Here is a 144,179-nt window from a genome sequence, read left to right as displayed (position 1 = left end):
AGTAGCAGGACTGGAATCATTGTGTGAAGTAAGTTTTTTGTAGAGTGGGAAGCTTACCCCTTTTAAAATGGGTCTCCTGGAGTATCGCGACCTCTGTATGTAGGGATGTGAGCAGCTGAAATACTCTGGATCTCGATACCACATAAACAGATGACATGTAACCTGTTCTCCTATTGGTAGGATAACAAAATGAACAATTTTGAAACACAAGTTGCAAGATAAGGAGCAATATAACAGTAGGAACAGAACCGTTCAAGGACAGAGAATAGAGCAAATAGGGGGTAAGGTTGAATTCCCTGTTTCCCGGTTCTGGAGTACTTTGAGAAGAGATCTCGAAGCTGGAGACAGAGAGAAATGGTAAGATAGGGCTATAACCCAGAGAAAGGCAAGGTTGGTCTCGCCTATTAGTCGGTGGAGGGGGTATTGGCGCTAGAGCTCCCTTAGATAGAGCTTGAAGTGGGCAAAGGAGAGAGGGGGAGGGAGGGGAGAGACAAGGGGGAATAGAAAGGGGGGGGGGGGGGGATAATGATTTTGTATGGGGACGAGTAATGGTATAAGTGATCACTGGCCCCCGTACTGTGGAGGAGATCGCTGCATGTAACGGCAGCGGTCTCTTCCACTAGCTGAGCAGGATATTGTCAGGAAGGAACGCTTCCTTCCTGATAATCATCTACAACATCTGCTCTTGTAATATCAGGCTGCTAAAAGCTTGTATTACATTAGGCGATCACGCAGATGATTTTCGGGAAGGAAGCGTTCCTTCCTGACAATTCCCTGCTTGTCAGTGGAGGAGACAGCAGCTATTACATGCAGCGATTTCCTCCACAGTATGGGTAGCAGTGATCGCTAATGCCATTGCTTGTCCCCATACAAAATCATGATTTGCCGGCAGCAGAGCGTGATTAGACAGCAAAATCTGCCGCCGGCAAATGATTATTTTTTTAAGCTGCTTCAAGACTCTGATTGCCCAATGAATGAGCATTTGCGTGTAATCAACGGCTGCAGGGGCGCACCACCAATGAGGCCTGGTGAGGCGATCGCCTCAGGCAGCACCAGGTAGGGGCAAGAGGGGGGCAGCGGAAGGGCCATGAGCAATGAGCGCCCTCATTGTGGCGAAGAAAGAAGAAATTGGCATTGGGGGTGGGGTTGCTGTTTCAGTTTTTGCCTCAGGCAGCAGAAAGGCTAGGTGCACCCCTGGGCGGCTGTATGATTCACAAAGATAGTTACTATAAGCACTTGTCAGCGATGATCTGCCCGACATTTGGCTGGTGTAATACAGGCTTAGCAGCTAAATAAATGGAAGTCTCAGCTCTGCTATGTAAATAAGTGAAACAATGTCTGTGTGTAGTCGTACAACCTGATCAGATGGTTACCTCGGGGGGAGCCAATGTATACATTACAGAGCACACCAAGCATTAAACGGGTGCCTACTATGTTTTAGGGTTTTTCCCATCTCCCAGACCTAAGAGCCTTTCTGGGCACACATAAGATAACCTACACATGGCTGCTTAACTTGGCTGAGCATGCATGTATTGTCAGTTGGAAGGAAGGAAGCCACCGCTATTGTCCTGTATGTCCACGAGAGCAAAAGGATTGGGCAGTTGGTGGGTTTTGTTGTCATACATCTGTAAGGTCAAAGAGGTGCATTACCACCTTTTACACCTCCTCGCTATCTCATATGGTTAATAGAACGTCATCTATGCACTTATTACCAGTTCCTGCAAAATGTGTATATTTATTTCCATGTAACTGTTATGTTGAATGTAATGTGCCTGGTTCACCAGCAGATGGCGGCAGTAATGGCAGAGTTAGTTTACCTGGAATGGAGCCTTTCTCATCATTCTAGCCCTTTTTAGAGAGGGAGGAGTTTTAGTTAGTGAAAGTCAGTTGGGAGTACCCCCTCTAAGGGGAAGGAAGCAGGAGCTTGTCCCTGCCGGGCAAGCCCTGCCTGGGACAGCTGGAGCACCTTCAGCTCTGCTGGACACAGAAGCCAACGCATGAAGCCTAACAAGCCAGAAGGAGAAAGTTCCCTGGATAAAGAAAGCTAGAGACAGACCAAATGACAAAGTTAAGTTGCAGCATACAGCAAAGAAAAAATTTCCTATTTAAGCCTGACAGCACAGCAGAGCCAAAGAGCAACAGATGTAGCAGATCAGAGTGGGTTTGCCTGCCAGAATTCATGACAAAGCCTGCTGGTGACCAAGATAAAGTTGTTAGATTGTTGCCTGATGAAAGTTTATTAGAGTAAAGCTGTTAGCTGGTTCATCACAAGGTCTGGACTCCATTTATTTCTTCACCCGAACCATTTAAGTACCTCTTTTTCGGCTACGCACGGCCACGCTTGGGGTTCCCGGATATCTAGGTAGGAGCACCGTGACACAAGCACAGCCACATCTAAAGGGACATTGTAGGCTACCCTTACACCACTCTGGCATTCCTACACCTGGGTACCACCATATCACTAAAAGGGGGCCCTGTGCCTTCGTTGCTGCAATGCAACTGGCGTTACGACAAAAACATATACTTTAAGGGACCCCTGGCCGACGCCCTGCGCCGTTGCACATCTGACATGTACAGCAAGCTTAAAAGGTGTTCTCCAGGAATTTGATACTGATGGCCTATTCTCAGGATAGGTCATCAATATCAGATGGGAGGGGTCTGGCTTCTGGCACCCTCAGCTGTTAGAACAGGCCGCTGCACTCACCAGAGCTCCGGTGAGCCCTGCAGCCTCCTAACAGCTTACCAAGCACAGTGCACTGTATAGCGGATATGCTTGGTGTTGAGGCTCAGACTCATTCACTTTAATGGGACTGACCTGCGCCTATGTCATGTGATTGATTTTCACAGAGCGTCTTGCCCCCCCCTTTTTTTATTCGAAGACCTATCCTTAGCATAGGCCATCCATGTTAAGATCCATGATAACATCTTTAACAAAAGAGGCTCCTGAATGTCGTCCGCTTCAAATAGCTCAGCCTGCGCTAAAAGGGCACATTGATACACAACACAGATTGGTGTCGGCTGAACTCACCGATTCTGGCGGGACCAGCAAGCTATCTAATGTGTATTATGGCATCCCAACTCTCTCCCAATAGCAAATTACAGGGAATAGCAGTATCAGGCTGTTAACTTCCAACATGCCCAATCCTTTTGTTCACAAGGTGTATATGCCGCACGGCCAGCTCACAGCAGAGCGCCCCTGGTGGTGGTTAACCCTCCAGTGTGACAACTGTGGCTGTGTGTCCATCCCAACTACTTTTCAGGCAGCAAAATACACTTTACTAATGACTATAAAAATAAAATAAAAAAAACTTCTGGGTGGCTCACCCGACAAGCAATTATGTAAATGTAGCAAGGGCTGACACTGAAAAGTCAGCAACTACCGGTAGGATATCGAGAAGAGGCTGTTGGGTAATGTAGTAGTGATGAAAGAGGAAAACACAAGAAAATGGCCTGGTCTCCTCATTATGTAACCGGAGATAAGGTTAAGCTCAGACGGAACAACTTCGACCCAGATTAAGAGGTGACTGGGGCGTCTCCTCCGTGATATCAGCTGGAATGGGGAATTGTAGCCAAGTCTTGATTGCTAAACCAGGAAATAGGAATTAAGACCGAGTGACACACACATCACCCGAGATAAGATGACGGCTAAGAAGGCTCATCGTAAGGGCTTACACAAATGAGGATGCTACAAGGAAATGACAGTCTTCATGTTCTTCTTCCCACATCTCAGGATTTAAATAGCATGCCTAACATTTTAGAGCTTACAGATAGGCTGATGCCAGACAAAGTTTTGAAGAGGTTTTTTTAGGACTGACCTCATACACACGATCAAAGTATCAAAAGAAAAAATTCCCAGAGACTCTCTCAATTTTTCTTAAGGGGCTTTGAGGGTCAGGGTCAGTGCTGTGGCCTCACGTCCGTAGGTCGCATGCCCTTTGTACAGCTCAGTTCCATTTGAGTAAATAGGATTTAGCCGCAAAACCAAACCAAGCACGGCCACCATACAATGGATGGCGCTGCGCTTGGTATACTAAGAAACGACTGCAGCTCTCGTCCCTTCAAAGAGATAGGGGTGCTGAAAGTTGGACTCCCACCGCTCAGATATTGATATCATAAGAATAGGTCATTCATATTTAATTTCAGAAAAGAGAAGCCTCTAACACTTTTAGGTACCACATGTGAGCATTCGTAATGAATGATGTGGCTACTCCATAGGAGGGACTCCACACTCCAAACATGAATTGACCCAATGTCACTAGTCACTATCAGAGGCGGCATTGCTCTCATTGTGTCACGAGGGTATCAAGAGCTTCCTGCCTGGACATCTATACTGACCCACTGGAGTGGTTAATCCTGGTTGTTGTTCCTGTGTGCTACCCTCCGGATCCCTGTTTGGCTTATTGTTGTCTCTTGTTGTCGCCCACCTGGGAATATATGTTGAGTCTGTGTTGTCTGTCCTCCCCTTGGTGTTTTCCCTTAGAGTTAGTGGTGCGGACTAGTGTTCCCATCGCCCTGTTCACTACCTAGGGCTCAGCTCAGGGAAAGCCAGGGCTTTAGGCACGTGATCGGCGTACGGGTGAGGAACCCGTCTAGGGACGTCAGGGCAGCCAGGTGCCAGTCGCCAGGTGAGTCAGGGGTCACCATCTTCCCTCTCACTTGGGCAGGGCCTTCCTCGTTCCCTCCCTCTGTGTCACGTATGTGATAGCCACGCCGAGCGTGATATCACCCGTCTAGGGACGTCAGGGCAGCCAGGTGCCAGTCGCCAGGTGAGTCAGGGGTCACCATCTTCCCTCTCACTTGGGCAGGGCCTTCCTCGTTCCCTCCCTCTGTGTCACGTATGTGATAGCCACGCCGACCGTGATATTATAACTGGCCCTTACTTTTTGAGAAAAAAAAATAAAATAAATTTTTTTTTTTTTTTCTCTCTCTACTTAGAATCCAATATGAATCCTATTGATGCCTTGGCAGAACAGCTTCAAAGCCTGTCTTTGGAGGTGGCAGGATTGAAGGCGTCTGTTCAACAACAGCAGCAAATGCAGCTGACCGCACCCCCAGCGGTTGCTATGGGTAACCAGGTTGTCACTGAACCCAAGGTTGCTCTTCCCGACAGATTTTCTGGGGGAAGGGACAAATTTGCGACGTTCCGTGAGGCCTGCAAATTATATTTTAAGTTGCGCCCTTACTCCTCAGGTCATGAAGAACAGCGGGTAGGGATTGTCATTTCCCTGCTTCAGGGGGATCCGCAATCCTGGGCGTTCTCGTTACCCCCTGGTTCTCAGGCTCTTCGGTCAGTGGAGGGATTTTTTGGGGCTTTGGGTCTCATATATGATGACCCTGACCGAGTCGCCCTGGCTGAGTCGAAGTTACGGAGACTCCTACAGGGGGATCGGTCAGCAGAGGAATATTGCTCAGAGTTCCGTAGGTGGGCTACGGATACTCAGTGGAACGACCCGGCTCTCAGGAGTCAGTTCTGCTCTGGGTTATCTGAAAGGGTTAAGGATGCACTGGCGCTGTATGAGACCCCCCTTTCCCTTGATGCTGTTATGTCCCTCTCTATCAGAATAGATAGACGTCTTAGGGAGAGATCGAAAATTCCGGAGCAATTGGTTACCTCTCCCAAGCAACAGTCAGCCTGTACTGACTTAGATGAGCCTATGCAGCTAGGCGGAACTTCTCGTCAGGTCCGTCCTCCCGAGGTTCGCCGTAGGGGGGGGGGGGGGCTTGTTTTTTCTGTGGGGGGAGGGGTCATTTCATTAATGTCTGTCCCTCCTTTCTCAAAAACAAAAGACCGTCGGAAAACTACTAACCCCGGGCTGTGCGGAGGATGTCAGCCGGGGGGTATGCGTTTCCTCCATACGAACATCTCAATTTGTGTTACCAGCGGTCATTGTTTTTGGTGTTAAGACGGAGTCTATTTCTGTTTTTCTAGACAGTGGAGCAGGGGTAAACTTGATTGATGCCCATTTTGCCCGCACTATGGGTTTGTCTCTCTGTACGCTGCAGAGACCTATTCCCGTATTCGCTATAGATTCTGCTCCTCTGTCTCAGAGAAACCTCACCCACATTGTTCGTAATTTACACCTTCGGGTAGGGGACCACCATAATGAGTGTCTTGCATGTTACGTTCTGGAGGGCCTTCCCTCTCCGGTGGTATTGGGTCTTCCCTGGTTGGTAGCGCACAATCCAGTGGTGGATTGGCAGGCCAGGGAGATATTGGAGTGGAGTGAGCATTGCAGAGTGAATTGCTTAAATAACAATTGCTTAATCGCCTCCATAGCTTCCCTACCTACATTTATTTCGGACTTTGAGGACGTTTTTTCTGAAAAGGGTTGTCAGAAACTACCACCTCATCATCCTTATGATTGCCCGGTTAACCTGATTCCCGGGGCAAAATTACCCAAGTCCAGGTTGTATAATCTTTCGGGTCCCGAGAGACAAGCCATGAAAGATTATATCTCCGAGAGTCTGGCTAAGGGACACATCAGACCCTCTTCTTCACCCGTGGCTGCAGGGTTTTTCTTTGTTAAAAAGAAAGATGGGGGCCTGCGTCCTTGCTTAGATTTCCGTGAGTTAAACCAGATAACCATCCGTGACCCATACCCTCTTCCTCTCATTCCTGACCTTTTTAATCAGATTGCGGGTGCTAAGTGGTTCTCCAAACTTGATCTTAGGGGGGCCTACAATCTGATTCGTATCAGGGAAGGGGATGAGTGGAAGACAGCTTTTAACACCCCTGAGGAGCATTATGAAAATCTAGTTATGCCTTTCGGTCTGACCAATGCCCCTGCTGTCTTCCAACATTTCGTGAATGATATTTTTAGTCATCTCATCGGCAGGTTTGTAGTCATATACCTAGATGATATATTAATTTATTCGGCTGATCTGAAAACACATGAGGTGCATGTCAGGCAAGTACTGCAGGTCCTACGGACGAATAAATTATATGCGAAAATTGAAAAATGTGTCTTCGCTGTTCAGGAATTACAGTTCCTGGGATATCTATTATCTGCTTCAGGTTTCCGCATGGATCCTGGGAAGGTCCAGGCAATTTTAGATTGGGATCTTCCTGAGAACCTTAAAGCCCTACAACGGTTTTTGGGTTTCGCTAATTTCTATAGAAAGTTCATTAAAATTATTCAGTGATCGTTAAACCCCTTACCGACATGACTAGGAAGGGGACGGATTTTTCCAAATGGTCTGACGCCGCTAAAGATGCATTTTCCTCTCTTAAGGAGAGGTTTACCTCGGCACCTGTTCTAATTCAACCTGATGTCTCCCAGCCTTTTATTGTCGAGGTAGATGCGTCAGAGGTGGGAGTGGGAGCTGTATTGTCTCAGGGTCCGTCTCCTGGCAAATGGCGTCCTTGCGCTTTCTTTTCCAAAAAATTATCTTCTGCGGAGAAGAATTATGATATTGGAAATAGGGAACTGTTGGCGATTAAACTGGCGCTTGAAGAGTGGCGTCACTTCTTAGAGGGAGCAATCCACCCCGTCACGGTGATTACGGATCACAAGAACCTTCTGTACCTAGAATCGGCTAAACGTCTCACCCCTAGACAAGCTAGGTGGTCGCTATTCTTTACCAGATTTAACTTTGTAATCACCTATCGTCCTGGGGCAAAAAATACCAAGGCAGACGCATTATCTCGTAGTTTCCCTGGAGGGGGTAATGTTTGTGATCCGGTACCTATTTTACAAAGAGGAGTGGTTGTCTCTGCTGTACACTCTGTTCTAGAGGGAAAGGTGTTAGAGGCTCAGGGGGACGCCCCGGCCTCTTGCCCCTCAGAGAAATTGTTTGTACCGTTAAACCTGCGTCTTGAATTATTAAAAGAACATCATAATTCGGCACTTGCTGGACACCCGGGTAGTAAAGCAACCTTGGAGCTTTTATCTTGTCGTTTTTGGTGGCCAAGGTTGCGTCAGGATGTAATGGATTTCGTGTCTACTTGTTCTACTTGTGCACGCGCGAAAGTCTCTCATACACGTCCAGCAGGGTCTTTATTGCCACTTTTCATCCCCAATAGGCCATGGACACATCTGTCAATGGATTTCATCACTGACTTACCGTTGTCGGCGGGTAAAACAGTTATCTTGGTAGTAGTAGACAGGTTTAGCAAAATGGTACACTTTATTGCGCTACCCGCACTTCCTAATGCTAAAACCCTCGCTCAGGTGTTTGTCAGTGAAATCGTGAAGCTTCACGGGGTCCCTTCCGATGTGGTTTCGGATCGGGGAACCCAGTTTATTTCTAAGTTTTGGAAAGCTTTTTGTTCCCGTTTGGGGGTTCACTTGTCCTTTTCCTCAGCTTTCCATCCTCAGTCGAATGGACAGACTGAGCGTACCAACCAAAACCTAGAAACATATTTAAGGTGTTTTGTGTCTGAAAACCAAGAGTTGTGGTCATCATATTTACCGTTAGCTGAGTTTGCCATAAATAATCATTATCAGGAGTCCACTGGCAAGTCACCATTCCTTGGTGCATACGGTTTTCATCCCCAATTTTGTACTTTCAAAGAGGGGGGGTCTTCTGGGGTTTCCAAAGAGGAAAGGTTTTCTTCATCTCTTTCATCGGTATGGCAGAAGGTGCAAGTTAACTTGAAAAAGATGAGTGGTAAATATAAATGCATGGCCGATAAGAAACGGTCGCCAGGTCCGGACCTAGGAGTGAATGACTATGTGTGGTTGTCTACTAGGAATATTAAGTTGAAGGTTCCCTCTTGGAAACTGGGAACGAGGTTCATTGGTCCCTATAAAATAGTAGCCGTCATTAACCCTGTGGCTTTTCGCCTGGAGCTACCTCAGACTTTTAAGATCCATAACGTCTTCCATAAATCGTTACTCAAGAAGTATGTTCCACCTCTAGAACCATTTGCAAGTTTCTAGCTGTAGGCTGTCCAGGTATGTTGGGAGTTGTAGTTTTGCAACAGCTGGAGGGCCGCAGGTTGGGCATCCCTGTCCTACTGTATACCTCTGAAGTAGGCTCTAAACATGATGTGAACAGAGCCTTGGAAACCCCTATCTTGGGAAATAAACAGAGGACCATCTGTAGAAGCCTGTCCAAAATCCTCAAAAATTGTTGGCCTGGTCTGTCTGATTTAATAAAATTTTAAGATACCCAAGACTTAAAAATATTGAGCACTGTGAAAGAAGAAAATTTAAATAAAATTCTTTGCTACTGACAATGAAAATGATTTTAGCCTGAAACCTTCACTGCAATAAATGAAGACAAATCGAACACCACAGGGTACATACCGTCATTACCATACATGAGTGTCATTAATTACAACCAGTACCAGTATTTCTCCTGCAGTTGGTTTCCTATTGTTTCCCCTATAAAATGCCTATGACTATGTGAGCATTTGCCAAAATGACCCCAAATTATTCCTGGTGCACGCCCGTCCCTGACCGTTAAGTTACTGCTTCTGCAATGGAAAAATTGACTTCGCATGGATGTGATTCAGCACTTTGAATTGATCACAGAAAGTGGTTTAAGGTTCCTCTTTCAGCTTTTTACTGTTGATTTGTATTGTCTTGTGATGATGGTGATGAGCAGTTCATTCTGTGCAAATCTGCAGAAAGGGAAATGTACTGTATGTGCACTAGCAGCCGGCTGTGCAAAGAGCGGTCAACAACATGTCCGGAGCCCTTTCGAAGCTCTTATTACGGAATTGCATTATATACTTTACCTAAATAGTTAATTTAACTATCTAGTGCAATTCAGATAATCCCTATTCTCTGTAACTGCTCTCCCCGCACCCTACGCAGCCACCTGTATTCTGCCAGTGAGGGAACATCTTCTGCTCTCAATTCACATAAGAAAGGTGACTGTAATCTGCAAGAAACTCCAGGAGAGCAGCAGTATAGGCCTGCTTTTCCATTTGGCTAGTGTCCTCTACTACCTGAATCTTGCCCTCTTGCAAAGAAAGTGATTTGGGAAAAGCCAGGGCACCGCAGGAACACGGCGTCGCCTATAAGCCACAGTAAAAAATGCAGGTAAAGAGTCGATTTACACGTTCAGGATCTGATGAGGATTAAGGTGTGAATTTCAAATCTGCTAACATTCTGCATTCACTCTGCACACACTGAACAAAATCTGTGCGGTGATTTGTCTCAAAAAAATCATCATCCACAAGAAGAAAATGACACATGGAAAAGTTAATTCTTGTGCAGATCCGCGGGCACAGCTTCTACAAAAACCTGCGTGTGAGCCTTGGATTTCTGCAGAAGAACATTTTGTAAATTCACGTCAGATCTGCCGTAATCGAATCCTAAATGTTTGAATATGACCTTACTATGACTGCACCGTCCGAAAAAAATCCAAGCTAACAGGGCAGTTCCGCTGGGGTTAGTGCCTGCACCGGCTCTGGTCTTCTAGACCAGCAACAAAGAAGATGGGACCAACCAAGGCTGGACCTCCGTTCTCTAAGGGCACCATAGCAGTCGCATGGTCTGCCTCTATGGTAAGGATGCCCATGCCTCTACCGGAGGCAAAAACAAGCATGTTCAGCTCCCCGCACATGTCTATGAGGGGCATAGCTGTTGGCTTGAGGTTAGCTTTTTTTTCTCTTAACTAGGGCATTAGACATCTAGCATATAAAGCTGACTGCTTTTCCTAGTCACAATCCTTCATCTAACAAACCAGCAAAAGGTCTTCTGGTGTGCGTGTGTGAGAAACTCAGGTCGTGTGCATGAGGCCTTATACTGTAAAAAAACATTACCAGAACTTGGGTTCAGTTCCAAGCAATAACTTCAGCTCATCGGAGCCAATAGATTCTAATACTGTGCGGAGCGCTTGCTCCGTACAGTATTGAAACAGTTTTATGCAAATCGACTTTGGATGTTTAATTCATAGTCGATTCGCTCATCCCTTCTCCCAACCATCCCGAATCCTGCAGGGCAGTCCAGGATATAGTGGCTGTCCTAGGATCCTGGCTGAGCTATGTCCTGCTCTCAGATGACTCTAATGGTGAAGCAGGAGCCGTCCTCTCCCCGCTTCGCTATTCAGCTTAGCCGCTCCACTCCTGGTCTGTGTAGGAGGAGCAGGACAGGCTGGTAATCAGCCTCCGCTCCTCCTACACAGCAGTGCTAAATCTGACAGTATCCTGCCTGCTGCTGGGGAGCAGTGATCATCTGAGGAACTAGGTGACTATTTACTGTTTGCTTTTTTTTTTTACTTCCTGTGAAGGGGGTACCTACTGTGGGCATAACTACTGTGAAGGGGGTACATATCTGGGCATAACTACTGTGAAGGGGCACATATCTGGGCATTACTATGAGTGGGCACATATCTTGGCATAACTACTGTGAGGGGAACATCTGGGCCTAACTAATGTGAAGGGGCACATGTGAACATTACTACTGTGAAGGGCAACATATGGGCATAACTACTGTGAGGGGCACAATGTGGGCATTACTAATGTCTGCTGGCACAAAGGGGGAATAATTACTATGTGGAGGCATTATAAGGACTGGGTGTCTATAGCTACACTTTGGGCGCAGTTAGAGGCGTGGCTTAGTATGAAAAGAATAGTTGCGGCGCGCTATGCGTTCCCCGTATATTGTCCCTCTTTGCAATTTTTTAAAGTTGAGAGGTAAGTTATTGTATCAGAAAAGGAGATTAACAGGGGTTATACAGGAAATCATACTGATGACTTATCCATAGAATCGGTCATCAACATCACATTGTGCGGGGGTCTGAGTCCCGGCACCCCTGACAGCTATTTCGGGAAGGTGCAGTGCTTTCTGGAGCTCTGGTGAGCGCAGCAGCCTCCCAGGCACTTACCAAGCACGGCACCATACATTGTGTAGCGGCTGTGTTTGGTACTGCATCAGCCCCATTCGACTTGAATGGGACTGAGCTGCGTCTAGGCCATATGACTGATGAAGTGCCCCTTCTAACAGCTGATCGGCAGGGGTCCCAGTTGCTGGACCCCCGCCGATCTGATACTGATGATATATCCTGAAAACAGGTAATCAATATTAATCAATTACCTGGATAACCCCTTTAAATATACGCCCCAGTAACGCAGCGGTGACATGGGATTGTGGGTGTGCTCATTTACCCATGTGGAGCTCTGCATAAACAGAGCAACATTGGTGAGACCACTGCTAAATATACGACTCAGTGAAATAGATAAAGTGAAGTTTTTTGTATTTTTTTTTATTTATAAAAGATGCTGTTTGTTTTACCACCAGCAACTATGTGTTTACCTATAGACATATAGGTCATTGTCACTTTAAGATTACTAACGCTGGCTTGGCATTAAAGAGCTTGCAATGAGTTACAAACAGTCCTAAGAGACCCCAGATTGTCACGTACAACTTTTCTGGGCAATTGGTGGACTTTTGTTTGGGTCAAATTTAGGCTTTCGTTCACATCTCCGGAAATGCTGGCCGGATAAAAAAAAAAAAAAAAAAAAAAAAAAAAAACAACAGTTGGAGGCAACAGATTTTGTCCGGCTGAAACCTGGCATTTATGGTGGAAAGCGTCACCACCAGACCACATTGCAGTCCATGGGGATCCGGCAGGTGATCTCAGAATGGAGCTTTATTTGACCTGAAATTAATCGCCCAACCGATTCGGCCAAACAATTTCAAGAAATCACTACTCACTGTTCCAAAGCCTTTTACAATGATTTGACCGGTGGCTGCTATGAAATATTAATCTGCTACACAATGGGGTTCCTATAGTGAAGCAACCGCTACCAAGACCGCCCAGCCACACAGCAAATCCGGATTATAACAAAGTGGTGCAGTGACCTCTAAATAGAATTTTTTTTTTATTCATAGTGGAAGGAGAACTCGCCATACAAGTGAATGTTTTCTATACAGTAGGTCCTCATTTGGTGCTGTATCTTGTGAAGTTACTAGCGGCTGCATGGAGGCACGGACGTTCACCTGTGATAAGGGCCATCCTGACGACCATTATAACAAATGCACAAACAGAGAAATTTGTTGACTGTTTTGGGTCGCAGATGTTACTGAACTAATGTGTCTGGACACAATCTTTGTACAGTGCTGTAGAATATGTTGGTGCTACAAAAGTAACAAGAAATACATGATAATTAGGCCACACAACTGTCCCAAGAACTGAGGGACTGCTGCCGGTTTTATACACATCAGAACTTTCATCTTACATGAAATATATGGAGCGATCTACCTTCCTGCGCGTCACTATATTACTCGCTGCTCCTAATAGTCTTTGACCCCCATTGAATAAAAGTTTGGCACAGGAGCAAGGTCGAGATAAGACAATATCCAGGAGGAGTGACCCATAGGGGACCTTGGATCCCTAGAACGAGCAGCAGAGTGACGGCAAACTACAGTATCTGATGAGAAGCAGATTTCACTTTTGGAACTCGTTTTTGGCACTGCCGGGCCGTTTGCGAGTTGTTTGCCATACATTGTGTGTAAAGCAAAAAGTTTTCTCCTAAACAAATCGCTCCGGCCAGATAACGATTAACATTTGCACTGGATGTCAAGGTAATGATGACAATGTGAACGGCCTAAACGAGGCTCATGATTTATTTGCGTGCCTTGTGTACATTATCGCGACACACCAGTTCAGAGCTCGAACTTGCAAATCTACTGGATCCGTCCAGTCTGTCGAAGCCAAACACAGTGATGAGGTCACCGCTCCTGGCGTTATCTATACGATTAATTGAAGTAGTTTACTGAAACTGAAGCTCTTGCAGGATTTGTATACAAGGCTAACAGAGAGCAATGGGGGATTGAATTAAACCCTTAAATTGAGTTCTGTGGTACGAACAGGAAAGCAGCCGCCAACTTCATTCTGACATAGCATTTCCAGTAAAGTTGGCAAAAAAGATGCGGCTACAAAGTTATAGGACAGGGTCAAGATTCAGGATCTGTAAATGTTGTTACCAAGTTAAATGTTGTGATTTGTTGTCAAAGCACTTATCTTTACATGCACTTTCTAAACCCAACAGCAATGGTTAGATGGACTTACCTGCCCCCTGGTTAGGAATCTAGTCTACAGGAAGAGTTCAAGAGAGGTCCAGATGCATTTCTGGAGGGTAATAATATCACAGGTTTATGGAGAGGGGTCGTTGATCCAGGGAGTTATTCTGATTGCCTGATTGGGGTCGGGAGGGAATTTTTTTTCTCCCTATAATGACGAAAATTGGCTGGTTTAATTGCCTTCCTCCGGAACAACTTTGCAGGATAAACAGCTGGATGGACGGACGTCTTAACTATGGGGGTCATTTATGAAGCTGAAATACATCTATATTAGGCATATTTCAGGCGACCGATAGTTGCACCGCAATTTCAGGCGACCGATAGTTGCACCGCAATCTGCAACTTTTCCCTGCTCACGCCAGGTCTAAAAGAGTGGGCGTTACATGGGCCATCTCATGTACCATTTTCTACGCCTGTTTCATAAGTCCGGCAGGTCCACCACCAGGTATAGGGGTTTATTAAGACAGGCATACACAGAGTTTTTCAGAAAAAAAAAACCAGTACTTATTAGCAGCTTTTTAGTCATAAAAACAAACCCAAAAGTTTGTTGAAAGTCAATAGGTAATTATGAAACTCACTGCAAACCGTGCAGGTTTTTTCCTTACTTTGGTGCCCTTTTTGGGTCCACTGCTTTTTTTTCAATATTTTCAGGCATTTACCCATTTACTTCTCTATAGGAATTAAATACTATGGAAAAAAAATGCATGTCAAAAATGTATTACCAAAAAAACAACACAACAAATTTTATTTATTTTTTTACTAGCCACAAAAAACTGCCACAAAAAAGTGCGCGAAGTAAGCGCGGCTGCAAACGCACAAGCAGCTTTTGATGCAGTATCTGATGCATTAGCCAGAAGTGGACCCAGCAGGGAGAAGTCGTCCTTCCTTTATGTGACCCACTCCTTTTGAATCCACTCTTAGCTTTGGCTCAGAATAACTGCGTCTGATTCCAGCCTCAAACGAATGGATGTTCTGAAGACTTTTCCGTTCATTTATCAAACTGGTGTAAAGTAGAATTGGCTTAGTTGCCCATAGCAACCAGATCCCACCTTTTATTTTTGCCAGCTCCTTTGGAAAATTGAAGGATCAATCTGATTGGTTGCTATGGGCAACTAAGCCAGTTCTACTTTACACCAGTTTGATAAATCACCCCCTACGTGTTTTATAAGAGGATACCTGTGCAAAACAAATTTGTAGGATGTCTGGAGCTTTCCCTCATTTTACCAGTTATTGTGCCATCCTGTTTTGGCACAGACAGACCCAACGCCAGGTTTTACTGTACTTTGCGTGTAGAAACAATGCACTGCTCTGACTCATGCGATTTTGGCGAGTTCACTAGTTCCTTATAATTACGGTAAAAACAGGTCTTCTCCGGAAAGTCAGAAGACTGGAAATTGCGTCAATCATCCCAAGCCCATATAGCTGCTTTTGTCGGCAGGAACCACATAACCACAAGACGCGAGCCTGGCAGCTATTCTGTTTGTCAATGCAAAAAATGGAGGTGCAGGGCGGGAGGAATCCCTAACGAGTCCTTGCTCAAGCGGAATTACTTTGCAACGGAACTCCGTTTACTTCTTTGGAAATAGGTACAGTCCTGGAGTGGCACAGCATATCTACAGTACGTCCAATAGTTGCTAAACCAGTAATAGCTTGTCTTTTACTGGCTTCAATCTGGGATCGCTGGAGCTTTCCTACATACCTGAATGCTAATGATTCATCTCAAATGATTGCACACATTTGCCATTGAGGAGTCCAGGAAAACATATTCTAATACCTATGTGGACTTTCTGAATCTTCCACTGCTGTAAATTTAGGGCAAATAAAGTATTGGCCAGTAAGATTTTTACCATGCCCAATCTTTTTGTTGGTGGGAAGATAAGCCACCAACCGAGGCATCTGGAAGAGGCTTATTCCCCTTTCTCTTTGAGGGTACCCATACACACAGAGGCGTGCACTGAGCAGCCATGAGGCTTGAATTGCTACACGGTCTTCAGCCGTGAGTCTGTACAGGTGAAGCATAAAGGGCAGAAAACCACACGACTAAATCATGGCAAACCAGTATACGTACCAACTGTCACGTGCCGGAGGCCCAAGGCAGACCTCCGGGATGTCTTGCAAACAGACCAGGGACCAACAGAGGACTTTATTACACATGTAATAAAAGAACATGACAGTACAGCAGGTTAAGCAATAGTGGTAGCACTACCACAGAATCAAGTGCAGCGGCAGACCAGAGGCAAAACCCAGAGGGCAGAGAGCCATTGAGCCCCGTTCTTCGCAGAGCCCCTGAAGGTTGGGATGAACTGGGCCGAGGGCTCACTGTTCGCACCTCCAGAAAGGTATCCGTACACTTGGCTGCTACCTGCAGGAAACCACAGACAACAGGACTGGAACCCAAGAAAACACAGGGCATAGATCAGATAACAAGACAAACGGGAACCAGCACAGAGGCACTGGAGACACTAAGGCACTGCAGGACAGACAAGGAACAGACACAAAACAGGTACAGAAGATCATGCAATGCCAAGGATAACAACATCAATAAAACCAAACCAGAACAGATACAGAAGATCAGACAAAGGAATAACATCAACACCACCAACAACAATGCATTACCAGGCGACACCACACAGAAGGGCAGATGGCAAAACCCCCTGGGTCAGCAGCAAGGGGCTACACCCAGCAAGGCACAAGACAGACCGACCTCCTGGGTGAGCAGCACGCAGCCCCAAGCAACCAGCATACACAGGAATCAGCCTGCAGACACTCTACACGGCCACAACTGTCACAGTGAACCGCACTGTGACACCAACACTTTCTAAAAGCCTTGTCTAATTGTTTGAAAAACTTTCTGCAGTGACCCAGTGGATCACTGCTAAAGAGTTAATTTTGTAATGGATAACTGCTAAAGAGTTAAGGTTGTAATTCATCGCCAAAGTTTTTTTCTTGTGCAAAGTATATCCCAAATGTTTGTCTATAGGTAGCAAATAGTTACAGTAACTATTTTTGACTGAAACCTGCCTTAAAAGCAATTGGACTGAGACTATCCCCAAGAGAGAGATACTGTATCAGACAGTTATTGAAGGTTAGGAACCATTTTTTAAGGTTGTAGTGGACAGACATTAAAGTAAACCAACAGACTTTACTGCATGTAGGACAGGTTAATTGGTTCTGGTGCCCGCCACATTTTTGAAAATGGACTGGCCATCCGAATCTAGGACTGCATCCCGCAGACTGGAAATTGCAGAAAATGTTAGTGAGAACAGAACTGTACGACTGTGGTTGTTTTGGAAAATAGTATACCGAGATAGAAACTCAGGAAGAATTACTACGATCATTTCAACTGCCTATGTACAGCATTTGGGAAATGCCTGGTATATGATATACCTCAGAACTATTCCTACTGCACATACTTGTACTACAACTCCCATCATCTATTCAGTAAAGAAAAACGTTACTACTATCAAATGGGCCTGATCATTCATTCCACCCCAGCCCTACGCCGATCCTGTTGGCTTGCACCCATCTACCTAACTTCAAGGGAACCCTACCCACCTGAGGGAAGAAAGGGTGAGCTCTAGTCTCCACACATGCTACATGTGCGGCCTAGTTAGCATTAGGGAGAGGGATTAGCCAACGTGATGACTACAACCACCCTCAGTGCAAAATCCACCACTCCCACCCTCTCCAACAATCACCACCACGACACCCCCTGCAGGTGGGCATGCTGCATTTCTTTAATTGGAGCTGTCCTGACGATCACCAGGGAATGTTGTAGACGGCCATACAGCTCCTTTTAGTAGGGGAAACGCCAACAAACAAAATTATTAGCTGACCATATAATACTGTACATAAATGGGCCACATTTGCCAGATCCCTTAAAGAAGAGAGTGCAAAATCAAAAACAATAGGGGGCGCTCCCTTGTGAAATACCTTAGGGTTCCCAGATAAAGACTCAAGGTGAGAATACCTTACCGAATAATGTTCTGCAAATCCAGGCACAACACTAGGAAATGGCGTGTTCTCTCCTGTAGAGAGGATAGGTCCGGCTGCTGTGCTAGTTCGCTGGGATCCTCCAGATAGGAACATGTTCGCTCAACAAGGAGCAGAAAAAGAAAAACTAAAATCGCGCTGCTCTGCTATCTATAAAAGTTATTTATTAAAAACATTTATAAAACACTATAAATAAAAGGCTAGCTATGCGTTTCAGTGGCGGGCCGCGGGCCAGCACATAGAGAATGCGACTATCAAGATGCTGCAATTTCTATTTGGTGGGTATATTTCAGATTCCAATAGATAGATAGATATTAAGATAGATCGATAGAAAGATTCTACAATTATTCTTAGTCTCAGCTATCCAAACCATGTGAACAGCACAACACAATCATGACATCAGCTTCTGACCGCTCTTACTACTGCCGTTGGCAGATAGCTGTAGATGGAGGGATGATATCACACAAGGAACGTGTTCTACACATTTATTGCCCTGTGCTGGCCTACCCTCTGGCAAATCAGTGGTTAAAGTGGTTTGCCAGAGACAAATCAGTGTTTATTACAGACCAAAGGCCAGGTCAGTGCAATAAAGAGAGATGCCAGCAGCCAAGTGAATCAGAGCCAGGATTCTGTCGTACGATTTTCACTGGGAACCGTCCCAGGATTTTTATACTTCTGATTGGCTCTGTGGGCTTAACAAGATAAAGGAGGTGGTGTGATTAAAAGTTCTATCTTACAAGGGGTCAAAAAACGATCATTAACTTCTGCGAGTCTGAAATAAGCAAAAATCTTCATCTTCAGTATCACCTGAAAAATTTCTAACAGTACAATTCCGCCCTATACCTCCAGCCATATAAAATAATACTCTTATAAATTCACATCCAAATTGTGATCATAGGGAATACAAATTATATTTTTTTCCGTAGCAGGATGTAACATACTAGTCATTACTGATATTCTGACTAGTTTTCACATCAAAAAATGGCTGAATAGGCATATTGTTGTCCATAGCTAGTGGTAGTTATATTCCTGTACATAGGAGCAGTATTATAGTAGTTATATTCTTGTACATAGGAGCAGTAGTATAGTAGTTATATTCTTGTACATAGGAGCAGTATTATAGTAGTTATATTCTTGTACATGGGAGCAGTATTATAGTAGTTATATTCTTGTACATAGGAGCAGTATTATAGCAGTTATATTCTTGTACATAGGAGGCAGTATTATAGTAGTTATATTCTTGTACATAGGAGCAGTATTATAGCAGTTATATTCTTGTACATAGGAGCAGTATTATAGTAATTATATTCTTGTACATAGGAGGCAGTATTATAGTAGTTATATTCTTGTACATAGGAGGCAGTATTATAGTAGTTATATTCTTGTACATAGGAGCAGTATTATAGTAGTTATATTCTTGTACATAGGAGGCAGTATTATAGTAGTTATATTCTTGTACATAGGAGCAGTATTATAGTAGTTATATTCTTGTACATGGGAGCAGTATTATAGTAGTTATATTCTTGTACATAGGAGCAGTATTATAGTAGTTATATTCTTGTACATAGGAGCAGTATTATAGTAGTTATATTCTTGTACATGGGAGCAGTATTATAGTAGTTATATTCTTGTACATAGAATGCAGTATTATAGATTCTATATATTTGATATATTTGTCTTATCCTAAAACACTTTCCGTAGAAAAACTAAACCAGTTTTCCAACTCCACCCTCCTTCTGTTGTGAGAGTGACTTTATAAAAAAAAAAGTCTCAGTAATGAATCTGGAGTGAAACTCATTAATATAGCTGGCCAAGCCCAGTTTCCCACCTATATTTAAAAACTGGAGTGAGTGGTGTAAAAATGCAAAAAGTCACAACATTTTTGTGCAAATAAGCCCAAGAAGTTGCAAAAGCCCAATTTTACGACTTTTTGAAGCCCAAATCCTAGAGTGAAGGCTTTGGTACAGCCTCATTGCCTATGAAATACCACTTACACAGATATAACTTACAAAACAGTGAATGAAAAATATTCACTAAAGTGCATTCTGGGGGTGTAATGACATACGTAAGGTTTTATTACAGACATAGGCAATTCGGCTAGATGTAATCATCCCTGTACAGTTATGTAGCTGCAATGATCAATTCTCATCAGCATTCCATGCACTTAGCGGGAAATAACTTTGGGGGTGTATTCTGTATTTTTAACTACAAAAGATAAAGTGATGAGTCTTGGGACCGGCACCAGGCACATCCCAGACCTCACTGAATTATTAGACTGTTGATTCCCCGAAATACACTCTAGTCATGCAGAAACCCGATAAAATGTTCCAGTTGGTTGACAAGAAGGAATCTAGGGAAACAGCTGCTTAAAGTGCAATTCCTCTTGTTTTCAGATGCACGCTGCACAATCTACACCATGACACTTCACTGTATGAATATCGCCCACACTGCATGGGTAACTTGCATCACAGCTCACATAATAGCGGTCACTTAGTTAATTTTATTTGGATTTTAGGACGTAGTCTGCACCCTAATCCATGTGAAATCCGCATCTCATCGTTTCCCCTTTTTTCCATGTGGATTTAAAATCTACATCAATAAGTGAAATGCCACTTCTAAACCACCGTGTATTAGCCACACGCAGATTAGGCCCATTGAATGTGGCTAATCTGCGAGCAGACCCGTGGCAGGCCGGTAATGGACATCACCGTCATCTTTTCTGGCGGAAAAATCTACTGTGTGTGCTTACCCTAATGGAACCATAGGAAAGGTGGCTATCAACCAGAGGCAAACACACCAGGAATGGGCAAAACGGCCCAAGGGTCACAAGTCCCTTTGATTTTCTGGACATGGGTAGGAAGATTAAGCATCAGACTGTGATGACGGGAATCACCCCTATCAAGGGGCCAATTTTTGTTTCTGCTATGGGGGACCACTCTCCTACTTATAGCAAATAAAAGAAGATATGTGGTAGTATTTCCATGGGCATCATATAGAAGTACCCCGGTGCCCCTGTTCTTGTACTCCCAGAAGAAGCTATAGTCACGGCCTCCTTGGTCTGTATGGGCACTTAAAGGGATTGTCCAGCAATATATATTGACAACTTATCCTCAACCTATGTATTCGATAGTGTTCCTAGTAGACTGATTGAGTGTTACTGCTCAGTAGGTAAATACAATTGTGGACTATATTTCTGTGATAATGATTTTGTAACCTTGCTCCATGAATTAGTTTAATGATATGTTCAGAAATCCCCAACGTAGCTCGCAGCACAGTGCTGTGGGTACTGCTGTGGGTACTTGCTCTTGGGCTGGTGCCATTGAGTGGAGCAAAACTTTAAACAGGTTCCCGCTGTGGCTTTGTGAGCGGTTCGTGCAGTAACTGTGCTAAGAATGGAGCTGCACATTCTTGGAGTGGTCTTTAAAAAACAGGTGAAAAAACCCTCGGCTGCATGGGCTGCAGTGCGGCCTACCACTGAAAACAATGGGGGGGGGGGGGGGGGGGGTCAGCACATATTCCAACAAATTTTCTGCACCGAATCTATGCTGAAAATATCCATCTGAACAGATCCTTAAATGACGGATTGAGCTACAGTATCTCACAAAAGTCAGTACACTTTTGTATATACTTTATTCTATCTTTTCATAGGACAACACAGAAGATCGGACACTTTGATACAATGTACAGTAGTCAGTGTACGGCTTGTAACAGTGTGTCCTCAAAATAACACACAGCTATCAATGTCTAAACTGCTGGCAACAAAAGTGTACACACCCCTAAGTGAAAAACTGAAAATGGCCATGAGACTAGTTAGTGTTACAAGGTGTGAATGGGGAGCAGGAGTGTTACATTTGGTGTTATCGCTCTCGCACTGTCTCATACCGGTCACTGGAAGTTCAACATGGCTCCTCATGGCAAAGAACTCTCTGAGAATCTGAAAAAAAAAAAATGAATTGTTGCTCTACATAAAGATGGCCGAGGCTATAAGAAGATTTCCAACACCCTGACACTGAGCTACAGCGCGGTGGCCAAGACCATACAGTGGTTTAACAAGACAGGTTTCATCCGAACAGGCCTCGCCATGGACGACCAAAGAAGCTGAGTGCACGTGCTCAGCTGGGGTGTCAGCCTGTCAGTGCTCAGCCCCATATCCAGAGGTTGTATGAGTGCTGCCAGCATTGCTGCGGAGGTTACAGGGGTGGGGGGTCAGCCTGTCAGTGCTCAGCCCCATATCCAGAGGTTGTATGAGTGCTGCCAGCATTGCTGCGGAGGTTACAGGGGTGGGGGGTCAGCCTGTCAGTGCTCAGCCCCATATCCAGAGGTTGTATGAGTGCTGCCAGCATTGCTGCAGAGGTTACAGGGGTGGGGGGTCAGCCTGTCAGTGCTCAGCCCCATATCCAGAGGTTGTATGAGTGCTGCCAGCATTGCTGCGGAGGTTACAGGGGTGGGGGGTCAGCCTGTCAGTGCTCAGCCCCATATCCAGAGGTTGTATGAGTGCTGCCAGCATTGCTGCGGAGGTTACAGGGGTGGGGGGTCAGCCTGTCAGTGCTCAGCCCCATATCCAGAGGTTGTATGAGTGCTGCCAGCATTGCTGCAGAGGTTACAGGGGTGGGGGGTCAGCCTGTCAGTGCTCAGCCCCATATCCAGAGGTTGTATGAGTGCTGCCAGCATTGCTGCGGAGGTTACAGGGGTGGGGGGTCAGCCTGTCAGTGCTCAGCCCCATATCCAGAGGTTGTATGAGTGCTGCCAGCATTGCTGCAGAGGTTACAGGGGTGGGGGGTCAGCCTGTCAGCGCTCAGCCCCATATCCAGAGGTTGTATGAGTGCTGCCAGCATTGCTGCGGAGGTTACAGGGGTGGGGGGTCAGCCTGTCAGTGCTCAGGGTCATATCCAGAGGTTGTATGAGTGCTGCCAGCATTGCTGCGGAGGTTACAGGGGTGGGGGGTCAGCCTGACAGTGCTCAGCCCCATATCCAGAGGTTGTATGAGTGCTGCCAGCATTGCTGCAGAGGTTACAGGGGTGGGGGGTCAGCCTGTCAGTGCTCAGCCCCATATCCAGAGGTTGTATGAGTGCTGAGACTCTAGATATAAAAGTGCATGTCCTGATTCACTGACCGCAAGCACAGATCTGGAAAATGAAGAGGAATTTAAAGAACATCAGTTGCATGAAAAAGAAAACAGACATTTAAAGGAAAACCTTGAACTGGATGTTGTGATCCTGTCTGAAGGTGACAAACTACCTCTGATACTAATATGTAGGTCAGAAGTATGAGTAGGATGAGTAATAATTATGCAGTAAAGCTCTATTAATAAGGCAATGAACCCTCACTGAGTACATTTAGTCTCTGTATTATGACAGCTATTTCCTGCTGAAAATAATATGCAAATACATTGGGACAAAGGTTACTGGGCAATTTGACTAATTTGATCTTATGTGTCATCTGAATCAATGCCTATAAGCTTACTTTAGCCTGTGGCCTAGGCTTATCTGCGTTCCCCAAGTGCTGCCTCTTCGATCTCCACTGATCCTGCAGCAATGACATCACATCCATCAATCGCTCACGTGCCAATCACTGTCCTGACCACCGTCTGGCTGCAGAGATCACATGGTGGATGTGAGGTCATTGCTGCAGGGACCGGAGCGGTGCCACATTTAATAGGTGTGTTTTTTTTTTATATTTTTTGCTTATTGTACACCACCCTTATTTAATCTTGGAAAACCTCTTTAAGAGGGACCAAGTATCCTTATACTGTAATTTCTTGGTTGCCAGCAATTTATTCATTCAATGAATCTGGTTTTGGATTAGGGGCCTTCCATAAAATGGTGATACCCCTTTGCTAGAAGCAGGTTCTGGAGAGCCACCAAGTTTGCTCTGCCGTTACTGGATAGCCCGGCGACTGCATCAAACAATATGACAACTTGAAACAGTGAATCTAACAAATCCACAGTTTTTCTCCACTACACGATTTAGAACAGCACTGGAACATATGACTTAGAGGCACCTTAAAGGGGTTCTCCGAAAATAATATTTTTATCTAATGGCCGCAGCCTGCCTCTGTAACCAAAAGACCCATCCTTACCCACTCCCTGACGCTCTGCGGTGTCTATGTTCTGGTGTCCACATTGTTAACATCCAGCTTAGCATGGGACAAGCGCCATTTTGATGCAATCTTGTAATGCAGTTTCTTACGCAAAAAGATTCAGACATTTTCTTGAAGCAGCACGCATAAAAGCACTCTCAGGGTGCCCCCAAACATTCACAACAGATAACTGACAAAATACGGAAGAATTAAATATGGATTTTGTTACCGAATTTTTTGCAGATTTATCCTCATCGCATGTCAACTCCTGCATAGATTCTGCACAGATTTTTATAAATGCATCCTATATGAATATAGCCTAAAGCTACGTCAACACAAGACGTACTTTGCTGCAGTTTGTGCAGCAGATTTGACTCTAGGCATTGCAATGGCGGAAATCCACAGCATAAATTGACATGCTGCAAATTCTAAATCTGCATCACTTAACAATTTCTGCATTATTTTTTATTTCACTTTACTGCTGCTGTAAAACTCTGTTCATTGTTTGGAGCCCACAACTCCACGGCGGAAATTGCACACAAAATATGTCCCATGTGGATGTACACTTAAAGGGGTTGTCCGAGTGTTTAATACTGATGGCCTCACCTCAGGACAGTGCATCAGTATCTCATCGGTGCGGGTCCGACACCTGGTACCCCTGCCGATTATCTGTTTGAAGAGGCAGCGGCGCTAACTGTAACCTTCTTGCAGCTTACCAAGCACAGCGCCGCCCATTGTATAGTGGTTGCGCTTGGTATTGCAGCTCAGGCTCATTCACTTGAATGGGACTGACCTGCGCCTAGGCTATGTGACACGATAGCGCAACGTCACTGGACTAGGAAGAGGTCACAGCGCTCACAGGAGCACCGCAGCCTCTTCATACAGCCAGGAGTCAGACCTCCACCGATCAGATACTGATGACTTATTCTAAGGAAACACTCGGGCAACCCCTTTAATGCTCTGCCTGGTCATATTTTAGCTTATTCTTTAAACCACGGCAGCATTTCCCACAAAGTTGAATGGGAAGGTTGGATAACACAGAGGGCACAGCTTGGTACAATATGTTGTGCTGCAGTATGGGTTTCAATGGAAATCAGTTTCTTATTGTACTTGTAAATCCTTACGAATTCAGCAGAGAGCACATGCATGTGGAAGGGCGGCCATCATCCCTTCTGCTACGTGTGAAAAGACCTTTATAGACACGCTCGGATTTGATATACAAATCGGTTCATACTGCGGTCATTTGTGCGGAAAAGAAAAATCAATTATTATTTTAATGCTTACTGAAGCAGCCCAGGATTCACTTGATAAACTTTCATATGCAATTACAGAAAACAAAGCTTCTGGCCCATCACAACGCATATTTTATCCCAAAAGGCAATGTAAAACAATATACATTTGATTCCACAAAACGAAGCCGCACATTTCAAAGGGACAACAAACTTCAAAAGCCGCCAGTTTTTTTTTTTTTTTAAGCTTTTCAACACAAGTGTTAATTATTTTTACTTTCCAGATAAGTCCAGAAATTAGGAGAAAGGAGCAATGCTGCCACCTAGTGTCCAAAGTATTAAGTGCACCTACAAGTTCCTCTGTATCTGATCCTAGTGGTCAATGACAAATTGCTCACTTTCATCCTATTATATTTGGCATCATGTCCTGCATGCAAAGCGAGTAGGTGAAAGATTAGGTAACAAGCCTCCTTATACTGATTACATAGGTTTAGTACATGGTTCAACTCAATCATAGCATTCAGAAATTGTAAGGCTTGTGTTGTGGCTTCTGTTCATAACCTCACACAGATGCCCAGGGGACCTCCGTGGACTTATAATGGTGTCTGTTAATTTGACAGGAAAAACAGTGCCTATATATGACAGAATCTGCAATAAGTCACAGCATCTGACGTGGAGTGAACTCCGGGGATTATTATCCCGAATACAGATAAGAACTTTAGCTGAATCTCTGTAGGAATGAACTTCATGAGGAGACATGAAGTACAGAGGGGGTGGATAGGACAGACTGTGGTAATGACTGCATACAAGTGCTGCTGCTCATCAGCCACATCTGCTCATGAACTCCATTCCCACAGATATTCAGCTGATGACCATATTAAACTGTATTCAGGATAATTCCTGACAAGCAGAGAGGAGGATGAGGCAACTCTTTAGCTCAGTGTTGTGAAGTGTCCTGTGTGATCAGGACAGGTTTTCTGTGTACTAATAGGACAACGGCCATTTTGTTTTTCCTAATAATTGCTCTGCAGACAAAATGAGCCATTATAACTAATGTAAGGTATTTGAGAATATATTTATAATGAAGTAATATTTAAGCATTTTCATTAATTCCTGGGGAACCCCTTTAAACTGTTGACCTCGTGGGCACAGCAAGACTGTCTGTGCAATCAGGGGTAGGACAATGGTTTTAACAGACAGCTGCAGTCCCACTCTAATGGGGGAGATCAGTGAAGTCTATGATCGTTGGTATTTAACCAATTAGATGCAGCTTTCAATAGCAACTGCGGCATCTAATGCATCTGCCAGAGGAAGGAGTCTCTCTCTCTCTGACAGTACATCTGCCCCAGTGATGCAACTGTGGGGTGCTAATGGAGGACCTCTCCCCGCTCCTGACAGGCCTGTTTTAATAGCTTCATGCATTCCCCATGTAGTAACAATTCTGGAGCATCTATTCTTATGGCTCTATGTTGTGCCATTCCTTTATTATTTCTGCTAGAAGTTATGAATGAATTGCTAGCAGTCTGCAGTAAGGGTACAGAGGGGAGGTAACCAGTTGGGGGGTGTACCTGCACAGTCTGACAATGGCAGCACTGATTGGACAGAGCGAGTCCAGTTCCTTCCAATGTTCCGTTTCTTACCTGTGTGCTCAAATCTCTGTTATGTCTGAAGGAGGTGTTTGATCTCAGGATCAGCAGAATCTTATTGATCAGAGTGTAAGTTCAGTCTTTTTCATCTAAGAATTTATATCAATTATTTAAGCTAATGCTCCGACTGGATATATTCTGGAGGGCTGCCCTGCGGAAGATACCCACATTTAGCAGGGGCACCAGCTGAACATGAGAAGTCAGGCATTAGGTCAAGTGAATGGAATAGCTGGCATTCGTGGAGAACAATGCAGAAACAGCAAACAGTCTTATTAACCACAAAGACTCCAGTTGACATGCAGCCTATGATCCCACAAAATGTAGCACTCCATCTGTTGAGAAACCACTACCCTCAGCATGATAGAGAGACATCCATGGGGATTATCACTCATCTTTCCAAGAACCTTGAAGGGCAAATATAACAACATGCCCTGTCCTTAGATCATTGGTGCCACCTATTACTGCTACATAATTGGCTGACCAAAGGGGTTACTAAACGCGGGATCTCCATTCACAACCTTCATCTATGACTACGGCAGATATAAAAGGACATTTCTCACTCTGGGGAACCTTGCTGACCCGTACATTGCATGGAGATCCCATTGAAGAGTACTTCCCCCTTAGAGGCACAGCAGTGGTATTAAAGAGGACCTCTCCCCGCTCCTGACCGGCCTGTTTTAATAGCTTCATGCTTTCCCCATGTAATAACAATTGTGGAGCATCTAGTCTTATGTCTGTATGTTGTGCCGTTCCTTTATTGTTTCTACTAGATGTTATGAATGAATTACTAGCAGTCTGCAGTAAGGGTACAGAGGGGAGGTAACCAGTTTGGGGGGGTGTTACCTGCACGGTCTTAAAATGGCAGCACTGATTGGATAGACTGAGTCTGTGTAGGTACACACCCCCAACTGGTTACCGCCCCTCTGTACCCTTACTGCAGGCTGCTAGCAATTCATTCATAATTTCTAGCAGGAATAATAAAGGAACGGCACAACATAGAACCATAGGACTAGATGCTCAAGAATTGTTATTACATGGGGAATGCATAGATCAATTAAAACAGGCCGGTCAGGAGCGGGGAGAGGTCCTCTTTAAAGGGTTTCCAATACAATCACTTTATGATTTTTTTGAGGTGTCTGACCTCTGAGACCACTGTCGATCCTGAGAATGAAGGGGATACAGTGCTGATGAAATACTGCCCCCATCTTTATATGTGTAAAGGAAAAATTCAACACTGGATCCAATAAAAAATGTTCAAGTTTATTAGAACATCGATAAAACCCAAAATACAACACTATGGACCCCGGCAGCAGGTGTACGCGTAGGGTGTAGCCTTTGGACTTCAGTCATGCACTGTGCAGGGGAAAATCACAGTCGCATGGTCGGGAGCACCGAAGAGCAGGGAACAATAAGAAGGGGGTGCAGTGATTAACCAGTGCTGTCCACTTGACTCTCGGGATCGGTGGGGTCCCACTGCTAATAAAGTGATGTTATATCCTAGTGATACGCCACTACTGTATAAGATGGGATACGTTCCCCCACATATATTACAGCTGACTACCTGTAGACTTTTCTAATAGAGAGGGATTATCCAAAGCGGACAACCCCTGTAAAGAATGTGTGTTAATTAAGGGCTCATGCACACAAACGTGTTTTTTGTCCGCCTCCAATCAGCATTTTTTCATTCACTTCAACGGGGCCGCAAAAAATGCAAAACACCACACTGTGTGCGGTCTGTTCTGTGGCCCCACAAAAAAATAGAACATGTCCTATTCTTGTTGGCATTCTGCACAAGGATAGGACTGTTCTATTACTGGCTGGACATTCCATTCAGCAAAATGTGGATCTGCAGTTTGCAGACCACAAAACAGGCAAAGGTCATGTGTATGAGCCCCAATACAAATAATGTGAGTTGGACTTGTAGTTATTAAGCCTCATGAACACAATGGAATTTTGGATCCACATCCGTTCTGCAATTTTTGCTGGTTGGGCTCTTTTCCCCATTCCATTTTATGGGGTCCACCCCAAAAAATGTCCGGTAAGCAAATTTTAGAACATGTCCTATTTCTGTCTGTTTTGCAGAAAAGAAAATAACCATTTCTACTGAATGGAGTGAGAACATTGTGGAATGTACAAGGACGGTATCTATAATTGGGTGTATGCACACTGAACCTCGGGGCCAGCTAAAGACATTTGGGCAGAACATGGTGAGAGAAGCCCAATCAGTCAGTTGCTCTCAGAACGAACACCATTATTAAGCAATGCTATATTGAGAACAGCTTCCATAGGATTCAGTAGAGGTATAGTCAGAAACTCGTGGGCCCCATATCAAAATCTGTAACTGGGGGGCCCACATCTTCCATGTACCACTTATTAAAAGGGTGTATTCTTGTGCAGCAGAGGGGCCTTTGGGCGATAGCTACCTCTGCACCGCCTCATAGCTATGCCCCTCGATGCCCACTCAACTAGTGGACACGAGGCTCTGTCTGAACTCCACTCTGCTACATCTGCAGAGCCCCAAATTGGCAAGACCTCATTTTTTTTTTTTTACTGGGAGCCCTGGGGCATAATGCGCCATGTTTATTACTCGGTCCAAACACGCGGACCCTTAAATTACATTACACCAGAAGGAATGTTAAACAGCAATGTGAAGAAAAAAATCCCTGCCTTCTACCAATTACCAAAAACGTGTCATCTTAGCTCTGATATTTAGAATCGCTCAGAGAAAAGTATGATAATGGCATTTTGACGATTTTAAATCAAGTGTCTTCTTTTTTTTTTTTATAGGACGATGGAGGTGCAGGTAATAGACACAAGTATATATCAAAAAGACTTTCAACAAAACGTGAATGTGCAAAATGATCTATGACGACCATAAACCTATAATATTTTATGGAGGTTATAAAACGCTGATGGAATCCAGCGAGACGGCGAACAATCTGAGGTGTGTTTAAATGATGACACCGTGTCATCTGTTCTGCTATAACTATTTTGGATGAAGCCTTAATTGGAGCCATCACTTCTGATGATAGTGTAGCTTAGACATCTGCAAGGAGATTTTTGCATTTTAAGACGCACATTCCCCCATCATTTTGGTTTTCAGTGCCCGCGTTGTCCGCCTTTTCACTGTTGGCAACAAAGCAGAAAATGACTCATTACCAAATAGATGTTATTTCAGAGCGTCATACGAGATGCGTCGGTCAGGAACAGGCGAAGCTCCTGAGATTAAAACCCCATTTAAATTTTAGTTTACAACAAGCCATATAGCAAATTGGATACGGAGGAATAAAAAAAATGTCACAATTTATAGGTTATTTAGTGTCTTCTTCTAACTTTCAGTCAAGAGTAGAAATGGATTCACCTACATTTAGGTAAAAATAGTTCGGGGGCTTCTGCAAGCTTTTTTTTTTTTTTTTTATCTGTACCCATGCCCTAAAACACTAACTGTACTCCATCTTCCCAAGTCAGATCCCAAGAAATACACACATGGCGCAATTTTCTTGTTGCAAATCTGGGGCAAGTCCGCTGCAAAAACGGATGCATCTCATATGGTTTTGCTGTGGACTTACCCACACACTGAAGGTGTAAAATCTGCAATGAAAATCCACGACATTACGGCAACATAAGGACCGTACTGAAGATTTGAAAATCCACAGCATGCTCTTTTCCCGTTACATGAACCCATCCTAAGGCTACCTGCACCCAAATCTCATGAACACTTAGCTTTTTTTTTTTGCTTTTTGTAAAAATCTGCGGCATGTCCATTTTTTGTTTGGTTATCACCATTGCAAGTAACACGGGATTCTTGATGCGGAAACGCACAGAAATCTGCATGAAAAACCACATGGATTTTCGGTCTTGAAACCCACACCTGTGAGCAAGGAAGCCTTAAAGTGACATTAGACTGTCCAGAACAGCCACAGCTACAGTGCCCCTATAACAGTAGTACTGCCTTTAAACCAGTCTGTAACCAGTCTGTAACAAATACACGTGGTGTGCCGCAGTGCCTACATACTGTAATAAAAGTCTCCATGTTGCCTTCACATGAGCAAGCAATATGCCCACATGAAGTCACCCACCTGTGGGTATCCGGCATGCCAGGAAGTGTTGAAACCTTGCTTCTTTAAGATCAAAGTGTCTGAAAGTACAGGCCATTGATTGACTGCGCAGCGGCCCGGTGTGCACAGATTATCACTGCTGTAGCCAGGCAGATGATGTCAGCAGTGCACATCTGAGGCACAAAGTTATAAGCAACAGCAGAGAAAAGGGGCAAGTAGGACTCTTGTTATTTTATGACATTTACGGCTGATGCCCAATTTTTGGTTATCTCAGACAACCCCTTTAATTCATTTGTACTCCTGTGAGATGGGGAAACCGCTCTCCTTGTCTGAACACTGTTTGTATAGATTAAATTAAATATCTGGACTGACATTCTGCTGTTTGGCCACAAGATGCCGCTGTTTCCTAAACACAGCTAATAGGCTGCATATATTTCCATATTCATGAGGGGTGGAGTTACACAGAGCCTGGAGAGGAAGAGAAACGGAGCAGCCATCTTGGAGCCGAGACTGAAGAACTGTGTCAGCAGAGGATCTGACGGCATCCAGGTGTGGGAGCATACCTCAGTAACCAGAGCGGCAGCTAAGTGAAGCTGATAGTGTCCAAGACCCTGATCCTGTCTAGAGGAACGAGGATTGCTTCCAGGAACGCTGATGAGAGCTGAGGAGCAAAGCTACATACACCGCATGCTTGTTGGAGAGGCATTTGTTCTGTTCAGAGTCACCAGCGGATGCAGCGCAGACCCGGATCGGTAAGATCGTGCACGCACCTCATTACAGTGTTGTCGCCTAGAGACTGAGACCAGGTCTGTGGTTAGTTAGGGTCAGGCCACAAGTGTTGCTATTGTTTATTGCAAGGACTCCATAATTTAAAGGGACATTTCACACTGGAGAGCTGATAAACCTCCCACAAACTCAAGCCAGGCTGATGTTTTGCTCAGGAGGAATACTCAGGCACGTGTTACAGGACCAGTTATGGGAGGGGAAATTCTGTAGAGCTTTATAAGATTGTAAGCTGTTGTGCTGCACCCCAGGCTAGCCCCTACCACACACCCATACAGTTATTCTTGTTTTTTTAGGGTAATAACAGGTAAGGTGTGGCAATTTAGTTGTGCCCGCCAGTAGGTAAATTACTACGCTTTCCTCCTGCATCCATCGGAGGGCGCCATACTGTACAGCACAAGGGTCTCAGCCTTCAGGCTGGGTGTATGTAAATTTATTGTATGTTCCCAGCATTTGTGGTTGTGTTCATTACCACGTTTAAGTTAAATTCTGTTTTGGCAAAAGCTGGTGGTGGAGTTGTTTTCCTTGTTCGTGACTTCGCTGTATCCTGGGGAGCCCACCCACCCAACTATTAGATCGGTGGGGGTCCTACTGCTGTTAACGAGAATGGGACCTCATGGAGCCCCCCCAAAATTAACAGAGGTTGGTCGGGCAAGAGTGCAGCCATTCCATTCATTTCTATGGGAGTTCCGGTAATCGCCGAGCTCTGAATACCAATAAAAATAAATGAAGTGGCTGCTCTGTTCATTAGGAGGGGCTCCACGGAGTACAGGGCCACCATTCTCATTAACAATGGGGGTCCCAGCAATAAGACCACCACTGATCGAATAGTTATCCCCTATACTGTGGAAAGGGAATAACGTAATATAACAGGCGTTTGCTAAAGGGCGTCCATGCAGTATTGTTGGTGAACGTGTCGCATCTTGTACACAGTGCATCATGCTTGCTCACCAGAGACATTAGCAAAGTTACACCGTTGGTAAATGTCCCTTGTTGTCTTCCTGTTGGAGAATTAAAGGGGTTGTCCAGCAGTGTGTAAAATCTTCAAAGAAGCAGTCAGGATTATAAAACAAGGCAAGATGGTAAACTCATCTGGTAAAGGTCCCTCTGTTTCAGCACTGCAGGTGATGGACCAGAAGTGACGACGTTAGTCAGGTCCTGAGGTTTATGTCAACGCTCAACCAATCAATGGCCTCAGTCACGTGCCGAGAGGCAGAGAGGCACCTTTAGCAGGTGAGTTCAGCTATAAACCTGGCTGCTCTCTGCGGGACAACCTCTTTAATCTGAGGTTTAGCGTTTGTAAAATGAATTGTTTTTGCCCGTTCTCATTTCGGGCTCTGCGAGGATGTGGCGGCTCTTACTTTCTATACCTCTCATTTCCCTCCATAGAGAATGCTGGGTGCGTTCCTGAAGAAGCTTATTTTAATTTACTGCTAAAACGCTGGTTCCTCCCTGCCATATACTTCATAAAAGGGAGAAATCTGATTTCACATCCCATATAATCAGGTTTTATCTCCTAAAGTCGCCGTGTCCTCTCTTTTCATCTTTTTGTTCCTGATAGATTTGAGAACCTGCTCCGGCTCTGCGGAAAGTTTTATCGTTTTATAATCTTGTTTCTTTTCTTCTCTTGCAAGGATTATAAATTCCCCGGAGGCTTTACAGTGATTCCTTATTACCTGTTCTCCTAATCTAAGAGTGCACGTCTTCTCCAGCTCCTATGTAATAATTTAAGATTTCAGCTGTTTTCTACAAATGTACATGTCATGTCAATTATACAAGTCAGACACTTACAGTCGTGTGAATGCACCCCAATGCCTCCTGCACACAACCGCATCCGTTTTTCTATCCGCAAATCGCAGAACCGCAAATACAGATGGGGTCTGTGTGCATCCCACACTTTTCGAGCTCCCCATTGTAAAGATGCCTATTTTTGTCGAAAAACGGATAAGAATAAAATAAATGTTTTCCAGTTTGTGGCACAGCCACACAGATGCGGACAGCACACAGAGGATAGCTGTGCGCTGTCCCCATTTTATGTAGCCCCATAAAAATGAACGGGTCCGCATTTGATCTTCAAAAAAATTAACACATGTGGAATTATATACATAACAAACAAGTGTGAAACAACTGAAAATATGTCATATTCTAGGTTCTTTGAATGAGAAGGTGTGTCCAAACTTTTGGTCTGTACTGTATGTGAATGAACCCTTACAGAGCATTACTAGGCATGCAGTATTATATATACAGCACATTCAGTTTAATTCCTAATATACAGTAGATTGGGGGGGGGGAATCCTAATTAACCCTTAATTTTCCTCCTCATAACTGCTGACTAATATCACAAAGGACTATAAACTGCAATCACATCTGCGCTTCTATTATAGTTGTTCAACTCTGTTATATGAGCAGAAAACTAAAAATAATGGCATAATGACATAAAATGTAAGGTGCCCAGTGGACCTCATTGACTATTTTGGAGTCCAACTGGTTTCCAACATGTGACCCAGCATTTAGGCGGCAAAATAGTACAGCGTTCTGCGCTATTTTGTCCTGCATGGGAGGCTCCAGGGCCTACATAAGTAGCACTTGATTCTCAACTCACTTCTATGTGGGGGATGGGGATTACCAACCCAAAAATTTACAGAAACAAATGATGTAAGTAACTCCAGCATGACATATATGATTGACAGCACTGTGCCTACATAGAATTCCCATCTTCCATAGATAAATAAGCTGCACTGCTGTTCTACGAGAAGGACTCTGGACATGCTGATTGCATTCATCTTCAAAACTACAAATAATTAGCCATAAAAACCGGAATTAGTCTTACCGGTAATTCTGTTTCCATGAGATCATCACGACGGCATACAAGGAGATTGACCCCTGACCTCTGTAGGGGCAGGAACAGAGAAAGGTTAAATACCCTCCTCCCACCACCAACACCAGTGTTTCCAAAATCACACAGAGCAACCCGGTGGTGGAAAATAGTGAAACAAAGGTATTACTTCATACCTTCTAGAGACCTACTAGGTCAAAATGATTTAAATCATAGGGAGGGAATAACGTGCCGTCGTGATGATCTCATGGAAACAGAATTACCGGTAAGACTAATTCCGGTTTTTCCATAGCATCATCACGACGGCATACAAGGAGATATAAAAAATATATCAGTTAAGGGGGGGCTACAGCCTGGAGGACTTTCCGCCCGAAGGACAGATCAGAAGATCTGGAAAGATCCAGGCGATAGTGCTTTATAAATGTATGAATGCTGGACCAAGTGGCAGCACGACAGATTTCCTCCAGAGAAGCCCCAGCTCTCTCCGCCTGAGAGGAAGACATGGCTCGAGTGGAATGGGCCCTAATGTTGACTGGACATGTAAGGTTTTGTATCTGGTAACAAAGACTAATGGCTTCTTTGAGCCATCTAGCTATAGAGGACCGGGAGGCTTTTTGGCCCTTAAATCTTCCTCCAAACAGGACTAGAAGATTGTCAGATTTTCTAAACTTCTCAGTCACCGTGATATAGTTTAGGACTGCCCGTCTAACGTCCAGAGAGTGAAACGCCGATTCTTTATCATTAGAGGGGTGCTGGCAAAAAGAAGGTAGGGTAACCTCCTGGCTCCGATGAAAATTGGATACGACTTTGGGGAGAAATCCAGGATCCAAACGGAGAATAATCCTATCATCTAGAATACGGAGGTAGGGTTCCCTGATTGATAGGGCTTGTAATTCCCCTACTCTGCGGGCCGAAGTTATCGCAATTAAGAAGGCCGTTTTCAAGGACCATAATTTTATTGGACAGTCAGACATGGGTTCAAAGGGTGGTAAAGTAAGGCCTGTAAGAACGACGTTCAGATCCCAGGAAGGGACACGGGCGGTGATCGTTGGGCGGAGCCTCGTCGCCGCCTTAATGAATCTTTTGATCCAACGATGGCCGGCTATATCTTGGTCAAAGAAACAACCTAGGGCTGAAATTTGGACTTTCAAGGTAGAGGGTCTAAGTCCCAGGTCCAGACCTTGCTGTAGGAAATCCAGTATTCTTTGGATGTTGGGTTTACGCAAATGTGGCGATTCGTCCCCACTCCAGGAACAAAAACGTTTCCATATCTTAAGGTAAATTGCTGACGTTACCTTCTTTCTGGAGGCTTTCAAAGTAGCAATAACTCCGTCTGACAGGCCCTGAAGCTTCAGGGTTTGGGACTCAGGATCCAAGCCGCCAATTTCAGAAACTGTGGGTTTGGGTGTAGAACTGGACCCTGCTGGAGTAGATCCCCCCGCACAGGAAGGAGCCATGGATCTTGTAGGGAAAATTTTTGGAGGGATGAGAACCAGCTTCTCTTTGGCCATAGGGGAGCGATCACAATCACCGTGGCCTTGTCTTGAAGAATTTTTTGTACCACCTTCGGAATTAGAGGAAGTGGAGGGAAGGCATAGCACAGATTCCAATGCCAACGAATGGCGAAGGCGTCTAAGGCATGAGGTCTGTCCCTGGGGTTTAGGGAACAGAATGTTTCCACCTTTGAGTTTGCCCTGGTGGCAAACAGATCCACGTCGGGCATACCCCATTTCCTTACTACTAGCCCGAATATTTCTGGACTTAGAGACCATTCTGTATGGTCGATTCTGTGGCGACTGAGAAAATCCGCTTCCTGATTTAGTATTCCCTTCAGATGAACTGCCGATATCGAGGCCACATTCTGTTCTGCCCAAGCAAAGATTTTTGTTGACAGTGCTTGTAGGGTTACGGACCGCGTTCCCCCTTTTTGGGAGAGGTAGGCAATGGCCGTAGTGTTGTCCGACAGCACTTTTATGTGATGATGACACAACATTTCCTCTGCTACCTTTAACACCTCCCAGACTGCTCTCAGTTCCCTGAAGTTCGATGACTGGGATCTGATCGAATCTGGCCAAGTGCCCTGGAACATACGATCCCCCACCTTTGCACCCCAGCCGGACAGACTTGCGTCTGTTATTACCTGGACCTGGGGAGGTTTCTGCCACGGATTTCCCCGAGATAAGTTTCCGTGGTCTTTCCACCAATTTAGGGACTGCAGAATCTGAGTTGGTGGACTTACTTGATGATCTAGAGAGGATTGGCACTTGTCCCAGACACTCAGGATCCAGGACTGTAGGGGTCTGAAGTGTATTTGACACCAGGGAACTGCCTGAATACAGGATGTTAGCAGGCCCAGCAGACTCATCGCCTCTCTGATAGAGCAGGATCTTCTTTTTTGAAAGGACCTGATCTTTTGTTGGAGAACTGATATTTTGTCTCGAGGTAGGAATACCGCTTGCCTTCGGGAGTCTAGGATCATCCCTAAGAAACGAACTTCCCTTGAGGGGGTGAGGACGGACTTTCCTTTGTTCACGATCCACCCCAGATCGTCTAGGATGGAGAGAAAAAGCTTCAGGTTCGAACTGATTTGGCTGAGACTTTCGCTGACTAGAAGGAAATCGTCCAAATAAGGGATTATCATAAGTCCCTGTCTTCGGGCAAAGGCGACCATCTCTACCACTACTTTGGTAAATATTCTTGGCGCAGATGAAATCCCGAAGGGAAGGGCCCTGAACTGGTAGTGATGGACGTTTCCTGATATATCCTGGATTGCAAACCGGAGAAACTTTTGTGAGTCGGTGTGAATGGGAATGTGGTAATAAGCGTCTTGTAGGTCTATTGTGCACATGAAGACGTCTTTGCTTAGCAGAGGGATTGTAGATGCTAGGGTCTCCATCCTGAATTTTTGATAACGGATGAATCTGTTTAGTGGTTTCAGGTTTATGATAGTCCGAAAAGCGCCTTCTTTCTTCCTGATTAGAAATAGGGTTGAATAGAAACCCCTGCCTCTTTCTGGAGGCGGGACCGGTGAGATTACATTCATTAAGTGAAGTTTCTGGACTCCTTGCCAAAGGTTCATTTGGAACCGTGTCAGTGAAAATTTGTTTGTCTTGAAGACCACTCTATTTGGTAGCCTGCCCCGACTACCTTGGAAATCCAGGGGTTCTGGGAGATGGATTCCCATGACCCCAGGAATCTTGAGAGTCTTCCCCCCACCCCGACGTCATTGCTTATCGGAGGATTTTGGGTGGGAGAAGGATTGGCCTCTTCCTCTTCCCCCTTTTGGATAGCTCCAACGTCCTGATTTCCCTTTCCCCCTGTAGCTTTTTTCTTGACCCGAGGAGGGGCGAAAAGGATACCGGCGTCTGGAGGGGCGATCTTCCGGAAACCCCTTCTTTCTGTCCGTGGCCTTCTCTAGAATCTTATCTAGCACCGGGCCAAACACATATTCTCCAGAAAAGGGTATGGAACAGAGCTTCAATTTAGACGTCTTGTCCCCTGACCAGCACTTCATCCAGAGGGCTCTTCTGGCTGCATTGGAAAGTGCCGCGTCTCTGGCTGAGAATCGGACTGATTCGGCAGAGGCATCCGCCAGGAAGGCCGTGGCGGATTTTAAAAGAGGGAGAGAACTAAGAATTTGTTCCCTAGATGTTCTATCCTTAATATGAGTTTCCAATTCTCCCAACCAAAGATACATGGATCGGGCGACTGAGGTAGCCGCAATATTGGTTTTAATATTGAACATGGACGCCTCCCAGGATTTCCTGAGAAGACTGTCCGCTTTACGATCCATTGAATCTTTAAGTTGGGAGGTATCTTCAAATGGGAGAGATGTTTTTTTGTTCACTTTGGCCACCTGTACATCGATCTTGGGAATTTCATTGAAAATTTTAGATTCCTCTGGATCAAAAAGCAACCTATTTTTGAACGCAGCCGGGACTCCCAGACGTCTTTCTGGATCTGCCCACTCATCAAGGACCATATCCCTAATACTCTCGTTAATGGGGAACACACGAGTTTTCTTGACTCTTAGGCCCCCAAACATTTCTTCTTGTACTGAATGGGTACGTTGCACTTCCTCCACGCCCATGGTCGACCTTACTGCCTTTAATAGGTCGGACATTTCTTCTGTAGAAAAGTAATATCTACGACTGTCATCCACTGAGTCTGTATCAGAGACTCTCTCCCCCTCTTCCCATGACTTAACGGAGTGGGCACTTTCATCCGCCATAACTTCTAGGTCCGAAGGGGACGGAGACCTAGCCCGCTTCCTCTTAGGTTGCGGCAAGTCGGGGGGATTAGTGGACAGGTGGGCCAGGGATGAACGGATCTCTTCCTGAATCATGGTTTTCAATTCCTCTTTTAAGGAGGGTGCTTCATCCCGTACAATATTAGAAATACAAGACTTGCACAACTTTTTAGGGTAGCAGTCAGGAAGTCTGCTATTGCAGGAGATACATTTGAGTGTCTTTTTGATTTTTTTCGGGGCTTCTTTAGCCTAAAAGAGAGGAGAAGGCAGGGCATCAGGGTATGACCACTAGAGGGAGAGAGAGAGAGAGCAAGAGGGGGACAGCAGAGGCGAGCTAGCTGCCCCTGGAAATAACTTCCTCTCTCTCTTTTTTCCCCCTTCCACCCATTACAGCAGGAGAGGGGGATCAACAGACTCCCTGACCTGCACAAACAATACCCCCGAAGGGGACTCACAGTTGGTAGCAGCGCCGGTGGCTCAGCTCTGGGGGATCGCTCAGATGCTGACATCGTCCTCTCTGTAGGCAAGGGTTCCGCACCAGTGGGGACCGATCCTGGGAGCGTTCTGACACGGGCGGTAACCAGCGTTTATGCCTCGGTTTTAAACTGGGCTCCACGCTGCCGCCGCGACGTCACTTCCAGGTCGCCGGCCGTGACGTCAGAAACATGCGCTCCATGCGCCGGCGCGCACCCAGCTATCGCCCTTTCCTTAGGCTAGGAGGGAGTCTGCGCCAGGGACAGGCCCCGGAATAACCAGGACGAGATAGCCCTGAACCCCCTGCCCAGCGTTAGTACTTGGACCGCGGGAGGGCAGGGGGACGCCATGCTGGATGCCGGCGTTTTCCAAAGGTAACGGAAAATAAAAAATAAACAGGTTCCATTTCCTTAGCTTCATCTCCCTGCATACAGGGAGACCTTTCTCTGCCCTGTCCTCTGTAGGGACAGGAAACACTGGTGTTGGTGGTGGGAGGAGGGTATTTAACCTTTCTCTGTTCCTGCCCCTACAGAGGTCAGGGGTCAATCTCCTTGTATGCCGTCGTGATGATGCTATGGAAATATAATTAGCTAATATGGTGTATTCATCGGAAAGGTTCATGGACACTGGCAGCCCTAGTAATAGTAGTCAACAGGCTCCACCTAGTGGACATTCAAGAAACTGCAGATCTTTTCAAAGCAGATTTGGGGGACAATGTTCACACAGTCCACATGACTTGCGTATGTACAGCATGTCTTCAAGGAATGATCAATGTCTGCATGGGCATTCCTCACTGCATCACTACAAACTGGCATAACCAAAAGCGCCACCAGTCCAAAAAGAGACACCCTCCAGTCAGATCACTATACAGTTCCAAAATAAAAGTACCCTGCAATATCCAGATTGTACCCCAGTGCCTGAACTAAAATCTACTGTCAGGCCCCAGCTTCTCGCTGACAGAATGTGAACTTACTTTTTTGGGAATCACCCCCAAGGGCTTGGAAAAGATCCCAATATAAGTCCTAAGGGGAAGTGTGTCCCTTCTGTCCCTGTCTTCCATCGCTGGTGGCCATGCACAAGGCAAGTAAACATGCATACCTCAGTCCTCGACTCTTGGGATCTGCATTACAGACCTTACAGATTGTACACATCATTTCGCAAGCTCTATTTGACTTTCAAGGTCTTCTCTTGGATTTGATAATCATATAACTCAATAATTGCTTTCAGAGCTATTTGCACACATAAAAGCGTGTGTCCTATATTTGTGAATGCCACTGCACGACCTAGGTGGTAAGAGCATCTCTTGATAGAATGGACCCGGTCACCTCACGTAAGCCATTATCAGTTATTAGCCAATGTACAGGGGTATACAGTCTTATGCAAAATAAAAATGGAAAACGTCTAAAGGTTTCAATTTGTCATCATTTGTAAGATCTCTGGGTAAAGTGGTTGTCCCAAATTTGCCAGGATATGGAATGAGCCGCCGATTGCTGGGATTCTGACCAGTCCCATAGAGAATGAATAGAGCAGAAGGGTGCATGCCCGACCTGCCATTCCATCAGATTGGAGGAATAGGACCCCCATTCTCGGGATCATTGGGGGTCCTAACGGTTGGACCCCCAGCGATCAGTTACTTATTATCACTTATCCTGTGGATAGGGGATAAGTTGCATACTTGGCACACCCCTTTTAAGGGGTATTCCAACCTTGGATATTTATAAAATATCTACAGAATATGCCATAAATGTCTAATAGATGCATGTCCCACTGAGAATGGGGTTTTCCTGACCCCCTAAGCCATCGGGTGAGGATGTGCTTGTTGTTTCTGTAACTTCCTTAGAAGAAACTGGAAAGAGCGACACTCATACTTCATCCACTCCCCGCCTGGATGCTCCTGTCACCTGGATCACATAAGTAACATAGTATATAAGGCTGAAAAAAGACACTTGTCCATCCAGTTCGGCCTGTTATCCTGCAAGTTGATCCAGAGGAAGGCAAAAAAAAAAAAAATGTTAGGGAGAAGCCAATTTTCCCCACTTAAGGGGAAAAAAATTCCTTCCCGACTCCAAATCAGGCAATCAGAATAACTCCCTGGACCAACGACCCCTCTCTAGTAGCTATAGCCTGTAATATTGTTACACTCCAGAACTCTCTTAGTGAACTCGCCATCACCACCTCCTCAGGCAGAGAGTCCCATAGTCTCACTGCTCTTACCGTAAAGAATCCTCTTCTATGTTTGTGTACAAACCTTCTTTCCTCCAGATGCAGAGGATGTCCCCTTGTCACAGTCACAGTCCTGGGGATAAATAGATGATGGGAGAGATCTCTGTACTAGCCCCTGATATATTTATTTATACACAGTTATTAGATTTCCCCTCAGTCATCCTTTTTCTAAAGTGAATAACCCTAATGTTGATAATCTTTCAGGGTACCCTCATTCAAGTTATTACTTTAGTTGCCCTCCTCTGAACCCTCTCCAGCTCTGCTATGTCTGCCTTATTCACAGGAGCCCAGAACTGTACACAGTTCTCCATGTGTGGTCTGACTAGTGATTTGTAAAGTGGTAGGACTATGTTCTCATCACGGCCCCTTCTGATGCAACCAATTATCTTATTGGTCTTGGCAGCAGCTGCCTGACACTGGTTTTTACAGCTTAGCAGTGGCGTAGGGATCGCCATAGCAGCCATAGCAATGGCTATGGGGCCCTACGGCACTGGGGGGCCCGGGCTGCCAGCTGAGGATTAAAAAAAAAAAAATTAGAGTGCCGGTGCGATAGGGGCCCCCCCACATCATTGGTGGCAGCGGCAGTTCCAATCGGAGTCCCAGCAGTGTAATGCTGTGGCTCCGATCGGTTACCATGGCAGCCAGGACGCTACTGAAGGCCTGGCTGCCATGGCCAGTTACTCTGCAGAATACTTGCATGCGCTGTGGCCGCCGGGCGCTCCTCCTTCTTGTAACTCGTCACAGGTCTGTGCGGCGCATTGCTATAAGCACAAGCAATGCACCGCACAGACCTGTGAGTTACAAGAAGAAGGAGCGCCCGGCGGCCTCATCGCATGTAAGTATTCTGCAAAGTAACTGGCCATGGCAGCCAGGACTTCAGTAGCGCCCTGGCTGCCATGGTAACCGATCGGAGCCCCAGCATTACACTGCTGGGACTCCGATCGGAACTGCCGCTGCCACCAATGAAGGGGGGGGGGGGGCTGGGGGGCGCACTGCCCACCAATGATTTTTAATACTGGGAAGGGCGGGGGGAGGGCACACTGCCCACCAATGATTACCGGGGAGGGGGGGGAAGGGCACACTGCCCACCAATCATTTAAATACCGGGGAGGGTGCACTGGGGGCTGGTGAGAGGCAGTGGGGGCAGGTGAGAGGCACTAGGGGCCGATGGAGAGGCACTAGGGGCCGATGGAGAGGCACTAGGGGCCGATGGAGAGGCACTGGGTGCTGATGGAGAGGCACTGGGGGCTGGTGGAGAGGGACTAGGGGCCTAATGGTGAGAGGCACTGGGGGCTAATGGAGAGGCACTGGGGGCTGATGGAGAGGCACTGGGGGCTGATGGAGAGGCACTGGGGGGCTGATGGAGAGGCACTAGGGGCTGATGGAGAGGCTACTGGGGGCTGCTATGAGGCATGGGGCTCTTATCTGAGGTCTGATTGGGGGTCATTCATATTGGGGTCTGAGCTGAGGTGTGATCTGAGGTCTTATTGGGGTCTTATTACCATTGGGGATCTTATTGGGGCTGTTAGCTGAGGTCTGATTAACATTGGGGGTCTGATTGGTGGTCTGACCTGAGGTGTAATGAAAAAAGGCCTCACAGTCTCCCACACTCCTTCTGCCCAGCCAAGCAAGCCAGCACCCCTGAGGCCAAGCCAGCCAGCACCCCTGAGGCCAAGCCAGCCAGCACCCCTGAGGCCAAGCCTGACAGCACCCCTGAGGCCAAGCCTGACAGCACCCCTGAGGCCAAGCCTGACAGCACCCCTGAGTCTTCAGAACTGTAAGTAAATTATATATAAGGGGAGCTTATAATATGAAAGAGACAAATTATGTCAGAGCAGCTCTTCACCTACACGTGTACCAGCACTAGATATATACCCCTTACTCTCCCTAATACCCAAACTACACAAGATACATATCCCTACCTTCAGTCTAAGGGTCCATTCACACATCCGTGTGTGTTTTGCGGATCCGCGGAACCCACATTGCCGGCACTAAGAGAATATGCCTATGTTCTATTTTTTTTAGGATCAGAATTGCGGACCAGGAAGTGCGGGTCCGCAATTCCGGATCGGGGCCGCACGACCCCATAGAAATGTATGGGTCCGCAATTCCGTTCCGCAAAATGCGGAATGGAATTGCGGCTGTGTGAATAGAGCCTAATACACATACACACCCCACGATATGTACTTTCACCTTCTTGTGTTACAGACCCCTGTACAATTTAACAATCTTCTTTAACACACAGACATTTAGATTCATACATTTCCTACAGTGGCACAAATGCGTTGGCGAGGTATGTGGGGGTGGGAGATCCGGGGGGGGGGGCCCATAAAATGACTGGGGGCCCCCCAGTCATTTCTAGCTACGCCCCTGCAGCTTAGTTTGCTGTTCACTAAAATTCCTAGGTCCTTTTCCATGTCAGTGTTACCCAGTGTTTTACCATTTAGTATGTACGGGTGACTTGCATTATTCCTACCCATGTGCATGTTACATTTGTCAGTGTTAAACCTCATCTGCCACTTCTCTGCCAAAGCCTCCAATCTATCCAGATCCATCTGCAGCAGTATACTGTCCTCTTCAGTGTTAATTACTTTATACAGTTTAGTGTCATCTGCAAAAATTGATATTTTACTGTGCAAGCTGATTAATAAATATATTGAAGAGGATAGGGCCCAGTCCTGACCCCTGAGGTACTTTACTAGTGACATTGATCCAATCTGAGTATGTACCATTAATAACCACCCTCTGTTTTCTATCACTGAGCCAGTTACTTACCCACATACAGACGTTTTCTCCCAGTCCAAGCATTCTCATTTTATATACTAACCGGTTATGCGGTACAGTGTCAAATGCTTTGGAGAAGTCCAGATACACGACATCCATTGATTCGCCGCTGTCAAGTCTAGAACTTACCTCCTCATAGAAACTGATTAAATTAGTTTGATATGACCGATCCCTCATGAAGCCATGCTGATATGGCGTTATTTGCTTGTTTTCATTGAGATCCTCCAAGATAGCATCTCTTAGAAAACCTTCAAACTGTTTACCCACGACAGATGTTAAACTTACCGGCCTATAGTTTCCGGGGTCTGTTTCTGGACCCTTTTTGTATATTGGCACCACATTTGCTATGCGCCAATCCTGTGGAACACTCCCTGTCAGTATAGAGTCCTTAAATATCAGATATAAGGGTCTGCTATGACATTACTTAATTATCTTAGGATACGGGGGTGTATGCCATCTGGTCCTGGCGATTTGTCCATTTTTATCTTTTTAAGACACTGCTATACTTCTTCCTGGGTCAGACAGGGCACTTTTAATGGGGAATTTGCTTTTAATCTGACAGTTTCTTTTCTTCAGTGAATACAGTGGAGAAAAAAATATTTAATAGCTTTGCTTTCTCCTCATCGCTCTCTGCAACTCCCCCCTCATTACTCTGTAAAGGGCCGACACCTTCGGATTTATACTTTTTACCATTTATATAATTGAAGAACATTTTAGCGTTAGTTTTGCTCTCTTTGGCAATTAATCTCTCGGTCTCTAGTTTGGCTGCTTTTGTTTTTTACATATTTTATTTTTTTCTTATAGTTTTTCAGTGCTTCCTCACTACCCTCCTCTTTTAGTGATTTAAATGCTTTCTTTTTGTCATTTATTGCTTTCTTTACAGTTCAATTTATGCACATTGGTTTATTCTTGTTCCTTAACCTTTTATTCCTATGAGGTATGCACCTCTCACAATTAGATTTTAGTATGCTTTTAAAAATATCCCATTTTGTGGCTGTATTTTTTATTTTTGAGGACTTAGTTAGTTAGGCCTATGGCCTCTCTTAGTTGGCTAAATTTAGCTTTTTTGAAGTTTAGTATTTTTGTTCCTCCTTGAAGAGACACTCTTTTGAATGAAAATTGGAAGGTTATTACTTTATGGTCTCTATATCCCAGGTGTCCCCCAACCTGCACATCTATTGTTCTGTCAGGTCTATTGGTTAAAGAGGTTGTCAGAGTTATTTTTTTGTTCTTTCTATGTTCCTAACTAGGCAAATATAACAACTTTACAATTAACTCACGTTATCTGCAGTGCCTAGTTTATCAGATTTGACTAAGGGTCACATGACCTGGGATGTCAGCTTCTCTCCCTGCTCTGATAAACTTTGTTTACAAGCCTGTAAATGAGACGTCACTGTGCTGACCACACCCCCCCCCCCCCTTCACTGCCGTCTGCTCTCTCCTAGGATTCATAACCCCTTCAGCTACACAGACTGGCTAGCTGCAGGCAGTGACAATTCTGGGCACAGGAGCTGACAGACTAGAGAGAGCATTGCACAAGAAGGTAGGGGGAAGATCCTGTGTGTATTAGCAGTGTCATTATACAGCTGGGACTTGTATTCCTACACATACAACATGCTGCTGATTCTCCCAGCAGGCAGACATGTCACTCAGGGCAGCTCTTGTATCCACTCCCTTAGCAGAGCAGGGGGAGGGGCAGAGATTGTTGTTATTGCATGTAAACAAGGGCTAGAAAAGAAACCATGGAAATGAGGAAATATATATATATTTTTTTTTGCATAAAACTTGCTTAGCTGTGTTATATATTGCTGCCCATCAGATTTGCAGTGCTATATTTTTTTTTTTCATAATCCTGACAACCCCTATAATACTAAGTCTAGTATGGCCATCCTTCTAGTCTGGTCCTGAACCAGTTGGGAAAGGTAATTGTCTTTGGTTATTGCCAAGAACCGGTTTCCATAAAAGTCTAAAATGGCAATACCCCTTTAACATCCAGATGCAGAAATCCTCATACAGAACTAATACTTCTCACAGATAAGATAGGACATGCTGTATCTTTTGTGGTGTGGAGGGAGGTCAGGTCTTCTCTTTCGCCACATCTTGAGTGGGTCAGCAGTTTGCGGTTCACAACATGGACACTGCCATCCCACAGTCGTTTGAATGCAGTCTAAGGGTTCATGCACACAAACGTATGTATTTTGCGGTCCGCAAAACACAGATTCGCAAAAGAATACGGATGACGTTTGACATCCGTGTTGCATCCATTTTTTTGCGAATCCATTGCAACACTGCTTATCCTTGTCCGTAAAAAGGACAAGATTAGGACCTGTTCTATCATTTTTGCGGAATGGCCATGTGGCACACAGAGTCATTTCCATTTTTCGCGGACCCACTAAAGTGAATGGTTCTCCATGCAAGGTTGCAAAAAAAATGGAATGGACACAGAAAAAAAATAAGTTTGTCTGCATAAGCCCTAAGGCTACACTCACATGACCGTAAGTGTTTTGTGAATCTGCAAAACATGCATTCCGGCCGGCGCTATATAGAAAAAGCCTATTCTTGTCCGCGACAATAATAGGACATGCACTAGACTTTTGCGAGGCTGCGGAACGGAACAACGGATGCGGACAGCACACTGTGTGCTGCCCGCATCTTTTGTTGCCCCATTGAAATTAATTTTGCGGACCGGAAACGGACCCAGTCATACAATCGTGTAAATGCACCCTAATCCTCTGTGAGCTAAACATTGTACCTGTGATTGGGACAGTAGAGAGATTGGTGCTGACCATGTGTTCAGCTCACAGAGGAAAATATAAACTGGATACAAATGTAGAAGATCCTCAACAGCAAAACGTGTTGGTTCATTACTGGTTTTCAACTCTGGATGTGAACAAATATTGTATCCATTCGCCAACAGCAAGCAGAGATCTTCAGAACCTTGAGTAGTTGAAATGCAAAGCATTTTTGAAAATCGCGCAGCTTTTCATTATTATTTTTTTAATCTTTGTTCCATAAAGTAGAAATTTCTCCACTTGTATCAAATTCCTGCCCAGTATAGTATACAAATTATATGATAATATAAAAGATACGCCATATAGCCCATTGGTGGGAAACTAAAAAAAACTACATATAACAGCCAATCACATCTCTGAAATGTAAACTGCGATCTGCTTGGTTGTTAGGTAGTCCTCCATTGAACAGGTGTGCAATTTAAAGCAAATTACTGGCAAAGCTATAGGGGTTGCAGCAGTTGCGACCAGGCCCCTAAGCCAGAGGGCCCCCCTTGCCAGTGGTGCTGTATATTTCACTTTATAAGATGCAGTGCATCTTATAAATGGAATACTAGTGAGCGCTTCCATAATGGAGGTGCTCACTAGTATGCAGGAGGAGGGGGAATGAAACGCTGCACTTACCCCTCCTCCTGCTCGCTCTTCCAGGGCCCCGCGCTCCTGTGTCCTGGCTGCCTGCAGCGTCAGGACATACAAAGCGCACGGTGACCTGATGCTGCAGGCAGTCAGGTGACTTGCAGCGCGGGCCCTGAGATGAGAAGAGAGCCGGGAGACCACTAGACATGGAGAGTGGCCGCGGAGCAGGAGAGGTAAGTTAATTTATTTATTTTGAAGTCTGATCTGAGGTCAGATATTGGGGCCTGGAGGCCTGATTTGGGGTCTGGAGGTCTAATGGTGGTATTATTGGGGGGGGGGGGGGGGTCTGGAAGTCTGTTGGGGGTGTGGAGGTTTAATGGAAGTCATATATGGAGGATTGGCGGTCTAATGGGGGTCTGATTGGCTGAACTTCTGCACCAGGGCCTATGAACCTTTAGCTACGCCCCTGATGGCAATATAGAGGAGAAAAGTGAGAAAGCAGTCAGGCTCAACAGATTCAAATACATCTAAAGACATAAGATCAGTGTCTAATCTTGTGGACGACATCCCAAGAACAGCATTTGAGCACAATGTCCAGACAAGTCAAACAAATCCTTGAGACCTGGCCGTTCCAGTCCATCTAATGATAATGCATGGCTCAGAATGAAGCCGGAGCGCCCGGTGGAGGGAGTACTGCAGCGGTTCTCAGGACTGCAGCGGACAATACAAGCTCAGAATAAACCCAATTAAGGCTACAGTGGCACCCTGTCTTCTGAGAATGACAGATAATCAGCAGACATGATGGGGGATACGATGTGACATGTGCCGTCATCTGGAAAGACAATCCTTCTAGATGCCAAATATCTCAGAAAGAGAACAGAGAGCAGCTCCGGCCACAATGACTGTTCCCTTCATTGGTACAGCAAACGTCACTGGTTTACGTGCAAAAAAACAGATACACATATCTAGTTTAATATGGCAATCATCACTCCTCGGATTATTAAGCACTGACCGCTAAAAACTAGGGAGAGGGTGCATAGGATAGTTAGAGGGGTAACGGGCATTCCCATCCAGAATGCCCCTGAAGCTCTTCTATTGTTTGTACTCGACCTGAATATCCCTGCCTACAAGAAATCACTTCTGAAATATATGATCCAGGCAGCAAAAGCAGTAATACCACGACATTGGAAATCCATCTCTCCTTCATTGGAGGAATGGTTTGAGGATATTGCTCTATATCAGAGGATGGAGGATCTCATTAGCGTGCCACCCTTGGATGTCTCACGATACCTGAAGACTTGGGGTTTTGTTCCTCAGAAACCTTCCGGAACACACAAATGTCAACCCTAGATATCTAGCTATTGGTACCCTCCTACCCTTTCCCCCATCCCCCCTCCCATTGTCTAATGTCCTCTTTTATGTGTCTTTTCTTAAGGGTTTGATTTTGTATTGCTTTAATGTTTGTTTCCACGCGGTTGCTTCACGTGCTGCCTTTCCATGCATGACTACATGTTTGTATCAAATGATACTGAAATGAAAATGTTATACTTAAAACTTCAATAAAACATTAAATGAGAAAAAAAAGAAAAACAGGAAGAGGTAGTGCTGAGCTGTGTCCCATTTTTTCATTTTGGCTAGGTTTGACTCTCGGCGATGTACAGATTCATAGAACATCCATATACTTTCTACAAATCTGAATACACACATCGATCAGCTGACGCATGCTCTTCAGCTACCAGTCCTGTCTGCCCGCTGATCAGCTATACAGCCTTTACAGGTGGCCTGGCTGAACCTGGTTTTCTGATGATATTGGGCATATCTGCAAGCTGAAACACATTTGATTTTTAATTAAAATAAGTTTTTTCCCAGGGTTTAGTTGGGCTAGCTTCTCAGGATCACTGGTTCTGTATGGACAATGCCCCTATGCCATCTTAATTTGCAACTCCTAATTCACTGAGGAAGGTGGGGGGGGGGGGGGGGTCATTCTCATAGATTTAGTGCTTCTAATTGCTGCATTGCTTAAAAGGTTTATTTTTCTCAATAAATATTTTATTCACAAATATTAATGCAGATATTTATGATCGTACCCTTAAAGGCTATGTACACTTTGGGGGCAATTTGTATTTTTTATTATTGCATTGTCTTTATTTTAAGCTAAAAATCTTTTTTTTTTAACTGGTCTTCATTAAAAATATGGAATCCTTTTTTGTGTACAGAGCCGAGATGCTCTACTAGCTGCCTGTGGAGTTTCTGTCTTTTCCATCATCTGAGGAGCAGACGGACTCCTTATCTCTGATCTCTGACATAAGAACTGAGCTATAATGAACGTTTATAATCTTACTGATAAGAATGCGGCTTAAATAAGTGTTAATGACCTCTTAGTAGTTTAGAGATCAGGTTTATTAGATGACCGGCTCAAAGTGAAAGTACCTGTCACACAGCTAGAAAAACAGCTAACCCTTTGTGACAGAGTGGCTCAATATTTTTAATAAAGGCCAATTGAAAATATATTTTTTTTTTTTACAAAAGATCACGAGTAAAATACAATCAAACAAAAATTGCCTCCAAAGACAGACATAGCCTTTAAAGTATACTATGCAAGGAGACTAGTGAGGGTATCAGCTAACCAAGGCTTATAGACCTCATTAGCACCAGTGACCAGGAGAAGCTTACAGAGTGCCTGGACACAACCAGATAATTTAGGCCAAGTTGTCGCTTATCACGGACTTAATCTTCCAGGTGGTAGTGAGAAAACCATACAACCTATTACTAGAAGAGTTTCCTGGCAAAGAATGAAGCAGATGTGTTTGGTGCCGTGAGGGGGACGCCCTTAAAGGAGTACTCATAGATAAATAATTATTAGCATCTTCAGTGCCAGTGTGCTGTGAAGTAAATATAGGATTTCTATCAGGATCCTTGCCTGTCAAGAGTGTATTCCTAATAGACATTTGCCACTACCAGGAAATAGTATACCCTTGAACTTGTTATGCATACAAAAGCTGTCCATTGATGAACTGTACCAACTGTCCAGAGACTATTGATTCTTCAGTAAACGTTCAACTGGTTTACAATTACTGACTCCTCATTCTTGCAACTACTACTCTCAACATTTGCACCTAACGTTGCTGGCGTCACGAACACAGGGGCCCAGCCACCACAAGCACCCTAAACGTCACCACCATCAAGGGCACCTCAACTTCCATCTGGCTGGTGTTCCTTGCAACGGAGAGTGCCCCGGAAGATCTCGTGCTGTCTTGCTATTCACTCTACTGCCGACCCACGGAGGCATCTGCTAACCGTGAGTACAAACAACTATTGCACCCATTGGCCCACCGTGAGCCTCACGCGTTTTCCCCTGCGGTCCGGCTCACTGCACTCCTCCAAAAGGTAAAGACGTCCATTGGTAGACAACTGCTTCAGGGTTCTTGCCTTTTGTCTGTCTACAGATGGGTGCCTCTTCCTTTTGCGGGGGTCTCTGGTTTGGTTGGTATGAGGTAGTATTCTTCTATACATAGTTTCTTAGTACAGAAAGCTATACATCAGATATAGTCCGATATAATAAATGCAGGCGTCTCTTGGAAAACGCCTTTGTTATACCTGCATTAGTACAACAGCCACATTCCATATATACTTGCAGTTTAAAAAATGTCACCCTTCACACCCTCATTACAGAGGCAAAGATTCAGTTCATGGCCTTAGCCCTGAATCTAAACACTGCAACCAGGGCAGAGCTGCTGGTTGTGCCCCGGATGGGACATGACCCACCTTGGAGGAAGTGTAAATCAAACCCATTATAACGGCTCATCAATGGATGGGGGCACCACTTTTTAAATTATGCATGCAGAAACATGGCAAGTGACTTTCTGTGTCAGTGGGCAGGGTCGTCTACTTCCGTCCGGCAAACAGAGACATAAAAGACCTAAGTCTCTTATGCCTGCAGGGACCCGGGTGCACATTATAGCGAAATTACCTCTCTATTAATATGGCCTGCGCCTCTTGTTGAAGCGACGTACCTTACATGCAGGGACCCCCATTGTCCTCATCCTTAAAGCAATAGCCTGTTTGGAAATATGCAATTACGGTGGTATGTTTGAACTCATTGAGAAAATCTGGGCAGAGCAGACCTGAGAAGTTAAACGGTACAAGCTTCATTGCATCCTGTGTCTAGTTGCTATGCAGCGACCATTCAGTTGCAAAGAACGCTAGCCTTCCTGCCGGCGAATACATTCATTCAACCTTCCCCAGCACAGCTCGCAACCTCTGGAGGGACAGACTCTGATCCTTACACACACACAATCACAATTAGCAATGTTTGCAACAAGGCAGGTTTTGCAGAGGAGAAGATACTATGAACGCTTATTAGCGATCATCTTACAGTGTGATACTGCTGCCGACTACCCGATGAACGCGCCAACGTTCATTCATCGGCAACCCAGATCTTTCAGCATGCTAAGAGATCAGGTTTAGCAGGTGGCAGATCGTGCCGTCTAATTAGCACTGTACAGCTGGGCGACAAGCGATGGCATCGCGATCACTCCTCCCCATGCTGCGGAACAGTTCGTTGCATGTAATAAGGGTACTTAGTCTCCCGAACTGCCTGCCGGATCCGGCAATCCGGACGCAAACTGATGGCATTCGTCTCTCCGTTGTCATCCGGAAAAACGGATACGGTATTATTTTTTTTGCATTTTTAAAGGTCTGCGCAGATCGGAAAGCCGGGTCCGTATTTCCGGAACACTTAATGCCGGATCCGGCACTAATACACTTCAATGTAAATTACCAGTATTTTTAGCCGGAGAGAAAAATACAGCATGCTGCGGTATTTTCTCAGTCCAAAAAACGTAAGAGGGACTGAACTGATGCATCCTGAACGGATTGCTCTCCATTCAGAATGCATTAGGATAAAACTGGTCAGTTTTTTTTCCAGTATTGAGCTACTGTGACAGAACTTAATACCGGAAAACAAAAACGCTAGGGTGAAAGTACCCTTAGGCCCCATTCACACGTCCGCAATTCTGTTCCGCATTTTGCGGAACGGAATTGTGGACCCATTCATTTCTATGGGGACAGACTTTGTCCCGCTCGGATCCGGAAATTGCGGATCTGCACTTCCAGGTCCGCACTTCCGTTGCGCAAAAATATAGAACATGTCCTATTCTTGTCCGCAATTGCGGACAAGAAAAGGCATTTTCTATATAGTTCTGGCAATGTGCGGATCTGCAAAATGCGGAAAGCACGTTGCCGGTGTCGGTGTTTTGCGGATCCGTGGATCCGCAAAACACATACGGACGTCTGAATGGAGCCTAACAGCGATCTCCTCCGCTAGCGAGCAGACTATTGCCAGGAGGGAACTATCGCCAGCCTGATCGGGGTGTCTAGTACACCCTTTAAGGTTCATTGTATGAAATATCCATTCTTCGTACATATCTATTCACGTCAATAGTTTTCTTTTACACAGTAGAGCAAAAATGATCTGAAAATAGAAATTTCTAAAATCCAAACATCATCAACTAATGAAATAATAATATACAAGGCGGGCTGTAATAAACGGATAGGAACCAGACAACACTTTCTGGATCACTATTGTAAATATATGTAATAATGCAAATTTGTACCACAGGTCAAAAAGAGGGAGATTTAAAAAGGAGCAAAGAGGGACAGAGGGACTTGGGTCACAAGTAGGGACTGGCCCTCCTAAAGTGAGACCTGTAAAAGGACACCCTCATTTACATAAAATAATCAGTAATTGTAACATCCATCTACCTACTGGCTTATACCCGTTATACCCTGTCATAAAGAAAATTTAGAGTTAAATGATGTCCTATAGAAAGTCCACAGATAAAAGCTCTAATATCACTTTAAGGGCCCATTCACATGGTCGTATGAACGGGTCCACACCCGTTCCGCAATTTTGTGGAACGGGTGCAGACCAATTCATTTCAATGGGGCCGCATCAGTGATTCCATTCCGCGGCTCCACAAAAAATATAAAGCATGTCCTATTCTTGTCCACAATCGCAGACAAAAACAGAGATTTTCTATTATGGTTATGGTCACGTGCGGTCCGCAAATTGTGAATCGCACACGGCCGGTATCTGAATGAGGCCTTAGTGTTAATTGGCAAACACCTATAATGCATCTGTATAAGGCCTCATGCACACGACCGTTGTTCGGGTCCGCATCCGAGCCGCAGTTTTTGCGGCTCGGGTGCGGACCCATTCACTTCAATGGGGCCGCAAAAGATGCGGACAGAATTCCGTGTGCTGTCCGCATCCGTTGCTCCGTTCCGTGGCCCCGCCCAAAAAATATAGCATGTCCTATCCGTTTTGCGGACAAGAATAGGCATTTCTACAATGGGCCTCCTGTTCCGTTCTGCAAATTGCGGAAGGCACACGGGCGGCTTCCGTTTTTTGCAGATCTGCGGTTTGCAGTCCGCAAAAAACAGCACGGTCGTGTGCATGAGGCCTAAGGGACTTGTTGTTTATGCAGTTCCCTAATATATCTAAAGAGCTATTCATATCTGTCAAAAATTATAATTTAATTCACAGGTCGTTGAGATGTAGAGCTGCGTAGTCTTCATGGACAGATGAGAGAGTGAGCTGCATAGAGCAGGGGTCAGCAAACTGCGGCACTCCAGCTGCTGTGAAACTACAACTCCCAGCATGCACACTCGCTCAGCTGTTATTGTAACTCCTAAAGAAGCGAATGAAGCATTCTGGGAGTTGTAGTTTCATAACCGCTGGAGGAGTGACGAAGGTTGCTGATCCCTGGCATCGAGCTAAGGTGTAATCCTTCCTTTATGCTAGCAGATAGGCCCTCGTTACAGACAATCAATGATATAGCAGGTCCATACGTTTGCCTTCATTTTCATGCCACAATCATTGTGAGGAGTTTGTCTGAAAGATCGTTCATTCCCACCCGCTCATGCAGTTAATACCCTTGTCAGTTCCTGTCTGCAGGGAGGTGTGCTGCAGACAAATGATCATTTTTAGGTCTGATTAAAATATACAGTCACCACCAAAAAAGTGCTTTATCGTTTGTCATTCGCTCGTTCAGCTAGGTTACACTGGGCAATGATTGGGAACAATGGGTCGATCATCACCCTGTGTTAAACGGGCTCTTGATGTAATGCTGGTATGCTGGATATCAGTTTCTCGGCCAAATCCTGTCCAATGACAACCCATGCCCAATCAGTGTTTGGAGTTTACCACAATTTCTGTGTTTTTATTTATCCACCCACTTTTTGAGCATTGACCACAGGTTCTCAATGGGATTGAGATCTGGGGAGTTTCCTGGCCTTGTGACGTGGTTTCCATCTCCATCATGCTTGAAAAAAAAAAAGCATTATTCATCACCAAATTGCTCCTGGATGGTTGGGAGAAGTTGCTTTTGAAGGATGTTTCCATACCATTCATGGCAGTGTTCATAGGCAAAATTATAAGTGCGCCCACTCCCTTGGATGAAAAGCAACCCCACATGTGAATGGTCTCAGGATGTTTTACTGTTGGCTTGATATAGAGCTCATAGTAGCGCTAACCTTTTCTTCTCCATACAAGCAGTTTTCCAGATGTCTCACACAGTCTGACAGGGGGCTTCATCAGAGAGATGAACTTTACCCTAGTCCTCTGCAGTCGAATCCCTGTACTTCCTGCCGAATGTCCATCTGTCCTTGATGTTTTTCAGTGAGAAGTGGCTTTTTTGATGCCCTTCTTGACACCAGACCATCCTCCAGAAGCCTTCTCCTCACTGTGCATAGAGAAGCACTGGTGGTGATCTGATCCTGTAGCTGAATCCTCTTTAGAAGATGGTCCTGGCACTTGCTGGACCTTCTTGGATGCCCTGAAGCCTTCTTCACAGCTATTGAACCTCTCTCTTTGAAGTTCTTGGTGATCTGTTAAATGGTTGATTTATGTGCAGTCTTACAAGCAGCAAAGTCCTTGCCTGTGAAGCGCTTTTGATTCAAAGCAATTATGACTGTACCAGTTTGCTTGGAGGTAACCACGGTTCACAGAAGAAGACAATGATTTAAGCACTACCCCCCCCCCCCCCCCCCCCCCTAATCTGTCTGCTCTTCTAATCCAATCAGCATGACAGAATGATATCAGCTGCCTTGTCCTTGTTAACACTTTCGCCTGAGCTAACAAGAAGATCACTGAAATGATGTTAGTAATAGTTAGAAATGCAGAGGAAATCGGGCTTTTGGGATTAGAGTTAACGCAAATTGCCACCGTAAAAACGAAAAGTAGCAAACTTTGTGAACACCAAAATTTGTGTCAGTCTCAAAACATTTGGCCACGACTGTACTTTCTAAGGCAATATGCATTTTCCATTGTATGATGCCTCCATAATGCACTGCACTTTTATATGCCATGCTTTGGAGCACAGCAATTGTTTTGCCTCCATCTAAAATCAAAAGCACACTGAGCTACGGTATATTACAGGTGCATACTGCAGATCAGCATTAAAGGGGTTGTCTCATCTCAGACATTGGGGGCATACAGCTCGGTTATGCCCCCAATGTCTAATAGGTGCGGGTCCCACCTATCTTTAGAACAGAGCCCGCACATGCATGTGTGGCTCCCCTCCATTCATTCCTATGGGAGCTCTGAAAATAGGCGAACTCTGACTCTGCTATATCCATCAGCCCCATAGAAGTGAATGGAGCAGTGGCTGTGTTTGCGTGGTGTGCTCCCATTCATTTCAATGGGACTGACGAAAATAATAGAGCGAGCAGCTCGATTATTTTCGATGCTCCTGTTAGGAATAAATGGAGGGCGTCAGCACACGCTTGCAGGCTCTGTTCTAAACATGGTGAGGTGGGACCTGCACCTATCAGACATTGGGGGCATATCTTAGCATGTTACCACTGCAATATGTACCACTATATTGCTTAAATAAAATCTTAAATTTCCAACTAAGTTTAATCCGTTCACTAAATTTATTTATAGAAGCAGCCTTTTAGTTATTGCTACGGATGAGACTTCTGGTTACCCTTCTTGTCCCTGACTGTTCCCGGAAGTTGGCAATCTCCCCCTAAATTCTCTGGCTTCTTTGCTGATGTAGGCGGCTTTCACTCCATGTTCTGTCTTATCTAGGTAAGCTCGGATGAAAGTTATCTTTTTGTCATCGCAAAAAAAAAGACACAAAAGAATAATTGTATCGGATCCAAAAGTGTCAAAATGTCTTCACATCAGGGAGGAGAGACGTGAAGGGAGAATGGTGGCATTCATTCCCTGCTTTTTGTTTGGTGGGAGTAACGCATGACATTTATGAACTTACAAGACTTGGGATTGTTAACTCATTTTTTGCTGTAGGAATAAATGGTATACTTTAGGATAGAAAGACGGAGACTGTCTTGGATTAGCCCCCAGGGGAACAGGCCCCGAGTCCCCCCCAGCCCCTAGACCAGTAGCACAGGGTACACTAGACTGAATGTACAGCATAGAGCACCTCAACAAGCCCATGTTCATATAGATTATTTAATAAACTACTCCGTTCATTATCCTAGAAGCATCGGGTGGCTTGTAGACATAGAAGCCGGCATACCAGTATACACTCACCAGAGACCTGCCGTCTCGAGGTAGCTGCAGGGCCCCCATAATCAATCTTATTGTAGCATCTTGCTGCTGTTCACCCCAGGAAATCTTTGCATGTAACTGTACGATGGGACCCCCGAACAATTTTTACTGGTGGGCCCTAGGCACCCCACCCTGACGTTGGATAGACAGATAGGAGGAATAGATATTAGGCTACTTTCACACTCGCGTTTGGTGCGGATCCGTCATGGATCTGCACAGACGGATCTGTTCTGATAATACAACCGTCTGCATCAGTTCAGAACGGATCCGTTTGTATTATCTTTAACATAACCAAGACGGATCCGTCTTGAACACCATTAAAAGTCAATGGAGGATGCATCCGTTTTCTATTGTGCCAGATTGTATCATAGAAAACGGATCCGTCCCTATTGACTTGCGTTGTGTGCCAGGACGGATCCGTTTGGCTCAGTTTCGTCAGGCGTTTTGCTGTCCGCCTCCAAAGTGCAATGGTGACTGAACGGAGGCAAACTGATGGTTTCTGAGCGGATCCTTTTCCATTTAGAATGCATTAAGGGCAAAACTGATCCGTTTTGGACCGCTTGTGAGAGCCCTGAAACGGATCTCACAAACGGAAACCAAAACGCCAGTGTGAAAGTAGCCTTAGATAGATGGATGCTATTTTTTTGAAGTTCCAAGATGTAGATGCAATCTATCTACAACCCTACTAGATAGACAGACGCTACTGCATTTTTATTTTTTACCTCACCCACAAAGCCTATAGAAAGTTTTTTCACTGCAACATGCGGCGCCTCGTACAGTTTTCCACATGGGATTAATGTGCAGTATTTAAATATATTAAAAGGGATTTACTTGGAAAAGCTTAGTTCATTAACTGTGTATCCATGGAGAGCCGGGATCGCAGTGGTGTCCGCTTTCAACAGTCCGCAAATCACTTCAGTGACAAAGCTGTAGGGGTAGCAATGTAAATTGGGCCCCAGCATGTTATGGACCAAACCACAAAGGTGGCGCGATGTCTTATGTAACAAGATTGAAATATTAGATATGCCGTGGCACGTGAAGTAAATCGGGCATCGAGTTATGCCACCTACTCCAGGGCTTTGGCATGAAGCATGACTTTTTAACTATAGAAAAAAAACGTAATCTATATTAAATGTCCGTATTTCAATATGCTCATGTGAATAGGGTCTAGAGTAAAACTACGTGAAGATATACTGAGGTCCAAAGGGCTGCAGTTTAATGAGAGCGGTGAAATCTCTGAATCGGTCCAAGTAATCAATGCTTGCATTCTTCTCTTCCACACCGAACAATGCAACGTGTTACACTTCCAGAATACCGTATTCACGTGAGGCCGAACAAAATGGATCTGACCAATATAATGAAGATTAACAGGGATTTTCAAGAGGAACCCTGCAGAGGAGTTAAATACCTAAGTGCAGAAAATATTTGCACTAACAGCTAAAAGATTATAATGAACTTTTTTTTTTTTTTTGTCCTTCACTGGCGAAAAAGGGGTGGGGGGTGGGCTGTGGATGAAGGCTCTGTGTCTTTAAGAGCGGAGAGAGTGTGTGCCCCCCTCCTCCTGGACCTGGCTGTGGAAGGCAGCATGTAAAGTGTGCCCGTCTTGGTGGTGTCACTGTAAGCTCTGCAGGTGCAGGAGAGAGAAGGTACCTGGCAGACACAAGGTCTCTTGCAAGAACAGACCAGGACGTCCACCCTTAACTGTACAAGGGTCTGGCTGGCTGAAGGAATTCAGGACTCGCCGGAGACATGGCAGGGGAGAAAGAGATCAAAAACTCCAACTGCAGCAGCAGTAGTCCAGGGCATGGGCCACCGGTGCCCACTCCGCAGCACCTTCCGAATGCTACGCCAGGCCAGGACACCACTACAGAAAAAGTCACACTTAAAAAAGAAATAGGCCTTGTAAGCGCTTGTGCCATCATTATAGGTAAGAGCCACCTTACTATTAATATGTTGACCATTTCTGAAGTCTCTCCGTCACTTGAAGTTTACTATCCCGGGTAGAGATGGGCGCACTTTGGCTTTAAAGCGGTTGGCATTTGGACTTCTACTACAGTCCGCAGGCTACAGACTCTCCAAAATAATTGTTCCAATTCAAGTCATATGGATTTTTTGGACTATTATAAAATAATTTTGTGCCTTTACTGTTTTCTTATAACTTTGTGTTGTGCCGTCTCTCTGTTATTCCTCCTCCATCAAAGTAATAACTGGGTGTCACCAGTTGGTAGTGAGTCTCTGCAGTCTGACGCTGTCCAATCATGGTGGACGAATCCAGACTGTAGAGGGCGCTCCGTTTTGACATGGGAACTGTTAACAGACAGCTGTCAATGTATTTATCATTTTCTAGTGGGAATAACAGAGTAACTGCACTATGCAGAGTTATAAGAACAGATGCTTTAGAATTGTTATTTTACAGGGGATACAATTATTTACTAAAATAGACAAGTCAGGAGAGGTGACGTTTCCTCTTTAATGTATAAATAGCAGGACGCAGGTTGGCGCAATAACACCTTACCAGGACACTTGGATGAAGAATACAGGAGCTTCTTCTTTATCGATTATTCTTTTTAGAGCCCCCTTCATCAGGTTAAAATGGCTTGATCTCTTTAATGGCCATCACTATTCAGTAATGCAAGGGCGAAGACAGATGAAGAAACCCCTGGCCCAACAGATGTGTGGTCACCCAGTGGAATGCAACACATTTAATTTCTAGGTAGTTATTGAGAGTACAATCTATTTTCTGTCATATAGTAGGACATGAAGGACACCTTGGCTAAGGTGAAAAACACAAAAAGGTGGGGAATCTCTGTGCCACAACCCGAAGAAACTGCGCATGCGCAAAATTGAGAGGTGAGCTTTCCGGTCCTGTCAATCAAGGGGGAGCGTCCTGAGCAGAGAGTCCAGCACCTTACTGCTTAAGAAGTCTGATGAATGAATCTTTATCTCTAGTGCAGAGCCAAGTTAGGATTCTGCAGCAGAAGTGAAGTCCGACGTGCTGCAGACCCACATCGAGATGCCGCGCGGCGGGGTAAAGAATCCATGAGAATAAGTGGCTTATGACCTATTCTTCTGGATTTCTTTTCTGCGGTATGGACAGCAATTCACACAGATTTTTTTTTTCTTCCAGAGGAGATGAATGAGGTTACAAAAACCCCATTCACATCACTGGAGATGGACTGCTGTGGGAGAGGAAAAGGAGGAACAATGCCATCAGATTGGATAAGGATTTCCATTCTGTTGAGAATTATACATGGATCCAATCAGCATCTAGATAGAAATAAAGTATATGGAGCGATATAAACACCTACATACGTTGACCTTTCACGGTCCCCAGGATTAGGGCTCTTTCAGATGGCCCGCAAAAATGCGGATCCGTTTTTTTTGCAGACAGCTCAGCACATTCGCAAAAAACTGGATAGCATTCAGTATTTTTGCGGACCCATAGACTTCAATGGGGCCATGTCCTGATTATCACTGACTAGTATGGGACATGTTTCATTTGTTTTGCAGAGCAGTGGAATGAAAGAAAAGGGCCCCATAGAAATGAATGAGTCAGCATCTAATCCGCCAAAAAACGGATCCGCATTTTTTCGGACAGCATACGGCCGTCTGAATGAGCCCTTACAGTCAGACACCACATTCAGAAAGGACTAAAATAACGATAGTAAGCGCTGGCTTGGGGTAAGCGGTGTTACGGAAACGGCTGAGAGGCCGGCACAGAACAGCCAGCTATGCTCTTCTTGTATCTCCTGAGTGAACGGAGACAATGTAGCTTGATGTGCTACACTGTTGGCATAGCTCCCATTCACTGCTATGGGAGTTGAGTTCAGCCGGCTTCGATGTTTCCATAACTCCGGCCAACCCTGTTACATTGGACCAAAAGACCCGGGGACCAGGTCTGAAGGGGGCCAATAGTCTTGCTGTATCTTAGGCTGCCTACACATGGTCAGTGATTGTGGGCCAAAACCAGGAGTGAAGCCTACACAGAGATGAGGTATAATGGAATGATCTCCTCCTGTTCTGTGTTCTTGACCTGCACTTTATATGAAGTGTGTACACGTGCGTGTGTGTTGGAGAAGAGTTTATAAACTAGGTTGGTGTAGAAATTGATCTGCTAGTACAAAGCTGTCCAAATTATCAGGACATATAAATGTAATAAAAACGATAAAACCAAATATTTTCATCCCGTATAACAATATGTATCATACTGTTTCAGACTTTACAATGTAATACAATACAGAAGGAACATCAACACTTCTGATGATCTTGTAAAGCCTCATGTCCGTATTGCAGTCCGTAAACCACAGAGCCACAAAATATGGACACCCGCGTGCAATCCGCATTTTTCTAACTTCCATTACTAGAAATGACTACAGACAAGGATAGGACATGTTCTGTAATTTGCGGAATGGAGATATGCATGTGGACAGCACACGGATGACATCCACATGCTATCTTTTTTTTTGTTTTTGTGGACCCATAGAAATTTATTGGTCTGTGTACAATGCCCCAAAAATGCGGGCTGGACATGGATGAGGCCTAAGGATATAGGTAAAAAAAACAAAAAAAAACAGGAAGCTTGCTGCAGTTTGACAGGCTTGTGCTTTAATTACATGTGGATGAATGGACAACAATGAATCCACAAAGGCTTTTTGGTGACTAACTCATTAATAAGTCACTGGTTCTTCTGCTGGTGAGGACCAGTTACCTGCCCCCTGTGTCCGCACCAGAATACAGATCTACAAGAAGTGTTGAAGGAAATAATGGCCTATGTTGAGGAGCTCCCTCCATGTCCTATTTTATTAGTAGGTGATTTTAATACTGGTCAGTCTGCGAGGTTGGACAGGATGGGAGGGTCGGGTGCAGGTAGAGACACTAATTTTGCCACTGTATTACGAGAGCTGGATCTGCATGATATTTGGCCAGTGAGGAATCTGGATATATACGCAGGTTCTCCTGTTTTTCTAGTTCTCACCATTCGCTCTCTAGAATTGACCTGGCTATAGGATCCCCGGATAGGTTATCTATGGTGGTAGATGTTGCCTACTTGCCGAGAAGTCTATCTGATCATTCCTCTATGCATGTAGTGCTCCAATTGGGTGTAAGGAGACCTTTTGGAGTGGGCACGTGGAGGCTTAACCCTTTTTGGCTGCAGCTGGTGGATGGGGGGGATGGGTATAACAGAGGAGATCCGGGAATTTTTCACTATGGGAGTAGTGTGGGATTTATGTAAGGCATATTTATCCGTGGATTATGCATCCAGAGGATTAGTCACCAAAAAACAAGGTCCAGGGAAACTCTAAAACAGCTCCATGACCTAGTCATGGAAATGGAAAAGAGATTTGTTGAACATCCCTGAGACGTTGTTGGCGACGGCGCAGACAGAATTAAAGGAACATCTAATTCAAACCACTGAGAATAGACGTTTTTTTCTTAAGCAAAAATACTTTGAGGCCGGGGAGAGTTCTGGCAGACTGCTGGCCAGGGTTGTGCGGGCGCAGGATGGTTTCTCAAAAATTCGCTCCATCCGAGGAACCGATGGGTCTTTGGTCATAGCAGATTCGGATATTCTGGCGGTTTTCCATTCGTACTATAAAACGCTGTATTAAATCTAAGTTAGCAGTGAGTTCTCAAAATATTGCAGATTACCTAGCTGGGAGCGCTATCCCATGGCTTTCGATGGACAGTGCGGCCTACTTAGACCAACCTCAGTCACTGACCGAACTAGAGGTGGCGCTTAAATCATTCCCGAATGAAAAAGGTCCCGGGTTGGATGGTTTACCGGCAGAGTTTTTTGCTATCTGTATTTAATGACTCCCTTCAAAAAAGAGAACTGCCCGCTTCTATGAAGGAGGCAATAATAGTTGCATTGCCAAAGCCTGGGAAAGACCCGACTGTACCCTAGTCATATAGACCGATCTCCCTACTAACTTCTGATGATAAGATACTGACGAAGGTCCTAGCGAATCGGTTACAAGCAGTCATCTCGACCATTATACATAGTGATCAAGCTGGTTTTATGCCTGATAAATCTACCTCGATTAACCTTAGACGGTTATTTCTTAATATTCAGAGGCGGTCAGAATCGGAAGGGGGTCAGGCCATACTGTCCCTGGATGCTGCCAAAGCCTTTGATAGTGTTGAGTGGCAATATCTATGGGAGGTGCTGCGAGTCATGGGATTTGGGTACACCTTTATTTCTTGGGTCCAACTATTATATTGTGGCCCTAAAGCTAGGATTAGAGCTAATGGTGGTACATCAGAAGTGTTTGAGTTGGGAAGAGGTACACGTCAGGGATGCCCGCTGTCCCCTCTTCTATTCGCCATTGCATTTGAGCCACTTGCATGCTTACTTCGATCTTCAGATAGAATTGTGAGATTCCCCATGGGAGCAAGGGAGGAACGCGTGTCCCTGTATGCAGACGACATGCTTATATACGTGGGAGATGTGGAAGGATCGTTGGGCCCCATAATGTCTCTTATAAAAGGACTTTGGAGACAGGTCTGGTCTTCGTATAAATTGGGACAAGTCCGTTAGGTTTCCGTTAGACCCGGCCCCTGCTGGCTTCTGTCTCCCATCCACTCATCTTCAAGTATTTGGGAATCGTGGTTTCATTAAACATTAGGCATTGCGTGAAAAACAATATTGAGCCATTCCTGAACAACATGTCTGAAAAAAATCTATGCGTGTGGAATCCAACACGGATATTTTTTAGAATACAAAGGTTGTTTAGAAACTTGATTTGGCGCAAAAAACTGGCCGGGATCCGGCTGGATATTTTACAGAGAGGGAACGATGCAGGGGTCTCTCCATTCCTAATCCATGTTTTTATTTTATAGCCTCACAGATGCAGCAATTGAGGGGTTGGGGGACTGCTCCTGGAGATAACGCACCTGCACGGCTGATAGCACACATTATAGAACAGGGATCAGCAACCTCCGGCACTTCAGGTGTTCCGAAACTACAACTCCCTGACTGCTCCATTCACTTCTATGGGAGTTAGAAAAATAGCTGAGCATGTTTGCATGCTGGGAGTTGTAGTTTCACAGCAGCTGGAACGCCGAAGCTTGCTGGACCCCGTTATAGAAGATGAATCTCCTGTAGCCCTACTGGAGCCCAGTGGTCTCTCTGGCAAGTTGGTGGGACATCTTACACTTCATTTGATATGTAAGGTTTGGCGTAAGTGTCGTGACTTGCTGTCTATACGGGGCTTTACTCAGGTCACTCCTCTGTGGAGAAACCCTCAGTTGTCTGAAATATTTCACTTGGAAGGGTTCTCTCCATGGGAACGGAAGGGTGTGAGGTTTTTGAATCAGCTGCAAAGAGATGGTGTGTTTAAATCATTTGAGCAATTCAGGAATGAGTTTTCCCTTCCCCATACGGCCTTTTATCAATTTTTGCAGTTACGACACGCATCCCGGGCCTAGGCAAAGTCTATGTCGCTTACATGCACAACAGATTCTCACAAGTGACTCCTCGAGTGGACTAATATCATCCATATATATGTGAAATCTGTGCAGCGTGATCCCTTGGTGGTCAAACAAAAATGGATGGAGGAGGTTGGTTCTATTTCAGAGGATCAATGGAAAGCAGTACTTCTCACTGTGCGAGAGTCAGCGTATGTCCCAAATATTTCTTATTCACCGAGTATATAAGACTCCATCCTTTCTGTTCAAGACCGGGGTTAGGAACGATGCTTCCTGCCCTAGATGTGGGGAGAGTCCTGCATCCCTAATGCACAGAGCTTAGGAATTTTAAGACAGGTGTGTTAACCTGTATTAAAGAAGCATATGAAGTTATGGTCCCGTCTGGTCCGAGGATATGTGTGCTGGGAATATTGGACATTAAAAACCGAAATTCATGCTTGGGAGTGCAGCGTCTGCTCTTCCAGGACAGGAAATTAATGGCTAAATACGGGCTTAGACCCCAGCCCCCATCTGGGGCTGAATTTTTGAACAGAATGGCTGAGATCCTCCGCCTGGAAAAAGGTGCATATATTAAAAGGCAGTGCTCGGCCAAGTTTGCCAAAATATGGGACAAATGGGTAGCGTATAGGACCGCTGCAACATAGCTTGGTTTGTACAATGGAGTGTGGCGGAGCTCACCTGAATCACCACCAATTGAAGCCCGGAAAAAACGCCAGGAACCAGGCGTGGACGAAGGCAACAGAAGAAAGTGATCCAGCTTCCAAGATGGCAGTAGTAATATGTGATATGATTTATTTCATGGGTGCAGAATAAAATCCAACATGTACATTACGCGTTTCGGATCGTCAGGTTCTGATCCTTACTCATGACCAAGGAGTATTCTGCACCCATGAAATAAAGATTATCACGTATTACTACTGCCATCTTGGAAGCTGGATCACTTTCTTCTATAGCTTGGTTTGTAGTTCTCTTGGCCGTGTTGGGAGGAGTGGTCTCAGAGATACATGCGGTTTTGCAACATGCATACGCGTGACCGGAACTGGGAAGGGAAATTATGGTAGGTGACTTGGAGTGGAGGTTTATCTTGGAAGGGATGGAGGTTGAGCTCATACTTAGAGTGTCGGCAATATCTTCCTCGGTGCTCTGATACGCTATACCTATACAAGTGGTGTGGTGCCAGTCTCATCGCTGGATGGAGAGTGGTTTATTATATACTAATATATAATACAGTTGTAAGGGTAGTTTTCTGTATCATTTAATTGTATTATCGAAAGTTGTACGTGATTTATGAAAATGTCTTAAATGTCCAATGAGATTGTATCTACCTACTTCTTTATCCTCTGAAGGGGGCTTTTTTTATTTCTGTATATTGAAAAATTGTTAATAAAAACTATCGGATTTAAAAAAAAGAATACAGATCTACAAGGAATAATAGGCGGATGTGAACTTGAACATCACGCTCTGAGAGGTATTCTTACCCCAGTATCACATAAATCTGCAGTTTTAGGCTGGTCTGGCCAGGCCCCAAGGTCTTGCGGTTGCTGTGTTTTGGGCTATGTAGATAAATAGCATTTAATCCAATGCAGGGAGGGGGGCAAATACTTACAGACTGAATCTTATGCTGTATGTGCCACTGTTATTAGCATGCTCGTGGTACACTGATCATTCCCTGATGTTACGGAGAAAGCGCACAAACATGGCGTGCTCGATTTTAAAGGGACGCTTTGAATAGAAGCTTCTCTCGAATATATTAAAAGGTCCCCAATGTGGCTTTACAGCTGTTGTACAGTTAAAACCGCAAATCCCAGCATTCCCTGACAGTCTGCAGTAGTAATGGATTGTCCTCAATGTGTATACATAAAAAAATAAAAAATAAAAAAATAAAAAAAAAACTGAGAAATAAAACTGCCCACTGCTTGCCAGCAGAATGCAGTGCAGGCGCCTTTCATGCTGTTTGAGATACATATGTATGTCCGCTAAAGGAATCCGCACTGTTGCATTTACAATCACGAAATTTGCCACACAGGTACATCAGGTGTCTGGGAAGGTTTTAGACCGGGTCTCAGCTCTCTAGCAAGTACCTTTCCTGAGATATTCCCCCAAAAAATGCAAATATGGCACATCACATGACCTACATTAGTTGGTAGAAGCCTGCAGGTCTTTCTCTTCATATCCCAACCGCCATACACACGGTCACATGTCCCTAATCAGCCAATAGAAGCTTGCAGGTCCTTAGTCTCCACATACACACAGTTTTACACCAGGTTTCCATAACAACAAGCCATTTTTCTTTACTGCTGCAAGTCAGCTTTAAACGGACAGGGAGCTGTGGATGACACTGTTAAGGTAGCGGAGTGCTGTAGAGTGCTGTGTCACAGTTCAGGGGGCAGGTAGGTTGGCCATTCAGGCCACCCTCAAAAGAAGAACTTAAAAACCACGCCCCCAAACCCACTAAGCCACACCCCCTCCCACTCCGCGGCCAAAATGAAGGTAAAAATCTACTTCTGTCAGCTGCAGTGGCGGGAGGGAGGGTGACTTTCTCCTGCAGCTCATGCTCAGACAGCACAGTGCTGCAGTCAGAGTGAGCTGTTCAAAAGGACATCCCTGTGTCCGTCCAGGCCCTGCACCGGACGGAGGAGAGGGAGTCTGTAAGTCGGACTGTCCGGCCTAAAACCAGACCTCTGACCACCCTAGGTGCAGGCTGCTGTAGAGGTCACAGTTAAGGGGATGGACCGCTATGGCGGTCAGTGTTAAGGGACAGATTGCTGTAGAGGCCACTGTTAAGGGGACGGAGTGTTGTGGAAATCACTGTTAAAGAGATGGGGTACTGTGAAAGGTCACTATTAAAGGGGAGGCCGCTGTGGAGGTCACTGATAAGGGGGCGGGGTGCTGTGGAGGTCACTGTTAAGGGGACAGGGAACTGTGGAGGTCACAGTTAAGGGGACGGTCCGCTATGTAGGTCAGTGTTAAGGGGCGGGGTGCTGTAGAGGTCACTGTTAAGGGGGCGGGTTATTGTGTAAATCACTGTTAACGAGACGGGGTACTGTGGAGGTCACTAATAAAGGGGCGGCCGCGTTAGAGGTCACTGTTAAAGGGGAGGGCGCTGTGGATGTTACTGTTATAGTGGATATCTTTTAACGACACAAACAAACATTAAATGAAATAGATGAAATATACCCATGCGAAGCAGAGTCCTTCTGCTAATATATATCTATATCTGGAAGCTCAATCAGGTTTCTTAAAGAGAAACTCAATTTATTATGTGTGATAAATTACGTAACCTGTAGGCTATTCTGCATCATGCTTTCAGTATACAAAGTAGAGAGGGGTGTTACCTGCCAGAAGGGATCATATCATCTAATGATAATACAGCTCTTAATACAGATGTTGCCTCATCATTGCTCAGGATCAGCCGATTGTACAGGTTTGGCAGCTGAAACCCCCATTGAATTACCTATAACACAAGAGGAAACTGCCAGTATTCCTGTGTATTGTACACACAGCCCATGTACAAACCCTGGTGGCGAAACCCTGCTCTCATATACTGAAATATTACCATTGGAAAGAATACCAGAGCCACTAAAACACCTTTACAATTCCATCCCATACATCAATGGGGGTTTTCGGATTTTTAATATTAATGACCAGTTTTTCAGGATTGGTCATCAATATCAGATTAATGGGTGACCGATACCCCAGACCTCCGGCAATCAGCCTCTGAGGGGGCTGCGTAGCGCCATCCACTTGAATAGAACTAGGCCATGTGACTAATGAACGTGATGTCATCGGCTTCTGAAGAGGTCACAGCACTCACCAGAGCACCACAGCCTCTTCAAAAAGCTGATTGGCGGGGGTGCCAGAAGTCGGACCCCCGTCGATCTGATATTGATGACCTATCTTGAGGACAGTCCATCTATATCAAGATTTTGGAAAACCCCTTTAAAATTGGCTAACATAGAATGACAAACCATGAACAACCACCCCATTTAAAGGTAGTTTCTAATCTTTAGATATCGATGACCAATTCTCAGGATAGGTCAAAATATCAGATCAGTGGGGGTTTGATACCTGGCATAAATATAGGCCATAAATATCTAACAATCAGAAAACCCCTTTAAAGATAATACGGTGTTGAGCTTGGGAATACTGCAAAGATTAGGTAATAAGATGCCAACATATCTTCTTTCAAAAATAATAGGCATGGAAACATAGGAAAAGTCATAATTACAATTAATTATCAGATTTGAAAGTTACCGTACATATCTATTAAACAATTTCAAATTTAAGCTTGGGTGATACAGTTGCCCAGTAAGTCTTGACAATGGACCAGTTGAATACTAAAAAATCCCAGCAGTCCTCTGCAAAACTAAAGACAAAGCACCAGATGAGTGATAAGGACACTCAAACTCGCTTAAAGGGGTTTTGTCACTTTAGAAAGTGGCATTTATCATGTAGAGGAAGTTAATACAAGGCACTTACTAATGTATTGTGATTGTCCATATTGCTTCCTTTACTGCCTGGATTTATTTTTCCCTCACATTATACACTGCTCGTTTCCATGGTTACAGATCACCCTGCAATCCATCAGCGGTAGCCGTGCTTGCACACTGTAGGAAAAAGTGCTGCCCTCTCTGATTGCTGGGACCATACCTAGGCTGGTGCTTTTTCCTGTAATGTGCAAGCACAGCCACCGCTGATGGATTGCAGGGTGGTCGTAGCCATGGAAACGAGCTGTGTATATTGTGATGAAAAAAAAGAATCCAGGTGGCAAAGGAAGCAATATGGACAATCACAATACATTAGTAAGTGCCTTGTATTAACTTCCTCTACATAATAAATACCATTTGCTGAAGTGACAAAACCCCTTTAAATCTATAAATAACCATTTCCAGGCAAAGAAATCCCTCAAATGGCTTGTCAATGATGTACAAGGAGATTATGCACACGGACTCAAAGGGAAAACTAACTTTTAGGTACAAAAGGAAGAAGTGTCAACCGGTACACAGTGACCCAACCAGCAGAATAGTGAGTGCAGCTCTGGAGTATAATACAGGATGTAACTCAGGATCAGTACAGGATAAGTAATGTATATACACAGTGACCCAACCAGCAGAATAGTGAGTGCAGCTCTGGAGTATAATACAGGATGTAACTCAGGATCAGTACAGGATAAGTAATGTATGTACACAGTGACTGCACCAGCAGAATAGTGAGTGCAGCTCTGGAGTATAATACAGGATGTAACTCAGGATCAGTACAGGATAAGTAATGTATGTACACAGTGACCCAACCAGCAGAATAGTGAGTGCAGCTCTGGAGTATAATACAGGATGTAACTCAGGATCAGTACAGGATAAGTAATGTATGTACACAGTGACTGCACCAGCAGAATAGTGAGTGCAGCTCTGGAGTATAATACAGGATGTAACTCAGGATCAGTACAGGATAAGTAATGTATGTACACAGTGACTGTACCAGCAGAATAGCGAGTGCAGCTCTGGAGTATAATACAAGATATAACTGAGAATCAGTACAGGATAAGTAATGTATGTACACAGTGACTGCACCAGCAGAATAGTGAGTGCAGCTCTGGAGTATAATGCAAGATATAACTCAGGATCAGTACAGGATAAGTAATGTAGTCACTGTGTACATACACCAGCAGAATAGTAAGTGCAGCTGTGCAGCTCTGGAGTATAATACAGGATGTAACTGAGGATCAGTACAGGATAAGTAATGTATGTACACAGTGACTGCACCAGCAGAATAGTGAGTGCAGCTCTGGAGTATAATACAGGATGTACCTCAGGATCAGTACAGGATAAGTAATGTATGTACACAGTGACGGCACCAGCAGAATAGCGAGTGCAGCTCTGGAGTATAATACAGGATGTAACTCAGGATCAGTACAGGATAAGTAATGTAATGTATGTACACAGTGGAGGTGATTTATCAAGCTGGTGTAAAGTAGATCTAGCTAAGTTGCCCAGAGTAACCAATCAGATTCCACCTGTGAGCTGTGAAAAATATAAGGTGGAATCTGATTGGTTGCTATGGTCAACTAAGCCAGTTCTACTTTACACCAGTTTGATAAATCTCCCCCAGTGACTCCACCAGTAGAATACTGAGCACATCTCTGGAGTATAATATGGATGTATCTCAGGATCACAGTCCAGATATGAAGAACCCCTAATGTTCTTTTGAATATAATTCAGTTTTTATGACCTTCCTCATATCTTTAATTATCCTAAAATTTCCAGGAAACAGGTGGTGTTCAGGTACGTTTGAAAATGGCACTCCTAAAAACATCAGGATCACTTCAAGATAAGCAATGTACTGTATTTTCACCCTATAAGACTCACCTGCCCATAATAAGAAAAAATAATTTCCATCAAAGCTGAGCTCAGACCCCCAAATGAGACCTCAGTTCAGACCCCCAATCTTATTAAGAACCCCAATCAGACCCCTAATGTTAATAAAACCCCCAATCAAACCACAGATCAGACCTCCAACGTTTATAAGACCCCTAATCAGACCCTCAATAATAATAAGGCTGCATTCAGACCTCAGCTCAGACCCTCAATGTTCATAAGACCCCCCAATCAGAGCCCCAATGTGAAAAAGACCACAATCTGAAGTCAGATCAGACCCCCTATTTGAATGACCCCCCATCAGAGCGCTCATTAGTTAAGTAATGTATAGAAGCGCTCATTAGTATTCGCCCCATAAGATGCACTGACACTCCCCCCCACACACACACTTTGGGGAAGGGGGGGGGGGGGTTTCTTGTAGGGTGAAAATACAGTATTTTGAATATACTGATCTTTGTATTCACACATCTCTGTACAATGACAAGTTGTCAAGGAATATTATTTTTTTTATATAAAATCTATCAATAGTCCCTAGAATAGAACAGGTTCAGTGCATTATAGTGGTTACAGCCATTATTGATGTATTTGCACCTTTCAAATATAGTATGGCCCAAAAAATAAATCATAATTGTAATAATAATAAAGTTAAAAAAAATAGCCATTGCTGACCATATAAATCTTGCAAATAGTTCATTAAAAAAATAGTCAGGCAAGGAGTGAATTACCTAGCAGAGCATGGTCCCATTTATTGAAATCACATATTTAATACCCTCTATAAAGCGAGTGCATCGTCCCTAGCAGGGCTCACAGCGGTAATTGGATGTGCTTGGCGGTCTTTAAGCACTGTTACAGATCAGCTTTCACTTGAGCAAAAGGATAACATCCAATTACTGGGTACAGCGGGGACACTTTAAACCTGCCCAATTTAATAACAGTAAGCAGATACTCTGATCATAATAGAAAAGGTAAAAAGAAAGGAATAGAAGTGCGAGACTGGTATTTTATTTGATATCTACATAGACCTTTATGTTCTCTAAACTAACAAAATGCCATTTGTTTTGAGCAATATTGCTCCCTCATGGGCAGGCGGCTCTCCCTATGGCCAACACCAGTGGGATGCAAATTTCCCTTCCTGGGTCTGACCAAACTGTTCATTGAAAAATACATTACGTGCATCCCGAAAAACCAAACATCTAGGCAGCTGCCTGTTCAATGCAAGTTTCATGTCGTAGGTTATTTGCACCTTAAATAATATCAGACTTTACAGCTTTAGATAAAAGTAAGCTAGGTCGTATTGCAATAATTGTCTTATTCTATGGATTTTATGGTGAAGACTACAGACAAAAACAGACCTCTGGTTAAGTGTCCACCTTTGATCACCATTACAGAGCGAACATAGAAAATACTTCTATAGAACAAGAGCAATTATTCTGTAAATACATTGTATTACTTACTGGATTGATCCAGAGTTAGATACTCCAGAGCTGCACTCACTATTCTGCTGGTGGAGTCACAGTGTACATACATTACTTTACTTTCCGTATCTTGTATTAATCCCAAGTTACATTTTGTATGATACTTCAGAGCGGCATTGATTTTTCTGGGGGTAGGGGGTCACTGTGTACATACATTACTTATCCTATACAGATCCTGAGTTATATTTTCTATTATACTCCAGAGCTGCACTCACTATTCTGCTTGTGAAGACAAGGTGTGTGTGTATGTACATTACATTACATATCCTGTACCGATTCTGAGTTAGTACACTTGTGCTAGGATCGGCTCTGTGAGAACCTACCTAACCGTACCTACCTGAAGCAGTAGAGTTATGCCGGAACTGCTGTATTGAGGGTAGCCTGAAGGGGCCAAAAACCACACTGATGCAGGAAAGTATCATTATGAAACCTGATGAAGGGGAGTTTGTAATCCCCGAAACGCGTTGTTTCTATTAAACCAAGAAGATTTCTTGCACTAAGATAGTCTTCTCCAGTGATTTTGCGCCGAGGCAGAAACCTTTTCTTTCTTTACCGATTCTGAGTTAGGGCTGTTGCAGATGAGCATGTCCAGTGCAGGAATCATGCTCTTTTCTCAGGAGTGCATGACATTATACTGATTTATAATGCTGCCCGTCTCTGCATGACCTTACCTCTACAGAATTATATTGATATAATTCTGTCAGTATAATTCAGTAGGTACAGTTCATGCAGAGAGACACAGCATGATAAAAATCGGTACAATGTCATGCACTCCTGCGAAAAGAGCAGCGTCCATAACGGGTTATTACGCTCACACGCGGATCGCAATTCCCACACTGAAACAGGCCGTACATCCTGTATTATACTCCAGAGCTGCAATCAATATTCTGCTGTAGGAGTCAACTTGAACATGCATTACTTATCCTGTACTTAAACTAAGTTACATAATATATTATACTTCAGAGGTGCAATCACTATTCTGCTGGTGCAGTCACTATGTACATACATTACTTATCCTGTACTGATCCTGAGTTACATCCTGTATTATACTCCAGAGCTGCACTCACTATTCTGCTGGTGGAGTCACTGTGTACATACATTACATATCCTGTACTGATCCTGAGTTACATCCTGTATTATACTCCAGAGCTGCACTCACTATTCTGCTGGTGGAGTCACTGTGTACATACATTACATATCCTGTACTGATCCTGAGTTACATCCTGTATTATACTCCAGAGCTGCACTCACTATTCTGCTGGTGGAGTCACTGTGTACATACATTACTGATCCTGTACTGATCCTGAGTTACATCCTGTATTAGGCCACTTTCGGAAGAGTGTGTGTAATGCTCCGGACTCGCAGCACAGCACCCGCCCTGAACTTCCAGCACTGCCGGGGTCGCATAGCATTATATTGATTTATGATGCTATGTAACCCTTAGAGGTCTGGAATGTATTGGATAACATTAACAGCATTATGTCAGTGTTATCCAATACATTCCACAACTGTAAGGGTTACATAGCATCATAAATTAAAATAATGCTATGCGACCCCGGCAGTGCTGGAAGTTCAGGGTTCTACGCAGTGAGTCCGGAGCGTGACACTCACTCTTGTGAAACCAGCCTAACACTCGAGAGCTGCACTCACTATTCAGCTGGTGGAGTCTCACTGCGTAGAACCCTGAACTTCCAGCACTACCAGGGTCGCATAGCATTATTTTAATTTATGATGCTATGTAACCCTTACAGTTGTGGAATGTATTGGATAACACTGACATAATGCTGTTAGTGTTATCCAATACATTCCAGACCTCTAAGGGTTACATAGCATCATAAATCAATACATCATGTATTATAATCTAGAGCTGCACTCACTATTCTGCTGGTGAAGTCACTGTGTACATACATTATTTATCCTGTACTGATCCTGAGTTACATCTTGCATTATACTCCAGAGCTGCACTCACTATTCTGCTTGTTGTTTTTGCGAACAGTCAATCAGCTGGTTGTCAGATACACGTGTAACAATTTATCTTCTTATATGGTGCTTGAGTTAATTTTTACTACATCACAGTATTGTACACTGCCTACTGGACTTTAAATCCACCAAAGAAAGCTTTGTGCAGACTATGATTTAGCAAAGAATGCTGAAAGATTTCATCTCTAGAGCCTGCAAAATCGTGACAGCCGCTCTGTGCTATACAGATGCACCCGAGCTAAACTTAATGGTTAATATGTTAAGTAAAAAGAAAAAATGTTAACTAATTTTTCAAGGGATTTCAAGGGCTTTTGTCACGAGATAACCCAGATAACACTGCGAGGCAATTTTAGCTCGGATACATCTGAATAATACAGGAACAGAATAAGTAATAAACTTACAAAGTAAGGCTTTTATCACCATAATGTATTCCCATTCTGCTCCATTATAAAAGCAGAACAACGTCATGAACTGAAGCACAGTTTCTATCAAGTGATGGAAACGAATAGTGCCCGACCACCCCATTTTCTATCATGGGGTTAATTGGGTTTTAGTCAGGAAATGCCGAGCTATTTTGTCTTTGACAGAACATGTGGCTGAGGGCCCTAATAGAGCCTGTGGGGCAGATGTGGACAGAGCCTTACTCTGAGTGCCCCATTACAAGGACCGATAGAGCAGACGGAAGAGTTCCCTCCTGTCAATCCCCTGCTCGCTAGAGGAGGAGACAGCTGCTATTAGATGCAGTAATATTCCTAGTAATATTGAAGACCAGCTGTTTGAGGTACTGCGGCACCATCCACTGGATAGTGGCTGTACTTGGTATTGCAGCCCATCCCCATTCACTTGTATGAGCTACACCTAGGCCACTCGACTGATGAACGTGATGTCAGTGGCCTAAGAGGAGCGTGCCTCTTCAAAAAACTGATCTTCAGGGGTGCCAGACTCCCGCAGATCTTATATTATTGACCTAGATAGGTCATCTATATCAATTTATCGGTGAAAACCCATTTAAAGGGGTATTCCCATCGCGGACATTGATAAGATATGCCCCCAATGTCTGATAAGTGCGGGTCGCACCACCGGGACCAACACCTATACTAGACGGATGGCACACCGCTCATGCGTGTACGGCCTCCATTTATTCCTATGGTATCGCCAAAAATCGCGTGGCGCGTTGGCCATTTTCAGCACTCCCATTGAAATGAGTGGGAAGCGCACCATGCAAGCCCCGCCACTGCTCCATTCAATTGTATTTGGCTGACAGAAATAGCCGAGCCAGTGACAGCACTCCCATAGGAATAAATGAAAGGGGTGCACCCTCCAGCACTTCGCCGGATCTGTTTTAAGTATAGGTGCGGGTCCCCGAGATGGGAATATCCCTTTAATTATAACCATCAATGCCATTTTTAAATGCTGAGATAGTATCTGCCATTACTACCTCTTGAGATAGGGCACTGTCACTGGCTCTAACTGTAAAGAATCCTTTCTTTTATAGATGCCTATATTCCTCCACAGGTAATGAATGTCCTCTGGTTCTGGAATTAATAGATCCTGTGCCAGCTATTTGTACTGACCACTGTGGGGATTCGCTCTGGTAGGCAGGTTATCGGACGCAGTATAGAAGCAAAGGACCAGGTTGTAAATCACTCTTCAGTGTTTATTCACACTTATAACATAACACAACAGTCACTTTACAGGCTTGGTGCTTGTTCACACACAGAAAAACTAAATAAAGTTCACCTGGTATCCTGGGTGTCAGTTTACACCCGGCTGAATGCTCAGCCTCAGAAAGTCCACTTGCAGGCTTTAAGGCGGCCTGCTCGCCTGACACACTGTCTTCAGACCTCAGCACAGAGATCTCCAGAGCTCCACTGTCAGAGGGAGGTAATCAACACCGCCTGACAGTGCTGGCTGTTTTTTTATAAGCCTGCCAAGACCCGGCCTGAAACTTGGGGAGTAGTCACCCACCCAGCACTTTGACTACTCCCAGTAAGAGCCGTCCCTGATCAGCTATTTATAGCCTTACTAAATAGCAAAGTGTCAATCAGCATTAGCTGCCGCTGACACATGAAAATACCGGCTCTTACTTCACCGAGGCCAGGAACCTCAGTGACACATACCTACCATCAATGACGACCCCTTGTACCTTCCTACACCACATATGTACTTTTACATGCAAATGACATCACCTCTAAGGCATCTTTTTTTCCACCCAAACTGAATAATCCCATCCCATCTGTAAACCCTTTACAGCTCTCCTATATCCTTTTTAGTATGTGGAGCCCAAAACTGGATCTCGTATTCAACATCCAAACCTTCAAAAGCAACCTGAAAACCCACTTATTTGGGAAAACCTACCACCTGCAATAAGCATGCTGCCACCACACAGCCAGATGAGCAGCTTTTACCCTCACCTACAGGGTTCTTTTCTTGTAGATTGTAACATAGTTTATAAGTAACATAGTTTATAAGGCCAAAAAAAGACATCTGTCCATCCAGTTCGGCCTGTTATCCTGCAAGTTGATCCAGAGGAAGGCAAAAAAAAAAAAAAACACAGATGTAGAAGCCAATTTTCCCCACTTAAGGGGAAAAAAATTCCTTCCCGACTCCAATCAGGCAATCAGAAAAACTCCCTTGATCAACGACCCCTCTCTAGTAGATATAGCCTGTAATATTATTATACTCCAGAAATACATCCAGGCCCCTCTTGAACTCTTTTAGTAAAATCATCATCACCACCTTCTCAGGCAGAGAGTTCCATAGTCTCACTGCTCTTACCGTAAAGAATCCTCTTCTATGTTTGTAGACAAACCTTCTTTCCTCCAGTCGCAGAGGATGTCCCCTTGTCACAGTCCTGGGGATAAATAGATGATGGGAGAAATCTCTGTACTGACCCCTGATATATTTATACACAGTTATTAGATCTCCCCTCAGTCGTCTTTTTTCAAAATTGAATAACCCTAATGTTGATAATCTTTCAGGGTACTGTAGTCCACCCATTCCAGTTATCACTTTAGTTGCTCCTCTGAACTCTCTCCAGATCTGCTATGTCTGCCTTGTTCACAGGAGCCCAGAACTGTACACAGTACTCCATGTGTAGTCTGACTAGTGATTTGTAAAGTGGTAGGACTATGTTCTCATCACGGGCAGCTATGCCCCTTTTGATGCAACCAATTATCTTATTGGCCTTGGCAGCAGCTGCCTGACACTGGTTTCTACAGCTTAGTTTGCTGTTCACTAAAATTCCTAGGTCCTTTTCCTTGTTAGTGTTACCCAGGGTTTTACCATTTAGTATGTACGGGTGACTTGCATTATTCCTACCCATGTGCATAACCTTACATTTGTCAGTGTTAAACCTCATCTGCCACTTCTCTGCCCAAGCCTCTAATCTATCCATATCCCTCTGTAGCAGTATACTGTCCTCTTCAGTGTATATATACAGTATACTGTCCTATTCCGTGTACATTATTTTACACAGTTTAGTGTCATTTGCAAAAATGTATATTTTACTGTGCAAGCCTTCTACAAGATCATTAATAAATATATTGAAGAGAATAGGGCCCAATACTGACCCCTGAAGTACTCCACTAGTGACAGTGACCCAATCTGAGTGTGTAATAACCACCTTCTGTTTTCTATTACTGAGCCAGTTACTTACCCACATACAGACATTTTCTCCCAGTCTGAGCATTCTCATTTTATATACTAACCTTTTATGTGGTACAGTGTCAAATGCTTTGGAGAAGTCCAGATATAAGACATCTGTCAAGTCTAGAATTTACCTCCTCATAGAAACTGATTAAATTAGTTTTGACATGACTGATCCCTCATGAAGCCATGCTGATATGGTGCTATTTGCTTATTATTTTTATTGAGGTACTCCAAAATAACATCTCTTAGAAAACCTTCAAACAGCTTACCCATGACAGATGTTAAACTTGCCAGCCTATAGTTTCTGGGCTCTGTTTTTCGACCCTTTTTAAATATTGGCACCACATTTGCTATGTGCCAATCCTGTGGAATACTCCCTGTCATTATAGAGTCCTTAAATATCAGAAATAAGGGTCTGGCTATGACATTACTTAATTCTCTTAGGATACGGGGGTGTATGCCATCTGGTCCTGGTGATTTGTCTATTTTAATCTTTTTAAGACGCCGCTGTACTTCTTTGCGAGTCAGACAGGGCGTTTTTAATGGGGAATTTACTTTTACATTCTGCATTTCATCTGACAGCTATATTTGAATACAGTGGAGAAATAAAATATTTAATAGCTTAGCTTTCTCCTCATTGCTCTCTGCAACTCCCCCCCCCCCCCCCCCCCCCATTACTCTGTAGAGGGCCGACACCTTCAGATTTATACTTTTTACCATTTATATAATTAAAGAAAATGTTAGGGTTAATTTTGCTCTCTTTGGCAATTAATCTCTCGGTCTCTAGTTTGTCTGCTTTTATTAGTTTTTTACATATTCAATTTTTTTCCTTATAGTTTTTTTTTCAGTGCTTCCTCGCTCCACTCCTGTTTTAGTGATTTAAAAGCTTTCTTTTTGTCATTTATTGCTTTCTTTACAGTTCTATTTATCCACATTGGTTTTTTATTGTTCCTTAACCTTTTATTCCCATAAAGGTATGTACCTCTCACAATTAGATTTTAGGATGCTTTTAAAAATATCCAATTTTGTGGCTGTATTATTATTTTTGAGGACTTTGTCCCAGTTAGTTACGCCTATGGCCTCTCTTAGTTGGCTAAATTTAGCTTTTTTGAAGTTTGGTATTTTTGCTCCTCCCTGAAGAAACACTCTTTTGAATGATAATTGGAAGGTTATTACTTTATGGTGACTATTTCCCAGGTGTCCCCCAACCTGCACATCTGTTGTTCTGTCAGGTCTATTGGTTAATACTAAGTCCAGTATGGCCGTCCCTCTAGTCGGGTCCTGAACCAGTTGGAAAAGGTAATTGTCTTTGGTTATTGCCAAGAACCTGTTTCCTTTATGAGATATACAGGTTTCAGTTTCCCAGTCTATATCTGGGTAGTTAAAGTTCCCCATAATAACGACTTCATTATGATTTGCTGTCTCGTCTGTCTCGTTTAGTAGTAGATTTTCTGTGGACTCTGGTATATTAGGTGGCTTATAATAAACTCCTATTAGTATTTTATTATTGTTTTTGCCTCCATGTATCTCTACCCACAGTGACTCCACATGTTCATGGCCCTCACTTATATGTTCTCGGACTGTGGGCTTTAGACAGGACTTTACATAAAGGCAGACCCCTCCCCCCGCTCCTTTTTTGGCGATCCTTTCTAAACAGACTGTAAGCCTGTACATTAACTGCCCAGTCATAGCGATCATCCAGCCGTGTCTGAGTTATTCCCACTATGTCATAGTCCTCCTCACACATCAATAATTTAAATTCACCAGTTTTATTAGGTCAGGCTTCTGGCATTAGTATACATGCAATTAAGAGGTTTATGTATATTTTTAACACTACACCTTTCCTACTGAGCTGTTCTAGTCCCTCCTTCCATTCTCCCCCAGTCCTGTTACCTCGCTCCCGGTATCTGCATCTTCCCATCCTATAACAATTACCCTCCCCCAGTCCCTATTTTAAAGGCTCCTCCAACCTTCTAGCCATAGTCTCCCTCAACACAGCTGCCCCTTCCCCATTGAGGTGCAGCCCGTCCCTACGATAGTGCCTGTAGTCATCAGAGAAGTCGGCCCAGTTCTCCAGGAACCCAAACCCCTCCTTCCTACACCAGTTCTTGAGCTACTTGTTAACCTCCCTAATCTTCCACTGCCTTTCTTGCGTGGCTAGTGGTACCGGTAGTATTTCAGAAAACACTACCTTTGAGGACCTTGCTCTAAGCTTGTGATCTAAATCCCTAAAATCATTTTTAAGGACGCTTCACCTACCTCTAACTTTGTCATTGCTTCCAATATGGACCATGACTGCTGGATCTTCTCCAGCCCCTCCCAGTAATCTGTCAACCCGATGCACGATGTGTCGAACTTGAGCGCCAGGAAGACAACACACCATTCCACAATCCCGGTCTTTGTGACAGATCGCCCTATCTGTACCCCTAATAATTGAGTCTCCCACTACCAGCACCTTTCTGGCCTGCCCTGCTCTCCGGGTCCCCTGCTTACTGGAGCTGACATTCCCCTGACTGGCAGAGGAAGTGTCCGGCTGCAGCAGTGCTCTCCCTGAACTGACATCCCCCTCATCTGCCAGCCTTTCAAATTTGTTGGGGTGTGTTAGATCAGGGCTAGCCTCCCTGGCACTCTTCCCTCTACCCCGCTTTCTAACTGTCCTGCTAGCTACCTCACTTTCCTGAGCCTCCTCGCTACCACCCTCAGCAAACTCTTTTCCAAATTGTCAATGCTTCTCAGTGTTTAAACTCGCCCGATTAGATAAGCAATGTGCAATTCCAAACGGTCAATTTGCTCACATTTTGAACAAAGATATGCACCCTCAAACGGCTGTTCATTTGACAAGATGTGCACTGGACTGCGCTGTCAATAATAGAACACATACTAAATGGGGATTATGCAAGAAAAGAGAAAAAATACAATATAGTGCAGGGATAAGAATGTAACTTACTGTAGTCCCCTCTTAAAGTCCCTGAATCTGAAGTCACGTAATCTAAATAAAATCACACACTTAATACAAACACACACTTGAAATCAAACACGCGAACGCTCACAAACTCATGTTGTTTGTCCGCTTGTATACGCGCAGCTCTCAAACCAGACAGCTTTTTTTCCCCTCTGGATCCAAAGGTTTTTCCTCTGTATTCAAAGGGTCCTCTCTCCCTCTGTACCAGTCTGTTAATTGTTTCATATTTATTATATTTTTAATATATTATGTATATGTAAACCCCCTCTTGATCTATAGTGCCATGGAATTATTGTCGCTTTCTAATATATAATAATTTTTATTATTATGATTATGAATATTATTACACTATAAAATCCTATTCGCTTTTACATCCATGTTCACTTACCCCCTCATGGAAACTCTGCATGTTGGTGAGGCATGAGCCGCTTTGCATGAATCCATGCCATCTATCAGTTATTATTTCTGTATGTGAACTGTAAAATGGCATCTGAATGTAGCCATACGCTGTAAATTGTGCCTATAATAAAGGTTTATATCATAGTACCATGATGTTTATGGAAAATACACTAGTACTACATGCCAGTGGCCGCCCAACTCTCTCTCGTCTCTCAACCTGCAGCATAAATTGACGTGCTGCGGACTGAAAACCCACAGCATAAAGTAGTTAAAGCTGCAAAAAGCCCTATGCTAGTGGCTGACAACAAACCACGGCTTGGGGACCCCTGCCATATACTCTTAAGGGACATGGTGATGCTAGTGCAAGGGTATAACTTAATCTCAGCTCACCCAACAGACGACCAGCGGCAGTGAAAGAACATCTATTTTAGGAGGGGAAGGGGGTTGGAATGCTCCTTGCCACTTATATGAAATTATCCAACCCCAGTCGCGCTTCTGTCGCTTTTCTACCATTTACAAGATGGGAAGTGAGAGATTACAGAGGATCAAGTGTAAATGAAACTGCGCTGTAGACAAGGCTCCGATTTACCGCAGGAAGAATGTTAATTATGATGGTGTGAAATATTCACTACTTGAACTAGAACAAAGACCCTTACAATATTCCCTGTCTTAATCTCTTTCAGGCCAAAGGTCTTAATATACAATTTCTATCCATACACATTACCAATCTGGGTAATCAGTTAGGAATATAAAGAGGTACTAATCTTATTTTAAATAAAGCAAACCTAAGTGACTTAAAAGGGGCACACCATTCAGGAGCAGAAAATTCAGATTTCTCTGCCGATTCAAATGCCGCTTCAGTTCACGTCACTGCTGAGACTACTCGCTGGCTGCAGCAGATGACCATGTCCATCCTGAAGTTTACAGGGTGGGGACTGCTGAATGAGGCCAGGGAGCTGGAATAGAGAGCTGGGAGCAGGGAAGTATGAATTTTTCAATAGGTACAACAGGTTGGCGTTGAAAGTTAAATTCCAAAAAGCTGAACAAGTCCTGTAAATCCTAAAATAGGCCGGACTTTATGAGGTTAAAAGCAGTTTATTCGAGTGGGGGGGGGGGGGGGGGGGTGAGTAAAATTGTATTAAGAAATTAAGCAATACTCACCTGACCGATTCCCCCACAGCTGGCTCGATGCACAGTAAATGGCGGCAAACGCATGCTCAGTCATTGGCACCTGGATTGTCGCGGTGGACAGGGATTGGCGAGTGTTCATTTCCAGGAAGTAGTTCAGACCAGAGCAGTGGGATCTGCCGGGGGGGGGAGCAATTTTTTTTCTTTTGGGACTCGTTAAAAAATAAAAAATAAATACACCCCCCGGAGCGGCATCAGAACCACACAAAATCCACACAATTTCTTGCGGATTTGACTTGTAGATTGTCTTGCAGAATGTTTGTGGATATGCCTTGAAAAAGCTTGGATTTGGCCAAAGCCACTACTACACACACACACACTCAGTTTATGTTTTTTTTTTATCATCTCACTTCCACGTGCGCAGTTCATGGCATTGTGCTGCCTCTACTACGCGCTCTGAACCATCAGATTCATTTAGGAGCCTGTACAGTTGTACATGGCATAATCCGCTTATAGATCCTAAGCTCAGGAAAAAGCCTTTGAGGAATGTCAGACTTACTGCACACAATGATGGTTCATGTCTTTACATGCACAAGTCAGAGTCTGGGAGGGCGGCCGCTACAATACAGGCACTAGGTCAATTGGGGAATCAAGATGAAGCTTATATCACCAATACTGATTTAATATCCAGAAAACTGCTGATGCATTTCACAGGAAGGGCATTGAAAACTACTATGGAGGTCAAACACGTACTTTATCTGCAAACCTTTATAATTAATCCAGTAACATTCCCCATATATCCATTTATACACAGTTTACACAATCATTATCAAATAGATCTCCGATTACTACGGACAAATTACCATAATTTCAACATCTTCTATATCACGATACGGACCATGCTGGTATAACCTGGGTATCTCCTCTATATAATAATATATGTACAGCTGGTATAAGTTATACATCATCTTGTATATAGTGATATGGACCATGCTGGTATAACCTGGGCATCTCCTCTATATAATTATATATGTACAGCTGGTATAAGTTATACATCTTCTTGTATATAGTGATATGGAGCATGCTGGTATAACCTGGGTATCTCCTGTATATAATTATATATGTACAGCTGGTATAAGTTATACATCTTCTTGTATATAGTGATACGGACCGTGCTGGTATAACCTGGGTATCTCCTGTATATAATTATATATGTACAGCTGGTATAAGTTATACATCTTCTTATATACAGTGATATGGACCATGCTGGTATAACCTGGGTATCTCCTGTATATAATTATATATGTACAGCTGGTATAAGTTATACATCTTCTTGTATATAGTGATATGGAGCATGCTGGTATAACCTGGGCATCTCCTGTATATAATTATATATGTACAGCTGGTATAAGTTATACATCTTGTATACAGTGATATGGACCATGCTGGTATAACCTGGGCATCTCCTGTATATAATTATATATGTACAGCTGGTATAAGTTATACATCTTCTTGTATATAGTGATATGGATCATGCTGGTATAACCTGGGCATCTCCTGTATATAATTATATATGTACAGCTGGTATAAGTTATACATCTTCTTGTATATAGTGATGTGGACCATGCTGGTATAACCTGGGCATCTCCTGTATATAATTATATATGTACAGCTGGTATAAGTTATACATCTTCTTGTATATAGTGATATGGACCACGCTGGTATAACCTGGGTGTCTCCTGTATATAGTTATATATGTACAGCTGGTATAAGCTATACATCTTCTTGTATATAGTGATATGGACCACGCTGGTATAACCTGGGCATCTCCTGTATATAATTATATATGTACAGCTGGTATAAGTTATACATCTTCTTGTATATAGTGATGTGGACCATGCTGGTATAACCTGGGCATCTCCTGTATATAATTATATATGTACAGCTGGTATAAGTTATACATCTTGGATATAGTGATATGGAGCGTGCTGGTATAACCTGGGCATCTCCTGTATATAATTATATATGTACAGCTGGTATAAGTTATACATCTTCTTGTATATAGTGATGTGGACCATGCTGGCATAACCTGGGCATCTCCTGTATATAATTATATATGTACAGCTGGTATAAGTTATACATCTTCTTGTATATAGTGATATGGACCATGCTGGTATAACCTGGGTATCACCTGTATATAGTTATACCTCTTCTTGTATATATTGATATGGACCATGCTGGTATAACCTGGGCATCTCCTGTATATAATTATATCTGTACAGCTGGTATAAGTTATACATCTTCTTGTATATAGTGATATGGACCACGCTGGTATAACCTGGGCATCTCCTGTATATAATTATATCTGTACAGCTGGTATAAGTTATACATCTTCTTGTATATAGTGATATGGACCACGCTGGTATAACCTGGGTGTCTCCTGTATATAGTTATATATGTACAGCTGGTATAAGTTATACATCTTCTTGTATATAGTGATATGGAGCATGCCGGTATAACCTGGGTATCTCCTGTATATAATTATATATGTACAGCTGGTATAAGTTATACATCTTCTTGTATATAGTGATATGGAGCATGCTGGTATAACCTGGGTATCTCCTGTATATAGATATATATGTATAGCTGCTATAACCTGGGTATCTTCTGTATATAATTATATATGTGCAGCTGGTATAAGTTATACATCTTGTATATAGTGATATGAAGCATGCTGGTATAACCTGACTTTTCTAATATTATATATAAATCATATTTAATACATGCATACACACAGTGTATGTAAAAGACGGCTTGCTATAGCCATTCCAAATGATTATTGACTAGCAATATCCAATGTTTGTTGTCATTTTATAAGCTTAAGCGACACACGGCACTTTCTAAGCAGCTCTGAAAGGGTTAAGTGCCCAGTGTTATCCCTCTGGTTCTGGCTGACTTTCCACTAGCACAAGCGTGAATGTCTGGCTGTAATTCTGCATGCCAAGCAGGGAGCCCTCAGGAGAAAAAGGACATAACTTCTCAAGGTGGTTGCTGGGGGGAGAAGAGAAGGGACTGAACGTGGCAGGGGTGTCAGTTTGACCCTCTGCCATGGAACTAAAAGACTTTTGATGGATAATAAAGAGGTTCTGCATAGTACGAAGGAGATTTCCTACCCGACAGGAACATTAGAGCAGATTATACAATTCCCTTCCAGTGGAAGATAGCCTGCCTTTGTTCTCTGAGACTACATCTGGCCTTTCCATGTAAGTCATTTGCATGGCTAATGTTCCAGCAACAGAATGTGTCCGTTCTGGGGTCCCCTCTGGGTTTTCAGGCCCCTTGTCTTCACTGTATCTAGCTTGGGCTGACAACATTGCTGACACTTCAGTAGAGTAAACTGTGGAGTTTAAAAGTGGGGTTTTTCTGCATGCAAAGCAGCCAGCGCACGGTAAAACGCCGGTCACAAGTCAAGTGTGCATGGGGCTTCTCCGATACTGGCACAACAAAGGTCTTAAGAAACGACATGCAAATGTAAGGACATATGAAGACTCAACCATTTACATTAGATATTGTATACATTTTAGATGTAGATGTATGTAATGCAAGGATTGCAAATGTTCTGGCAGGTAACAACAAACCCTTCTCATCCGACATTAACACTTCCAGTAAAATATTAATCTGTAAAGCTCTGAACACATACAAGTCAGATCCAGATGCATCACTGAAAGCTCCTGGACATTGGTGCAAAATTAGTAATAAGGCTCAACACGTAATAGTCAGGTGCATGCAAAAACATAGGCTTCCTTTGTAATGTAATATGTAAAGACATCTCTACTATAATTTATATTTAGGGATTAGTGAACCTGTGGAAGTTCGGGTTCAGTCGAACTTCAGGTCAAAGTTCGGGTTCGGGACCCAAACTTGACCCCGAACTTCACTTTATTATTTTCCATTATAACATGGTTATAATGGAAAATAATAGCATTCTTAAGACAGAATGCTAAATAAAATGGCCATTGAGGGGTTAAAAATAATAAATAAAAAAAACGTATCCACTTGATCGCGCAGCCGGTATCCTCTTCTTTCTGCAGGACCTGCAATGACATCACCGCGCTCACCACGTAGTGACGTCATGGCAGGTCCTTTTGCAGGTCCTGCAGAAAGAAGAAAGAAGAGGATACCGGCTGTGCGATCAAGTGGATGAGGGGAGTTTTATTTTTATCCCCTCAATGCCCATTTTATTTAGCATTCTGTCTTAATGCTATTATTTTCCATTATAACCATGTTATAATGGAAAATAATAAAATCACCCGAACACCGAACCCGAACTTCAGTGAAAAAGTCCGGGTACCGAACTCGCAAAGTTCGGTACGAACCCGAACTTTGCAGTTGGGGTTCGCTCAACCCCATTTATATAAAATCTGTTCATAGCACTGATGTGCTCCTTTTGGCCCCTTCAGGCACTTGAACATGGGCTTCACTACCTTCCCTACCACTGCGGTCAATCTAATGAGACATGTGGTGCGTGTTTTATATCTGCAGCATGGGAATTTATACTTTGTAATGCAGACTTGTAACAAAAAATTATTTGTATGTTGGTTTACCCTTAAAGGGGTTACCCCCATGAAAAACATTGTTTGTAGTTAAATCCAGCTCATTATTATAAACATTTTTTTATATATATATTTGCAAGAATATCGCCACCTGCTATTTCTGTTGGACTTAGTCTTTCTGTATCCACCTCAGTAGATGTACTGAAGGGGACATGCTCAGTCTTATTTCTCTGTGTCTTCACTTATGTGGAGGGACTCCTGTTGTGGTAATCCTGCTGCTTCTTAAGCAGTAGTGTCTTCTCTGCTTCTCGGAGGAGACACTAAGGAAGCGATAAGACAGAGAGACTACGTTACTTCAACTGCACTTGCTCAGCATCTTCTTTGAAAAGAAGAGAAGCAGCCGGATCATCATACCAGGAATTCCTCCATGTAAGCGAAGATGTCAGCGCATGTGTCCATCCTGGAACATTTACTGAGGTGGAGACAAAAAGCCTTTCCAATAGAAACAGCAGATGGCGCTATTCTTACATTTTTCCTGGAATATCTATGGATTCAAGCATTATTTATATTTCTTTTTATTAGCCCACGTACAAAAATTTTTTATATTTTTTTGTACACAGTACATTCACCTGTCTACAATACACTGTTATGTTATGGTCCCGCAGTCTTTTGTACCTTAATGTCTGTTCTTCTGTTCAAGGTAACATTATAGGCTCCGGTATCTTCATTTCTCCGAAGGGTGTCCTAGAACACAGCGGGTCTGTGGGCTTGGCGTTAATCGTCTGGGTTCTCGGTGGTGGAGTGTCTGCCCTCGGGTCCATGTGTTACGCAGAACTCGGAGTCACAATTCCTAAATCAGGAGGTGATTATTCATATGTCACTGAGATTTTTGGTGGGTTAACCGGGTAAGTACTAGAGAAACAACCGTTTGAACTTAAAAAAGTCGTGCAATTTTACACTGAGCTCTTACATCCCCATAAATCAGGTCGCTGCATTTCTGACAATGAACTTTATTTTTTCAGGATATGAATAAAGTAGACATGAAGCTAGATAAAATAAGCATTGCTTCCACAACACGACCCATTTTCACGGAACTCTTTAAAATGAATTGTAGGGAATTGTAATATAATTTCCTTATAGTAAAATCATGCATAGTAGAAATCTGATAGTATCTATGCACAGTAGTACTGTTGAGAATTCAAATAGCCACGGCCCTTGTGGCACCATAAACACGTGGAGGTGCCATAGGGTGGGGTTATGCTTTCAGTGGATGGAGCAGGGAAAGGAATAGCTAATCTCTGGACGGCTCAGGAAAGGCTTCGGTGCCCCTGGCCTTGGTGCTGAAATGTAATGTTGCTGTCAGCAGCTTATGGGCAGCACTCAGAACCCATAACACTTTCTTCCAGGCCTATTTTTCTTCTTAAAATAATAGTATAGAATACCACGCCACTCAAAATAATATATTGCTGTTAGGAATTTGTTTTATCCATTTAAGATTATTTAACAAGACATGGTCAATGTTTCGGTCCAGCCAAACAAGATGTAAACCTGTAGTAAATAAGTGCAAATATACACTCATCTCTATAACAATGCCATGCAATGTACCATGTGCATATGCCTATGGTAAGAAGAAAATGCAGAATTACCAGACGGCATAAGATAATTAATGTATTTTATTAGCACAATTCATAAAGGACATAATCCATACATAAAACAAGTGCAGGGAAAAAGGCGACATCCACAAGAAGTAGGCATAAAAGGGGATAATTCGGAAACTTCTCCACAATTCAAATATTATTAAAGTGCTAGTGCAACAATTATTCCCATAACATAATGTATAAAAGGAATCCATTACCCATTGTATGCCTCCTCTGGGATGGCGCCAACCCCGAAGCGCGTTCGGCGGACCTTCGTCTAGGGATCCCAGTAATATTTATGTATTTTCAGTAAATTTATTTTCTTAATTCCCAGAGAACACCTCTTAATAAGGCGCCTCGTTCAGCAGTTCATGCCACTGACAGACAGCGTGTCACGTCTCTACAGTCCCCTGTTGTGCTTTTCACAGTCACTCCTAAAGACTAAAGCTGCATTTACACGAGCCAATAATCGTCCACATTATCGGGAATAACCCTTTCGGCGAACGGTCGTTCCCGATAATCTGCCCATGTAAATGAGTCACCGATCACCCAATCAATGAGCGAAACGCATTGGATGATCCTGTCGTTCATGCAGGCACCACCCACCGATCATGGTTTCTGGCAGCAGATCGTCTCACCTAAACGGTGATCTGCTGCTCAGAAACCATGATTCTGTATGAGGTCCTCATACTGTGGAGGAGATTGCTGCATGTAAATGCGCGGTCTCCTTCACTGAATGAGCAGCCGACAGTTGGGATGGAAGGCTTCCTTCCCGACAATCTGCTGCAGAATCGTCCCGTCTAAATCTACCTTAAGTTATGACAGCGGCAGGTAGCGGCTAGTCAATGCAGTGGGATTTCTTCAGCAATATCTGATCTCATAGTCAGTGTGGGTTACTATCAGATGAGATAGTGTATGTGAGAAAAATTGCGGCTCCAGCTGAATGAGAAAAATGTGGGTGCACGTTCTCAAGGAAAGAGACTTCTTACCCCAATAATAGTCCAGAAAATGAACGGCACTCCTTAAGATGATAAAAAAATAACTCCTTTATTCACCCGTGCGGTGCAACATTTCGGCTCAGCACTAGAGCCTTTTTCAAGCTTGAAAAAGGCTCTAGTGCTGAGCCGAAACGTTGCACCGCACGGGTGAATAAAGGAGTTATTTTTTTATCATCTTATGGAGTGCCGTTCATTTTCTGGACTAATATATATATATTTCCTCTCTGGCGTTGTCCTCGTCCCCTTGCTGGGTGGCGCCCTACGTACATGCCCTCAAGTGCCTACTGTAGCTAGAAGAACAGCCCTGTGCATTTTTCCCATATAGTTCAGTATATATACTTATTATAAAGAAAACACCCTGCACAGTAAAGTTGTCTCTCTTTTACATGAAGTGGAGGCATGACATATTTACCTATGCGAATAAGTCAAATTTGTCTACATTCCCTTGGAAATGACCCCAACCCTCTTTCCTTGTTCCTCCAGCTTCCTGCTGCTATGGAGTGCGGTTCTTATAATGTACCCCACAAGCCTTGCTGTCATTGCACTGACGTTCTCAAATTACGTCCTGCAGCCTGTATTTCCAGACTGTATCCCGCCATATGATGCCACCAGGACACTTTCTCTGGTCTGTTTGTGTGAGTATGACCCAGTTATCATCATGTCTAAGCCAGGAAGAGTGAAGGAACGTGACGCTGCTCAAGTCTTTTTTAATACTAACTTAGTCATTTTCTATTTTGGGTTACAGGAGAACTGCCCTAAGTAACTGACCTATTTTGTTCAAAAATGCAGAGATAAACTAAAATCAATGGTTGGGAGTAACTTAACTTGTACTGAAAAGAAGCTTCTGGAAATCAGAACCAGGGGCCTACACAGATCACATGGGGCCCCAAGCAAAATATCCCAGAAAGCACATGGCCCCCAGATTTGATGGTTTAAAAGTTCTTCTAATCAGAAGAAATATTAACGTAATTTTTTTAAAATAATTTCTAGCTCACTTTATCCAACTTTTATGGCGCTAACGCTAACAGCATAGTTGTCAATGTATTTATTCTACACGAGTAGTATAAATACATAGATACTACTTCTGCTTCCCCTCACATATTATAAAACGGTCTGCCTGCAGCCACCACTAGGGGGCGCTTAATGCATAGAAATGTATACAGTTACCATTGATTACAATGGAAGTTGTAAATAATCTCTCTGCACTGAGCTCCTCCTACTGGCGACTGCAGGAAAATGCAGTGTTTCCAAATCAGGAACAGAAGTGGCTCCCTCCCTCAGGCTCCCATAGCAGTTGCGCAGTCTGCCTCCATGGAAGGTATGCCACAAGAAAACATTGTCACCATTATTAGATGCTTCACCACAATGCAATGACCTTGTGCACAGCAGCTGTTGAAGCCTTAGATGGCATACCGAGGTACGGTGAACCCATAAAATCTTGTATTATTTCTATAAGAAGGCGCCTCACTAGGCATTGCATTACTCGAATTTGACAAAAAAGGCATGCAGTCTGAGCCATATGAAAGTCCTGTATGGCCCATAGACTTCTGCGTGTGCCGTACAATGGGTCTGAGCAGCTCAGAATTTGTACAAAGTCACAGCACATTGATGTGGATGAGCCCTATTGCTATTCATTGCAGTGTAGCACTCGCTGATTTACAAACTGCACAAATGCTTCCTCCCTGTGTTACACACACTTACCTCTAGATGGCACTAATGATATACAGAATCAGTCTGCTGTAGTAGTCCATGCTGCTACCAAACCACAATCTACATCAAAGATTATTAACCTCTCTCAGAAAACTAGATTTCACTTTTGACCTGTAAAATGTTTGCCTCATGGACATGAACACAACCCTTTGTGATTAGCGGTTCGCCATGTGTCCAGCTTTTCTTTTCCCAGTGACCCCCCCCGAGCATTCTGGGGGTCATTATCAGTGATGAGCGGCACAGGCAATATTCAAATTCGCGATATTTCGCAAATTCGTAATCTCCAGTGATTATTTTCTTTATTGCGAAAATAATTCACAATGCGAAAATTCGCAAATCAACACTACTCCTAAAGTCAAAGATATTGCAGTATTCTGATTGGCCTACCAGCAAGAAGCATTGAGGGATTATGGGTACTGATGAAAAGAAATCTAGAATATTTGCAATTTACGAAGATCTAGCACTATATTCTAGATATTCGCGAATTCTCGAAGTGCCAACATTCGCGATAAAAATTAGCGATTAGAATATTAGCGATCAACACTAGTCATTATAGGGATTGGATAACCCCTTTAACATAACACAAAGACTGTCCTGTCAAAAGTGTAAATAAAAAGTGCATTTACGGTACAGGACGACAAGGATCTGTCCACAGATCATAGGTTTTGTGTCAGCAAAACCTATGACAAAAGCTGCATCTGTTACATGAGGGTATCACAAATTTAGCTTCACATTTTACCCTAAGTATTGCAGCATAAATGGGCATGCTGCAAATGTAAAATCCTTAGGGCGATTTCTGCACAGACTTTTATGCTCATTGTCAATGAGTTTTGTTTACAGTGAGTCTGTCACCAACTTTTCATGATCCACACTGATTACATTGCGTTCTTGCACACACAATAATACCGGTACCTTCCTTGTTTTAGTCCAATTCTGCAAAAATGACTTTATAATGGTATGCAAAGGAGGGCTCGCAAGTGCCCAGGGGCGGTGCTCTTGCTGTAAGTGCCCAGGGGCGGTGCTCTTGCTGTAAGTGCCCAGGGGCGGTGCTCTTGCTGTAAGTGCCCAGGGGCGGTGCTCTTGCTGTAAGTGCCCAGGGGCGGTGCTCTTGCTGTAAGTGCCCAGGGGCGGTGCTCTTGCTGTAAGTGCCCAGGGGCGGTGCTCTTGCTGTAAGTGCCCAGGGGCGGTGCTCTTGCTGTAAGTGCCCAGGGGCGGTGCTCTTGCTGTAAGTGCCCAGGGGCGGTGCTCTTGCTGTAAGTGCCCAGGGGCGGTGCTCTTGCTGTAAGTGCCCAGGGGCGGTGCTCTTGCTGTAAGTGCCCAGGGGCGGTGCTCTTGCTGTAAGTGCCCAGGGGCGGTGCTCTTGCTGTAAGTGCCCAGGGGCGGTGCTCTTGCTGTAAGTGCCCAGGGGCGGTGCTCTTGCTGTAAGTGCCCAGGGGCGGTGCTCTTGCTGTAAGTGCCCAGGGGCGGTGCTCTTGCTGTAAGTGCCCAGGCTCCTAGGCGTTTTGCGTGCTTAACTCCGCCCCTAGCCTGCACAGTTCACCGCCCCGGCCAGGGCAAGCTCTATCCCATAACCACTGAGGGCATCGGCTTTGTTTGCAGCAGTGCGCATTTGACGGCTACTGGCAAAGATGGAAGAGGAAGAGTGGTGTAAGACCGTGAACCGGGGAGGGACCCCCAGGATATAGCGAAGTCACAGACGAGGAAAGCGGCAACACACAGCTTTGTGCAAAACAGTAATATAGACATAACAATGTGAAGGTGCACCAAAGATCTTATACCCCGGGCCCAAAGTCACTGTCCCTGTCTGGTTGGACAGACCTATCACGATGGCGTGGGCAGCAGAGCCTGCAAGTCGATGCTGTGCCGCAAAAGAGAAACAAACCTAGTCGATGGCGCACACAGCAGAGCCTGCAAGTCAATACTGTGCCGCAGAACAATTCTGCAAAGCCTGCCAAGAATGCAAGTCCTAACTAACTAACTGTTTGCAGGCCTAAACTTAGTCTCTGATGCTTCAGGCGCCACTAATATAAGGTGATGAATAAACTGATTTACTGACCTGCGTCCGTTCTGTGTCAGAGGATGTCTTTTAGGCCTCATGCACACGACCGTTTTTTTTTTGCGGTCCGCAAAACGGATTTCCGTTGTTCCGTGATCCGTGACCGTTTTTTCTTCCGTGGGTCTTCCTTGATTTTTGGAGGATCCACGGACATGAAAAGTGAAAAAACAAACTAAGTCAAGTTTGCATTGAAAATGATAGGAAAAACGGACACGGATGACTATCTTGTGTGCATCCGTGATTTTTCACTGACCCATTGACTTGAATGGGTCCGTGAACCGTTGTCCGTGAAAAAAATAGGACAGGTCATATTTTTTTAACGGACTGGAAAAACGGATCACGGACGCGGAAGCCAAACGGTGCATTTTTTCCGATTTTTCCACTGACCCATTGAAAGTCAATGGGTCCGCGAAAAAAAACGGAAAACGGAACAACGGCCGCGGATGCACACAACGGTCGTGTGCATGAGGCCTTAACCGAGATGATCACCAGGCCCCCAGTCCTCATGCGGCCTTGCTTGGTAATAACCCTTTAGCTACCAGAGTTTTTTTTGTTTTTGTTTCATTTTTGCGTTTTCATTTTTCCTCCCTATTTTCCGTGAGCCATAACTTTTTTATATTTCCAGTCACATAGCTGTATGAGGGCTTATTGTTTGCGGGACAAAATTGTACTTTCTAATGCCATTAATTATGGCATAAAATGTAGTGGCAAGCGGGAAAAAATCCAATTAGGGTGGAATTGGAAAAAAAAACGCAATCCCTGCACAGTTTTACGGGTTTTGTTCCCACGGCGTTTTGTTTACAACAATGCCCTTCATTCTTTGGGTCAGTAAGATTACAACGATACCCCATATGTATAGGTTTTTTATGTGTAAATAGTGTAAAAATACATTTTGACTTTGAGATTATTTTTTTTTACATCACCATATTCTGACCCCCATAACTTTTTTTATACTTATGTCTACTGAGCTGTTTAGGGGCTTATTTACTTGTGGGACAATTTATGGTTTTTATTGATACCATTTTGGAGTGTGCATGACATTTAGATCATATTTTATTTAATTTTTTTGGGTAAGAGAAGCAATTAAAAATTGGCAAGTCGGCCATTTTGACCCTTTTTTCCCATTACGCCATTAACTGTATTGGATTTTTATTTTTTTTATATTATGGGCGTTTTCGGTCACGGTGATACCCAGTATGTTTATATTTATTGTTATTTAGGTATTTGTTTTTTAATTATACGGAAAGGGGGGCGATTTAAACTTTTGTATTTTTTATATATTTTTACTTTTTTTTAATCTTTTATCATTTTAAGGCTCATAAATGACCTAATAAATGTTTTTTAATTTTTCATTTTGATTAAGTGATTTAAAAAATGTCAATTTCTTTGCATTTTGCTAATTTCTTATGTTGGCCTGCCATCTGGTGGCCAAAATAAGAATTGCAGCATTAATGCTCAGAATTTCTTCATAGAGACTCAGCGCATTTAGCACATGTACTGAAGTCCCGATTGGCCGCATTCAGGTGCCATGATCTCACTTGATCATGGCATCTAAAGCATTTAATTACCGCAATCAGCATTATTGCCGATTGCCGTAATTAGCCGCAGGTCTCTGCTGTTTGAAACAGCACGCGGGAGCGGGCGTCATGCTTGTACGGCGCTGGTAGCGAAAGGGTTAAACTTCTGTTCAAACGCTGTAAACAATCCTCCTGGAACAATCCCTCTTCCAAAAAGCAGGATCTAGGTAAGGGACAATGACCAGTCCCCCTCCACTGTGTCCCCGAACACTCCAGGACACTCAGAATCTGGTCCCATCCTGGTGTCAATCTCCCACATCCAGTGTTTTCACCATCTCAGCTCTCACTTCCTGGTTCTTCTTTCAGCAACCAGCAGCATGAGTCATCCTCTACTTTGCATATTTAAATCCAGCAGTAACTTAGCTGTAACAGAGAACCAGCGGCCTCCTGTGACCAAAATGCCAAATGACAATCCTAAAGTTCAATTATGCATAGCATTATACAGGAAGAGCTGTTCCATAATCTCACAGTGGTAAGACATCAGCGAGCAGCAGCAATGTTCTTATCAGAGTGCGCATGCCCAGCTGTGAACTGTGCGCACACATCATGATAGGGCTGGCCAGACGATACACTGGGGAGGAGTTATTACGCAAAATGCCTATGGGGCCTGGGCACTTACAGCAAGAACACCGCCCTGGGCACTTGCGAGCCCTCATTTGCATACCATTATAACCTCGTTTTTGCAGCTTTACAGAATCGGACCAAAACAAGAAAAGTACCGGTATTATCGTGCATGTGTGTGCAAGAACGCAATGTAAGAAGTGTAGAACACGAAGTGTTGGTGACACTCACTTTAAATATCATGCACTTTGTTGCCACTGTACAAGATTGTGGATTTTCCACCCGCAATTCCTCGGCAGAATATCTGCAGCGTAGACTCTCAGTGTGGATATTTTCCCACACAGAGCTTGTACTAGACAATGAGTACATGTACCCCATGTCACAACACATGAGGCTCAGCACTACAAGCCCCAGCATTCAAGTGAGCAGCACACAATCCTCAGTAACACTGCAGAAGGGATACGAGCATACAGAATTATACGGGAAAAATTATTATATTATTGTATTAAACCAATGCGTTGCATCTGACCGGAATAGTTTTCCTTATTTGCAGTACTCCTCACATGGGTGAACAGCTCAAGCGTCCGGTGGGCAACGCGGATCCAGGACATATTCACTGCCGGGAAGCTTCTAGCGCTGGCCCTTATTATAGTCGTTGGGTTCATGCAGATATTTAAAGGTACACCCTTTTGTAATGCACTTATTCATAAAGAGGCTGTCCCATGACAACTTACTCCATATCCACAGGACAGCGGTTAAGTGTCTGATTGTCAGGGGTCTGACTTCTGGGGGTGCGAGGCCTGGGCTCCTCCATTTGAATGGAGTAGCAGACATGCATGTCGGTCCGCCACTCCATTCAACGCTATAGAACTGCCAAAGATAGCCAAGTACAAGCACTCGCCTATCTCTGGCAGCCAGTGGCATAGCTGCAACTGACTGAGCCCCACAACACATTTTTCAATGGCCCCCCTCCAGTAACCCCCAACTCCTGTACAACCCTAGCGCCTGTGGATAGTCAAGATAGCTCTCAGACCAGGCCCCGCAGCCGCTCTGTCCATTTCTTATATACTGTATGTCACTGTATAATACTGTTGAGGAGACCCAGGCAATAACATTTTATGGTCCTCCTCCTGGAGGAGTCCTCCATACTCCTTCTGAGTTCAGGCCCCATTGTAGCTGCTTCCACAGTATCTATGCCCCTGTCGGCAACTCCATAGAGCTAAATCGAGCACCACCGTGCATGCATGACGGCCCCTCCATCCCAACTGGGAAGCACGGGCCCTCATTATCATTCTCAGGGGGCCCCAGCGGTTGCACCTGTTCCAATCAGATACTTATCCCCTATCCTGCGGAGAACGCATCCGCTACCATACACCTCTGGTGGCAGCTTATCTCCCAGAGAACAAAAAGACTAATCCAGGTACATGATCCTTATGTCCGCCAACATCTACGGTTAGGGGAGAGTTAGGAGACACCCCCTGCCCCCATACACAAAATGATCAGCAGGTTCTGCTGTAAGCCAGCAGGATCTGCCAACATAAATGTGTATGGCTGGCTGCAGGTTGGTGGTGTCCACTGCCTGTACATTCTGTTTATGAGTCCTTATCTTTTTGCGGAACAGACGGATCGCGGTCCCCATTCAAGTGACATTCAAACGTATCAGTGTAGGTGTCCATTCACCCAACAGAGACAAAAATAGTGTCCTTGTTGCCCGTCAGTATACCTTAACTGTATAAGAAATTTTAGCAGATCGATCAGATGTTGAGGGCCCATCCAGTGGTTAGGCCATGAATAGTAAAATCCTGGACAACCCCTTCATAAGCGTTGTCTCACTTAAGCAAATGGCATTTATCATGTAGAGGAAGTTAATACAAGGCACTTACTAATATATTGTGATGTGATTCTCCATATTGCCTCCTTTGCATTATACACTGCTTGTATCCAGGGGTTGCGACCACCTCTGCTGCGCAGATAAGAGATGGCCGGGACAGGAGCTGCTGCGCATGCGTGCCTATGTGTGCTCTCATGGTCCTGACCAGCAGAAAGGCCATCACTTTTTCCCATAGTGTGCAAGCACGACCACCACTGCTAGATTACAGGGTGGTCGTAACCATGGAAACAAGCCGTGTATAATGTGATGGAAAAATGAATCCGGCCAGCAAAGGAGACAATATGGACAATCACAATACATTAGTAAGTGCCTTGTATTAACTTTCTCTACATGATAAATGCCATTTCCTGAAGGGAGACTATCTTACAAAACAGCATAAGCCTCATTTATATTTGTCATTTCCAGGAAACTATGAAGAACTAAAACCAAGTAACGCATTTAATTTTTGGATGACCCCCACAGTTGGTCAGCTGGCGCTGGCATTCTTACAGGGGTCTTTTGCATTCAGTGGATGGAACTTTCTGAATTATGTCACAGAAGAGCTGGTTGACCCCAGGAGGTAAGTTATCTATTACAGCTCATTCTGTATTCATTACTTTTTATCAGAGTATCAGTAAAAATTCCTGAAGAAAGGGGTCAGACTACAGTCCACATGGAGCCCGCTAGAGGAGACGATTCTGATGGACCTCCCTCCATCTATATAGAATATGTGGCTGTCCGCAGCATAAGCTCTACTGTAACCCCTAAAACATCCCAAAATTCTAGCAGCAAATCCGCCCCCACACCTATCACATAAACTGAGCTGGTGAACTGAATGGAAGTGGTGGCTGCGCAAGCGCAGTGCGCTCCCATTCATTGTTGTGGGGCAGATGGAAATAGCCAAGCCAGCTCTCGGCTATTTTCGGCAGCCCCATAGAAATGAGTGGAGGGTGGCCGCGCATGCGCAGTGGGCCCTCCTTCACTTTGCTGGCTCAGTTTACGACATAGGTGTGGGCCCCACACCTATCAGGCCATGGGGACATATCCTAGCGATATGCCCCTATTGTCTGAGATGGGACTACCCCTTTACTATCTCATCCACTTTGCTGGTCCTGTACAACACTGCAGATTTGCCGCACGAGAATCTGCAGCTATACAGTCTCGTGTAAACTAAGCCTAACCCTCTGTCCAAATCGCTGGATGTAATGTATGTGACTCTTTGTGATGAAGCAACAAGAGTCACTAAAATGTTAAATTCCCCAAGGGTGTCTCCCTCTGTGGAGGCCCCAACACGCCTGTGCACTACATAGACTTCCATTGCACTGTTTAATGCCTAAAGGGGTCCTCTCACTTCAGCAAGTGGCATTTATCATGTACAGAAAGTTAATACAAGGCACTTACTAAACGTACTGTGATTGTCCATATTGCTTTCTTTGCTGCCTGGATTCATTTTTCCCATCACATTAATACACTGCTCGTTTCCATGGTTACGACCACTCTGCAATCCATCAGTGGTGGTCGTGCTTTCACACTGAAGGAAAAAGCCTCTGCCTGTCTGGTGGTTGTGACCATGGGAGCGCACATAGGCTAGTGCTTCTTCATGTAGTGTGCAAGCACGACCACCACTGATGGATTGCAGGGTGGTCGTAACCATGGAGATGAGCAGTGTATAATGTGGTGGAAAAATGAATTCAGCCAGCAAAGGAGGCAATATGGACACTCACAATACAATAGTAAGAGCCTTGTATTAACTTTCTCTACATAATAAATACTGTTTGCTGAAGTGAGAAGACCCCTTTCATTTCAGGGAAATTTAATACTTCCCGCCAGATTCCCCCCTAAATGACAGCTTATTGCTTTGGGGGTCTCTGCAACTCTGATCAACTTATTGTAGGAATAAAAAAAAAGAAGCGACCGTCTAAACAGCGAGATACATATATCCCACGCGTTCTTGTAGCGCACAGAAAAGCCATGTTTGCCACAACTCGTACTAATATCACAACGTGCTCGCTGGTTTTGCAAAGGTCTGCTCTGCAACGAGAGTCATCAAAGAAACATCTATTGTAAATGGGACAAACAATGTGATGCTGTTCTATTTCGTAGGAATCTACCTCGTGCCATATTCATCTCCATCCCGCTGGTGACTTTTGTCTACACATTCACCAACATAGCTTACTTTACAGCTATGACACCAGAAGAGCTGATGTCGTCCAATGCGGTGGCGGTTGTAAGTAGACCCTTAGTCGCCCACATTTGACCAGTCTGCACATGTTTCATATATTTTCAGCCTCTTCCCCCTTCTGTTGCTTTAGACTTTTGGTGAAAAGTTACTGGGGTATTTTTCCTGGATCATGCCAGTCTCAGTAGCGCTGTCCACATTCGGAGGGATTAACGGATACCTCTTTACCTCATCAAGGTTGGATGCTGTATGGTTGACATTGTAGAGTTAGCATCTAACATCTTCCTCTTTACAATCAGTAGTCAATAAACCTAACTCCTATTTCTCACGGCCGGAATATGCGCTGTCATCGTCTCTAGCTGGATGACAACCAATATGGCCGCTGTTGCACTAGACTTTTCTGCTTAGACTCCTGACAGGCGCATGGACCTAGTTCTGCAATTTAAAGGCAGATTTATCACTGCATCTGGGTAACATTTTAGAACTGCTGACATCATGTATGAAGGCATGAAGTCCGAGAGAGTCTGGATAATACTGACATTTTATGGCTTCATCCAACACAAAGAATCATGGCATCCAATGCAGTAATATAATACAGTCTGTACAAGATAAAATCTTGTTAAAAACCCCCATCGAAGGCTTGTTTCTTAGTTTTTTATTCATTGACTGGATTCAGATCTAAAAAGTTAAGTAAGGCTCTGAACACAACACATTTGGAGCCTCTGTTTAGCATATACCCAGGGGTGGATTGGAAACTTAAAATGGCCCTGGAAAAAATAAAAAATAATTTTTTTAAAAAAAAGTAGCCCCATGTTGTAGGTGGGTCCAAATTGACAGAAGGTGGGACAAAACAAGTAGGCAAAGAAAACAGAAGTAGGCAGGGGCAGCAATACTGTAGCGCAGCACATAATACCGCCCCAGCAGAACCAAATACCACAGTGCAGCACAATATACTGCCCCATCAGAACCAAATACCACAGTGCAGCACAATATACTGCACCAGCAGAACCAAATACCACAGTGCAGCACAATATACTGCCCCAGCAGAACCAAATACCACAGTGCAGCACAATATACTGCCCCAGCAGAACCAAATACCACAGTGCAGCACAATTTACTGCCCCAGCAGAACCAAATACCACAGTGCAGCACAAAATACTGCCCCAGCAGAACCAAATACCATACTGCAGCACAATATACTGCCCCAGCAGAACCAAATACCATACTGCAGCACAATATACTGCCCCAGCAGAACCAAATACCATACTGCAGCACAATATACTGCCCGAGCAGAACCAAATGCCATAGTGCAGTACAATATACCGCCGTCTGCACAACGTCCTAAGGACCGCAATACAGTTGGCTTCAGGAGGGCACCTACGGCCACTGGCCAGGTGCATAAGTGTCTGATGCTTCTACATTAGTTAATGCTGAGATCATCAGATCTTTATGTACCTGGCTGGCGGCCAAGAAGAGGGCTTTGGTGGCCCCCTGAGCATCGGCCCACTGGGAAATTTCCCTGTAGGGCCAGTCCGCCTCTGCGTATACCCCAGGGAAATGCTCCCAATGTATACACCAGACATTTCTATAGGGCTCTATTCACTTGTTCTCTCTTGGGTGGCTACAGTTGAAACCAGAGGTTTACATACACTTTCTCAATATCTGACATGAAATCAGAATAAACTTTCCTGTTTTTGGTCAATTAGGATTACGAACGTGTGCACCCCGTGGTCATGCTGCGGCCCGTGGGGCAGTGGATCGCGGACCCATTCACTTGAATGGGTCCGCGATCCGGCTGTTCCGCAAAAAGATAGGACATGTTCTATCTTTTTGCGGAACGGAAGTACGGGACGAAACCCCACGGAAGCGCTCCGTAGTGCTTCCGTAGGGTTCCGTTCAATGCTTCCGTTCCGCATCTCCGGATTTGCGGACCCATTCAAGTGAATGGGTCCGCAACGGTGATGTGGAATGCCCACGGAACAGCACCCGTGTATTGCGGATCCGCAAATGTGGTCCGCAATACGGCAACGGGAAGCACACGGGGGCCTTAGGCCTCATGCACACGACCGTTGTTTTGGTCTGAATCCAAGCCGCCGTTTTGGCGGATCGGATGCGGACCCATTCACTTCAATGGGGCCGCAAAAGATGCGGACAGCATCCGTTGCTCCATTCCGTGGCCCCGCTAAAAAAAGATAACATGTCCTATTCTTGTCCGCGCTTTGCGGACAAGAATAGGCATTTATATTGAAGGCTGACTATGCCGTTCCGCAAATTGCGGAACGCGCATGGACACCATCCGTGTTTAGCGGAACCGCGATTTGCTGACCGCAAAACACACTACGGTCGTGTGCATGAGGCCTTAATTAGAGACACCTGTGGATGTATTTAAATGCACACCTGAAACACACTGCTTCTTTGTGTGGCATCATGGGAAAGTCTAAAGAAATCAGCCAAGATATCAGGAAGAGAATTGTGGACTTGCACAAGTCTGGCTCAACTTTGGGTGCAGTTTCAAGATACCTGAAGGTGCCTCGTTCATCTGTACAACCAAGATGGGAATGTCCAGCCATCATACTGCTCAGGAAGGAGACAGGTTCTGTGTCCCAGAGATGAACGTGCTTTGGTCCGACATGAGGATATCAACCCAAGAACAAAAGCAAAAGACCTTGTGAAGATTATGGCGGAAGCTGGTAAGATTGTGTCAATATCCAAAACGAGGACTTATCAACATGGGCTGAAAGGCCACTCTGCCCAGAAGAAGCCATTACTCCAAAAGAAACATAAAAAAAAGCCAGGTTAACGTCTGCAAATGCACAACGGAACAAAGACCTACATTTTTGGAGACATGTCCTGTGGTCTGAGGAAAATAAAATTTTACTTTTTGGCCATAATGACCATCGTTACGTTTGGAGAAAAAGGGAGAAGCTTGAAAGCCTAAGAACACCATCCCAACTGTGAAACACGGGGGCGGCAGCGTCATGTTGTGGGGTGGTTTTGCTGCAGGAGGGACTGGTGTACTTCACAAAATAGATGGCATCACGAGGAAAGAAGATTATGTGGAAATACTGAAGCAACATCTCAAGACATCAGCCAGGAAGTTAAAGCTTGGGCGGAAATGGGTCTTCCAAATGGACAATGACCCGAAGCATACTGCCAGACTGGTTACAAAGTGGCTTAAAGGATAACAAAGTCAGTGTTTTGGAGCGGCTATCACAAAGCCCTGATCTCAATCCTATTGAAAATTTATGGGCAAAGTTTAAAAGGCCAGTGCGAGCAAGGCGATATCACGGTCGGCGTGGCTATCACATACGTGACACAGAGGGAGGGAACGAGGAAGGCCTTGCCCAAATGAGAGGGAAGATGGTGACCCCTGACTCACCTGGCGGCTGGCACCTGGCTGCCCTGACGTCCCTAGACGGGTTCCTCACCCGTACGCCGATCACGTGCCTAAAGCCCTGGCTTTCCCTGAGCTGAGCCCTAGGTAGTGAACAGGGCGATGGGAACACTAGTCCGCACCACTAACTCTAAGGGAAAACACCAAGGGGAGGACAGACAACACAGACTCAACATATATTCCCAGGTGGGCGACAACAGGAGACAACAATAAGCCAAACAGGGATCCGGAGGGTAGCACACAGGAACAACAACCAGGATTAACCACTCCAGTGGGTCAGTATAGATGTCCAGGCAGGAAGCTCTATAACTGGCAACGAGAGAAGTGTGAGGGGAGAATATAAGGAGGTAGGGAGTGGCAGACACGAAACAGCTGAGGAGGAGAAGCTACGGATCCCTGAGAGAGACAAAAAGGATAGCAAGGCAAACACAGAAAACAATAACTAAGAAACACCATGATCTTTAGATATAGAGCGCGCAGCCACCCGCTGCGACTTCCTGACCCCGGGTATAACGGAGTCAGACGTGGCTCTTGATACCCTCGTGACAGGCGACCAACAAACATGGCTCAGTTACACCAGTTCTGTCCGGAGGAATGGGCCCAAATTCTGACCAAGTATTGTGAGAAGCTTGTGGAAGGATATTCAAAACGTTTGACCCAAGTCATACAGTTTAAGGTCAACGGTACCAAATATTAATGAAATGTATGTAAACTTTTGAGTTTGCAGAAAGTAATAAAAGTGCCTTAACACATTCTCTCTCTCATTATTCTGGCATTTGGCAAAGAATAATAATTATGGTAATCCTAATTGACCAAAAATAGGAGAAGTTTATTCTGATTTCATGTCAGATATTGAGAAAAACACGCATATGTGTCTTTTTATATAGTGTATGTAAACTTCTGGTTTCAACTGTATATGTAAGCAGTTTTTTTGTGGTCTGGAATAGTATAGTACACTACTCTATTCCATAAAAAAAACAAAAACACAACTTTGATACCTTTGTTTTTTTTTTTACAATGGGGGCCTATTGGTGATCCATCATACTGTATGCCTACACAGTTTGTCACAGATCTGTTGGAGGCGTAAGTCAGTACAGATCCAAACCAGGTTCAACATCGGCACCAAACAAGGCCTGAAAAGGGAGCTGGGACTTGTGGATGCACTACAAAGTAACTTCGGTAGTGACCATAACAGCCTGGGTGGTATAGTGCACAGGTCATTTTATGTTTGCACTGAAGCCAAATGACATTTTCTGCTAGTTCAGTGTCTGCCCAGAGATTTGCTGTGGTGCTTTAAGGGCTCATGCACATGACCGTATGTATTTTGCGGTCCGCACAAAATATGGATGACGTCCGTGTGCATTCCGCATTTTGCGGAACGGAACAGCTGGCTCTTAATGGAACAGTCCTATCCTTGTCTGTAATAAGAACAATAATAGGACATGTTCTTTTTTTTTAGCGGAATGGAAATACGAAAACTGAATGCACACGGAGTAACTTCCCTTTTTTTGCGGACCCATTGAAATGAATGGTTTTGTGTACATATAACTGCCTATTCTTGTCCGCAAAGCACGGACAAGAATAGGACAGGTTAGATTTTTTTTGCGGGCCCACGGACTGGAGCAACGGATGCGTACAGCACACGGAGTGCTGTCTGCATCTTTTGCGGCCCAATTGAAGTAAATGGGTCCGCGTCCGAGCCGCCAAAACATCGGCTCGGATGCGGACCAAAACAACGACCGTTTGCATGAGGCCTTTCTTTACCCTGCACAAGAAAAAAAAAAAAGTCAAAAAAGAAAAAAAAAAGTGCTGTGCAAAAACACCATTAGAAAAGCACCAATACACACTGCACAAAGAACACAGTGGAGTTACATGAGGGAAAAAAATGACGCCCCTACGAAAAACACGTTTGTTGTGCATTTGATTCCCATAGACTTTCAAGAAACATCTGGAACTGGTGTTTACACACAAAATAAAAAAATAAAATAAAAAAACCACAAACATTAGTGAAAAATGCATTGCATCCAAATGTCTTCTGTTTTTCTTGCAAGCCCCATTCATTTACATGGGGCCAGAGCTGCACAATATGCACGTGCTGTGATTTTTCCTGGACGCAGCGATGATCGGTGACAAGCAATGCTGATGTAACACAGACCCACTGAAATGAATGGGTCAGGATATAGTCTGGATGCCGTCCATTTGCAACACGTATTGTATCCGGATGGAAAACTGGCTTGTGTGAAAGAGGGCTTATGCCTCACAGTGGAAGAGGCATAATAATCACAATGCAATGTCATTAGGAATGTGCGGAGTCTCTAAAGGCCGACACATAATGAACCCTGTGAAGAAGGACCCGTGGAAGGTCGCATCCTGGAGCAATGTTTGCTGCAACAACAATATCTGCATGGCAGACAATGCAACAGGGCGTGCATCATCTTTATTCATAAAGGGCGTAGAAAGAGAAAGCTGCTCACCGCCCGTCTTCATCCAGCACAAATGCACTACAACATATACAGTTGCAAGAAAAAGTATGTGAACCCTTTGGAATGATATGGCTTTCTGCACAAATTGGTCATAAAATGTGATCTGATCTTCATCTAAGTCCCAACAATAGACAATCACAGTCTGCTTAAACTAATAACACACAAAGAATTAAATGTTACCATGTTTTTATTGAACACACCATGTAAACATTCACAGTGCAGGTGGAAAAAGTATGTGAACCCCTAGACTAATGACATCTCCAAGAGCTAATTGCAGTGAGGTGTCAGCCAACTGGAGTCCAATCAAGGAGATGAGATTGGAGGTGTTGGTTACAGCACCCTGCCCTATAAAAACACACACCAGTTCTGGGTTTGCTTTTCACAAGAAGCACTGCCTGATGTGAATGATGCCTTGCACAAAAGAGCTCTCAGAAGACCTACGATTAAGAATTGTTGACTTGCATAAAGCTGGAAAGGGTTATAAAAGTATCTCCAAAAGCCTTGCTGTTCATCAGTCCACGGTAAGACAAATTGTCTATAAATAGAGAAAGTTCAGCACTGCTGCTACTCTCCCTAGGAGTGGCCGTCCTGTAAAGATGACTGCAAGAGCACAGCGCAGACTGCTCAATGAGGTGAAGAAGAAACCTAGAGTGTCAGCTAAAGACTTACAAAAGTCTATGGCATATGCTAACATCCCTGTTAGCAAATCTACGATACGTAAAACACTAAACAAGAATGGATTTCATGGGAGGATACCACAGAAGAAGCCACTGCTGTCCAAAAAAAACCTTGCTGCGCATTACAGTTTGCACAAGAGCACCTGGATGTTCCACAGCAGTACTGGCAAAATATTCTGTGGACAGATGAAACCAAAGTTGAGTTGTTTGGAAGAAACACACAACACTATGTGTGGAGAAAAAGAGGCACAGCACACCAACATCAAAACCTCATCCCAACTGTGAAGTATGGTGGTGGGGGCATCATGGTTTGGGGCTGCTTTGCTGCGTCAGGGCCTGGACGGATTGCTATCATTGAAGGAAAAATGAATTCCCAAGTTTATCAAGACATTTTGCAGGAGAACTTAAGGCCATCTGTCCACCAGCTGAAGCTCAACAGAAGATGGGTGTTGCAACAGGACAACGACCCAAAGCATAGAAGTAAATCAACAACAGAATAGCTTAAACAGAAGAAAATACGCCTTCTGGCCCAGTCAGAGTCCTGACCTCAACCCGATTGAGATGCTGTGGCATGACCTCAAGAAAGCGATTCACACCAGACATCCCAAGAATATCGCTGAACTGAAACAGTTCTGTAAAGAGGAATGGTCAAGAATTACTCCTGACCGTTGTGCACGTCTGATCTGCAACTACAGGAAACGTTTGGTTGAAGTTATTGCTGCCAAAGGAGGTTCAACCAGTTATTAAATCCAAGGGTTCACATACTTTTCCCACCTGCACTGTGAATGTTTACATGGTGTGTTCAATAAAAACATGGTAACATTTCATTATTTGTGTGTTATTAGTTTCAGCAGACGGTGATTGTCTATTGTTGTGACTTAGATGAAGATCAGATCACATTTTATGACCAATTTGTGCAGAAAGCCATGTCATTCCAAAGGGTTCACATACTTTTTCTTGCAACTGTACTTACAGGGAGCATAGATAGGAAGAACATACTCTTTAAAGCCTAGTTGGCGCCCTATGAGCCTCATCTAATGCATAGCGATTTGCGCCATTTTTCCTGTGCCATATTTCCACTAATCTCCCTGTTTTAATATAGCGCTCTAACCTGATGAATTTTATGATCTTTCCACTTAATAATTTAACCTGCAAATTATTTTACCATATCTTCTGTTACCATGGTAACTCAAAGCAATCAAGACCTTATCAATGAACTGATTAATTTAAATGTACTTTTAGCTTAAAATTTATGTCCACTGTTGAACCCGTTTTAAATATTTTTTTTTATTAACATTAGGGCCCATTCACACGACCGTATGGCAGTTGTCACCGTGTTGTGGACCACAGAACACGGGCACTGGCCGCGTGAACTCCGCATCACGGATGCAGACCCATCTATGTGCGTTCCGCAATTTGCGGGACGGCACGGACAGCCAACAAGAATAGGACAGGTTATATTTTTTTTGCGGATCACGGAACGGAGCAACGGATGCGGACAGCACGCGGAGTGCAGTCTGCATCTTTTGCAGACCTATTGAAGTGAATGGGTCCTCGTCCAAGCCGCAAAAACTGCAGCTCGGATGCGGACCAAAACAATGTCCTATCTTTTGCGGTGCGGAGGCACGTTTCGGAAGCCCACAGAGGTCTGTGCCTCCGCACCACAAAAGATAGGACATGTCATACCATTCAAGTCAATTGGTCCACATCCGCAGAATGGAGAGCACACGGCCCATGCACGTGATTTGCGGTCCGCCACACGGGCACGGTGACCTTACAGTCGTTTGAATGAGCCGTAAATAGGTCAAAAATGATGTGCTGCATACTGAACGATGATTACTATTATATGCAGTAAACTACCCCTAGTGGTGACCGCAAGAATTTTTAAAAGGAGTTATCCAGTTATATCATTAGATCATCAATATAAGATTGCCGGGGGTCCAGCTCTCGCCATGCCGATCGTCTGATTGAAGGGTCACTGCTTTCAAGGAAAGCAGCAATACCTAGAAGAAATACTAATAAAAGTACAGAGCAGTTGTGAACTATAAGAAGGCCGCACAGCTTGCCATCAATTTTAATAACTGGATAACCCCCTCTAATGCAGTTTTATCCTTTGTTTACTCCCTAGGAGGAAACTGTCAATCACCCCTGGGTGGGCGGGGAGAATGTGAGCTCATCATGAATAAACTAGACTCTTCCCTGGCAGCATGTGACTCTTCTCGGCACAGTATTAACCTATAAGTGCTGATGAACGCACTTATTATAAGTGCATGAGTGACAGATCACTAAAATCACGGGGGGTTATTTATCACAGGACTTGTGACTGTTTCAGACTTGAAATGAGTCGCAAGTCCCCTTTTTTGTCGCACAGCCATTTTTACGCCGTGTCAGGGCTAAGCAAATTTACTAACATTTGCGCCTGGAAACAGGCGCAAATGTTAGCTAAAAACTACGCCAGGCTGGCATAGTTTTTAATCCAGATGCATGGACTACCACAGAACGCGCCTAATTCTTGTCCGCAAGCTGCGGACAAGAATAGGACATCTTCTATCTTTTGCAGAGCTGCGGACCTGAAGATCGGGGTCGCGCTCCGCAAATGCGGATGCTGACAGCACACTGTGCGCTGTTCGCATCCATTCCGTCCCCATAGAAAATGAATTGCGGAACGGGTGCGGACCCATTTGCGGACGTGTGAATGGAGCCTAAGGCCTCCTGCACACGACCGTTTTTTTTTTCCCCGTTTACTGGCCGTTTTATACGGTCCGTATACGGAACCATTCATTTAAATGGTTCCGCAAAAAAAAACGGAATGTACTCCGTATGCATTCCGTTTCCGTATTTCCATTTTTCCGTTCCGTTTAAAGATAGAACATGTCCTATTATTTCCCGCGAATCACGTTCTGTGGCTCCATTCAAGTCATCCGTATGTCTTCCGTTTCCGTTCCGTTTTTTTGCGGAACCATCTATTGAAAATGTTATGCCCAGCCCAATTTTATCTATGTAATTACTATATACTGTATATGCCATACGGAGAAACGCAAACAAAAAACGGAACAACGGATCTGTGAAAAACGGACCGCAAAACAGTGAAAAAGCCAATACGGTCGTGTGCAGGAGGCCTAAGCCTCCTGCACACGGCCGTTGTGTGTTTTGAAGTCCGCAAATTGCATAACGGCACAAACAGCCATTAATATAACTGTCTATTCTTGTCCACAAACGGACAATAATAGGACAGGTTATATTTATTTTGCGGACCACGGAACGGAGCAACGGATGCGGACAGCACACGGACTGCTGTCCGCATCTTTTGCGGCCCCATCAAAGTAATTTGGTCCGCATCCGATGCGGACCAAAACAGTCGTGTGCATGTAGCCTTGGGCTGAATTCACACGTCCGTGGAACACGCTCCGTGAGATACCGGACTGGCATTCTGCTTAGTGCAGTTGCTATGACGCCGTGCGCTTTGTGCCGCCGCTGCTTTACAGTAAGTAATACACTTGTATAGATCATACAAGTGTATTACTGTACTGTGGCGGCGGCACAAAGCGCACTGCGTCATTGGTTGCTGCACTAAGCAGGATGCCAGTCCGGTATCTCATGGACCATGTTCCATGGACATGTGAATTCAGCCTTAGCAAGGGCTCATTCACATGAATGTGTTCCAGCCGGGCCCGTGCTGCGGACCGCAAATTGTGGTCCGCAATGCAGGGCACCGACCGTGGGGCCGCTGCATGCAGATCACGGCCCCACTGACTTGAATGGGGTCCGTGATCCGCATCTGATGGTCCTCACCGCAAAAAAGTAGTGCATGCACTACTTTTTTTTTTTTTGCAGTGCAGAGAAACAGACAGAAACCCCACGGAAGCACTCCGTAATGCTTCCGTGCCTCTCTTCCGCACCAACCTTCCAGATTGCGGACCCTTTCAAGTGAATGGGTCCACATTCGTGATGCGGGGTGCACACAGTTGGTGCCCGTGTATTTTGGACCCGCTGTTTTCGGGCCGCAATACGGAAACGGCCAGGCAACAGCCATGAGCCCTAGATGGGTCTATGACTATTTTATGCTTCTTTTAATGGTGGCAGCATAAAGGATGTGACAGATTCCCTTTAATAAGACATGGCTTTTAGGGTACATCCACGTGGGATGGGTCCACTGCAGTTTTTTTTTTTGTCCACAGCAGAAAAACTGCAGCATAAAGAATCTCCTGGTAACCAAATGGTGCAAATGTTGCTGAATAAGGGCTCATGCACACAACAGTATGGCTTTTTCTGTGTTTTGCGGTCCTTTTTTTACGGATCCGTTGTTCCGTTTTTTGTTTCCGTTTCCTTTCCGTTTTTCCGTATGGCATATACAGTATACAGTAGTTACATAGAAAAAATTGGGCTGGGCATAACATTTTCAATAGATGGTTCCGCAAAAAACTGAACGGAACGTTTTTTTGCGGACCTATTGACGGAACGTGATTTGCGGGCAATAATAGGACATGTTCTATCTTTGAACGGAAAAACGAAAATACGGAAACAGAATGCATACGGAGTACATTCCGTTTTTTTTGAGGAACCATTGAAATGAATGGTTCCGTATACGGACCGTATACGGAACGCAAAAAGCGACCAGTAAGGCTCCATTCACACGTCCGTGGTGTGTTGCGGATCCGCAACACACCCGCCCGGCACCCCTATAGAAATGCCTATTCTTGTCTGCAAGGTGTGGACAAGAATAGGACATGTTCTATCTTTTGCGGAGCTGCGGACCCAAAGATCGGGGTCGCGCTCCGCAAATGCGGATGCGGACAGCACACTGTGTGCTGTCCACATCCATTCCGTCCCCATAGAAAATGAATGGGTCCGTACCCATTTGCGGACGTGTGAATGGAGCCTAAACGGGGGAAAAAAACGGTCTTGTGCAGGAGGCCTTAAATGGAGCCAAGCACCGTGATTTGCGGACAATAATAGGACTATCTTTTCACGGTACGGAAATACGGAAATACTGAAACGGAATGCACACGGAGACACTTAAGTTTTTTTTTGCTGAACCATTGAAATGAATGGTTCAGTATATGTACCGCATACTGAACTCAAAAAACGGCCAGTATACTGAACGCAAAATACTGTCGTGTGCATGAGCCCTAATTCGTAGCTAAATGCTGCAGATTTTTCATTATAAAATCTGCACCACATGTCAATTTATGTGCGGACTTCAATGTACGGTATATTATTTTTTTCCGCAGTGTATGGATGGGGTTTAGGCCTCATGCACACAACCGTTTTTTTTTCCCGTTTACGGGCCGTTTTTGGCGTTCCGTATACGGTCCGTATACCGTATACGGAACCATTGATTTCAATAGGTCCGCAAAAAAAAAACGTAATGTACTGCGTTTCCGCATTTCTGTTTTTCCGTTCCGTTGAAAGATAGAACATGTCATATTATTGCCCACAAATCACGTTCTGTGGCTCCATTCAAGTCAATGGGTCCGCAAAAAAAAAAAAAAGGAACACATACGGAAATGCATCCGTATGTCTTCCGTATCCGTTCTGTTCTTGCCCAATTTTTTCTATGTAATTACTGTATATGCCATACGGAAAAACTGAACAGAAACAGAAACAGAAACGGAACAACGGATCCGTGAAAAACTGACCGCAAAACACTGAAAAAGCCATTCGGTCGTGTGCAATAGGCCTTAGTAAAACCTTATCCACTTTGCTGCTATAATACAACATGGATTTTCTGCAGGTAAATCCACAATGAAAGGTCTGTAGCCTGCCATATGTAAAGTACTCTAATGGTGGAGATTGACTTTAAGATTCAAAAACTACTCAGATGCTGTAGGAAGAAATAACGTAGCTCTCGACCTTGCTCTTTTCATAGGCTTTGCTTCTCTGGAGCTCGAGAAGGCCACTTGCCCAGCTTACTGGCCATGATCCATTTTAAATACTGTACCCCGGTACCTGCCCTGCTGGTTTGTGTAAGTACACTCGCTGTTCACGGTATTGCGTCTTTCGTTTGAAAGCTGTATAAAGTTTTTGTTGTTCCAACATTTAGACGCTATGAAAACATATAAATACATTTTTTTTGTAAAATGTATTCATATGTATATAAATTAACATATTTACTGTGTGACCCCCGGGCTAGTATTTACATACTTATCAATAAGGACTCATGCACAGTGTCCGTTCCATTTTTTTTTCTGCAGACCGTATGCGGAGCTATTCATTTCAATGGGTCCTTAAAAAAAATAAAAAAATAAAGTTACTCCGTGTGCATTCTGTGTTTGTATGTCCGTTCCACAATAAAATATAACATGTCCTATTATTGTCCGCATTACAGACAAGGATAGTACTGTTCTACTAGGGGCCGGCTGTTCCGTTCCGCAAAATACGGAATGCACACGGACATCATTCGTATTATTTGCAGATCCGTTTTTTGTGTGCATGAGCCATAAGGCCTCCCCATTATAACTGTATAGGTTTTTTTTTCGGTCTGCAAATCGCAGTTGGATGCCTGCAAAGTGCTGACACAAATTTTTTTTTACTCCTGCAGAAATGTCCTATCTTTGTCCGCAAAAACAAGAATAGGACGTTCTATTTTTTTTTTTGCGGGGCCACCGAACGGACTCGGGTGTGCCAACGGCATCTTTTCTGACCCCACTGAGATGAATAGGTACGCATTCGATCTGCAAAAAAAGACGCATATTGGATGTGGACCAAAACTACGGCCACGTGCTCGAGCCCTCATTTGTGAAGTGCTGGACAGAGTACATACTTTCCTATATAAAGATGCAAGGCATGTACAAAAAATAAAAACGGCTACAAAAAGTGCTGCAAAAGTTGGAGCCAAAAAACATGACCAAAAGTGTAGCAGCCCCCCAACCCCAGTCAGTGTGCACCCCACTGTAACCACAGTACCGCCATAATGTCGCCCACATATACCTCCAGCTGCAGCGCTCACCTCCATGACACAGCCTTGCTCCACATTATCGTCTCCCCACACTGCAGTCTGCTGTGTCCTCCCTCAGCCTGTGCTATGGCCACAGCTCCTGCCAGGCCTCTGTGAGGTAATGAGAGGAGCTCTCCACCTGTGCTGCTGACTGGAAACACCTGTCCTGCCAGGCCTCCACTGTACAAACAGGAGCCAGAGCAGTTCCCCATAGCAACCAATCAGATCACTGCTTTCATCTCCCAAGCTCAGGTTTGGAAATGTAAACTGAACTCTGATTGGTTGCTATGGGCAACTGCCCCTCTTTCTGTTTACTATGGAGTATAGATAGATAGATAGATAGATAGATAATGAGCTAGGGAGATATGAGAAATTATCTGAATATAGATATTTCTACAATCCCAATTGCATCAAATAATGAAATAATATACAAGGCGAGCTGTAATATACACTTTCTGGATCATTATTGTAAATGCAATAATCAAAATCTGTACCTCAGGTCAAAAATAGGAAGAAGGACACTTAGGCCTAGTTCACACGAACGTGTTTTTTTGCGAGTGTACGGGCCGTTTTTTTGTGTTCCGTATACGGTCCGTATACGGATCCATTAATTTCAATGGTTCCGCAAAAAAACGGAATGTGTTCCGTATGCATTCCGTTTCCGTTTTTCCGTTCCGTTGAAAGATAGAGCTTGTCCTATATTTGGCCGTAAATCACGGGTCGTGGCTCCATTCAAGTCAATGGGTCCGCAAAAAAAACAGAACACATACGGAAATGCATCCGTATGTCTTCCGTTTCCGTTCTGTTTTTTCTGAACCATCTATTGAAAATGTTATGGCCAGCCCAATTTTTTCTATGTAATTACTGTATACTGTACATGGCATACGGAAAAACGGACCGGAAAAGAAACGGAAACACAACGGAACTCAAAAACGGAACAACGGATCCGTGAAAAACGGACTGCAAAAAACAATAAAAGCCATACGGTCGTGTGAACTAGGCCTTAGGCCGCCTGCACACGTAGCAGAATAGGTGCAGTTTTCCCATACCAGCGTACCAGCGAAGTGTATGAGATTACGCAAGTCTCATGCACACTTTGCAGATTTTTTCTGTGCAGAAATTGACATAACCACATCAAATCCACACCAAAAAATGCTGTTAGACATTGCGGATTTTGTTGCGGATGTGCTACAGAAAAGCACATAAATCCACACGGAAATTTGTGCAGATCTAATGTGTATTCACCCGCACCAGTGTGCAGGTGGCCGTAAGAAGCAAAGAGGTTCAAAAGTAGGAATTGTCCCGCCAAAAAAAGGAACACCTAGGAGGTTTGTTTATGGCTCAGCATTTGGGTTCATGCACGCTGCCATTCCCATATTGCGGCCCACAGTACACAGGCACCGGCCGTGTGCACCCCGCCTCACGGATGCGGTCCGCAATCCGGAAGGTCCGGTGTGGAACGGGGGCACAGAACCCCACGGAAGCACTATGGAGTGCTTCCATGGAGTTTCTCTCCGTGCCTCCGCACCGCGGTGAGGACGCATCATGGACCTATTCAAGTTGAATGGGTCTGGATCCGTCTGCGGAATCTGCACGGATGTTACCCAATGCATGGAACGGCCGCGTGCATGAGCCCTAAGTCTCAAATCCACATGTTTACCCAGTTTCTTGGTTCAAAATGCACCAATTTTTCAGCAAGGTGTGTGTCTTTTAATAAATTTGGCGCAAATCACTTTAGCAGTCTTCTTTACTCAGACTGATTTACCACACGCCATGGTAGGGGTACGGCTACAAGACATTTGTGGTGCGACAATAAGTCGTCCGACAAAAGGATACAACTACATTGCGACATGTGTCGTGCAACATATTTATGTAATGATAGTCAATGGTGTCGCACTGCGACATACTGCAACGCGACTGTCATGTAGCAGTCGCAGCATGTCAAAGTGCGACACCGTAGATTATCATTACAAAAAAAAAAATTCTGCGACAAATAGTCAAAAAAAGGTCATTATGTAGCTCTAGCCTAAATGTCTTTGACAAGTTATTGAATCACAGACACAATTTTAATGTGTCTTCATCCATAAAGATGGCTTGTGAAGGGTCTGTTAGTCGTCCTTGTGTCCGTTTTTTGCCTTCCATGTGTCATCTGTTTACCACGTTTGCCAAGGGAATTCCACAATGTCTCAGTAAACACCAGTGAGAAAAAACACGGATCCAGTTCATGTTCTGTCATGGTTTTCACGGACCATAGGCTTTAATGCGTGTTTGGTCTGCAACATGGACCAAGGTAGCGCATGCTTCCATTATTTTTCGAATGACTCACGTGAATAAGCACATTAAAATCAATGGATACCTGCGCTGTCCATAGAGAACACCGACAGCACACGTCTGCGAGTCACTGACATAAGAATAAGACCTTAGTAAACATGCCTATACCTAGAAAAAGCCTGTGAAAAAATAGTGGCCCACAATAATCAAGTTTTCTTTTTTTATTTTCAGAAATTTCAACTTTTTGTTAAAATATGCCAAATTTGTGATTTTTCTCCTCACTCAACAAAAGTGATGAGAAGAGCAATATCCTGGGAGGTATAGTTGAAATCAAATTGATTAAAGGGGTAACTATCATCTTAAAGGGGTTGTCAATTTACAGAGCATTATCCCCTAGGTACAGAGGAGGGCAACCTGCGACACTCCCGCTGTTGTGAAACTACAATTCCCAGCATGGTCCATTTATTTCTATGAGAGTTCTGAGAAGAGCAGGGCAAGTATGCCTGCTGGGAGTTGTAGTTTCACAACAGCTGGATTGCCGCAGGTTGGCCTTTATTAAAAATATTGAGCCATTCTGTCACAAAGGGTTAACTGTGTGACTGGTACTTTCACTTTGTGTCTGCCATCTAATAACCCTTATCTCTTAACTACTGAGAGGTCATAAACACTTATTTAAGCCACATTCTTATCAGTAAGATAAGGATTGAGCTATAATGAGTATTAAAAAGGTCAGAGAGCAGAGATAAGGAGTCCCTCAGCTCCCCAGATGACGGGAAAGACAGAAAGAAAATCCATAGGCAGCTAGTAGAGCATCTCAGCTCTGTACACAAAAAAGGATTCCATATGGTTAATAAAGGCCAATTGAAAAATTATTTTTAGCTCAAAATAAGTACAAGGCAACAGTAAAAAAAAAAATATAGCCCCCAAAGGTGTACATAGCCTTTAGGTAATTTTCAGGGGCCCCAGCGATATGTCTCTGTAATGGGATAACCCCAGACTTTTGACATGTCACTGTGACAAATCTTGATCAGAGGTGGTTCGGGGACAGAGACCCTCTCCGATTGCTAAAACAAAAGAGCAGGAGGGCTTTATGGATTTGTAGAATGTCTATAGAATGTCTCTAAGGAGAACCGATTAAGAACCAGGGGCCCAGTGCTCCGCTAAAACCCGCATTCATTATACTGCATTTAAAATTCTGGAACATTTAGGACACGGTGGTTATCCCCATGGGGACATTACTCATAATCCCTGATCTTTGTTTTCCCAGTGCGGAACGACAATTATCATCATGCTGGTTGGCGATACGTACACCCTGATAAACTACGTGTCTTTTATTAACTACCTCTGCTATGGAGTAACAATTATGGGGCTAATTGTTCTTCGCTTCAAGAAACCCAAAATGTTCCGACCGATTAAGGTAAGAGCAGTGCAATGTGGTCCGCCACAAAAAAACTTAAAACATGCGGTATTAAAATGGGGCTTATATCTAATGGATGCCAGTGTATGGTATACAGTATCCATTAGTCTGATCACTCGAACCAACAGCATCATAGGTCCTTATGAGAAATCATGCACACAAACTTCATTTCAATGGGTTAGCGAAAAAAACTGAAGTTACTCCATGTGCATTCCATTTCCGTATGTTCGCATGTCCGTTCCGCAAAAAAATAAACATGGTCTATTATAGGACTAGGACTGTTCTATTATGGCCAAGCTGTTCCGTTCCGCAAAATGCGGAATGCACACGGATGTCATCCGTATTTTTTGTGGATCCGTGTTTTGCCCTGATGCTGTTAGTTCATGTTATATGACCCGTGGCTAATAGTATGCTTGTGTGAAATTGACCTAAGATGTGTCCGCTGTGGAACTGCAGGCGGAAAAACCACAGTGTGTTACAACACCAGCAAAGTCGGTGAAAATGTACAAAATGTGGAAAAAAAAATCTGCAGCATAAACTGACCGGCCATATATGTACATGGTATGTATTAACAGATGCCCAGTCTGTCTCCTGAAGCTTATCCCCAACCAAATGCAATGAAGTCCAAAGCCTAACATACATGCTTTACCTTTACTGATTTTGTTTTTTCATGCACTGTCCCTTTTGTAATGGCCCTCAACCTTCTGTAAAGTTCAAAGCTTCCTTCTCTCAGAGGCTGGATGATCACTTTTATAGCTGCTCTTGGCTTGCAGGGTTGAGGTATCCCTTTTGGCTGTTTCTTTCAGGCACCATGCTGCACACTTTTGCTGCTTACACCTTGGCTGCTGCCTGCACACTCCAGCTACAGTTCCTAGCCCAAAAGGGGAGGGACCAGCCCACACCCAGCAACTGTCTCTAAAGGGCCAGGAAATTAACCCCCTGCTCTGCGTACACATACTTTGGTATACAAAAATGCATAAAATACAATTTAACCTGCTTAGGGAGAGTTCACATCACTGTTATTTTTCCATTCTTCTGATCTGTCAAAAAAAAAAAATATCCTGTGCATCAGTTACGCACAATTTGCATCCGTTTGCGCTATTTCCGTTAGAGATCGTTTTTTTAAATTTTTTTAAATGGAAAAAAAGGACTGCATGCAGTCCTTTTTATCCATCTAAAAAAACGGATGTCTAATGGAAATGGATCAAACACATGCCAAATGTTGTACTGACATGTCACTGCTGGAGCTGGAAGTACAAAGACCAGGGGGGAACTAGGGAAGCATCAGCAGGGGATTGATAAGGCATTACTTTTTTAGTTTTTTTACACCATTGCAGGATGAGAAATGGTAGTCCTGCAGGACACCTACAGGGAAACAGGATTGTATTCATACAAATTTGCATGGTCTGTTTCGTCCATCTTTTGATATGCTGATATGCATGGTATGCTGCAGGCGATGTCGCCTGGCTGTCACTGGGAAATGAGAATATATTTTATTAATTTTTATACTTATTTATAGCTCTGACACATTATGCAGATCTGCTCCGACAGTAAAATAGCACACTCAGTATTACAACAATGGAAATGCACTCATTCTGCAATCTCTTCTAACAAACATTTTCCTTTTAAAGGGAAACGCCAATAAAAATACGGGCACATAGTAAAGGCCTTTTTACATGGGCCAATGATCGGAATATTCCTAAGAATGAACGTTCCCTGAATATTCCTAAGAATAATCGCTCTCCGCTCACTTCAGGGGTCCTGCTCTGGAGATAGATGTGTGTCCCAAAGGTGGGGCCCTCACCTATCTGACATTGGTGGTATATCCTATCAATATGCCGCCAATGTCTAAGATGAGACATTGGGCAGAATTAGCTGTGTTTCCACACCAAATCCTCCCCTAAATCCATGTGTGTTAGGTCTCATGTGGATTTTCACGGACCACGGTCCGTGAAAACCCATCCTGCTGAGCGCACTGGTACTGTATTATGCTGTGGATTTTCCACGTGAACATCTGCACTTAATACAAATGTGCATATGTCCTGAGGGTTCCTATCACACAAGTGTATGAACCACATTTTTGTGGCCGGGATATCTTCTATATCCGACCCCGTACAACGTCAGAACGTAGTGCATGCACTATGACCTGATGCTGCACGCAGTCAGATGACAGTGCAGCGAGGGCCCAGAGAAGACAAGGGAGCACAACTTCTGCAGAGGCCACCGGACCGGGAGAGGAGCGGGGGAGCAGGACAGGTAAGTGAAGTTATTTATTTTAAAAGTCTGATCGGAGGGCTGATCTGAGGTCTGATCGGAGGTCTGATCTGAGGTCCCGATATGGGGGTCTGAACGGAGTTTCTGATCTGACATGAGGTCTGATGAAAAATATTTTTTTCTTATTTTCCTTCTCCAAAACCTGGGCTGCATCTTATCATCAGTTTCGTTTTTATAAAGCGAAAAATATTTATAAATAAATACGGGTAGATTTTAAAAAATGCCATAGACCCTCAAAATGCCTCCTAATTAACAAAACACCTCATAACATCTGGAGCTGACATTTTTAGGGCACCTTCACACTCTGCAGTTTTTGTTGCAGAATTTTCAGACTGAAAATCAGTTCCATTCATTTGAATGGGGATGCAAAGTACATGGATTTTTTTCTGCCAGGCCCATTCAGGTGAATGGAACTGAGTTTTAGTCATTGAAAATTCAGCAAAAAAATCTGCAGCGTGTGAAGGTGCCCTTACTACAAAAATAAAACAAAAACAAAACAGTTGCAAGAAAAGCCACTAAAACCACAAACGTAAACAAAAACAATGTGTGCCAAGAAATGTAATACATCTTTTTCTGTTTTATTTCAGGTGAATCTGCTGATTCCAATCACCTATCTATGTTTTTGGGCGTTCCTACTCATATTCAGCTTTTATTCTGAACCAGTAGTGTGCGGCGTCGGACTCATAATTATTTTAACGGGTGTGCCAGTCTTTTTCCTGACGGTTTACTGGAAGAATAAACCAAAGTGTGTAGATAGATTTATTGGTAAGTCATTCATTGTACTGTTCTCTATCAGATGTAGGAGAATATGTTCACACATGGGGGTCGAGGAATTGTTTTCATGTCAAACATTTGGCAACAAACACCTAAATACAGTTTGACCAGTTCCCACCTCAACCCTTGGTGGCCGCATTCGGTACCATGAGGCCCATAGTTATTTTGCATTGCATGCAAATTTATGCTGTAGATTTAAAACAACCAACACGGGTCACTTTATGCTGCAGTTTTTTTTTTCAAAGGGTATGGACGAGATTTATTAGATGCTGAGGATTTGGCACATGCAAATCCACAGCATATCCATCCCGTGTAGACATACCCATTAATGAGGCCGCACACAAAGAGCAAACTTTTTGGTCCTCTTCTCCTACTTCCAACCTCCACCAACTGAGGCAAAGGACCCTCTATATTGTGATTGGTGAAGGTCCCAGCAGTTGAATCCCAACGATCAAAAATGGATATGCCATAGATGGAAAAATGCTTTTGAGCCCAGGAGAAAGATAGACCACATATCAGGTTGGCCCATGGTTGTGAGAGCCTAAGCGAGGCTTCCCTTCAAAGCAAGTAGACAAGAGGAAAAAGAGATTGGTGGTGGTCAGTAGATAGAGAAGGGGGCATTTAAGAGGGTCTTTATGAACTGGACAGGGGGAGTGTGTGGCAGCAAGAGCATAACAAGTAGGGTATTTGTAGCTATGAGGCTCATATCTGAACACCTCTAACTTCTAGAATCGATTCTATGTTGACCAGCTCATGACCCCTCTTGAAGGAAGGGCTCCATTTTTAATTCCTTGGGCAGGCAGAACCACCACATTAGGTTTTGTTTTACCTCCACAATAACACAACTTACCCTTTCCTTTCAGAAAAGATGACATACTGTGGCCAGAAAGTTTGCTACGTTGTGTACCCTCAACCAGACCTTCCAGAAGAAGACATGGTCCACTGCAACGATGCCCTGATGTCCGACAACGAAAAGTCCCTCAAAATGCAATGAGCTGCTTTCCAAGTCCAAGCTTTCCTGCATTTTGTTTACAAGCAAATATGTGGAGAAAATGTACTTGAAAGTCTAGCAATATAGAGAAATATGGAATGGAAGGCGTGAGGAAGGGCGAGTCATTCCAGCAAATGCAACATCACAGTGACCTACGGCTCTGGCAGGCGGCTAAGGCAAGGAACTGGATGTCTTTTTGATAAATGTTCATTAATCCCTTCCTAGTCTGGGGCAAAACCACAAGAGACCACCACTGGCAATTCTCTACTCCGGTCAAAATGAGTCACTGTATATTCTAACTGAGAGAACTTTTTGGCCTTCCATCTTGTAAAAATTGAACTGGTCTTTTTTTCCTCAATTAAAGCATAATTTTCAACCACCTGCGGCATACCGTGTGCAGCTCATTGTAGTTGACAGCTTCTTCATGACTCCACTTGGCACAAAGATGGTTTTCTAGATAAAGATCATGTGTGGATGAAATATTGTACCTTGCCAATGTTTGATGATCACACAATGAGTGTAGAAAGCAACACGGTGGGGGAGATTTACTAGTCAAAATGCTCCAGAAATCTGGCGTACATGCTTTGAATCACATTTATTAAGTGCTTTTGACATTTCTTTTGTTTTGGCTCATCGAACAAGGTCTTAGGCTTTTTCGAAAATTTATCATCAACCATCAGCCACTGTGAAAAATCTGGCGCATCTTAGAAATGTTATCACATGATTAGGGTAAAAAATGAAAATCAGACATCTTATAGTACATGGCAACCTCTTTCTAACAAAGCTAGAACCAACCCTGTACCTCCCATGGAACCAGAGATCTCCCCAATCATTGTTTCAATGGTTAGATTTATTTCAAGTCAGCAGATCAGAGGGCATGTCCTTTCTCAGTGTCCTGCCTGCTGGAGCTGGCGGCAGTTGAAGGATGGATCTGAGCATGTGCGTCCACCTCAGTGAAGTGGACAGAGAGATTAGAAAAGGAACAAACAGCAGGTGGTGCTATATACAGATAGATTTCATTGAATATCTGAATGGCTTCCCAAAATTTTTAAATTACATGCAATTACAAAAGTATTCAGATCCAGTTGCTGGTTGTAAAACCGCAAAATATTTTTTGTAGGACAACCCCTTTAAGTTTAAAACCCTTTTAAAACCCATTATTTTATACAGTATGAATGCCATGTAATACCTTTTTTCTAGTCTTCAATTCATTCTTCCATCCCATTATAGGTTGATCGCTGTCAAGAGTTTACAGTTACCGCTGCAATCCAACGGTGGCCGCATTTGCACACTGCAGGAAACAGCTCCAGCCTCTCTGGTGGCTGGGATTGTGGGAGTGCGAATAGTCATGCATGCACAGTAGCTCACAACTAGTATCTCCGCTTGCAGTTTGTGTAGAGCAGCTCCAGGGCATGCACAGTAGCCTTGGAGCTATTCCACACAGCAAGGGCAGAATATACCAGCTCAGGGACAGAAGTAATACAGACCTAGGGCTTGCTCAATAGCCCTGGACCGGTAATGTACATCGTCGTGCCAGCTGCCATCTTATGTAGGGTTTGGTGCAAACTTTGAGTTTAGTGACTTAGGCAGGGGAAAGGTGGATCAGGGAGTGGGTGGGTCACGCAATAAGCTCTATTTCAACTTTGAGGCATGACATGCATAGGACAGAGGAGGCTGTTCATCAGGTACAGAGGTAGGAGAGGATGGCAGAACAAGCAATAGATCGTGGCAATCACCATTACCATAGTTAGGTGGTTGTCGGGACCGGGAAAAGGTCATCAGTGTTGAAGCTGCTAATGAAAATTTTTCACAAGCAGCCTCGGGAGCGCATGTGCAAAAGGCAAGAGGCAGGATTACATCATCCTGGCGTTGATAATTGTTATTGGGTCCTCATTTAGAGGATGGGTTATCCCCTTTTCTAAATCCTTCTCTAGTGTAAATGTATGTAATAAGAAATGTATCCTAATCGTAATTCTAAATGCAAATTTAGGGGGTGATGTATGAAATTCACTGTGCTGGAAAAGTGGAGAGTTTTTGCCTTTTTTTGTCAGTGGACTCGGCCTGTGCGACAAATTTATAGAGAGTTTGCAACATGCCAGGCAGTTTACATATACTAAGGGGTGGATATTTTTTTTTTGTTGGGGGTGCATTTTTAGCCAGATTTATTATTGCGACTTATTGCAAAAAGTGAGCTCCAGTTTTTTGTGGCAGTTTTTCATGCAGTCTTTTCAGCAGATTCAGTAGGAAGGGGGAATATATAGGAAACACTTCTCCTTCCTGCTGGATCCACTTTGGTGGCATTGGCCAGAAAAAAACTGCATCAAAAACTGGCAGACATAAATTTTTTGGGTATTTTTATATTTTTTAATCTTCTATCCTCCTGATACAGACACTGGGAATAATAACTGTTAAGAAAGTATGAGGTAGGACAAAATATTTTATTTTCTTAAAATAAAATTGGTCTACATGGTCATAGAAACACGTTACATGAATCACATGTAAACAGTAATGACGTTAATATTCTGCGGGTCATTTATAAAAAAAATATCCAATGCAAAAAATGTAGGGGGGGGGGGGGTAGTTTAGAAAATGATCAAGAAATGTAAATATTGGTGTCACCTATAACAAATATATGAGACGTAATGACACCTGATGGGTTGTACTATGCCTTAAGCACCTTATAGAGGACCTGTCATGTCCTCCGACAACAGCAGTCCCATTTACCTGGTTGTAGCCGCTGCTCCACAGTTTCTGTTTTTTGTTTCCTACTTTGGGAGTGATTTATTACCCCTTCCCGACCAGAGCCGTAATAGTACGGCGCTGGCCGGGTCTTTAAAGATGGCGCCCGCTGCGTGCACCATAGCCGTGGGTGGCCACCTGCTTCTTTTAGCAGACACCCGCGGCTCATGTCTGCAACCGGCAGTAATGCCGATCGCTGACTTTTAACCCCTCAGATGTCGTGGGCAATCCTGACCACGGCCCCTGAGCGCGCTGAAAACCGAAAGCTTTCACTTTCGGTTGTGCTCCAGCTTCCCGTGGGGCGATCGGAGGAGCCGGATCGTGTGTGCAGCAGCCCTTGTCTTTGTGAATGACAGGAGGCTGCTGCATAGTATTTCCTATGGAGCCCTTGCCTGTATTAGGGCTCCATAGGAAAGTAGTAAAATCACCATAGATTCCAATGCAAGTGCATTGGAGTCTATGATAATAGCAATCAAATGATTGATTGCTATAGGCCCTATGGGAACTATAAAAAAGTGTAAAAATAAAATAAAAAGTGATCAAAAAGTCATACACAGCCCAGAATGGTATCAATGAAAATTTCAGGTTGCCCCGCAAAAAATGAGCCCCCATACAGCTCCGTTCACATAATTACAAAAAAGTTATAGGGGTCAAAATATGGCTAAAAAAAAATAAAACATTTTTTCCCCCACTTAATTTTTTGATCACTATCAAAACGCAAGAAAAACTATACATATAAGGTATTGCCGGATTCGTACTGACCTGTAGAATAAAAGTAACTGGTCAGTTTCATCGTACATCGAACGTCATAAATGAAAAATCCGTAAAACTGTGGTGGAGTATTTTTTTTTTTTTGCAATTTCACCCCATTTGGAATTTTTTCCCCGCTTCCCACTACATCATATGCAATATTAAATGGTGTACTTACTAATATTTTGGAAAGTACAACTTGTCCCTCAGAAATCAAGCCCTCATATGGCTATGTGAACAGACAAATAAAAAAGTTATGGCTCTGGGAAGGCACAGAGTGCAAAACGAAAACGAAAAAAAAAAATAAACTCTAGGGACTAGTGACTGTTTTAGTCCTTTTCTAATCCGCTATTTGCAGACCACAAAACGGATACGGTGTGCATGAGGCCTTAATATGCCTCTCTAGTCACTCGTTCATCTAATGAATTACAATCTATCCTTCCTTCATTTTGATCCAAGGGAACCTTGGTGCACTTTCTTTGAGAGTGGTATGGGCCCCATGCCTATAGGGCCCCAGTACAGCTAGCTGCACAGGCCGCACCAATGGTATGTTCACCCTGGGACTGTATTTTTTTAGTACTATTAGTGATATCTAACATGTACTGTTAGTCATATCTACAGTCTTGCTTTGACAGATGACCCTCCTGTTTAGCAAGATGCTCAAAGCCTCATTTACATGTTTATGAGCTATTTGAAAATGTCGAAAGAATTGATTGTAGACATTTGACGCGTTATTAGGGGTTTCTGAGTTTACAAAAAAGATATTTTTCTGCAGAAACTGCGCTACTCTGGTATTGCAGCCACATTCTAGTTCACGCTACAGTAAATGCATCAGTGAATGAGGCTAAGCTGCAATACCAGACACAACCCGAAAAAATAAAATATATGGCTCCTTTCATTCAAAAATGGCCCCACACCTGTCCACAGGTTCTGTGTGGTATAGCAGCAGCCCCACCCCATTCACTTCTATGAAGTTGAGCTGCAATACCAGATACAACCCATGGCACAGGTGGCACTGTTTTTAGAAGAAGGCAGCCATCCTTTTCTAATCCTGGAAAACTCACTCCTTTTCTCTCTTACAACGCCTTTAAAGGGTTTTTTCCAAGTGTTTTATACTGAAGACCTATGCACAGGGACCATGACATCACGATTACCAGTCACTTGGCCTAGGCGCTGTTCCGTCCTATTCAAGTGAAAGGGGCTGAGCAGCAATACCAAGCACAGCCGCTATCCAATGGAAGTTGCTGTGCTTGGTAAGCCACAAGGAGCACCGGTGAGCGCTGCGGCCTCTCTAAACAGCTGATCAGTGGGTGCACCAGGTGTCGGACCCAGGGATGAACCTAGCCTTTCTGCTGCCTGAGGCAAAAACTGAAACGCCCGGCTCAGGCAGCATAATAATGATGACGCTGGCCTCTGATAGGCTACAGGAACTAGGACTAAAGCCTATTAGAGGAAACAGTGGGCCAGGGAGACATCACTGCCGTCGCAGCATTCAACTGTATTTATGTCCTGAGTACAGAAATGCAGTTAAATATGTAAAGATGAACGTTTCCAGAATGAACGCGCTTTTTGCCCATGGCCCTTCTGCTGCCCCCCTCTTGCCCTTATCTGGTGCTGCCTGAGGCAATCACCTCACCTGGCCTCATTGGTGGTGCACCCCTGGTCGGACCCCCACCAATCACATACTGATAACCTATAGGTTATCAGTATAAAACACTTGGAAAATCCCTTTAAAATTAGTCTGTGGGTAATATTGTTACTTTGACTTGAACCAGCCATGTTTAAAATGCAGTTCAATCTGCAGCATGCTACAGAACAGGAGAAGCTGAGCAGACTGATATACTGTATACATACAGTGCTGCCCATAATTATTCATACCCCCTGGCCAAATTTTACTTAAAGTTACTTTTATTCAACCAGCAAGTAATTTTTTGACGGGAAATGACATAGGTGTCTCCCAAAAGATAATAGGACGATGTACAAGAGGCATTATTGTGGGAAAAACATTTCTCACCTTTTATTTACATTTGAGCAAAAAATATAAGATGTTCCGCACTGAGGAAAATCTCAGAGGATGTGGTCGGAAGCCAAAAGTGACACCTGTGCTGGCCAGGAGGATAGTTAGAGAGGTGAAAAAGAATCCAAGGATCACCACCAAGGCCATCCTGGCGAATCTGGGCTCTGCTGGTGACAATGTCTCAAGGCACACAATCCAACGGACACTGCACACTGCTGGGTTCCACGGATGCAGACCAAGGAGGACGCCACTTCTCCAGAAAAGGCACACAAAAGCTCGCTTGGCCTTTGCAAAAGCTCATCTGGACAAAGAAGAAGACTTCTGGTCTTCTTTGTTATGGTCAAATGAAACAAAAATTTAATTGTTTGGTCACAATGATAGAAACATAGAAACATAGAATGTGTTGGCAGATAAGAACCATTTGGCCCATCTAGTCTGCCCAATATATCTGAATCCTATGAATAGTCCCTGGCCCTATCTTATATGAAGGATAGCCTTATGCCTATCCCATGCATGCTTAAACCCCTTCACTGTATTTGCAGCTACCACTTCTGCAGGAAGGCTATTCCATGCATCCACTACTCTCTCAGTAAAGTAATACTTCCTTATATTACTTTTAAACCTTTGCCCCTCTAATTTAAAACTGTGTCCTCTTGTGGTAGTTTTTCTTCTTATAAATATGCTCTCCTCCTTTACCGAGTTGATTCCCTTTATGTATTTAAAAGTTTCTATCATATCCCCTCTGTCTCTTCTTTCTTCCAAGCTATACATATTAAGGTCCTTTAACCTTTCCTGGTAAGTTTTATCCTGCAATCCATGTACTAGTTTAGTTGCTCTTCTCAGAACTCTCTCTAGAGTATCTATATCCTTCTGGAGATATGGCCTCCAGTACTGCGCACAATACTCCAAGTGAGGTCTCACCAGTGTTCTGTACAGCGGCATAAGCACTTCACTCTTTCTACTGCTTATACCTCTCCCTATACATCCAAGCATTCTGCTGGCATTTCGTGCTGCTCTATTACATTGTCTTCCCACCTTTAAGTCTTCTGAAATAATTACTCCTAAATCCCTTTCCTCAGATACTGAGGTCAGGACTGTGTCAAATATTCTATATTCTGCCCTTGGGTTTTTACGCCCGAGGTGCATTATCTTGCACTTATCCACATTAAATTTCAGTTGCCAGAGTATTGACCATTCTTCTAGTTTTCCTAAATCCTTTTCCATTTGGCGTTTCCCTCCAGGAACATCAACCCTGTTACCTATCTTTGTGTCATCAGCAAAAAGACAAACCTTACCATCGAGGCCTTTTGCAATATCACTTATGAAGATATTAAACAAAATTGGTCCCAGTACAGATCCCTGTGGAACCCCACTGGTAACATGACCTTGTTTTGAATGTTCTCCATTGACTACCACCCTCTGTTGTCTGTCACTCAGCCACTGCCTAATCCACTCAACAATATGGGAGTCCATGCTCAATGACTGCAGTGGGACAGTGTCAAAAGCCTTACTAAAATCTAGATATGCGATGTCTACTGCACCTCCACCGTCTATTATTTTAGTCACCCAGTCAAAAAAATCTATAAGATTTGTTTGACATGATCTCCCTGAAGTAAACCCATGTTGTTTTTCATCTTGCAATCCATGGGATTTTAGATGTTCCACAATCCTATCCTTTAATAGGGTTTCCATTAATTTGCCTACTATTGATGTCAGACTCACTGGTCTATAGTTGCTCGATTCCTCCCTACTACCTTTCTTGTGAATGGGCATGACATTAGCCAATTTCCAATCTTCCGGGACGACTCCTGTTACTAATGATTGGTTAAATAAATCTGTTAGCGGTTTTGCCAGCTCACCACTAAGCTCTTTTAATAATTTTGGGTGTATCTCATCAGGCCCCTGTGACTTATTTGTCTTCACCTTAGACAGCAAACTTAGAACATCTTCCTCTGTAAAGATACATGCATCAAACGATTTATTAGTCATCCTTTCTAGTGGAGGTCCTTCTCCTTTTTCTTTTGTAAAAACTGAACAGAAGTATTCATTAAGGCAGTCGGCTAGCCCTTTATTCTCTTCTACATACCTTCCGTCCTTTGTTTTTAATTTAGTTATTCCTTGTTTTAATTTCCTTTTTTCATTTATATATCTGAAGAATGTCTTATCCCCTTTTTTCATAGACTGAGCTAGTTTTTCTTCTGCCTGCGCTTTAGAAGTTCTTATAACTTGCTTGGCCTCTCTCTGCCTAATCTTGTAGATTTCCTTATCTTCATTGCTCTGGGTTTTTTTATAATTACAAAATGCTAGCTTTTTATTTTTAATGATTTGGGCCACTTCTGCTGAGTACCACAGTGGTCTCCTCCTTTTTTTGCTTTTACTGACAAGTCTAATGCAATTTTCTGTTGCCTTCAATAATGCACCTTTTAAGTAGTCCCATTTCTCCTGGACTCCATGTAATCCGTTCCAGTCTGATAAGGACTCATTTATGACTAATTTCATTTTTGAAAAGTCTGTTTTTCTAAAATCTAAAACTTTTGTTTTTGTGTGGTGGGACTCTTTCACAGTTCTTATATTAAACCACACTGACTGGTGATCACTAGATCCCAAGGTTTCGCCCACAATGACATCATATACCGAATCCCCATTTGTGAATACCAAATCCAAAATGGCCTCCCTCCGGGTTGGCTCCTCAACCACTTGTTGTAGAGATAACCCCAGTAGGGAATTTAGAATATCTGTACTCCTGGTAGAACTTGCTATTTTGGTTTTCCAGTTTATATCTGGAAGATTGAAATCTCCCATAATGATAACTTCTCCTTTCATTGTCATTTTAGCTATTTCTTCAACTAGTAGATCATCTAGTTCTTTAACTTGACCAGGTGGTCTATATATCACACCTACACGAGTTACTGCATAGTTAGCAAACTGCAACGTAACCCAAACTGACTCTATGTTGGCCTCACCAACTTGTATTAGGTTAGATTTAATGCTATCTTTCACATACAGGGCCACTCCTCCTCCTTTCTTGCCTTCTCTGTCTCTTCTGTATAAAGAGTACCCTGGTATGGTTATGTCCCAGTCATTTCTTTCATTAAACCATGTCTCCGTAACAGCCACTAAATCTACATTCTCAGATGCCATTATTGACCCAAGTTCATTGATTTTTTTACCTAAACTGCGAGCATTTGTAGACAGGACTCTGAGCTTATCATTTCTTAACCTCTGTGCTTCTGACCTGTTCTGGCATTGTTTCGGGGGGCAATTGGACTCTTTTATTTCCACTCTTTTGCCCCCCCCTTCCTAGTTTAAATACTCTTCCGCAAATTCTTGGAGTTGTTCACTAAGTACATTTGTTCCTTTGAGAGAAAGATGCAAACCATCTTTTTTGTACAGTTCCTTTCTATTCCAAGTAGAGCTATCATGAGAAACAAAGCCAAATCCTTGCTCTTGACACCATTTACCAAGCCATATGTTGAACTCCTTTATGCGCCTCTGCCTATCATTCTGAACATTATGCACAGGCAGAACTTCAGAAAATGAAATGGTGGATGCAAAATCCTGTACGTCATTACCAAGTGTGATAAAAGATTTTTTCACCTCTGACACTTCATTGCAAGCCAGGTCATTTGTCCCTAGATGGACAAGAACATCCACGTCCACTTCCTGCTTTGCTTGCTTAACAATATTAATAATACGTCTTCTATCTCTTCTAGCAGTAGCCCCAGGGAGACATCTCACAAAACCATTTTCTTTAAGCTCCACACTTCTTATGATTGAATCACCCAGCAACAGCTGCTTCCTTTGAGACTTCACTTTATCTTTTTTGTTGCATACATTAGACATAGGCAGGGCCGGATTAACGTAGGGGCTGATGGAGCTGCAGCTCCAGGCCCCTACCATAAAATAGGCCCATCTGCCAGCCAAAAGGCCGTCGGGAGGGTTAAAAGTCCTCTGTTGTACAGCGTCACATAGCACACAGACAATGCAGAGACGCTCACCTCACACTGGCAGCAGGAGCCTGAGGGAGGGACTGGGAGGAGCGTAATATGATCCTAGAGTGGAAGCTGCTTCTGCCAGCCCCTCCCCTCCCCGCCCACCAACCAATCAGAGCTGAGGCAAGGCAAGCACTAGCAGCTCTGAGTCGTCTGAGTAGTACAGGGAGTCTTCACAGGTCCTGTAAGGGAACTGCACAGTGTAAAGTGTAGTTCCCAGGTTAGAACAGTGCATCTGCCAGGACCTGTGATGACATCATCACAGGTCCTTCAACCCCTAACAGCAAGTATTAGAAGTTCACAATCAGCTCTGCATTGATCCATACAGACTGGAATGGAGTGGTAAGAGGAGGTCTTCCACTTCTCATCATTTACCCCCCCCCCCTCCCTCCATGCCCTGTTTTTACTCATTGCTCACTGTATAATGCTGTATAATACTTCAGACAGGTACAGTGACCACAACCTCATGTACTTCACACACACAGTGACTATAATGTATAACTGACCACATATTTCTATAAACACTGCATCTACAGTATTATACCTTGTATGCCTCACATCTATCTATATATATATATATACACACATACACACACTGCATATATTAAACAGTATTATAGATGCAATATGTACAGATATATAATATATATTGCAGTGTACTGATATGTGAGGTACAAGGTATAATATATGCAGTGTGTATAGATGTATATACAGCAGTGTACTGATATGTTAGGTACGAGGTATAATAGAGGGTGTGTACAGGTATATTGTATATACAGTATTGGATTGATATGTGAGGTACGAGCTGTAATTTATACCTCATATATCAGTACACTGCTGTATATACTATATACCTGAACACACTGCATATATTATACCACGTTCCTCACATATCAGTACACTGCTGTATATACTATATACCTGTACACACTGTATCTATTATACCTCTTTTGTGTGCCAGGCCTGTTTTGTAATCCCAATCCGATTCTTGCTATGGGGCCCAGTGATTTCTATGTACGCCTTTGACAGGAGCAGAGAGATAAGAGAAGTGACAGATGACACAGAGTTTAGATTACAGGTTGAATTAACCCTTTAGGATCAAATTGGCTTCTCAGGAGATATATATGTTAAAGGCATCTCATTCAGTAGCTATATAACTAAGGGTGGATTCACATCTCCTTTATGGATTCCGTTAAGTGGGGACTGTGGGGACTATTTTATTATCAGCCAGTGACTGTGTTACTGTAATACTGTTATCAATTCAGCACATAGTTTTCCCTGTGCGTGCATTCACATTTCACTTCACTTGGTTCGTTGTACTACTGTCAGTGTCAGACTGTTGTCATTGTGGGTAACAATGCACAACAGACAACAATGCACACCACAGTGACAGCTCCTGACTCCTGTCCTGAGTCCTCCTGTCCGGCGTCAGCCTCAGCTTCCCTTCACTATCACTATAATCAATCACTCTTCCTGATCCTGACTCACTCATTAGAGAGCTGCAGAGCCGACTGAGTCAGCAGCAGCAAGGAGGAGGGGGAGGGAGGGAGAGCGAGAGGCTGCACAGAGGATTAGGAGGCGGCGCAGAAGTCCGGAAAGGAGGCGCTGGGCACGAACGGCGGCGGGTGCGGCCGACACCTTGCATTCATTAACATCCCCTTTGGCACCTTATTTGTTTGACTGACAGGTTAGTAAAAGCTGTTTTTTAGCTAAATAAGCCCACAGATGACATTTATAAGCCCACATTAGGAATCGTGAAGACGCCCTGAACATCAGCATATGTTTAGCTGACAGGGGTGAAACCTGGTGACAGAATCCCTTTAATGTGTTATGTTATTTAGACACAGCTCTCAGCATGCTTAGCCAGCCTTCTATCTGACTGGCTAAGCATGCTGAGTGCTGTGTCCAAAAATCATAACACAGCTCTATGAAAATTACTGTTTCTAGCTGCTGTTGTCCACAGTCCACAGCAGCTAGAAAACAGTAATCTTCATAGTCATGTTAAATGATCACTATAGTGTCAGGAAAACAAAGCGGTTTTCCTGACACTATAGTGCCCTGAGGGTGCCCCACCCTCAGGGTCCCCCTCCCGTGGTCCCCCTCCATGTTGCCAAGATAGACGCCAAATGAAGGGGTAGTTGCAGGAACAAAATACTTTAATGGTATCGATAAAATATATATCTAATTAAGACACTGAGTGCAGTTCCATAAAAAGGCCCAGCAAAATCCTCAGCACCAGGCCCATGATGCTCTTAATCCGGCCCTGGACATAGGAGTCGATGGTTTCACACCCTCTGTGCTTGAGTCCATATCCATGTTGTCCTTACATTCTGAGAGTGCTGCAAATGAATTATGGAGAACCACCGACTGTGGGACATGTCTTCTATCCACCACTCTAAGACTTCCAGAACCTACAGTAACCCATCTGCCATTTCTGGGGGTCCTCTGTGGCAGTGGCATTGCAGCAGTCCTAGCTGGAGTTTGTTTAACAGATAATTTAAATATTTCAGCTTTCAAAAATGCAATTTCCTGTTGCAGTAAGGAGAACTGTCTACAGATCTGACAGCATCCGAATCTCCAAAGAGTGGAACATGAAATAAATGCACAACAATTTCTGCACTGAACCAAGTCTGCCATTTTAAAGAGGAGAAGAAAAAAAAAAAAAAATATGATGTTTCCTTCATTTGGCGTAAAAAAAGGAGAAGCCTTCAACCCAAAGAACACCATCCCCACTGTCAAACATGGTGGTGGGAACCTAATGCTTTGGGGGAGTTTTTCAGCCAATGGACCAGGGAACCTAATCACAGTAAACGGCACCATGAAAAAAGAGCAATACATGAGGATTCTCAACGACAACATCAGGCCGTCTGCAGAGAAACTTGGCCTTGGGCACCAGTGGACATTTCAGCATGACAATTACCCAAAAACACACAGCAAAAGTGGTGAAGAAACGGTCAGCAGACAACAACATTAACGTTTTGGAGTGGCCCAGCCAGAGTCCAGACTTGAATCCAATTGAAAATCTGTGGCGGAAGCTAAAGATCAGGGTGATGGCAAGAAGACCCTCCAACCTGAAAGATTTGGAGCTCATTGCTAAAGATGAATGGGCAAAAATACCTGTGGAGACCTGCAAAAAGCTGGTCTGCAATTATAGGAAGCGTTTGATTGCTGTAATAGCCAATAAAGGCTTTTCTGTTGATTATTGAGAAGGGTATGAATAATTTTGGACTGGACACTTTTTGCTCAAATGTAAATAAAAGCTGAGAAATGTTTTTTCTCCACAATAATGCCTCTTGTACATCGTCCTATTATCTTTTGGGAGACACCTATGTCATTTCCCGTGAAAAAATTACTTTCTGGTTGAATAAAAGTAACTTTAAGTCAAAATTTGCCAGGGGTATGAATAATTATGGGCAGCAGGCTGTATATATGCAGTACAGACCAAAAGTTTGGACACACCTTCTCATTCAAAGAGTTTTCTTTATTTCCATGACTATGAAGGCATCAAAACTATGAATTAACACATGTGGAATTATATACATAACAAACAAGTGTGAAACAACTGAAAATATGTAATATTCTAGGTTCTTTAAAGTAGCCACCTTTTACTTTGATTACTGCTTTGCACACTCTTGGCATTCTCTTGATGAGCTTCAAGGGGTAGTCCCCTGAAATGGTCTTCCAACAGTTTTGAAGGAGTTCCCAGAGATGCTTAGCACTTGTTGGCCCTTTTGCCTTCACTCTGCGGTCCAGCTCACCCCAAACCATCTTGATTGGGTTCAGGTCCGGTGACTGTGGAGGCCAGGTCATCTGGCGCAGCACCCCATCACTCTCCTTCATGGTCAAATAGCCCTTACTTTCAAAGTTTTCCCAATTTTTCGGCTGACTGACTGACCTTCATTTCTTAAAGTAATGATGGCCACTCGTTTTTCTTTACTTAGCTGCTTTTTTCTTGCCATAATACAAATTCTAACAGTCTATTCAGTAGGATTATCAGCTGTGTATCCACCTGACTTCTCCTCAACGCAACTGATGGTCCCAACACCATTTATAAGGCAAGAAATCCCACTTATTAAACCTGACAGGGCACACCTGTGAAGTGAAACCATTTCAGGGGACTACCTCTTGAAGCTTATCAAGAGAATGCCAAGAGTGTGCAAAGCAGTAATCAAAGCAAAAGGTGGCTACTTTGAAGAACCTAGAATCTGACATATTTTCAGTTGTTTCACACTTGTTTGTTATGTATATAATTCCACATGTGTTAATTCATAGTTTTGATGCCTTCAGTGTGAATCTACAATTTCCATAGTCATGAAAATAAAGAAAACTCTTTGAATGAGAAGGTGTGTCCAAACTTTTGGTCTGTACTGTATATATATATATATATACACTGCTCAAAAAAATAAAGGGAACACTTAAACAACACAATGTAACTCCAAGTCAATCACACTTTTGTGAAATCAAACTGTCCACTTAAGAAGCAACACTGAGTGACAATCAATTTCACATGCTGTTGTCCAAATGGGATAGACAACAGGTGGAAATTATAGGCAATTAGCAAGACACCCCCAATAAAGGAGTGGTTCTGCAGATGGTGACCTGACCACTTCTCAGTTCCTATGCTTCCTGGCTGATGTTTTGGTCACTTTTGAATGCTGCCGGTGCTTTCACTCTAGTGGTAGCATGAGACGGAGTCTACAACCCACACAAGTGGCTCAGGTAGTGCAGCTTATCCAGGATGGCACATCAATGGGAGCTGTGGCAAGAAGGTTTGCTGTGTCTGTCAGCGTAGTGTCCAGAGCATGGAGGCGCTACCAGGAGACAGGCCAGTACATCAGGAGACGTGGAGGAGGCCGTAGGAGGGCAACAACCCAGCAGCAGGACCGCTACCTCCGCCTTTGTGCAAGGAGGAACATGATGAGCACTGCCAGAGCCCTGCAAAATGACCTCCAGCAGGCCACAAATGTGCATGTGTCTGCTCAAACGGTCAGAAACAGACTCCATGAGGGTGATATGAGGGCCCGACGTACACAGGGGGGGGTTGTGCTTACAGCCCAACACCGTGCAGGACGTTTTGCATTTGCCAGAAAACACCAAGATTGGCAAATTCGCCACTGGCGCCCTGTGCTCTTCACAGATGAAAGCAGGTTCACACTGAGCACATGTGACAGACGTGACAGAGTCTGGAGACGCCGTGGAGAACGTTCTGCTGCCTGCAACATCCTCCAGCATGACCGGTTTGGCATTGGGTCAGTAATGGTGTGAGGTGGCATTTCTTTGGAGGGCCGCACAGCCCTCCATGTGCTCGCCAGAGGTAGCCTGACTGCCATTAGGTACCGAGATGAGATCCTCAGACCGCTTGTGAGACCATATGCTGGTGCGGTTGGCCCTGGGTTCCTCCTAATGCAAGACAATGCTAGACCTCATGTGGCTGGAGTGTGTCAGCAGTTCCTGCAAGACGAAGGCATTGATGCTATGGACTGGCCCGCCCGTTCCCCAGACCTGAATCCAATTGAGCACATCTGGGACATCACGTCTCTCTCTATCCACCAACGTCACGTTGCACCACAGACTGTCCAGGAGTTGGCAGATGCTTTAGTCCAGTTCTGGGAGGAGATCCCTCAGGAGACCGTCCGCCACCTCATCAGGAGCATGCACAGGCGTTGCAGGGAGTTCATACAGGCACGTGGAGGCCACACACACTACTGAGCCTCATTTTGACTTGTTTTAAGGACATTACATCAAAGTTGGATCAGCCTGTAGTGTGTTTTTCCACTTTAATTTTGAGGGTGACTCCAAATCCAGACCTCCATGGGTTAAAAAATTTGATTTCCATATTATTTTTTTTGTGTGATTTTGTTGTCAGCACATTCAACTATGTAAAGAACAAAGTATTTCAGAACAATATTTAATTAATTCAGATCTAGGATGTGTTATTTTTGTGTTCCCTTTATTTTTTTGAGCAGTGTATATATATATATTTGGGAAAAGACTTAGTAGAGCAAGGGTCTTTCTTATCTGGTAACGTTATCGACACGATATGCCTTCTTTACTTTAAGATGGGTGAAGGTCTGACCTCTGGAATCCCATTGAATGAAGGATAGATTTAAAGCTGCGTCCCCTTGTATGATTTTCCTAGTACTCGGCTACCCAATATACACACAGAGGAATTGAGATTTTAAGTGTTATGTCCCTTTTAGCCAGCGTACAGGATTGTAATATCCTAATGCCCTGCAATCCACATATACTGAGTGTAATTAAGTTACACAAATTGAATGAAATCAAAGACCTCATGTCAGGAATTAATTACATCCGGCAACATATAGGAGGACCGGAACGTACACGATGGAGTCTACATAATGACTAACATATGTTGCGACGTACGGCGGAACTTTTCAAGTCCTTCCATTTATCTTAAAGTGCCATGTATGTGAATTAGAGCAGCATAGATACCAGTGAAACATCACCTTTTAGCTTCTACAGAAAGAAGTATATTCTATGATCTGTACATATAACATGAACATACTACATGCAATTCATTAACCTACTGTAGGGCTGTGATCGCTAACCTCCAGAACTCCAGCTATGGTAAAACTACAACTCCCAAGATGCACACTTGCTTGGCTGTTCTCAGAACTCCACAGAAAGGAATGGAGCATGCTGGGAGTCGTAGTTTAGCTGGAGTACCGGAGGTTAGCCATCACTGCCCTAGGGGAAGGGTGCACCAGGATGGGTGACATCGGGGGCAGAGGTGGCAAACCATGTCTATGGAAGCCTCGGCACGTTCATGTCCTTTAAAGGGGTAGTGGCAAGTAGTGGTTATCCCTAGAGTTGATCGAGCACCAAAGTGCTCGCTCGGGTGCTCTGGCCGAACACATCGGGACGCTCGGGTGCTCGGTAGAGTATAATGGAAGTCAATGGGAGAACCCGAGCATTAAACCAGGCACCCCCTGCTCTGAAGAGGGGGGGGGGGGGGTGCCTGGTTCATAGGAAAAGGTCAGAAATTGAAGGAAACACCACTGAAATGGTTCGGGAACAGCATGGGGAGTATGTCTGGATGCATCTTGGACTCCCAGGTCGCTGCTGGGAACGATGTTGTCCGAGTAGTACGCCACTTTTACAGACTGACAATAATATGCACCAAACCGAAGATAAAATCGATTTTAGAGTTTAAATTGTTAGTAAACATTCTTTCCTGTATATTTACTTGTATATAAAGTGCAAGTGCTGCCAAAAATTACAAGGAAGAGGCACTCCGATACAGCCTGCTGGTAAGCTGACCCTGTAAAAGATTTTAGGTGCGGGCCTGCAGGTGAGCTGACCCTGTAAAAGATTGTAGGTGAGGGCCTGCTGGTGAGCTGACCCTCTAAAAGGTTGTAGGTGAGGGCCTGCAGGTGAGCTGACCCTCTAAAACATTATATACGAGGGCCTGCAGATGAGCTGACCCTGTAAAAGATTGTAGGTGACGGCCCGCTGGTGAGCTGACACTGTAAGACATTATATGCGAGGGCCTGCTGGTGAGCTGACCCTGTAATACATTGTAGGTGAGGGCCTGCTGGTGAGCTGAGCCTGTAAAACATTATATGCAAGGGCCTGCTGGTGAGCTGACCCTCTAAAAAATTATATTCGAGGGCCTGCTGGTGAGCTGACCCAGTAAAACATTGTAGGTGAGGGCCTGCTAGTGAGCTGACCCTGTAAAACATTATATGCGAAGGGCATATATGCGAGGGCATTATATGCGACGAATAAGCATGTTGATATGATGGAAGAGGAGAAGGAGGATGAGAAAAGGAAGATTCAACTATATACCCTTGTTTGTGGCGGAAGGGGAGCATGGGAATTCAGTGTATTCCGTACATTCTAAACAACACATTTAAAGAGCCTTTATGTTCAGCCACTTTTCTCTGGTGGAGTCGAGAATCCAGGCCTTGTTCATTTTTATAAGAGTCAACCTGTCAGCATTTTCAGTTGACAGGCGGATACGCTTATCTGTTATAATGCCACCAACAGCACTAAATACCCGTTCAGACAAAACTCTGGCGGAAGGGCAGGCCAGCACCTCCAAGGCGTAAAGCACCAGCATGTGCCACGTGTCCAGCTTGGACACCCAGTAGTTGTAAGGCACTGAGGGATCATTGAGGACGCTGACACGGTCTGCTATGTACTCCTTCACCATCTTCCAAAACTTTTCCCTCCTTGTAACACTAGGCTGTGCAACAGGGTGAGGGTGCTGGCAGGGTGTCATGAAACTGTCCCAGGCTTTGGAGAGTGTTGCCCTGCCTCTTTTGGAACTGCTCTGTGTTCCCCTTGTCTCCCCTCCTCGATTGTCCAAGGAACTACGGACTCTGCCGCCAGCGTTGTCAGATGGAAATTTTTGGAGCAATTTTTCAACAAGGACCTTCTGGTATTGCACCGTTTTGCTCGTCCTCTCCACCAGAGGAATGAGAGATGACAAGTTCTCATTGTAGCGGGGGTCGAGAAGGGTGAACACCCAGTAATCCGTGTTGGCTAAAATGCATATAACACGCGGGTCACTGGAAAGGCAGCCTAACATGAAGTCAGCCATGTGTGCCAGAGTGCCAACAGACAAGACTTCACTGTCGTCATCAGGAGGATCACTCTCAATCTCCTCATCCACGCAGAACAGCTGGAAATAAACTTCCATGGGTAATACCCTCTGTAGCTGAGGCAACCGTCTCCTGCTCCTCCTCCTCTTCATCATCCAATTCGCGCTGAGAAGACGAACTGAGGGTGGTCTGGCTATCACCCTGTGTAATGTCTTCCCCCATTTCCACCTCTTCCACATGCAAAGCGTCGTCCTTAATTGTGAGCAGCGAGCGTTTGAGTAGACACAGAAGTGGGATGGTTACGCTGATAATTACGCTATCGCCGGTCATCATCTGTGTTGATTTCTCAAAGTTTCTTAAAGCCTCACAAAGGTCAGACATCTATGCCCACTCCTCGTTTGTGAAGAGCAGAAGCTGACTGGAAAGGTGACGACCATGTTACAGCTGGTATTTAACTACTGCCCTCTGCTGCTCACAAAGCCTGGCCAACATGTGGAACATGGAGTTCCAGCGCGTGCTCATGTCGCACAACAGCCGGTGAGCTGGCAATTTCAAGCGCTGCTGTAGCGTTGACAGACCAGCTGAAGCTGTCGATGACTTTCGGAAATGTGCACACACGCGGCGCACCTTCACCAGTAGCTCAGGCAAATTGGGGTAGGTTTTGAGAAACCGCTGAACCACAAGGTTGAACACGTGGGCTAGGCATGGGATGTGTCTGAGCTTGCCGAGCTCCAAAGCCGCCACCAAGTTACAGCCATTATCAGACACAAACATGCCTGGTTGTAGGTTGAATGGCGAGAGACACAGCTTTGTCTGGTCCCTTATCCCCTGCCATAGCTCTGCGGCAGTGTGCTGTTTGTCACCTAAACATATTAGTGTCAGCACGGCCTGTTGCCGCTTCCCCACTGCAGTGCTACACTGCTTCCAGCTACCAACTGATGACTGACTGGTGCTGCACGTGGTTAATTCGGAGATAGAAGTAGAGGAGGAGAAGCCACTAATGTAGGTGCTGGAGGAAACCCTGATCGATGTAGGGCCCGCAATCCTTGGAATCGGTAGCACCTGTGCCATCCCAGGGTACGACTCGCTCCCGGCCTCCACAACATTCACCCAGTGTGCCATCAGGGAAATGTAGCGTCCTTGGCCGAAAGCACTTGTCCATGTGTCCGTGGTTAAGTGGAACTTCCCAGTAACTGCGTTGGTCAGGGCACGTGTGCTGTTACGGGACACATGTTGGTGTAAGGCGGGCACGGCACACCTTAAAAAAATAGTGGCGGCTGGGGACTGTGCAACTATTTTTCGACATCGGGCTGCGGAAGGCCTCAGTGTCCACAAGCCTAAATGGCAACATTGCCAGGGCCAGTAATTTGGAAAGCTGTGCTTTTAGTGCTATGGCCTGTGGGTGGGTGGCTGGGTATTTGCGCTTGCGTTCAAAGGCCTGGGGTAAGGACATTTGGACGCTGCACTGGGACACGGAAATGGATGTGGTCGCCGATGGTGCTTGCGAAGGTCCAGGTGCAGGGCGGGAGGCATCTGGGCCTGCGCCTTTGACAGGGGATTGGCCAGCACGTAACACAGGGAAAGAGGAGGCAGTGGTGTGACCCGCAGACACAGATTGTGGACCCAGGCGTTTGTCCCACTTATTATGGTGCTTGGATGCCATGTGGCGGATCATGCTGGTGGTGGTGAGGTTGCTAGTGTTCCCCCCCCAGCTCATTTTGGTATGGCACAGGTTGCAGACTACTATTATTTTGTCATCCGCACTTTCCTCAAAAAAGCGCCATACTGCGGAACACCTACCCCTTGGCAAGGAAGATTTCCGCAAAGGGGTGCTCCTTGGAACAGTTGCAGGCCTGTTTGGTGTGGCCCGCCTTCTACCTTTTGCCACCCCACTGCTTCTAGCCTGTTGCGGTGCAGCAGATCCCTCCCCTTCTGTACTGCTGTCCTTGCTCGGCTTTCCACCTTCCCAGATTGGGTCAGTGACTTCATCGTCCACCACCTCCTCTTCCACTTCCTCACTCTGCTCATCCTCCTGACTTGTTGACCTAACCACTACCTCAGTGATTGACAACTGTGTCTCATCCTCTTCATCAACCTCTTGAGACATTAATTGTCGTTGAGTTATTGGAAACTGTGTCATCATAATCCACCTTATTAAACAGTAATTGCCATTCCCCACCATCATCTTCTTGTGATTGTGGATGCTCAAGAGTTTGGGAATCAGGGCACAAGATCTGTCCCTCTTCAAGTGTGCTTGGCGAGAGGCCCAAATCAAGGAATGGTGCTGAAAAGAGCTCCTCAGAATATCCGAGTGTGGGATCACTTGTTTGCCCAGAGTCTCCATGGTGGGAGGAAGGAGGATTGGGTTGACCAGACTCTTGGCTACTTAGACTGGACTTGGTGGAAGACAGGGTGGTGCTTAACTGCCTGGAAGCATTATCTGCTAAAATCCAACCGACCACCTGGTCGCACTGGTCTGACTTCAAGTGAGCCGCCCTGCAAACTGGGACATGAAGCTAGATATCGTGGATGATACTTTTTTTTTGTGCTATGGCAGCAGGAACAGTTTCACCGCGCCCAGGGCTACGGCCTCTGCGTGCATCATCAGCATCACGGCCACTGTCACGTCCCTTACTGCTCGCCTTCTTCATATTAAATGTTATATATGATTGAAAGTCTGTTATACTTACAGTAGTGTAGGATTTGGAAGTGTATGTGCAAACAATTTTTTCCTTGCTGGTCAATTTTTTCCTTCCTTTTTTTCACTTTTTTTCCAAAATTTAAAAAGGTATTTGGGATGTGGAAACATCACACAGGAGATATCCTGCAGGTAATGTCAATGCTGTCACCAGCGGCTAATGGAAAATTACAGGAAATGTCACAGGTATTTGGGATGAGGAAACGTTATACAGGAGAGGTACCACCGATAATGTCACTGTCCGCAGCATCTACACAAAAAAGTACACTGTATGTCACAGATACATTTTTCAAGCGCACACGTTACACTGCAGATGTGGCCCTGGTAATGTCACTGTCAGAAGCGGACACTGTCTATTGACAAAGTACACTGTATGTCACAGATATTTTTTGGATGTGCACACGTTACACTGGAAATGTGGCGCAGCTAATGTCACTGTCCGCAGCAGACACAGTCTATTGACAAAGTACACTGTATGTCACAGATATTTTTTGGATGTGCACACTTTACACAGAAGATGTGGCGCAGCTAATGTCCCTGTCCGCAGCAGATACAGTCTACAGAAAAAGGACACTGTATGTCACAGATATTTTTGGGATGCGCACACTTTACACTGGAGATGTGGCGCAGCTAATGTCACTGTCCGCAGCAGATACCGTCTATAGAAAAAGGAGACTGGATGTCACAGATATTTTTTGGATGCGCACACTTTACACAGAAGATGTGGCGCAGCTAATGTCACTGTCCGCAGCAGATACCGTCTACAGAAAAAGGACACTGGATGTCACAGATATTTTTTTGATGCGCACACTTTACACTGGAGATGTGGCGCAGCTAATGTCGCTGTCTGCAGCGGCCTAACTATGGTACGCTATTTGGCGCAGGATGCGCTAAAAATAGATATTGCTGCCACACACAATAGTCCTTAGAAGGAATTTGGGGTCTGTAAATTAGCGCAGGTTGCGCTAAAAATATAGCTTGCTGCTGCCACACACAATAGTCCTTAAAATGATTATTGGGTCTCTGAAAAGTTTTGGTGGTAAAAATATTCTTAAATCAATCCCTACACTGTCTGTCCCTTCCTCAGCACAGCTCTCCCTGACTAAGAATGAGCCGAACATGCGTCATCGGGTGCTATATAGCACCCGATGATGCGTTCTGGCCAGCCAATCACTGTAATGCCAGTAACCAAAATGGCTACGGCATTACAGTGAGGGCAGTACTTACCTGCACGTTCATTGGCTACATAGCAGCCAAGAAACGTTCGGGGCAGAGACTTGAGCATTGCGCCCGAGCACATGCGGTATTCGGCTGAATACCGCCATGTGCCGAGCATCGAGATGCTCGAGCCGAACTGGTGTTCGGCCGAGCATGCTCGATCATCACTAGTTATCCCCTATACACCACCGAGACTCCCACTGATCCCGAGAATGGGGATTCCATGTTTTCATCTTGATGGAGCAGCAGGTCGAGCATACACCCTGCCACTCCATTCATTCTCTATGGGACTGCCAAGCGCTGTACTTGTCAGTACCGCAGACTGTAGTCATGCATGTGCAGGAGAACAGGAGACCCAGATTGTCCTGATCGGTGGGGCTGTGCATCCGTGTGTAGGTAATAGATATTCTTAATGGTTAAACCCTTTAATCTACCAATAGGAAGCTATTTTTAAAGTGGTAGTGGGCTACAGATTGCTGCACAGGTTGTTGGCCTTTAACAGGGACCCTAAAAGACATTAGGACTGCTCCAATGGGACCCTCCTCAAATTGTCAGAGCAAAAAGTGGCTGCAAAGATTGTCTCTCTCTCTGGAGGACCCAGTTCAAACAAGTGTTACACTGACACCTACTGAACTCAAAGAAAGTAGTTGTCATAGCCCCACCGTATAAGTGCCGTCATTAGATAATGACATAATCTTTAGTATTTAGAAGATAACTCCACCCAAAGCTTTTCTCCATATTGAAGGTTCAGATAGAGGGCATAAAGAAATAAGTAAACTTAGCGCCTTACAAAAAGAAAACTATATTTTTTCATGAATGTGTTTTTGGACGAATAAATTAATAAGCATAATAAAAAGCACCAAAAATGCGAAAGTGTAACAAAATTATAACAATAAGTTATCATCAGGTACACAGATACACACCTTAAATACGCATATGCAGTACCAATTTACATATTAGGCACCACCCATGAGGAACACATATAGGACCATGCCTCTTATGCAAAACTACCTTAAAATTCAGACTCCATATTGTAAGCTGAAAGACATACTTTTTGGGGTTTCCTGCAGCAGGGAATCCATTTGTGGCTCCAATTCCTGGAGAGGTAATCCGGTATACTCCCTTACAACTCTAGGCTCTGGTCTCCTGTGTCTACAATGAAAATCTGGG

The 144,179-nt window shown here is 44.2% G+C and overlaps 1 protein-coding gene across 1 annotated transcript; it reads left to right on the top strand.

Annotated features, from left to right (window-relative positions):
- Positions 1-59,024: 59,024 nt before the first annotated feature.
- On the top strand, positions 59,025-121,031 carry SLC7A10 (solute carrier family 7 member 10). Its single transcript, XM_040409682.1, has 11 exons — positions 59,025-59,202; positions 87,923-88,127; positions 90,341-90,492; positions 96,315-96,440; positions 98,058-98,211; positions 99,735-99,858; positions 99,944-100,047; positions 112,234-112,330; positions 116,840-116,989; positions 119,851-120,028; positions 120,901-121,031. The coding sequence occupies exons 1-11, from the start codon at positions 59,025-59,027 to the stop codon at positions 121,029-121,031; spliced, it is 1,599 nt and encodes a 532-aa protein (XP_040265616.1).
- Positions 121,032-144,179: the final 23,148 nt, after the last annotated feature.

Source organism: Bufo bufo, chromosome 10 (assembly GCF_905171765.1).
Source record: "Bufo bufo chromosome 10, aBufBuf1.1, whole genome shotgun sequence".
NCBI classification, from domain to species: Eukaryota; Metazoa; Chordata; class Amphibia; order Anura; family Bufonidae; genus Bufo; species Bufo bufo.
Note: the sequence above shows the minus strand (reverse complement) of the source record. Positions and strands in the feature narration are given on the sequence as shown.

Bases quoted from the DNA above. Each gene is read 5' to 3' on its own strand.
- SLC7A10 (XM_040409682.1), top strand. From the start codon at position 59,025: ATGGCAGGGGAGAAAGAGATCAAAAACTCCAACTGCAGCAGCAGTAGT. The intron at 90,493-96,314 runs GTGAGTATGACC...CCTTATTTGCAG, and splicing joins ACTTTCTCTGGTCTGTTTGT to TACTCCTCACATGGGTGAAC. The intron at 120,029-120,900 runs GTAAGTCATTCA...CTTTCCTTTCAG, and splicing joins GTGTGTAGATAGATTTATTG to AAAAGATGACATACTGTGGC.